At 41.4% G+C, this 121,526-nt stretch overlaps 3 protein-coding genes across 3 annotated transcripts; 2 read left to right on the top strand and 1 right to left on the bottom strand.

Annotated features, from left to right (window-relative positions):
- Positions 1 to 974: 974 nt before the first annotated feature.
- Positions 975 to 36,038, bottom strand: plekhh2 (pleckstrin homology domain containing, family H (with MyTH4 domain) member 2). The gene is made up of 30 exons (XM_079472321.1): positions 35,924 to 36,038; positions 33,571 to 33,711; positions 21,128 to 21,190; positions 20,894 to 21,043; positions 20,143 to 20,226; positions 19,973 to 20,054; positions 19,373 to 19,573; positions 18,206 to 19,002; positions 17,339 to 17,414; positions 17,067 to 17,161; positions 16,793 to 16,970; positions 16,454 to 16,590; positions 16,257 to 16,370; positions 15,383 to 15,469; positions 15,127 to 15,285; positions 14,803 to 14,883; positions 14,568 to 14,720; positions 13,125 to 13,233; positions 12,933 to 13,045; positions 12,672 to 12,851; positions 12,470 to 12,567; positions 12,213 to 12,390; positions 11,812 to 11,967; positions 11,630 to 11,727; positions 11,415 to 11,556; positions 3,293 to 3,438; positions 3,084 to 3,213; positions 2,797 to 2,883; positions 2,547 to 2,696; positions 975 to 2,349 (listed from the first exon to the last, which is right to left on the bottom strand). The coding sequence occupies exons 2-30, from the start codon at positions 33,688 to 33,690 to the stop codon at positions 2,164 to 2,166; spliced, it is 4,350 nt and encodes a 1,449-aa protein (XP_079328447.1). The 5' UTR covers positions 33,691 to 33,711; positions 35,924 to 36,038; the 3' UTR covers positions 975 to 2,163.
- A 157-nt stretch (positions 36,039 to 36,195) lies between these two features.
- On the top strand, positions 36,196 to 108,256 carry thada (THADA armadillo repeat containing). Its single transcript, XM_079472320.1, has 38 exons — positions 36,196 to 36,281; positions 36,441 to 36,517; positions 36,608 to 36,714; positions 36,836 to 36,969; positions 37,299 to 37,447; positions 37,525 to 37,557; positions 37,644 to 37,692; positions 37,838 to 38,031; positions 38,206 to 38,300; positions 38,394 to 38,617; positions 38,981 to 39,684; positions 39,764 to 39,918; positions 40,007 to 40,162; positions 40,279 to 40,374; positions 40,699 to 40,822; positions 40,933 to 41,078; positions 41,216 to 41,447; positions 41,849 to 41,984; positions 42,088 to 42,224; positions 42,602 to 42,736; positions 43,108 to 43,265; positions 48,035 to 48,144; positions 51,592 to 51,724; positions 53,482 to 53,604; positions 53,716 to 53,838; positions 57,160 to 57,251; positions 65,802 to 65,891; positions 68,033 to 68,164; positions 80,874 to 81,042; positions 87,774 to 87,886; positions 90,173 to 90,255; positions 95,922 to 96,316; positions 97,763 to 97,887; positions 101,404 to 101,476; positions 102,016 to 102,175; positions 102,247 to 102,369; positions 107,536 to 107,705; positions 107,843 to 108,256. Exons 2-38 carry the CDS (start codon positions 36,445 to 36,447, stop codon positions 108,182 to 108,184), a joined length of 5,793 nt encoding a protein of 1,930 aa, XP_079328446.1. The 5' UTR covers positions 36,196 to 36,281; positions 36,441 to 36,444; the 3' UTR covers positions 108,185 to 108,256.
- A 1,250-nt stretch (positions 108,257 to 109,506) lies between these two features.
- On the top strand, positions 109,507 to 112,963 carry LOC306903516 (mRNA decay activator protein ZFP36L2-like). Its single transcript, XM_079472765.1, has 2 exons — positions 109,507 to 109,889; positions 110,092 to 112,963. Exons 1-2 carry the CDS (start codon positions 109,803 to 109,805, stop codon positions 111,298 to 111,300), a joined length of 1,296 nt encoding a protein of 431 aa, XP_079328891.1. The 5' UTR covers positions 109,507 to 109,802; the 3' UTR covers positions 111,301 to 112,963.
- The last annotated feature ends 8,563 nt before the right edge of the window (positions 112,964 to 121,526 follow it).

Raw genomic sequence — 121,526 nt, 5'->3', positions numbered from 1 at the left:
AATATAAAAGCAACCTTTCGTTTGTGTGAAGGGCCACAGTTTAAAACAGGGTTAAATCCGACTCGTGATCTTTCATGAGTTATGCGTACAAAAGCTCTGTTGGCACTCCCTTCTCATGCTCTCTGCCTCTTTTTCTCATTGTTTTGAGCTTGAGGTTTCCGAAAAGTGCCTGAAGCATTTGTTTCAGACTGGTTTGGACAGGTTTTGGTGGATCAGTCCTCCCCCAACCGCTCACACTGGAGCCACATAGTCAGTCTCCATGTCAATCAGTGTGAGTTTCCATGGCAAAGAAGGTGGGATTAAAAAACAAAGCCTATTAGATGAGTGTGGGTCATGGTAGGGAGGGGCATTTCTGTGTTTTGATGCACGTGTTGACTCAAAGCCAAGCAATGTATAGAGTTGCTACGGTTAATGCAACAAAGCAATGCCTTTAAATTGCCTAGAGTACAATAACATCCACTGTAATGTAGGAGGTGATATATAAATAATAAGCATTTTATATACAAACATACCTTTGGGGTTTTCTAAATAAAGTATTCTGTATGTAGATCACTGTGACACTCCACTGCATTTTTTCTTTAATAATGAGTCCGGGCTGGCAAGCACAGATAGAAAAAAGGTCAATGGATGACTAAACGGGTTTGGCTGCCGTCGGAACTATAAGGCAAACTTTTCCCTTAAAACATACCAGCGTAAAAAAAAATGGATTTGATTTAGTGTAAAGTCAAAGGAGTCAGTAGAACAATGGGAAACAATCTCATAACATGACTAAAACAACTTGGAAGAATATGGGAATGGGGAACGCACACCTGTTTGGTTCATTCCAATTGTTTGGGAAATAGCAGGACACGTGAGAACGAAATACAAATCAGACATTTGGGTAACATGCAAATGGACGTCATGACAGAATAATAAAATATTGTTCAACTTACCCACTTCAATATTCATGTGCGTTACTTAGAAAAAAATCACTCTTTTGATAGTTATAATATTTATTTAGTTTCGCATAGAAAATATTTGTAGATAATACATTTGAGAATAAATAGTTTTCTTATGACATCATCATCGATTGCAATTCGGGGAAAAGAAGAAACATCACAATCATGAAACAATAGGAGTTTTAAATCACTTCGCTTTCCATTTCATTTTGTAGTAACTAAACCTTTAACACCACAACCATCACAGACTCCAACTGTCACCACAGATCACAATGCACTTCCTGTTTTAATTATATTCCCATCGTGTTTTTACTCTACATGCTTAAACATGTACGTGGTGATATTTCCATCGAAAGTGATATCGTAGGAGGATTAATGGTATTGCTCAATCTTTCATCCCGATTTACAGTTTCCTGTAAATGACGAGGCGAGTAAATATATCTGAAAAATGTATAAAGTAATAGTTTCTTAATAAATAACATATCCACACAAGGTGAGATTATAAAAGAAATGTGTTTGGTTAGTATTTATACAAATGTATTGTTTTATAACAAGCTTACGTCAGTTGTTATAAATTTCATACAGAGGGACCATCATGCCATGTTGTATATTTGGGTAAATCTCATCAAGCCTGTCAGGTGCATGTCCTGAGTCACATTTCATCCCCAAGCCAAAATAAAGAAATGCACAAAATATTATCCAAATTCACATAACCTTCATTCAAAATCAAATGTGCATTATTGTGAAGTTATAAAAAGACACTTAAATAATAAACAAGATTAATACATGATGGTAGTACATGTATTTCAGATGATTGAAATGAACACTGCATCACAGTGATGAGAATCCAATAATAATCACCATTGAGAACAACGGGCGTTATGAGAGATTCCCTTCAAATGTACAACGTCCAGACACACGAGACTCTTACATAACACAAAATGTCATAATTATTCTGTCACGCATTAGTGTACAGCATCCTTATAAGACTCAAATTTTGCTCAATTGTAAGACTGAAGAACAAATGATGCCATTTATACGATAGGTGAACATCGAGCAACCGCAGTGCACTGGGTTTTGCATTCTGGGCATTTCTAGGCAGCCAACCATCAAACACTAAAAAAGCCCTAAAGAAGACTAAACGACTGACTCCCTGGGTAGTGTACTTCTTACTGCACTAGGAAGAAGACTGAGAGAACAAAAACAATTTCCACTAGTAAATGAATCAAAGCAAGGTGGGGGCTTTGCTGGGTCTGCAGGTCCCCGCTGGAGATTTGCTTCTTGATTCATTGCTTTTCAGCTCTCCTGACTGAGCCAGCATCAGGGCCGGAGCGGAAAGGTGGTGGGCCGCCGCTTTTTGCTGTTGTGCGCTGTTTATGTAGCTGGCTATGAGCAACGTCACGTCTCGAACCTGAGAAACAGGACAAGACAAACAGTGCCATCGTAGACTGTTGTGAAATACGCATGTACAGACGTGCATGTTTGAGTTTGTATTTTCTTCTTTCGAACTATATAAATGAAGATGTTCCGGCAATGGGACCCTCCACAGTTTCCATGTTAAGCACCAAGTACACGAGTCACGACACGTTTGTGCTGTACAGTACTTACTTTAGAGGAGGCCATAGCAAACAGATGCTTCTCTGTGGGCTCTTCTTTGGACGCGCTGATGCCAGAACCCGCAGCTACCACCAGCATAAAGTCCTGAACGCACGCTCCGAATGTCACAATGGTTTTATGAGGGTGAGACTCCAGAACTTTCTAGAAAAAAGAAAAGCTGAAGAATCTATGTAGCTCTTTGACAACCACTTTTTTTTTAAATGACAAGATTTAGAATGATAAGAACACCGTGTTGACTTACTATTGAGTTGAACTCCAGTACGCTGACTCCATTTTCATGTACTGCCAGCCAAACCCGCATGTTGGGCTGCAGAGTTGGACATAAAGGCTGTGGGAAGATTGAGAGCAAGATTAACAAAGACTGAAGATGTGTTTGGAATGACATTGAAATGCTAACTGCAGCCTGAGGTATATATATGGCTTGGGGTAAATAGCCAGTAAACATGAGGAAAAAAATGCTGTTGTATAAAATAACATTACATTTTATACTTCATCCGCTAGTTGTTAAGCTAAACAATCACATTTCACCTCGGCCTCAAATAGTTTGGCTCCAAAAAGTGTCCACTTCCGAGCTACGGTCATGTAGATTCGTATGCATTCAGAGGAAGTCCGACCCCTCAGAGATGCCCAGCGGGTGGACAGCCTCTGTAGTAACTGCCTGTGATTGTAAGAACCTCAGTGTTAATGAACAGATAGATTGTGTTTATGTTACATGTAGTCATTGGAGGCGTAAATACCCCATGTGCTCCTCAGTACAGGTGTGTCTGTAATGCTTCGGGTAGAAACGCTCCAGAACCTGTTTCAGGGTCTGCTTAGATTTAGTCTGTGAAGCTCCTGATCCACCCGGGCTACAAAATGGACGTTCATAGTCACCAAATTCCACCTGGGTGATACACACATATTTTCAATATTTGCTTAAAGATTCAACCCCCCAAAATTCTCTCATACTTTATTCATTTACTCTCACGCCACACCAGATTTTTATAAGCATTACTGTCACTTTGTGTATTCAATGTATGTACTACATATACAGCCGCAGAAAAAAATGGAAGAGACCATTCCAAATTTTAATTTCATCATCATTTCTAGATGCATTGTTTCCATTCCAGTGGCTGTTGTGTTTCAACAAAATCAAACCTCAGGAGTGACAAAGTCATCCAACAGTAATGCGAAAGAAAAAAAATCTGAACTGTTCCTAAATACATGCACACATATTACTGTTGTGTTGCATAAAAGTGAATATGAACTTGTTTTCTTTGCAGTATTTGAGGCCTGAAAAAATACAGAGCATCTTTTCTGTTATTTTCTTTTCAAATTTAGTTTCTCCAGTTTTCATTTTCTGCGAATAAATGCAAATAGAAACAATATTTCTATTTGAAATTTGGGAGGAATATAGTTAGAAATTCACAGAATGAAACAAAAGTCCCTAAAATAAAGTTATAATAGTAGATTCGGGAAAAACTGAAAATCATTTGTAAATGGTCTCACAAATTGTTGTTGTTATTAAATTCTCTCAATTCTCAACGTTTTTTAATTGTATATTTCTTTGAAACTTTTCAGATTTCAATTTTTATTCTTACTTGTACTGTGAATATAATTTTACCGTGGGAATTTTTTTGTACATATGTATGTATTATACTAAGCATGGTTATGTAAGGAAATACAACCTGAAACTCACAACAATCCAAATGGTTAAACATACACCCATCCAGTAGGTTTAAAAAAATGTGTACTGAAGCCAAATTCATATTTTGCGCTTTTTTGGTGAAATTGAAACTAAAAACGATCACAAATAAGCACCAAATTCAAATATCCATCAATTGTAGTAAATGTCAATAAATTCAAATCTTATTGGTTCTTGTCTTGTGACAAAACATAACATGACAACTAGTCACCAAATACATGAGAACCAATGAGATTTAACGTTACTGACAAATTCAATATTATTTTAAATGTTTAGCGTAATGCAAAAAAAAACTAGAGTAAATCTCCTAAAACATTTCATTTAGAGCTATAATTTTCCACGCTACCATACCCTATCGCCAAACTGTTTCCGACAGGACAAAGAAAAAGGCTGCCGCTGGTACAGACAAAACGTTCAAAGGCCATCCAAAAAGGTTTGAAATACATTGGGAGTGCTGTTACCACAGATATGTGGATGAACACATTTAACAAGAGGGCATATACTGTTCCTACAAGTCACTATATCGACGAGAAGTGGCATCTAAAAAAAGTGCGAAAATATTACGTTAACGAGTTATTAAATAGTTTTTGTCAGTGACCAGGGCCCGAACTTTAAGGCTGCACTTCGGACCTACCACTGGGTTCCATGCTCCGCACACATGCTGAACACTATGTTAACACACACGTTCAGTGACTGGAATTCACCAGAAGGCATCACAGACGTGCCGGAAATGATAGACAAGTGCAAGAGAAAAGGTGCTGTTGCAAGTTTAGCGCACACTGTCATTCACGAGTTCGCCCTCGCTAATAAACAGCTCCTTGTTGGGATAGATGGTAAAGCATGGGAATGAAGGTTATGCGTATTTGGCGTGTTGTGCAGGGAGTGGGCTCCGAGCCCGCCGGATCTATCCGAACCCGGAGCACTCTACCCTGCTCAGAGCAAGTGCTCCGGGCTCGGAACCGGCTCGAGCCCAGAACACACCCCCCAAATGCAAATAAAGCTGGACAACCGCCGAAGTACGCATACACCCCCCCAAAAATGCCATGCTGTGCGTTACGGAGGTACAACCTGAAATTTAATAAACGAAAGGATGAGGGCCTGTTAGGGCTATCGCTGCTGCGATACTGGCCTCATGGCTAGTAGTGTCTGCTGCTACAGAGCTTTGTTGGAAGCTCGGGCCCCTGCGGGGGCAGTTGCTGCTGTGATACTAACCTCATTGCTAGTAGTGTCTGCTGCTACAGAGCGCTTGTTGGAAGCTCGGGCCCCTGCGGGGGCAGTTGCTGCTGTGATACTAACCTCATTTCTAGTAGTGTCTGCTGCTACAGAGCACTTGTTGGAAGCTCGGGCCCCTGCGGGGGCAGTTGCTGTTGTGATACTAACCTCATTGCTAGTAGTGTCTGCTGCTACAGAGCACTTGTTGGAAGCTCGGGCCCCTGCGGGGGCAGTTGCTGCTGTGATACTAACCTCATTGCTAGTAGTGTCTGCTGCTACAGAGCACTTGTTGAAAGCTCGGGCCCCTGCGGGGGCGGTCGACCCTTGTGCGACCAATGCGCTTGCGTGACCAATGCACGAGTGTGACTGGGAACCCTTGTGCGACCAATGCGCGTTGCGTGACCAATGCACGAGTGTGACCCTTGTGCGACCAATGCGCGTTTCGTGACCAATGCACGAGTGTGACCCTTGTGCGACCAATGCGCGTTGCGTGACCAATGCACGAGTGTGACCCTTGTGCGACCAATGCGCGTTTCGTGACCAATGCACGAGTGTGACCCTTGTGCGACCAATGCGCGTTTCGTGACCAATGCACGAGTGTGACCCTTGTGCGACCAATGCGCGTTTCGTGACCAATGCACGAGTGTGACCCTTGTGCGACCAATGCGCGTTTCGTGACCAATGCACGAGTGTGACCCTTGTGCGACCAATGCGCGTTTCGTGACCAATGCACGAGTGTGACCCTTGTGCGACCAATGCGCGTTGCGTGACCAATGCACGAGTGTGACCCTTGTGCGACCAATGCGCGTTTCGTGACCAATGCACGAGTGTGACCCTTGTGCGACCAATGCGCGTTGCGTGACCAATGCACGAGTGTGACCCTTGTGCGACCAATGCGCGTTTCGTGACCAATGCACGAGTGTGACCCTTGTGCGACCAATGCGCGTTGCGTGACCAATGCACGAGTGCTGCGGGGGCGGTCGCTGCTGCGATACTGGCTTCATTGCTGGTGGTGCCTGCTGCTACAGACCACTTGTTGGAAGCTCGGGCCCCTGCGGGGGCGGTCGCTGCTGCGATACTGGCTTCATTGCTGGTGGTGCCTGCTGCTACAGAGCACTTGTTGGAAGCTCGGGCCCCTGCGGGGGCGGTCGCTGCTGCGATACTGGCTTCATTGCTGGTGGTGCCTGCTGCTACAGAACACTTGTTGGAAGCTCGGGCCCCTGCGGGGGCGGTCGCTGCTGCGATACTGGCTTCATTGCTGGTGGTTCCTGCTGCTACAGACCACTTGTTGGAAGCTCGGGCCCCTGCGGGGGCGGTCGCTGCTGCGATACTGGCTTCATTGCTGGTGGTGCCTGCTGCTACAGAGCACTTGTTGGAAGCTCGGGCCCCTGCGGGGGCGGTCGCTGCTGCGATACTGGCTTCATTGCTGGTGGTGCCTGCTGCTACAGAACACTTGTTGGAAGCTCGGGCCCCTGCGGGGGCGGTCGCTGCTGCGATACTGGCTTCATTGCTGGTGGTGCCTGCTGCTACAGAGCACTTGTTGGAAGCTCGGGCCCCTGCGGGGGCGGTCGCTGCTGCGATACTGGCTTCATTGATGGTGGTGCCTGCTGCTACAGAGCACTTGTTGGAAGCTCGGGCCCCTGCGGGGGCGGTCGCTGCTGCGATACTGGCTTCATTGCTGGTGGTGCCTGCTGCTACAGAACACTTGTTGGAAGCTCGGGCCCCTGCGGGGGCGGTCGCTGCTGCGATACTGGCTTCATTGCTGGTGGTTCCTGCTGCTACAGACCACTTGTTGGAAGCTCGGGCCCCTGCGGGGGCGGTCGCTGCTGCGATACTGGCTTCATTGCTGGTGGTTCCTGCTGCTACAGACCACTTGTTGGAAGCTCGGGCCCCTGCGGGGGCGGTCGCTGCTGCGATACTGGCTTCATTGCTGGTGGTGCCTACTGCTACGGAGCACTTGTTGGAGGCTAGGACCCCTGCGGGGCCGGTTGGGCGAGTGGTGCAGTCTTCGAGACTTTGAGAACAATGTCGTGAGATGGAAGCGCTGGCTGCCTTGTTAACAAACTGTATTGTGGTGCCGCCTTCAGCAAAGAAGACTGGCTCAGCCGAGCCCCAGATGTGAGAACCATCTCCTCCGAAGGTGTTCCCGGGTGTCAAAGCTGGACAACTGGTAACTTGTGAATGCGACGCCTGCTTGAGTCGATTGGTCCGAAGGTGATGCGATCTTCAAGGAATCATGAGTCAAAGTGGCTGAGGTTTGAACTAACATCCGAGACTATCAGATGATACGGGCAAGGAGTGTTTGCTGGGCTTCCCTGAGGAGCGACAAGTCTGTCCGGATGTAGCTTCTAAAAGCCTCTGATGACCAACGGCCTAGGGCTTGGATCTGCGGCTGGGATAGGCCCTTTTGGGCGGCTGTGGTAGCTGCGCCTATGCGGAAGGAGTGACCGGAAAAGTTGTCTGCTGGGATGCCAGATTGGAGCAGGACGGCTTTGAGGTGCTTCTGAAACCAGAAGCGTGAGGCCGGGCGATTAGAGTCGTCGACGAAGAGGGGATCCGATAAGGCCGCTGACCGGGGTTGTCTGTAGCGAAGGTAGGCTAGGAGGGTTCGATATGGCTGAATCGGTGAATTGATGTTGAACACGTAGACGAAATGACCTCTCCTGGTCTGGTCAGTCTTACTTTGCTTAATCGAGTAAGAAATCGTCTCCGAATCCAGCACCTGGAGGTCATTCATGGTGGGGTGAACTGAAGGGTCGAATTTGGATGTGGTGGTGATCTCTGAGCATCGTAGAAAGCCGAAGAACGCCAATGTGAACATGGCGTCAAGTGTGCGGGCAACATGTGTGGAGTGATATCCCTTGCGGAGGGTGGAGATGCATTTGGTGAGAATCTCCAAGGTAATGGGCCTCCTAGCGTCCTGACGGGCGGGTTGGGATCTTCGTATGCCTTGGATAATCATTGATGTTTGGGAGCTTGCTATGGCCGGTGACGGGGAGTTGAAAATCAATTTATGGAAGAACTGGAGTCCGCTGAGGTAACCTCTGATGGAGCTGGCCTGAAGGTTTTTTGCGGTGTTGAGAAATGAGATGTATGAGGTAATTGTGAGGAGAGAAAATTCTGGGAAGGGAATGCTGAAAGCCTGGTGAAATGATCTGAAGCTTCTCCACGCCGTGAGGTATGATTGCAGGGTCCTGGGGGAAACTGCCTTAGTTATGGAATTGAGAGAGGCATCGAGAAGCGTTTGCAGTGGGTGATTCACTGGAAGATCAACTCCGGATAAGGTTGTACAGGAATAGGCCTGGGGTCCGCTTCGAGCGCCAGCAGCCTGGACTTCTGCCAAAATCTGCGCTCTGATGTTGCTGGAGACTGGTGGAGGTTCCATCACATGCACGTGTGGAGGCGCTGGCATCGCAGCGGCTGTGGCCAATGAAAACGTGGGGCGTGCCTGTTGAAGAGAGAGAATGGCAGTCGTTTGCGCGTTGTGCGGCGACAAGCTCGTGCTAGCGTTGGCAGCGGCGCCGGAGATATGAGGCCCAGGGACTGAGGCCTGTGACTCTAACGGAGGCAGCCTCACCCCAGAAATCAATTCCGGCGCCGCGGGCCAAGATCCAGGGGCGGGAAAAGCGAATCTAATGGCGGCCGCTTGTGCGTCTAACAGAGATAGGCTCGGGGTAGCGGTGGTAGCGGTGTCAAGGAATTGTGGTACGGAGACCAGCGCTTGTGTCCCCAGCGGAGGCAGCCTCGCACTGGGGAGCCAAGAGCCCGGGGCGGGCAAGGCGAATCTAATGGCGTCCGCTTGTGCATCTAACGGAGACATGCTCGCGCTAGCGGCGGAAGCGAAGAACTGCGGTCCGGAGACCAGAGCTTGTGTCCCCAGCGGAGGCAGCCTCGCACTGGGGAGCCAAGAGCCCGGGGCGGGCAAGGCGAATCTAATGGCGTCCGCTTGTGCATCTAACGGAGACATGCTCGCGCTAGCGGCGGAAGCGAAGAACTGCGGTCCGGAGACCAGCGCTTGTGTCCCCAGCGGAGGCAGGCTCGCACTGGGGAGCCAAGAGCCCGGGGCGGGCAAGGCGAATCTAATGTCGGGCGTTTGTATGTGTAACGGAGACAAGCTTGCGCTAGCGACGGCGCCAAAGAATAGTGGTCCAGAGACCAGCGGTTGTATTCCCACCGGAGGCAGCCTCACGCCTGAGACGTATGGGTGAGCCAGGGCTCCTGAGAGTTGCCGGCCAGCCTGTACGGGGCGGTCATCTACAGTCGCTGTGCTGTCCCACGCGTTGAGCTGATATGCCGCGGGCTGCCGGAGGTGCTCGATCGGGATATCCGTGGCTTCTAGCATGACCTGAACGCTTCCAAGACTTGCCGAAGGCTTGCTGCGTCGGCTCGAGTGAGGGAGGCCTAGCCGAGCCGCGGAGGTAGATTGCCCGTGCCTGGAATAGACGGGACCCCGAGCCGAGCCTGGCTCGTTATTGACAGCCGATCGTGCCAACCTCATCGAGGGGACGTCAGCCTGGGACGACACGTAAAGGGTGTAGAGCTCTAGTTTCGACATCCGCCTGCTGAATGGGACGTCCGCGTTGGCAAGGGCCAGACGAAGGCTCTGGATCGTCCACTTGCTGCATGCAGATATCTTGGGGAGCGCAGAGGCGTATGATGACGCCGGTGAATGAGGTGGAGATCGTGCCGGTGGGAGCGATGACGAACCCTTCCTCTTAGATGCACGCCGCTCAGAGCGGCGGGGATGGCGGCCCCGCGGCGAAGCTTGGAAATAGTCCGTATAATCCGACCCTGAGCTGGAAAGCTGGGGTGCGCATGATGGCACCGAAGGATCTGGAACGTTTGCTACTTTAGAGACCACGGGAGACTCTGACATAGTGGCGAAACTTGACGATGCTTATCTGACAAGATGCAACAGGTAAGATTGTTTGTCTATTTATGATAGAGCTTGCAGGAGCTGATAGGGTAGATACGGTGATTGCTGATGGTGAACCAGCCTAGATCATTAAGTAGAGATTACGTGCTCGGCTGATAGGTGATTGCTGATGGTGAACCAGCCTAGATAATTAAGTAGAGATAGCGTGCTCGGCTGATAGGTGATTACTGCTGATGGAACATCGGGCTGATTTATATGCTTAGGTTCCTTCCGAACTTTGTTAATAAAACATCATTTCAAGAACGGGAAGTTCGATGGAACAGTAAAGTTACAATAAATGAATTATAAAATCCATTTATTATTTTATATTGTCCCGCATTACCAAAGCACATAGATCACTGTAACTGTTGGTCGTGTGCGCGGACGGGTTTAATATCCCCGTTGCAGTGGAACATGGCAGCAGAAAAATCAGAAGGTGGACTTCGCAGAATGGGAAGAAGAGACACCCAGAATGATGGATGACGTGGAAGAATCCAGTTCTTCAAACGTTCAGTTAGTTGAGTCCTCAGAGGAAAATTGGCTTTTATTCTGGGAGAAACCTGAATCCTGGCACAGTAGATGCTATTCTGTTTTGGCGCAGTGCAAAGGCCAAGTAGCTAATCCTACAACATGGAGTTTAGGCTGAATTGGCACCGTTCTGTTATCTATAGGCCTTTGTTCTCTATCTGTTCTATCTAAAGTTCTTAATTGTTGCTTTGTATATCTGTTTGGAAAGGTGCAGTATAATATCGCAAATTCTTTGAACAGACAGGGCTAGAAATTGTACTGTTATCCAGTCATCCTTTGTGTGTTGCAGTGACAGAAACGCCGATATTCAAAGTCTTCAAAGGGAGTAAAGCCTGTGTTAATCTGGCCAAAGACAAACTTTTGTGTTATAAATAGATGTTCATGCTTAAAACAAAGAATTTGAGTAATTCAAGAGACGATCGGGTGCGGATATCTAGATCGGAGAAAATTATACGTCCGGGCGGGTGGGCGCGTGGATTATTTCTTTGAAGTAGCGGATGGTGGTGACCGTGTACCGTACCTGAGCAAGCAGAGCGGCCATCTCTAAAGCCAGCTCTTTGTTTACAGGGAAGCGACCTGCTGTTATTTCCTCATTTGTTTGGTAAGCCAACAGGAAACGCTCTCTCTCCGTCTCTCCTCTCATCTGCTGTGCGAAATATAACCTACAGGACGCAAACCTGATGTTAGTTACTCGCTAAACTCTGTTGATACACACAGCCCATTTCTCATCGGTACCTGTTCTTATAAGTGAGTTTGATGGTCCTGGCATTCTCAGATTTGCCCGAGTGCTGCTCCTTTGCGGCCTGCTCCCATTTCGCAATAATATCACAAATCTGAGGACAAACCATAATGCCTTTGTGTTAAACGTATAGGAGTTTTATAAGTAGGTGTATATGAAGCATTGGTGTGTGTTTGACCTTCAGGTTTCCCTGAAGACACTGTTCAAAGTCTCTGCCGGTGGGGTCGTCGGAATAAAGGCTGAAACCAGACTGACCAGTCTTCCTCACGCCTGTGTCCTGATTCAGTCGGCTCTGGAATTCCTCCACTGTTGTCGAAGCATCAAAACCAACAACCTGGCAAGTGACGCGATGGCAAACAATAATACAGTATCAGTTAAACTGTACTTCGCATTCTCTTTGTCACTTTTTGAAGGTTTGGACACACCTCCTCATTCTTCAAAACTACAGTGAGCAAAAAGGGATCTAAAGCAATAGCTTTTTAAGAGCAAAGCATTGTTTCTATCGAAATGCTCGCCCTATGTAACATAAACACTAATTCAGCTTGACTGCTTGTGCATGTCATGTTGTTTTGCATAAACCTGGTATGTGTTGTTAAGGAAGTGCACAGGCACGCTGAAGGGTAGAGAGTGGTGATAAGGATTCCTCAGAAGGATAGACAGGATCTCCATACGTGACGACCGAGCTTGCCGTTCACCTTTCTGCTGCGTCCGCTCCAGTGAACGCTGGCAGTAGATGGCATACTTTCCCACTTCCGTCCTGGTAAAAGTGCAGAGATGGGACGACTTTAAGCGCGAGAGATGGGATTCTTGGGAAGTGCCTTTTTTTGTATATTTACCGTAAATCTCCATGCCTTTTAAGGTGCAGTTGCAAAAGCAAAAGAATGGGGTGTGTGGGCAGGAAGAGGCCGACACACAGAGCCAAAAACTGCCAACCCTGTGTTGGCAAAGGTAGAGAAAATGTAGGAGTTGACAGTACGCCCCCTGCTGGACTTATTTTCAAATTGAGAAATACAAGTTACAAGCATTTTATCCTCTCACCTGCAGGGGTCCCGGCTGACCGTTCGGTTGTCTCCTGCGCGTCTGTTTAATAAGCTGGCAGTAGATTTCAGTTTGGAGCTCTGGGTGGGTGAGACACACTTGCAGAGCACACTGGGCTAAAGTCACATGATAATCTATGGCTGGAGTGTCAATGGCGACATTTATAAACAGTTGACATGTCTGTGAAAACAGAAAGAGGTCAAGTCAAGAAAGTCAGTCTTGCACTCCAACGCGTATTAAGCAAACATGAATTGTTATAACCTTAAAGAGCTTTATTGCTTCGGTTTGAAGGGCCTGGGAGGGCAGGGTGGTGAGTGGAGAAGACAGTCCTTCCTTAGTGAAACACAGCGCTGGATGTCTCCAGAGATGAGACCCTGCGATGCCAAGCTTGCTTTTCATTAACTGAACTCAAACACAATCATCAGGCACTGAAAGGAGCTGTAAGACTCTTACCTGGATCTCCATCCACGTTGAGAAGTTTACCAACCAGCTGCTCAAACTCAGTGCCCACCTGCCCCACTGCAGTGCCCGCTGCCACAGACAGATGGTACAGCCAGGCCGTCTACAAGAGGAAAACAGAGAGACATTCAACTTGATGTCAGCAAGAAGTGTGCAAGTGAAATGCTAAATAATGTAGCTTTCGAGGTTCTAGTGGTCAGTACAAAATAGTACGAATGACTTAATGAATAAATAAATTGAAATAAAAACCTATGCGAGTAATCCTTTGACCAAAATTAATACAAATGTAGAGAAATGTATTTAGCAGAATTGTAGGAGATGATGTCATGTGGAAGAAATGCTGGGAGACGTTTTAGAAGTGAAATTGGATGTGAAATCAGGTTTTAACGGTTGGAAAGTATTACCTCATATTGTAAGTAAGAAAATAGTCATATATTTTAGCATATTTTTAGGCGAAAAATGTAAGTTACCTAAGATTGTTACTAGGTGATAAAAAATAGAGCAATTCCAGCGTTATGGATGTGATATTTTCGGTCAAAACTTGAAATATAAATTCTCAGAGAATGTATTTTATACCAATATATTGGCCATCCGTTTATATTTTACTAAACACCAGATTATTATGATTTTAGTTTTTGTGTTAATTTTAATTAGTTTTAGCAATGTTGGTATACGCTTTTGTCATCTTATAACTTATTGGTTTATGTTTAATGTTGCTATATAAGATTTGTTCATTTTAATTGTATTTTAACGTTTTTAATTTTACTGCTTTAAACTAAAAACACTTGGGGTAACATTTAAATTTTTCCCTGAGTAAAGTTATTCCAAAGAAATATTTGTAAATATTTGATTTGATTTCAATGAACAGGAATATTAAATATTAATTTTAGAAAACTAAAATAACCCTGCTAAACACCCTCACAATAAAGGTCCAAAAACCCCCAAAAGCTGTCTAAAAATTTCAGTCTATACTTAAGTTTTCTATTTTAAAAGAGGGAAGAATTCATGCCTATGGATGTGACAAAAAAGGATGCAGGTTTTTGAGAGACAACATCCTTTGTAGGACTTCTGTGAATTAAAATACACAAACCAGAAGCAAAAATACCCAACAAATGGAGAAGGGATGACTTTACATAGAACATAAAATGGTTACTTTATTTTCATGTGGCCATTTATGAGGAACATGGACCGTTATGGATGTGACGACTCTTTAAAAGTGCACAAAAGCGCTTTCAAAACTTTACCTCACATGCATTTAAACCACCAAATATTGACCTCTGACCTGGTAAAGATCTTTTTATCTAAAGATTGACATTTGCATGAAATTGCTCATTTGGTTACGTTGCCCAAGTAATAAACAAACTAAAATATTACAGATAAATGACAGCCTTGCGTGGGAAAACAGGCGGTGATTCAGAGGGAAATTTCCCATCTTACCTTCTCATGAGGTGAGTCAATAAGCAGGTATGTTGGGCTCTGACTCACTGGCTGAATGGAAAGAGTGTATTGTGCAGACACTTTATCAGAGTCACATGACTTATCCACTTCCTCCACACGAGCGTTACACAGCTTGACCTGACCCAGAGGAAACTGGGATGGGAAATAAGATATTAGCGCATTTACACACAAATAAAGCCCTTGGTAAGATGACAGATTTAGGAAGACAGAAGACCTTATCCTCTTGACTTCTGAAGTAGTACAGCGCCTTCCCAAAAAGTGCACCCCACACATGCTTCGAGTATCCATACTTCACCTCGATGAAGACAATTAGCATATAGGAAATCATATAGTTTTCAGTGAAATATAAAAACATTATCAAGACAAGAAAAATGTACTTGTGAGACACATACCTGTCTAAATAGTTTGGTTCATGCTTAAAACATGGTAAAATAAACTACACAGGGATGCTCTTTCATATCTTATGAGGCCTTTGTTTGCTCTGCATTTATTCCCTTTGCTGTGTGGGAAAAAGTAAAACGTGATTTTTACGGGATACCTTTGTCAGGTGTCCTTTCATGACGGGCCGTACGTCCGGTTGTGTGAAAAGAGGACTAGCAGCTTTGATTCTCACAACGCTCTGCAGAACCGTCAGCCACTCCTCCAGGAGGTTTGGAGAATCCGCCTTCAGATAATGCACGCTCTTACCTGTCAACACCTGAAGTATAACATCAACACACAGAGAGTCAGATTGAAACTACATCTGAGCATGAACAAACACCGTAAATGTCATTCACACACTGTACACACAATACCTGAAGGATCTGTTTCCCATCACCGCGTGCTATGGTGCTTGAAGCGATGAGCTCAATCTGGCCTTGAGGCTTACGGATGACATTACTCTATAAAACCCCCAGAAAAAAACAAGTTTTATTTCTATCTTACTCGCTTTTAGATAAAACTATATAATCAGTCATGCTGGGTCAGAGTAACATCCTGATAAAAGAAGTCACCATTTTACAACCCATGTTCACATCATCAATAATTATTATTACTTCTATTTTTCCATATACTTTATTATATTTGGATAAATTGATAAAAACTGTAAATTTTTTAACTGACATTACTGTGATTCATGAATTATTTATCATAAGAAACCAGCAGCTAATGTGAGGCCTTAAAGGAACCGTTCACCGTATAATAAAAAAAATCGATATTTTTAAATAAAGAAATCTTTTAATTACTGTCGTGTCGTTCAAAACCTGTATATGACTCTTCTGTGAAACACAAAGGAGGTATTTTGTCTCTGTGGTTTTGTGTCCATACAATGAAAGTCAATGGGGGCCAATGTTGTTGGGATACAAACGTTCTTTTTTTAACGTATTTTCTTTTGTGTTCTATAGAAGAAAGAAAGTCAAACAGCTTTGAAATGACATAAGGGTGAATAAACGATAACAGAATTGTCATTTTTAGGTTAAATATCCCTTTTAAAGTTTGTTGTGTATCATTTCCGCACACTTCCCTGGTCTGGCATTGGTTAAAAAAACTGATAGTCCCACCCCAAACCCACTGGTGCTTGGATTTCAAAAGTTTAGTTATGACTCGCGTCTAAAGATAAGATGAATTCACGATCCTTTATCATGATCTTCTATTCAACCTAATCAGAATGACGTGAGTCATTGAACTGACCGGTGACTTGTAATACAGCAGCTCCCCGTCTTTCAAAATAAACCAGCGCCTCTTCCATGTTTTCTTCCATGTCTTTACCATTTTCAACAGGTAACCAGACTTCTCCATTGAGTCCTGAAACACAATTTCAATTGGTCCTTCATTCAGCACAGTATGTGACTTGTCAAGAAACAGAAATATGTGCGTGTGTCTCATACACTCTTGTCATTGTCGCTGCTGGTGGAGCAGGTCTTGGGCAGTTTGTTCTCTGGTTCAGAACACTCAGTGTCAGTGGAGTAAGCATCAGGAGGGATGGCGTAGTCGCATTCAGATGTCATAGAAGACAACGATACAGCTGAGAAGAACAAAAAACACACGCGGTGACGATGAGTGACTGAGGCCAGTTATGACCATTCTTTTAGACCATATGTCTTCTTTATCCAAAGCAACTCACAGTGTGTTGCAGAGACAGACACACAAGAGCAATGCGTGAACTTGTGTAAATAACTGAAAGTGGGAGGGGCGCATTATCAAATTATTATCAGATGTAGACAAACCTCTCTTCAGGGATCGAGGGCTTTCGTGGCTGGTGTTCTTATGTGACTCTGAGGTGTGAGAGCCGCACAGAGACACCGCCTCCTCTCCAGAGTAACGCTGACACTCCTCTGAACTCTCCTCCTCCTCTGAACTGGACCACTCCTCTGGAAACTCATTAGTGCTTAACAATGTCGCCCTCTATAGCACAAACACGGTACTCGTTACTTCTCAACATTTGTAAAGAAATGTCGAAAATGATGCAGGTGAATGCTGAGAGCGCACAAAGATCTCTACCCCTTTAAGTGTGGTGAATACAGGTGTGCTCGTGTTCTTGTAGACGAGGGATGTGTAGAGCATGTAGGCCGGGCATGAGGATGGGATGGGGGAGTCTGGAAAAAAAGAAAGAAAGAAAGAAAGGAATAGTTTTTCAGTAAAGGAGCAAACAGCAAAGCAAAAAAGTTCCTGGATCAGAGAAAGGTAATGAAAGTTAGCAACAAATTTCACTGACTGAGAAAAATAAAGGACAGCTGGAAGAATATTATGTGTGTAGAGTTCCTGAAACACACCTTTATTAGAAACATGTTTGCATGACATCTCTGATAGACGAATTCCAGATTTCGCCACAGCATATATTCTGCTCTCCTGCACGTACAGAGAATTGACATTTAGAACTTAAAGACCCCATGAAACGGAAGTTCGTTCGTTTTTACTGCCGTATTTTGACGTTTTTCCGAGTGAAATGGAATTTTGAATGAGAAAAATGGTCGGCGTGGCTTTCGTCTTTCTCTTCGATTTGACTGGATGTATAAAAACACCGGTTGCATTTTGAAATGTAACTGGCAGCAGACTGACAGTTGAAGGGGAGCGGTTGCTCCGCCCAAGCCACCTAACATACGTCATCTAAGATGGATAGTCATTATAGGACGGAAGGTTTAAAGTCCCCCTGTGGCCAATAATTTTATCCCATTTTATGTTTGAATGTAACTCTACACCTAAGCTTCATTAATTATACGCAGATGACAGAAACGGACATGAATATGCAATTTAGCCCCGCCTCCACTCAGTCGCACTCGGCTGTTCAGAGGCTGCTTAAACTGAAAGTGAAACTGAGAGCTGACAAAGCAGTGCAGCAATTATTTTAGCCCGAATCTCTGCACCATCTTTGCATATTTCTGCCTCAAACTGCTGATCCACCGGGGACAAATTAGTTGATGTGATTGGTTACAGGTTTATGACGTCATAAACCAAAGCAGTTTCAATCCACATTTAAACAGCAGTTTTATGGAGAAAATACTTAGCGATGGTTCAAAATTATACATTTCCACCTGGTTTGTCTTAAAGCATATTAAAAACACCACATAAACATATGAACGACATTAAAAACTTGATGACACAAATTCTTGTCATTTTTATTCACATCTCACATAACTTACCCAAGATGGCAACCTGTGCAAGGGAGGAGTCGGGGGTTTACTCCCAGGAACGGCTGCGCAGGCTTCCGGTGTTTCTGGTTCTTCGGGCGGCACTTCAGCGTGCAGTTCGGAAGGTACATTGGGATCCTCTCGATCACAAGTCTCCATTCTTTGCTCTTGGTCCAAATCTGTTTCGTGGGGCCGGAGAGGACGTAGCATGCTAATTGCATTACGTGTTCGCCCGTACGTGGCTTCGCTGTACAGCGGAGGCTGGCTAAGATGCTTCTTGGCTAACGCCAAACTCACGTTAAAAATATTGGGGGTGCGCAGACGGGGCTGTTTGGGAGAGGCTGGGGTGTCTTGGGAATCCTGGGAAGGGGTGGGACGCTTTGGCGTGAGAGCTGGAGTTAGGACGGGACTGGGGATGTTTGTGTCACTGGAGGAAGAAGAGGAATCCAGACATTGCGACTGGAAGCGTTTATTTAGGTCGTCCGAACATCCATCTTCCATATACGCTTTGTTGCCGCCTTTCTTCTCTGTACTCTTGGTTCCAGGAAGGCAGAGTATGGATAATTCAGCGTGCTGCATGTCATCGTCGAACAGTGAGCTGCTGTCGTCAGAGGTGAGGTTAGCCTCGCTGGTGGGCCGGTTTAAACGCAAACTTTCAAACAGACATCTGTCTCCTTTGGAGATGGACAAGACAGAGGAGAGGCTGCAAGGTGATGGTTCCCCGGTGTTGTCACGCTGACCTTCTTCTTCAGTTCCCATTTTAGAGTCAGTGCCACAATGCTCGGTTTCTGGACCTTTCATTCCACAATCTGGATCAAACACATAGACTGGGCGATCATTTACTATAGTTGAACTTAAAGGGACAGTTCACCAAATGAACAGAAAATTCTGTCATCATTTACTCACGCTCTTTTCATTCCAAACCTGAATTACTTTCTTTCTTCAGATGAACACAAAAGAAGATATTTTGAAGAATGTTGGTAACCAAACAACATTGTCCCCAACTGACTTTCACTTGGAAATATTCTTCAAGGTATCATCTTTTGTGTTCTTATAGGTTTTGAACGACATAAGGGTAAAAAAAGAATGACACCATTAAAACTTTCAGCTGAACTATCCCTTCGACAAATCTTAAACCCTTTAATGCTTCCAGGAAAGTCATTATGTGAATGGTCTGACCTGTAGAGGGTCTCCTGCCCTCCATGTGTGTGTTGTTCTGATCTGGCAGGTTGCTGATGCTTTTCTGTGATGGTTCTGGTCCTGTTAGTACCTGAGGGTTCTTTCCTCTGATCTGGAAACAGCCAAATGTAAGGCTGCTGAGTCGCTGGGCTTCACCTACATTGGCCTGGACTGGGCCAACAGAACCAGAAGGATTCACGGCTAGGACACAACATAATGACATTAAAATGATCTACAAAATATAAAACATGTTTCTGTTTGATATTTTTATATAAATCAGAATACATTATGCAGCATCAACTGTCTCAAGTACCGTGTGCTACATAATCACATAGATTTCATCTCATCAGTTTTCATTTCTGAAATACATTTTATTTTTGCCTTTTAAAAATGAGTTCACATCCAGTGCATGCAAATAAACGGGCAGGTGAAGGGCATTGCATTTTGAATGCAGGATCTAGTGCTGTTGTATTGCACATTTTGTGAATAAGGTATCTCAAGCGTAAAAGTTAAATACTGTGACTGTGTGTATATATGGCATACTGGAGAAACATTAAAAGTAAGTTTAAGTTACATTATATGTGGTCTTGTGCAGAATACCTTGCAGTTGTCTTTTCAGGTCTTCTATCTCAGATTCGTGTTGTTGGTTGATCTCTCTCAAAGAGGCATTCTCCACATCAAACTGTGAGGGATCACAAATAAACATTCACATGCTTTCTTTCCTTAATCTTTTTCCAGAACACACACGGTTAGAAAAAGCAGCAACAGACCTCATTCAGCTTCTTCAACACCCATTCTTTGATCTTGGCTGCTTTTTCCTCCACTGTCTTGGCATCTTGGATTCGGTTCTGTTTCTGCAGATGTCAGATTGAAGAGAAATGTAATTCCTAAAATATTTTAATATTCCGCGTGTGGTACAAAACATAAAATGGTGTATCTTTTCGGGCACATAAATGTACCCCTAAACTAAAAGGTGACTAAAACCCTGACTTTTTTAACTGAAATTAAAACTTAATTAAATATTTTATTTTTGTTTATTGAAATCAAATAAAATATGGGACTAAAAGTATTGGAAAATATTTTTGCCTATAAAAATTATAATAATACGCAAAACTAAAACTAAAATTAATAAATCTTGTATAGCAACAATTAATTAAAAATTTATAATAATATGACAAAAGCATATAACAAGGTATATAACAAGTATTTAAGCAAAATGAACAGAATAAAGCTAATTTAAAATATGAAGAAAAACTAAATAAATAAAAAATCTAAACTATAATAACTCTGCCCTAAGAACCTATTGTGTAAAGAATGTAAAGGTACAGTTAACCTTTTATACTTTTTTTGATATTGTAGAGATATCCTATGTTAAAGTATAAAATAAGTGCCAGTTGTACATTTATACATTTTGGTTATCAAATTTTGACCAACCAGAGGTAAGAAAGACACATAAATGAATCAAATATATAATTTTATAACAAATAAATGTATACTACACACTACTGGGATGTGACTGACCTGTTCCTCTAGTTGTTGCTCTAGGCTAGAGATGAGCTCGTCTTTCTTATGTAGTGATGCTTGAAGGCTTTGACAGCGCTTGAAAAGCTGCAGCTCTGAATCACCTGACTGGACATTTGATGCTTTCAAACGTTCCTCCATCCACTGAAACTGACCACAGATATGGATTCATCATTCATCATTTTCATAATAATTGATTATGATGATTAAAATAAGAATATTATCAGTATTAACCTGCTGGTTGGCCTCATATGCACGGCGTTCTGCTTCCAAAACCTGTGTCTCCAACTGCTGCATCTGAGAGTTTAGAAAATATAGGTGAGTAGGTAATGTGTACTTCCTTGCCCCTTCCTTGAACCGCCACCTTAACGTGGTGGAGGGGTTTGAGTACCCGAGTGACCCTAGGAGCTATGTTGTCGGGGGCTATATGCCCCTGGTAGGGTCTCCCAAGGCAAACAGGTCCTAGGCGACGGGTCAGACTAAGAGTGGTTCAAAAACCCCATATGATGTTTACAAAAACAAGGACCGTGACGTCGCCCGGTATGGCGCAACCGGGGCACCCCCCTGGAGCCAGGCCCGGGGTCGGTGCTCGTATGCGAGCGCCTGGTGGCCGGGCCTTTCCCCACGGGGTCCGGCCGGGCTCAGCCCGAAGGAGCGACGTGGGGCCGCCTTCCCGTGGGCTCACCACGTGCGGGAGGGACCATAGGGGGTCGGTGCATTGTGGATCGGGCGGCAGTCGGAGGAGAGTGCCTCGACAGCCCGATCCCTGGACACGGAAGCTAGCTCTAGGGACGTGGAATGTCACCTCGCTGGCGGGGAAGGAGCCTGAGATGGTGCGGGAGGTTGAGAGGTTCCGACTAGAGATAGTCGGGATCACCTCTACGCATGGCTTGGGCTCTGGAACCACACTCCTCGAGAGAGGATGGACACTTCATCACTCTGGAGTTGCCCATGGTGAGAGGCGGCGGGCTGGTGTGGGTCTGCTTATAGCCCCCCAGCTCTCCCGCCATGTGTTGGAGTTTACCCCGGTGAACGAGAGGGTCGTTTCCCTGCGCCTACGGGTCGGGGTAAGGTCTCTCACTGTTGTTTGTGCCTACGGGCCGAACGGCAGTGCAGAGTACCCGACGTTCTTGGAGTCTCTGGGAGGGGTGCTGGAAAGTGCTCCGACTGGGGACTCCGTCGTCCTACTGGGGGACTTCAACGCCCATGTCGGCAACGACAAGCTGGACAGACTCGGCAGACCCAAACGTACTGTAAGGGTCTGCTGGGAACGCCTGGCCGAGTCTCCTGTCAGAGAGATCTTTAACTCCCACCTCCGGCAGAGCTTCAACCAGATCCCGAGGGAGGCTGGAGACATTGAGTCCGAGTGGACCATGTTCTCCGCCTCCATTGTCGAAGCGGCCACTCGGAGCTGTGGCCGTAAGGTCTCCGGTGCCTGTCGAGGCGGGAATCCCCGAACTCGGTGGTGGACACCGGAAGTAAGGGAAACCGTCAAGCTGAAGAAGGAGTCTTATCGGGCCTGGTTGGCTTGTGGGACTCCTGAGGCAGCTGACAGGTACCGGCAGGCCAAGCGGACTGCTGCCCGGGTGGTTGTGGAGGCAAAAACTCGGGCCTGGGAGGAGTTTGGTGAGGCCATGGAGAAGGACTATCGACTGGCCTCGAAGAGATTCTGGCAAACCGTCCGGCGCCTCAGGAGAGGGAAACAGTGCCCTACCAACGCTGTTTACAGTGGAGGTGGGAGGCTGTTGACCTCAACTGGGGATGTCGTCGGACGGTGGAAGGAGTACTTCGAGGATCTCCTCAATCCCACCGTCACGTCCTCCATTGAGGAAGCAGAGGCTGAGGGCTCAGAGGTGGACTCGTCCATCACCCAAGCCGAAGTCACTGAGGTAGTCAAGAAACTCCTCAGTGGCAGGGCACCGGGGGTGGATGAGATTCGCCCTGAGTACCTCAAGTCTCTGGATGTTGTGGGGCTGTCTTGGCTGACACGCCTCTGCAGCATCGCGTGGCGGTCGGGGACAGTGCCTCTGGGATGGCAGACCGGGGTGGTGGTCCCTCTTTTTAAGAAGGGGGACCGGAGGGTGTGTTCCAACTACAGGGGGATCACACTTCTCAGCCTTCCCGGGAAAGTCTATGCCAGGGTACTGGAGAGGAGAATACGGCCGATAGTAGAACCTCGGATTCAGGAGGAACAGTGTGGTTTTCGTCCAGGCCGTGGAACGCTCTACAGGGTGCTGGAGGGTGCATGGGAGTTTGCTCAACCAATCCACATGTGTTTTGTGGATTTGGAGAAGGCATTCGACTGTGTCCCTCGCGGCATCCTGTGGAGGGTGCTTCGGGAGTATGGGGTCTGTGGTCCTTTGCTAAGGGCTGTCAGGTCCCTGTACGACCGAAGCAGGAGCTTGGTTCGCATTGCCGGCAGTAAGTCGGACCTGTTCCCAGTGCATGTCGGACTCCGGCAGGGCTGCCCTTTGTCACCGGTTCTGTTCGTAATTTTTATGGACAGAATTTCTAGGCGCAGCCAGGGGCCGGAGGGTGTCAGGTTTGGGGACCACACGATCTCGTCTCTGCTATTTGCGGATGATGTCGTCGTGTTGGCCCCTTCAAACCAGGACCTTCAGCATGCACTGGGACGGTTTACAGCAGAGTGTGAAGCGGCTGGAATGAAAATCAGTACCTCCAAATCCGAGGCCATGGTCCTCAGTCGGAAAAGGGTGGCTTGCCCACTTCAGGTTGGTGGAGAGTTCCTTCCTCAAGTGGAGGAGTTTAAGTATCTCGGGGTCTTGTTCACGAGTGAGGGAAGGATGGAACGGGAGATTGACAGACAGATCGGTGCAGCTTCTGCAGTAATGCGGTCGATGTACCGGTCCGTCGTGGTGAAGAAAGAGCTGAGCCGCAAGGCGAAGCTCTCAATTTACCGGTCAATCTACGTTCCTACTCTCACCTATGGCCATGAGCTTTGGGTCATGACCGAAAGGACAAGATCCCGGATACAGGCGGCTGAAATGAGCTTCCTCCGCAGGGTGGCTGGGCGATCCCTTAGAGATAGGGTGAGAAGCTCGGTCACCCGCGAGGAGCTCGGAGTAGAGCCGCTGCTCCTCCACATCGAGAGGGGTCAGCTGAGGTGGCTTGGGCATCTGTTACGGATGCCTACTGGACGCCTTCCTCGGAAGGTGTTCCGGGCCCGTCCGACCGGGAGGAGACCCCGGGGAAGACCTAGGACACGCTGGTGGGACTATGTCTCCCGGCTGGCCTGGGAACGCCTCGGTGTCCCCCCGGAAGAGCTGGAGGAAGTGTCTAGGGTGAGGGATGTCTGGGCATCTCTGCTTAGACTGCTGCCCCCGCGACCCGGCCCCGGATAAGCGGAAGAAAATGGATGGATGGATGGAGGTAATGTGTATGTGCATGAGAGGATTCAATAAAAGAAAGTTATTTAATAGAGTACTAATTGTCAGAGATTTTAATATCCATGTAGATAGCGCTAACGATGGATTAGCAGTGGCATTTACAGAGCCAATACACTCTTTTGGAGTAACACAAACATCAATGGACCCACTCATCGATTTAATCATTCACTAGACTTGATTATATCTCACAGAGCCGATCTAACCAATATAGGTATTATACGATTCCACGACGATTTCACCGATCACTATCTTATAACATGTACACTGACCACTGCAGGAATCAGCCGTTTAACTCGTTATTGACAGGGTAGAACAATTATCTTGACTACTAAAGATAGTTTCACAAAGAGCTTGCCAGATCTGACTCCTTTAATAACCATATCAATAAATACAGAATCGCTCGATGACATGACCAGCAAATTGGGCACTATTTTCTCTAATACATTAGAAGCTGTCGCCCTATGAAAAAAAGATTATTGAGGAAAACATAGAACCATGGTACAATAGCACCATGCCCGCCCTTAAAAGAGAAACACGTTAACTGGAGAGCAAATGGAAACATGCCCAATTAGAGGTATTTATGGTGATGGAAAGAGAGTGCAAACTGTCATAGAAAGGCGTTAAAAGCAGCAAAGGCTGAGGACCTCCGTAACTTCATAGAAACTAACATAATGATCCAAGGATTTTCTTTTTTACAGTTGCTAAATTAACAAATAAATCACCTGACCTGGTTATTCCGCCTCACCTTGGTAGCAATGAATTCATGAATTCTTTTAAATTAACTTATTGCAACATCTAAACCTACAACTTGCATATTAGACCCCATACCAACTAAATTGCAATTGAGCCTATTTATATAATATTTATATTATCAACTCTTCAATTAATCTAGGCCATGTCCCAGGACCCTTTAAGATGGCCGTCATTAAGCCTCTTATAAAGAAACAAACTTAGACCCCAATGAACTAGGAAACTATAGACCGATTTCAAATCTCCTTTACCAGTCTAAAATACTAGAAAGTAGTGTCCACTTAGTTATACTTACAAAATAATGACATACACGAAAAATGTCAGTCAGGCTTTAGACCGCATCATAGTACTGAAACTGTGCTCGTTAAAATTACAACAAACGACCTGCTTATAGCATCAGATAAAGGTAATGTCTCACTCCTAGTCCTGCTTGACCTTAGTGATGCGTTCGATACTGTGGACCATAACATACTTCTAGATCGCTTACACAATTATACCTGTATTCAGGGTCAGGCACTACAATGGTTCAGATCTTACTTATTTAAATGGTCAAATTGATGTCTGTCTGATGAGGACTCCTCAAATCTAACCTAAGTAAATTATGGATTACCTCAGGGATCGGTTCTAGGACCCTTGCTATTCTCCATTTACCTGTACATGCTGGCCCTTGGAAACCTGAGTGCATCGAAGATATAAAACATTGGATGACTTGTAATTTCGCTCTTTTAAATTCTAATAAAACAGAAATATTACTCATCGGACCGAAGACACGTAAACTGAATATTTCGGATTATAACCTGCAAATTGAAGGCTGTACTGTTACTGCAACAAATACAGTAAAAGATCTAGGCGTTATATTAGACAGCAACCTGTCATTTGGAAATCACATCTCAAATGTGACAAAAACAGCCTACTTCCACCTTAGAAATGTTGCCAAATAACAAAATATTCTATGTGTTGCTGACGGGGAGAAGCTTATTCATGCATTTGTGACCTCAAGACTTGACTACTGTAATGCGCTACTTAGTGGCTGTACTGAATCATCAATAAACAAACTACAGTTAGTTCAGAATGCAGCTGCCAGAGTTCTAACCAGGTCCAGAAAACATAACCCCAATGTTAACAACCCTTCACTGGCTACCCATTAAGTATCGTATTGACTTTAAAGTTCTTTTAATCACTTATAATCACTTACACATCTTTTTAGCCAAGAATTCACTTAATGCAAAATATGCTAAATCAACCACGGGCAGACGTGCATTTATTAGATATTATTTGCTAGAATAATTTAGCTTGATCTATAAACACCATGTACTGTGCTGTGTTATTCCTTTTTTGTGTTTTTCAGTTTTTCTCATTTCTGCCCGTTAAGCTGCTTTGGAACAATGCACATTGTGAAAAGCGCTATATAAATAAAATTGGATTGAATTAATATAGCGCATTTCCAAGCATACAAAGCAGGCCGATACTTATTCTGCAAGCTGGTTTTCATTTTTATTCCTTATAAAATAGGTATTCCTGTCATAGCACTGCAATGTACGGAATGAAGCCATCTGAATCCCTTTTATCAGAGTAAAATGCCTTGCAGTATTACTAAAACATTCCTCAACAAGAACACATGCATTGAATGCTTCGAATCTTTTAGTAATTTTTCAATGAAAAGATAAGTATAAAAACATCACTAGACATCAAGGCCATGATAGTATGTGTTTACAAAAACCACAATGCCACAATTAAGGATTCAATGTAGGGCTGTCAATCGATGTATCACAATTAATCGCATCCAGAATAAAAGTTTGTGTTTACATAATATATGTCTGTGTACTTTACATATTCATTTTGTATTTGTAAACACATACACATACATGCATATATTTAAGAAAAAGAAAAAAATGAATAAACCTTTATATAATGTATATAAATAAAAAATGCAAATATTTCCTAAATATATGTATGTTTTTATTAATAAAAAATAAATATGCACACTACACAGACATATATGATGTAAACACAAACTCTATTCTGGATGTGATTAATCATTTGACATGATTGATTCAAACGATTATTTTGACCACTGTTTTTCCATTCCTCCTTTTTATTGAATAATTTATAATAAATTATATAATATAATGAATAAATCATATTTACCACACACATTCTTTGGCTTGGTTGTTGCCAGATGACAGTTTGTACAAGCAAATAGGTCGGTTTACATGATGTTCACTGTATTTTAAAGCCCACAAGTGAAAATGTTTCTATTTAGCTTTCTTAATGTTCTAAAAATACTAATGACATTAAAATCTATAGGCTTATAATATGTCTGTGTTGACATTCTATGCAATTCCAGCAGAACCAAGCATCTGCAGCAAAATATAATTTCTATGATCTGTACTACAGTTTATAATGATACATGCAAAATGTAATTTGGGACCCAAATGTTAAGTTTTTTACTGACGTAATGTGCCGGATTCTCTTTTCTTGCTTCTTCATTGGCACAAGCCTACATCTGCAACCTGTTTCTTCTCAGAAACTTCCCAATAGAAAACACTTGAATATGACATCACACTGCTACTAATCACCCGGCGCTCATAGTTTCCACTGCGCACCAAACAAAAGTGTTTACAGTTGTTTGTGTGTGTATGTGACTGAATGATGTGGTGGCTGTAATCGTTCTTTATGATTTATTAGTTTACTTCTCGCATTAAGTTGTTAAGACTCCTAGCACAAAGAGCTATTGACCAAACATTCATATAACAGTCATTATGCACATTTGGTTGGATCTGGTAATGGTGGTCAAAGCTCGATGAATGACGTCAATCTGATATTGCCAGATGCAAGTTTCATAAAGATTCACTCAGACACTGTTTAGATTAGAGACAAGAAAGACAGGCTGCATGCAAAGATCAAAACCATCCTGTAGCTTTAGTGAGCCAACATCTTTCCGTTTTACTCTGCTAGCATACTAGACCCAAGGGTGTGTCACCAAAACACACTCCTCAGAACAGTCAAAAATACTTCACACATTCTGGAAAATCCGGATGAAGCTGGATGTTGTGTTTTGGAACATTGAAACTGGTTTCTAACCGGTCATTAGCTGGTCGTAAGCTGGCCACCGTGTCCTAAAAACCAGCTTGGCCACATAAGGTTGGCATGACCAACTGAACATCTTGTGCGAAATATCTATGTTGGAAAAGCATAAAATGGAAGCCAATGGGGGCAGTGTTGTTTGGTTACCCGATGTTCTTCAAAATGCAGAAGAAAGAAAGTCGTGCAGGTTTGAAATGGCATGAGGGTGAATGAATGATGAAAGATGCCACACATACATACGTATTCTCTGAACAAGCTGCAACTGCCCGAATGGTACCAATTTAGATGTGAAAAAATAGAAAAATGATTTCAGACTGTTCAGAAAACAGCTGCATTATTCCAATCAAGTTCTGACCAAATCGGCCACAAGATAGGGGCAGAAAAGAGGCATATGATAATGAGATGTCCTCTTTAAAGGCACACTAACTAATTGTTCAGACAACCGATGTTAAAAATATAGTTGAGCACACCCCAAACCCAACCTTCAGTCTCACAGCAAAACAAACAACTCTGTTGATGCTTTTGTTGGTTTACAACCATAAACTCTATATTTTACATCAACGTCTCTTTAATTCTCATATACCCCCTCTTTTCAACTTCTCCGCCCATATGGTTCTGGCTTCAGTCTAGTCAGTCTTCCATTCCATGCATTCCATCCTCGGCCTTCCGTGGCCGGCCCGCCCTGCACCCCTCGTCCAGCTCACAAAGCCCGTCTGTATGACAGCCCTCACTGCACCACGGCTCCAAATTCCCCAGCGTCACATCGGATCTGCTCTCCCTCCGTTCATCGGTGTCCTGCACACTCCTGCACCACAGATCCCAAAGTATGACTGAAATATGTTAGAAACTCATAAATCCATTCTGGTGGAATCTAGCACTGAAATGATCGCTGAACTGTTTCTGGATGTGACAGGGCAGTACAGTCTGAGGTGGACGGACTGATCTGATGGTATGAGATCTTCAATTGTTTCATTAGAAGAAAAACTTCAAGACTTAAACATTAATGATGTCTGTATAATTGCTGAAGTGGTGACCACTGCCACCCAAACCAGGTGTCAGACAAGAAGAGAAGCAGACCACTAACTGATTCCTATTTTGTACAATGTTTCCTCAATATGATTGAACACAAGCGTGCATTGACCTTTGTTTTAAACTAAAGCCACTCAGATCTGTGGACCTTGGTTTTCAGCCTTTTTTGATCTGCGACCCATTTATTTTTGTGTTCCAGACTATTTTGTAGCAGCCCCGTCCACATAACAGAGAAAAGCTATGCTTTAGGATCTCAAAAGTGATCAATAACGCATTTTTACTACTGACTCTTTTGACTGTTTCCTTCAAAAGAAGTTCAATAAGAAGTTAAGCTTCGAAAATAAGATTCAATGGCAGGTCTTATTGCGGAATTGGGTTACCTTTAAACAGTTTGCAGTGTTTTTTATACTGCAGGGTAAAGGTGAATAGATTTTGTTACTCAGTGGTGATTCTAAATGTATAAGATTATATAAAAAAATGAACTTGTGTTTAAATATCTACAGCCGTGGAAAAATGAAGACACCAATTGTTTATTTAATCGTCATTTCTAGATGTATTGCGTCAATTCCAAGCCAGTGTCTCTTACATTTCAACAAAATCGAACCTCAGGAATGACAAAGTCATCCAACAGCAATGCGACAGCATGACAATACACATGAAAACTGTGATAAAAACCGAGGTTATCTTTTCCTAAATGCATGTATAATATTACTGTTGTATTGCTCGAAAGTGAATAGGAACTTGTTTTCTTTGCACTATTTGAGGTCTGAAAAAATACAGAACTTATTTTCATCTGCAAACGAATGCAAATAGAAAAAAATATTGATAGTAGTTCACAGAACGAAACAAAAAGTATAATTTTGCCTAAACACATACCTACAAATAGTAAATCCAGAAAAACAGAAAACAGTCTTTGCAATGGAGTTTGTGAAATATTTCGTGTTTTGGTATTTGGGCTTGTTTTGGACTAGTTTTGATTGGTCATCTGGTTTTCTTTTGCATATCTGGCAAACCTGGCTACAGTTTTCCAGTAGCTTAACTGGCAACGCACGTTGTTAGCAATGCTGTGGGTTTGATTCCCAGTCAAAACAAAAAAGTATAGATTTAAGGCACCGTGAGTCACTTTGGATAAACGCGTCTTGCCAATGCTAAAGTGTAATGAAATGCATACAAATAACTGCATGCAGACAGCACAAATGGTTTAAGTGCTTAGTCAGTGTTGAAGTTCATTAAGCTCATTCATGTTGAAGTCACGCGACACTCTCTTTTAAGCTACAGAGAAGCGCAAAAATATGCCATGAATAAGTTACATTACATTCAAAGAGTTCCTGCAGCTTAACTGGCAACATCAAGGTCACGGGTTTGGTTCCCATGGCGCACAAAAACGATAAACTCTACAGTAACTCAACTGTAAGTCGCTTTGATTAAAAGCATATGCCAAATGCATACATGTAAATCTCCTGTGACACCATCTTCATATCTGGAGATCTAACTTTCTACCTGAAGATCTCCAAGCTTTAAAAACCCCAATTGCAGTAAAAACAAACTATACAGAATGTGGTGTTACCACTAAAATCTACTACGTTCTTTGAGGATGGCTTAAAGCGAAAGTTCACCATTTCTGTGCATGTCTGGTTAATTCATTCAAACTGCCAAAACACGATGTAAACCAGGAGAAAAAATGACCTACAATTCTCCCTCAAACAACACTCGGTCCGGCATAGTCATGTGTTTGGGACTGTCCTTTGAATGCTAACTTCCTGTATAGCACACGGTGTTTATGAATACAGGCATTTCCTCTCTTGGGAACTTGGTTTGTCTATCTCTCTCGTACTTCTTTACTCCCTCTCTCATCCTTTCACTCTCATCTACCTCCTTATCCTTTCTACCGAAAGTTTGTCACTTTCTCCATCCTGAAACCGAATCCTCCCCCTCAGTCTACTCATCTGATAAGCTCTTTTTCCACAGGACTGATCTGAGCCGTTTCCTCAAACCACAGTGATCTTTCCAGCCATCTTTATTTTAACCGGCCAACTGATCCAGGACCTACGGTTAGAGAAAACGTCAAGAGGCCACATGTAAACATTTATAGATTTTAATTACTTCAGTAAGAGACTGCGACCACATGTTGGGCAGGGGAGGAATAGCGAATTGAACTGCAAGTTTGCTTTGGGACGACCAGCAGCTAACAACAACAAGTCCAGTGATAACAAATGCAATGAGATTCTTACAGGATGAAATCATATGCATGACTCAACACAAATGGGGTCAAAGGTCGTAACGGAGATGAAAAAAAGAATGTGAAAATGCTTTACGGTTCATTTTAAAGAGCTGAAGATTAGTTCAACCATACTATCACAGGCATACTTCACCCAAAAGTGAAAATTCTGTCATCATTTACTCACCTTGGAGTTGTTGCAAATCTGTATAAATGTATTTGTTATGATGAACACAGAGAAAGACATTTGGGAGAATGCTTATAAGCAAACAGATTTCGCCCCCTATTGACTCCCATAGTAGGAAAATACTTTATTTTTCTGTTGAACATAAAAGAATAATTTTTTCGTACCATGGTGGCAGATGATGACTGAATTTCCATTTTTGGGTGAAGTATCCCTTTAAGTACTTACATTATTAAAACCATATTTACCTGGATTCAATTTTAGCCATATAATATAAAATAAAAAGCTTGTTGAGATCAAGGAGCTTACTGTACTGTGAACACATTTCCAGAGTCAAAAATCAACTCAGCATTTATTTATTATAAAGGAAAAGTAGCACAGATAATATTTTTCGTAAACATCAAGAAGCAAAATTCCCGAATTGCGAGAATGAGTTACATTGAAGACACACAATTTCTTACAAAGTATCCAGAAAAAGAAACAATACTTCACAAGAGTTAAGTGCACCATTCTCAAAGATGACCTCTCCCCGAGGGCACGACATTTAAAGCACCCGAACGCATCTGAAGTCTGTAATTCTAAGGAGATTCTGTGATCCCAGAATGCAGCGGTCTGGAGCCATGTGGTCAGGCGTCTGTTTATATTAACCTCTAATCTACTCTCCCCCGAGACGGGCCGAAGAAACAGGCCACGGCATGCATGTACACACATACTCTTTACATGGAAACGAGCAAATACTTTAATAAGCAGCTTCTCTGCCTTTACTAGAAACCCATCTGTCGAGTATATGACCGATATAAATACAGGCAGGCATTAGTGGGGCCAGAACAAATCATTTGCCTGTTCTGTTATAACTCTAATGAAAGATGGTTAGGGTGAGGGAAGCTTTTTATGTACTCGGCATGTGGACGAACGTAATGGTTTTTCAAGCACCAGTGTAAACAGCAGCCAGAGGACAGGAACTATCCATCTTTTTCATGGAGGACGCCATTACCGCGAGTAACTTCCGGATTGATTCTCCGCACTTCCGTTTTGTGTTTGCTACTATGTTAGAGGACATTTCTGTTAAATAACATTTAAAGACAGCTCGGTCTCAGCTGCATTCTGCACTCTCAAAAATCATCACAACATATTGTTTACTTCGTCATTTACATTATTGTTATTGCATAGTACACCATGAAGCATACATCCAGGGCTAAGTGACATTATAATAATTTATTAATTATTTAATTAGATATTACAGTTGCGCTGTATTCAATCAAATGTATTCACATTGGATGACAAAGGAAATACACACTATTTAAAAGTATTTTCTATGTAATGTATGTATTTAAGTGTATGTTTTGCCTAGTCAGCATTGTAGCTCTATAAATAAAGGCACGTTTAACAACACAGCAGCTGTATCGCTACAAATCATGCCAGAACCAGTCACACTGAAGCATCCAGATGACTCCAATACTGCGTTATTTGATAAAAGATCCAACTAGATGTGTTCTGGTTTATTTATATCTGGTGCGGGTATCAAAACCTTCCCGTTAGATTATGACTCCCGTTAAGAACACTGGACTCTTCCGCTTTAGAAATGTCAACTGTTGAGGGTTATGGCAAATAATTCATACAATGTTAACGCTGCGTTAAGTGTTTTTATAAATGTAAAGGTCTTGGACGAGTTTAATGTCATCACCCCAGTAGATGTCCCCGTCCAACTTCTTGTGGTGAGAAACAAAGTTGCTTTTTACGGTCTAGGTTGAAAACTCATGCCCGTGTGGCCCCTGTGAAATAAATTAGACGCTGCTCTTTGACATTGTGCTGTTTTAAATGACATTAAAGTATTATAAAGTCTGTTTAGAAGCTTTGAAGCGAACTTTGTAACTAATGGCATCAAGCGGCGAACTGGAATTAAGCATTGGCCCCAAGCGCATACGCAAGGCATAATGGGTAATTTCTTGCAATGTGAAAAAGGTGGAGAAGAGACACAGTAAGGGGGACGACTGGCACTAACCTTCTCTGCAGTCAGCTCTCGAATCACACTCATCTGTCCACGAAACTTAAAGAGAAGGGTCTCCAGGGCCATGTACTTCTCTTTCCACTCCCCACCAGGGCATTCATCGCCATCCGCCATAATGCCAACCCTAAGGCCCTGCTGCATGACACACATGCACATCATGAGTGTGGCTAACAAACTGTTTCAAAACTCTTGGAAATGATTTTCAATATTTCTTTAGCATATATAATACTATGATATATAATAGTCAAATAAAAATGATTTACAATTAAAAAACAACCCAAATACTAGATTTCAATCAATAGATATTCTTACAATCAAATACATACTAACAATGAGAAAAAATATATATACTGTCTAAAAATAGAAACTGGAACTAAGCCAGTCGTGCGACGCTTCCTGGCTGTGTATAGAACGGGTGAAGTGTTTGAGGGCTGGGCCAGGCCTGGATAAACTGACCACCTCTATAAAAACAAACACTTCCAGCCAGCACTGATCTATCCTCACACTTTCCACTGTCATAATTGTAATTGTGAAAAACATGTTAGATGATGCAAAGTAAATACAATTTTTTACTTGCAACTAAAAAAGCACCGGCATAGACACAAGAAAAATGCAAACATGTGTTGAGTTCAAGACGCTGAGACACAACCAAACAGGTTTTTAAAGAATAATAACCTCAGGACATTAAGGAATATTGGGAATTTCAGAAAAATGGGCACAATAGAGTACCTCAGAGTATGCAAACCCCCAGAAGCGACATTTTAGCACTTCTGGTTCCATCGCCCCAAAGTCTATGGATTTGTGGAATGGGTTTTGATTAAATTCCCTGCAATAAGGGCTGTGGTTAACGAAACCACTAAATATTTTCTCAGTTTAATCTATGAAATAATGGACGCCAGTTCTAACCCGCTTGTGATGGTTAAAACTTTCTCGTGTCTTTAAAACGGCAGTTGTCAACAAGTTGCCAAAAGCGACAACATCCTTTGGCGGGGACGTCAGATGTCATTGTGCGTAGTAATCTCACACATAATGCAAGATGGGCACAAATCTCGAAAAAACATTGTTGGAGATTCATTCACAATGTAATCACTTACAAGGAAACACGCTTTTAATCGTTTGAAAAAGTTATCTGAGGCTTGTTGGTGTTGACGTTAATATCAAGCGACCTGGAGTCTGATTATAGCCTCGTGTTCGCTTTTTTACTTCTGCCCATTGTATTTAGGCTTCAACAATCGCTAAAAGATGATCTTGATAGACAAAACGTCATGAACATTTGTTAATCACAGATCATATTTTTTTGCCATCTTCCAAAAGCATAGGCCTTTAGTCGAGGGAGCCGGCGCGGGGCTAGGTTCCGGGTTGGCCTACAAAAATACGTCATCTCTGAGGTCCTCTATTGAAAAGGGGTCTCGAATGTAGATAAAGAAGGGTCTGTACACATAAGATGCTCAGTAAGTTTGAGAAGTCAAGGATGTTAAGAATTGAAACCCTAGCCAAACTTTTTATAGATAGGACAGTATAAACAGTAGACATAAATGTTTAGTAAATGATTCTTATCATTAAATCATCAAATGTGTGAATATTTGTTTGCCACATTTTAAAATCTAAATGTAGTGTTTTCTGCTTGAATGTGTTGTACTTGAACGTTCATTGTTATGTACAATATAAAGCTATACACAATTGAACATTTTATTACATATAGCATTATTAAAGTGAGCAGGGTTCCACAAAATAAACAGTGTGAATGGAAAGTGGACCGAGGCCCTGGCCAAAAACATATAAACCCATTTTTAGAGTAAATCCAAAGGTCCCTGGTTCGGTTCTTCCGATTATGTTTAATTGAATGAAAAGACCTGAAACATTTACATCAGCATTTCATAGTGTGTGAACTATATCCAGTGACCATATGTCAATACAGTTTCCTGAAAGACAACAAAAACTGTGGATACGTGATGTTATTATAGCAACCATATAGTTTCTGGTTTTATATTTAGTAACCACAAAGTAAGGCGAGGTCTCGCCACAATAATCACAGTTGCATGGTGTTTGTAGAGTAATACAAATTGTAATGAATCTGCCACATAAACCATGGTTAATACACTTTTTCTATATGAATACCATAGAATAAATAAAACATTGAATCGATAAGATCGATCAAAGACATTTGAATTAAACGTTGACCACTATTGTGCATCAGACACCATTCACAATACAGACAATAATCTTAGTATTAACTTCAATACACCAAAACACTTTAAATGTATACTCCATATAACTATTTAATTCCTTTTACCACAAGCAGACCAATACTTTCCTGCTAATAGGAGTAAAGAAAAAAGATCCTTACTTGGCAATGAATGTTATAATAAGGCAGAAAATCAAAGCGCTTGTCCAGCTCAAACTTTTCACTCCAGCATCTTGATGTCTGTGGGAATGGGCGGAGTCATGGGCGTTTCTTTTACGAGCATGTACAATCAAACCATTGTAGGTGTGGTTACGGAAACCCGTGATGCGTAAGATTTACATCTGCGCGGACCAATCGCACTTCAGAAGTGTAGCGCTCAAACCAATCGGCTTTGCGTGGGGCGGGTTCTGTCGCCACTCCGGAATTGACGCGTCACACGTGTATGTTATGGTGCTGTGGAAGTACAGCTGCTACATGTAGCATATTAGCCTTTTTCACTGGTGTGTGCGCTGTCATAAAGGTAAAGCATTGTACTCTTCAAGTCATTATGTTGCTTTAATAAACATTACAAATACGTTCTTCGGATCTAAGGAGAATGTTAGATTGTTGTACGCAACGTAACATTAAAGAATAGAACTAGCTTAGCCGGTGTCTGCATAACTGTTGTCATTGCTTTTAGTATCATGGTTGTGAAGAAGAAAGTACCAAAAGTGCAGGCGGTGGTCTTGGATGATGTCAAGTTGAAGAGTCTGATGGGTACGTGTCGGTGTTATTGCCAGTGTCTTTGTTTCTCCCAACACTTTAAGTGTCTATTTAAGTTATTTCTCACATGTTTTAATCTCTCAGATTCTCTATCTGCGGTGGGGGATAGTGCATCCACACAGCTGGCTCGTGTTCTTAAAGACAGTCTATCCTCCTCAGAGCCGGTGGAGCAGATCCAGCTCATCTCCAAGGTGAGAGTCTACCTGCATCGAATTGCTCAGGACATTTAATGAGATGCTTTATGTAGTCCATATATTATCATATATGGAATAGTGAACTATTTGATTGGTTGTTGATGTGTGTTGACTGCAGGCAGGATCTATGCTGGAGCAGTTGCGAGAGGAGGAGTCTCCTTCAGGTCCTTTACTGCAGGCCTGCTTGAACACACTGTCCGTCTTATTCACCACGCTGCCAGCCAAAAATCCTCTGAAGAGAGCCGTGGCAAGGTTCGAAACATGAATTTTTTCAGCGTCATAAGTAATATCGTGAATCTTTTCCGACCCGTCAATGAGTTTCTGCTTGGGTGATGTGTCTTGTTTTCTTTGGACAGTCCAGGTCCACATTAAAATGTAATCGTAGAGACACAGGCACATACATTCAATTCGTTACACATAATGGTGTATAAATTGTGTAAAATGGTAACATATGAAACACAAAGCAGCTGTCCTCACGTTCTTTTAAGTACCCTTGTCATTCAAGTGTAAATCAACGTATCACTATATTTATGTATTTAACACACTGGTGCTTCTGTATGTTCTTTTTTTCTCCATGCTAGTGCAATATCCGGAAGTCCAGACTGGCTCCAGGAGAAGGCGGTTGAGTGTCTTTCTCAGCGTCTGTCTTTCTCTCTCTGCTCCGTGAGCACAGATGACTATCCTCACTTAACAGATTGCATCACTTCCTGTCTGGATGGCTTCCCCATTGGTACATTCGTGTTTTTATCATATTTTATAAGATTTTGTCATAAGAACCGTTTTTGATACATTCTACCTGATTTGCAGGCGAGAAATGCATTCGTCGTTTACTGACCGAAGGTTTGTATATAATATTGAACATATTTTCGCCACGTCTTTCATATTCAATTACATCGTTTTTAACACACAGATTTGATTTCTCCTAGTTCTCCAGTTTCTTCCCAAAGTTTTAAGCTATTATGTGGAGCAGAACAGGTAAACTTTTCATTATTATGTAATGTGCATTTTAAATATGGGGTTCTTAATATAATCTACATTGCCACTTTCAAATCTTCTTTTTTTGGCCAGTATATATTTGCCTGCAAAACTATCGTGCACTAATATTTGATTTGGTTTGAAGTTGTCTAGCCGGTCGTCACGTGGCTCAAGCTCGGTTGATGCAGTCCTGTCTGGCGGTGGTGAAGACCTCCATGCTGATGGTCCAGAAATCTCAGGAGCCCATTACTGCTGCACTTCTTTCTGCGTCAAACCAATGCGATCTGCAACAAGCACTCAGTGCATTGCTGAAATGCTATACATCTATATTGACTGACGGTATGCTGAAGACCACTATGTTCTCGAGATACATAGATTTTTATGATTTTAGGGTTGAGGTCTAAGATTTTGGTGTGTTGAATAACACATCGGAATTCATAACTTCATCATCGTTTCCCATCTACATTCAATTGAATATTTTAATATGTCTGTATCATGTTTTCGAAAATGCAGAGGAGTTTGTTCAGACAGTCCAGAGCACTGCTGGAATGGCTTTGATTCTGCTCATTAGAACTGTTGTTGGGAATGGAGATGATGTACCCATCACAGTGAGTGAGCATTTATCTTATTCTGTTACTGTTATAAAACATATTTATTTCCCATAAGCCTTTATGATGATAACGTGTGAGATGTGTTTCCAGGCTGCCGGTCTCTTGCATGGTACTGTAGAGTCAGACAACACTGCCCCCCAGTGGTTGAATCAGAGCTGTGCGGGGCTATATGAGAGCAGCAGGCCTGCAGCTGTGGGTCTGTATCTGAGTCATGGAGCACTGGCCATGATCGGCTGGAGAGGAAAGACCCTCGGTCCACAGGCAGAGAAACTGCTGCTATTGATACCCGAAGTGCTTCTGTCTCTGGATACAAGGTATTGTGGTGCACAAATATTCGTTTTTTCAAGACCCACAGCAATGTCTTGAAATGTGCAACTTCATTGGTACGTTGACAATTATGACTTAAAACAGGAAGTTAGGGCAGACATATTGCCTGGCCCTTAAAATATGTTTTTTCTTCTGCAGAACACAAAAGAAGATATTTTGAGGAACGTTGGAAACCAAACCACACTGCCCCCACTAACTTTCATTGTGTGGACACAAAACCACGGAGACATTTCTCAAAATATCTTCTTTTGTGTTTTGCTGTACAGTTTTGGATGACATGAGGGTGAATAAATGATGCCAGTTTTATCCCTTCAGACTGACTTTAAATCCATACAAATCCTCTCTCTTAGAGTAAAGGAGTCAAGCACGGTGATGGTCGTGGCTCGAGTTCTGACTCTTTGGAGCAGTGCCGCGGTCGACTGCGCCCAGATGGACACGTGCCCCCCTCTTCTTCGTCTCTCTCTCGTCGGAGGCTCTCCTCTGACCACGCGTCTCTACCACCATGTCTACTCCAACTGGGAGCACCCACTGGACGGTGTCCGTCACCAGACACGCTCCCTCTTCCAGAACCTGCTCCTACTCCACCAGCACTGCAGCGAGCACAGATCCGAACCCAGCAGTGACCCGTACGTCACTCAGCTCACCCGGGACCTTCTAGCGCTGGAGTGGCATATGAAAGGGAAGTACGGCACGCTGGCCTGCCTGGTGGAGCATTTGGGGGCGGAGCATCTTTTAAATCTGGACACTGGTCTTCCATCCAGGCTGTTGGGTTTGATGGGAGATCAGACGTTGGCGCCGTACGCCAGCGATCTGTTGGAGAAGCTGTTTGTGAGTCATAAAGCACAGCTCTGTGCCCGGTTTAAGGATGGGCGTGAGTGGATAGATGGCTGGCATGAGGTTTGGGTCACGCCGCTGTTGCAGCTACTGTGCACGGCCCGTCTAGATCAAACCACGTATATACTGGACTACTTCCTGCCTAAGCTATTACGCTGCAACCCCTCCAGTCTTAGTCACATGGTACAGGCCCTGCAGGAGATGCCGTCCTATACAGACGGTACATTGAGTTCATTTGATTAAGTGTTGAATTGTGTTGAGTTAAAGGGAATTTTAAAGTGTCAGTGTTTGTTCTTCAGGATCGTCTGGTAGCAGAGGTGCGCTCGGAGCTCTGATGACGTGTCTGCGCGCTGCCAGAGCTCAAGGTGTCCTCAAGTCTCTAGAGGAGGAATTATGGGACGGCCTGGTGCCCGTTTCACTAATGCGACAGGCGCTGGTGCACAAACACGATCAGGTGATGAACCCTTCAAGGGCACCGGAAACATTTCCTTTTTACAACTTAGTTAGGTTTCCCTTACTGTTTGTGCGATTTGTGAAATCAGGTGCGAATGGATGCGCTCGGTTTGGTATGCGAGAGCCATCGCAGCACGGAAACTCTCTCCAGACAGGAAATGGACCTTATTCACCACTTCCTCCCTTTTAATCTGAACAGCCAGTCACCAGGGGTCAGGCAGCAGACGGTCAGTCTGTTAAAGAAGGTACATGTTTTTGCTGGTTGGGGTTTTAGCTCATTCTAAGGACAGAGATGGTGATGGCATCATGCTCTGATTGGTCAGAGATCTGTGAAAATGTGATCTGATTGGCTCCCGTACAGCTCTTGTGTCGGGTGAAGGACAGTGCTCAGCTGCTGAATAAGAGACTGGACCAGCATCCAAATGACCAAGATCAAGAAATCCTTCACATGTATCAGGTATATTACATTTACCCTTAATGTTCATTTTCAGATTTGTTTATGTGGATTCTATAGACCACTTGGGGAGACGTAAACAAGCTGGTTCAATGCTGGTCCCGAAGAACTTCCTGTTTCTGTTTTAAACACTACACAAACGTTTGAATAGAATACAACCAACAGAACCAAAGATGTTGTTATATTTGTACGAATTAAACGCATAAAACCTAAAGTGATGCTGGAACTGTGTTTACATCTTGGGAAGTGGTCTATTGTCATGCTTATGTTCTAATATAGTCTAGTTCTTTTTACAGTAGTACAGTACTGATGTGTGTGTTTCACCAGGAGTTCCTGCGTTGGTTCTGCGGGACCCTGTTTCAGATGCTTCATCCTGGTGCCTCATTCTACAGATGTCTGATGGCTCTGCACCTGCTGAGTCAGATAGCTGAACATTTCGCCTTTAACACGGGTATTACTCAGCCGTTCTCTATAACACACCAACCTGATGTCAGTACCCTCTCTTCAACGGAGAAAGGGGTCACATCCGTACTTATTTACCAGTTCACCTCTTTCCATCAGGCTCTGTTGGTTTTGCTCTTGGAGATTCAGTGAGTGCGTCGGATGCTCAAGCTGTGCTGCACTGTATCGCCAGCAACTTCCTGGAAGTGAAGCAACTCGCCTGCAACCTCTTACAAAAACTGCCTCCTACAGTAGTGCGGCTTCAGGTTATTATGAGGATATCATCATGTATGGAAAAACATCCTTTCTCACCAGCACAAGCTGTGTTTGGATGTTGGGATGCAACTCGTCTTGGGCAGGGAAACGTGTTTTTTTGGATGGTTAAAGTGCTTTTTTCTTCTAGGAGCCTGAGATGTTGCAGTGTTTGCTGCGGGCCGCTCTGGACCTCAGCACCAGCACCAAACCTTTTGACAGTGTTACTGCGGCTCATCTCTTTAACCTACTGCTTCACCAGCAGGACCTGCAGGACGCATTACTCATCTGTATCCCGAATCAACACATTTCTCCCCAGCCATCGTCACTAAACCAGTCCCAGGCCTCTGAGGCCTCTCTACTAGAGCAGAACACGTTGGCAGGTAAACCATCATCATGTTTAGTTGACCATCACACACACAGTACAAGCTAATATGTGAGCTTGTGCTGTGGCCTTATGTAGAACTGCACAGATCATGTGCTGGACTACAAGTACTGTGCGTTACTTTGTTTAGGACTACAAATTCAATAAAAAAGTACATAAAAAATAAGCAGTGGGACTTAACTGTCTTAAACTAGTTCAGCCAAAATGTAAGTTCCGTTGCATAATTTAATTCTTTAAAGGGTTCAGTCGAGTTCATTGTGCAGTGATAAAAAAACCTCCATAGAAGCTTTATAAAGTATCCCATATGCATTACATACAGAGGAATACAACAGCTTGTGATATCAACATTTGTATACGGTTTTTTGTTTCATTGGAGAATGTTTGCATTTGTTGTTTCAGTGGTGCAGTGTTTAATGGGCTGTCTGAAGGAAGAGATTGTAAAGGCTGAGTCGTCTCTGCTACAGGCTGCTGCTTCAAGTCCTTTATATGGGAGAGCTCACTGTATCACAGCAGTCTTACAACAGCTCAACACTCGGTACATACACGCGCACAAAAACGTCATTCATCTGCTTTCTGAGGTGTTAAGCCCGTATCTGTGTTTTGACTGGTATTTGTGCCTGTGTTTGTGTTTTGTTTAGATCACTTGTGCTGCTGTCTCACTGGAGGGCCGTGGTCTCAGAGCTCATAGGTCTCTGCTACAGGATGTCTGATGTTGTATCACCTGTGGTTCAGAGCTCCTCTCCTGAAGGCCTTATTCCTATGGATACAGATTCGGGTAAATGCATCTTGCGGTGTGTTCTGACTCGCCATTCTGCTACTGAAAGCAGCCATGTTTCGTTTTTGGCATGTCAAGCCAGTACAACAACAGGCTATGCTAGTTTTACTGTATCTTTGAATTCGAGTTGTTCAATCCGAGGTTACTGTTGAAACAATCGGGTTGGTCATTTGTTATCATTCTCTTGTATTTAACATTTTCCTAGGTACAGTTTAAGAAATGTATTATTATTATTGCATTACCACATTACATAACAGTTTTTCATCATAAATGTTCCTCTAATAAGAAAATAAATGTGTGTAATTCATCTCAGACTGTGGTACAGAAGTCATGTTTTCCATTTCAAAGCTGTAACTAATATTTCTCTGGCTCAACAGAGACCTCTGCTGGCCTACAGAAGATCCTGCAGGAGATTCAACCCCGTGACACTAATGACTTCTTCAGCAATGCTAGAGAGCTTGAGTCCAGTGAGACCGAGCACAAACACCTTAAACCACAAGCCAACATCAATGGTACCAAATCTTACTTTTCTTTACCATTGCATTTGTATTACATTTTTTTTTTATTAAAAGTTGTTGTATTTAAATCTGTCTGATGATAACCAGGGATGGAAATAAACTAGTTTCACTGACGGGACTCTAGAGGGGGACATACTTTATATTTTTAAAACATAGATGCAGAAAATCCCACTTTATTTATGTATGAAATTCACAGAGTTTGAAGGTTATTACTGATTATGAATGATTTGCAAAGTCGTGGCAATTTATTGGTTCAAGGGGTGTGTCTATTCTGTGTGTTCCATATTGTAACCACGAGTTTGATCATTTAATTCTCATCGAAAGTCAGTCAACGGGAATTGTTTGTGCGTGTTTATGATGTGTAGATGAAGATGATGGAGAGGCCTATCGGGTCACCGCTCAGATGGTGTTGGTGTGTTGCTGGAGGACCATGAAAGAAGTGTCCATGTTACTGGGTCATCTCTGTCAGAGCATGCCACTGTGTTCCTCTCACACACCTGCTGGAGTCATCACACAAGAACAGGTCACACACATACACGCACACCGTACACGCACACAGTACACACTCAGCAGGCGTCATCTGATCCAGGGCTGACACACATAAAGACACTCATCAAACATTGAGATCATTGTGACTGAAGCCACCGGACTCTCCCTGAAGCCCAGATCTCGCTTACATAAGAGTGTGAGATATAATGGAGAACTCTAGCTCATAGCTTCGAGTGGAGAGTTTTTCCAGTAAGCTGATCTTTTGGAGCTGAGGGCCGAGGGATGAGACACAGTAATAGCTAATACAGCTACAAACAAACGGCCCCTGAAGAGCAGAACAGGGCTCGTCGGTGAAATGCGATCGTGCTGAATACAACTTCATTGCCTCAAAGCTATTAAATCTGAAAATGTCAAACGTATTTCCAGTGCAGACACTCGGCTTTGTTTCAGACCCTAGGGGGCTGTCTAACTTTTGCCCGTCTACCGTCTTTATATGCGCCATAATGTACTTCTAAGGGATTAAAATGCAACCTTCTTTAAGGGATAGCTCACCTACGGATGAAAACCACACAGGCCCACATTGACTTCCATTGTATGAACACAAAACCACGGAGACATTTCTCAAAATATCTTCTTTTGTGTTCCACAGCGTAAAAAAGTAAATGTGAGCATATATAAACAATGACAGAATTTGTATTTTTGGTTTACTGTCCCTTTAAGGACCATCAAAGTCGCCATGAGGATGAATAAATATGAGCTTTTGCTAAGTATTCTGGGATTGCCTTTTCCATGATGGCTACATTCACATAAGCTGTGTTTCAAGGCGGCATCATTCTGCCAATGGTACCTTAAAATACTGTCCAGGATGGCCGATCACATGGAGCTGAACCCTCAGTCACATTTTCAAAACAAACATGGTACCAGCTGCCTGTACTCAGCACGAGTTATTTTTCTTGCGCTCTTCTTTTAAACCATGTAAATGTCTAGCTTGTGGCCTGCTGTGCCCGCCTTCAATTATGATCTGCCCTGTAAGCATCACGCTTTCATTTCAGACCAGCCTGCTGTTTAACAGGCCGTCTACCTTCCCCATCCTGCATTGTTTCCAAATAACTTCACGCAGAAACTCATTAAGCAGGTTTTTACACCTGAGACTCTGCGAGAAATTGGTAAACAGTCGTTCTGGCAGCATCTCAAGCCCATGTGCTCTTCGATATATAAAAACGAACCGTCTCCTGCATCCGGTTATGTGTTGGAAACATCTTGAGTTCCTTAAACAGTGTTTATGTTTACAATTGAAGTAAAGTAAAAAATAAGCCTTACCTTAAAGGAACCGTTCACCTAATTCTGTCATTTGTTTTATTCACAAACCACAATTTCTATGACCGGCGTTCTTCTGTTAAACACTATGGAGAAGTCCAAAAAGGAGAAAGCAGTATACATGTGTCTGTTTTGGAGGTTTGTGGGTGTTTTTCCGTAGCAGTTGGAACGTTTGATCAAGCTGTCTGCTATCAGCCAAAGTTACACAAAGACATCATTATATTAAGTTGTTTAAAGTGATAGTTCATCCAAAATTATTTTCGAGTTGGTCCAAATCTGTATACATTTCTTTGTTGTGATTAGGTTTTTCATTCTGTTGAACACAAAAGAAGATATTTGAAGAATGTAGGATAGCAAACGGTTCTGGGGCACTTTTGACCACCATTGTCATTTCTCCTCCAGGTCCAAGAACTGTTTGGTGACAATCATTCATCCAAATTTTTACATTTTTGTGTGAACTGTCCCTTTAAACGATTTGATATAATGATGTCTTAAGCTAACTTTGTGTAGCTTTGGATGATAGCAGACAGCTTGATCGAACCTTCCCTCTCCGTGATCGATCGCTGCCGTTTCCACATCCGAGGGAGTGAGCAGAAGAATGAAGTAAATCATCGCAGGTGTTACTCGATATCTGTGCGAGGTTTTCCAGCAGGAATTTGCGTTGGTCAGCCAACGTTTATGTGTCAACGTGATTGTTAGTGTCTTGCCGAATGACCTCATCGCTTTAACAGATGCTGCGGAAGAACGCAGTGATGTCACTGGTGCGGTTACCATGGCGTATTGGCCTGTTATGTAAAGGATGATCTAATGATGCCGCCGGGGTCCACATGGCTTGTGTTTGCGTTTTGTATTTATGCCTCATACTACATCTTTTCCAGACCGCATTTCTGCGGAGGTTAAGGCCCAGCGTGCATGTTTATGACAGTGATGGTCCCTTTTCCCAAATGTGTGGTCTGATTCCTGTTATGTCCTCTGTTGCTATGGAAACGCGGCACTTGTTTTCCCACTGTGGAGGCGCCATGGCAACTGCAAAGAGTTAGTCAGACAGGGTATGGTTGTTTGATTCATCACCCGAACTGGATTCAGAAGCAAGAATTATGGGTAAACGCTTCCGCAGTATGGGATTCTGGGATCATTTTGGTACCTCATGAAGTGATACTATGATCATTTTAATGTTGGTGGCTCTAAATCCAACTCTTTGACAGTTTGATTGGAGCATGGCCTCCAGGTCGTATCCTGTTTGGTTTGGATGGATGTGTGTTAAAGGAGTAGTTCACCTTCGAAATGAAAATTCTGTCATTTACCCCTATCGCCCTCTTGTCATTTCAGACATGTATCTTATTTTGTGTCTGCGGAAGAAAGTCACATTACTCAGCATTACTACTTAAAATAGAATATAAATAACACCAGTAATAATATATAAATGTTACCATTAATATATAATAAAAATAAGTAATGCAATTATTTTATATAATAATAAAACATTCATTATATATTATTATAAAATAATATATGCTATAATACGTTATCATATATACCTTTTTTTAAACTAACTGTATTGGTTTTTATTTCATAATTTATTATGAAATAAAATCAAATACAATATTTTTATTTTATTTTTCACCATCTCTCAGCTCCAAAGTGACCAAAGATGACCATTTGTCATTAGAGTTGAACAGTGTAAAAAGCAGAAAAGTATATGTCTGTGATATTAGTAAATAAATTGAATCGAATATTGACGTATCTGTATTGATATTGACTAAGGGTGACCTTCCACCCTCCAGCCACACAATGAACCTTATCCTTCAAATAAACGTCTGTGAGCCACTCCTATATTATTTCCGTTATATGCACACAGTATGTTTGTCCAAAGTGTCTTTTGACCTGCTGTTCAGGTCACTTCACATCGTGGTCTGCGGATTGCAGTGTTTGTTTGCATTTTTTCACTTTCAGTCTCTATTTAAGCAGAATTGCAACCAGCAAACTACAGCATTAGACTCTTGTTAACCCCTAAGTCTCTTAATGCCAGACGCGCAGGGAAAGCTGCTATTTGGGTCACTGATCCTGATGTGTAATTAGCCGGCCGCGTTGGGAAATTTCTCTGTGCACGTGGAGCACAAACTTAGTTTGCGAGCGGAGCTGGGGGTGTGGGTGCCTTTGCAAACAGGAAGCTACCGGCTAAAAAGAATCCTGCAAAAGCGTTTAAATGGTTGTATGGAGTATGACTTAAATAGCCGCTCTGCTGCCATATGGATCTTGACTGCTGCCCACCTGTAGGCGGAGCTTAGTTTGACAGCAAGGGCCGGCCTGAGACTTGTTTTCTTTTATTAGCAGGAATGTGAACCATTCAGAATTGGGAATAAATGAATACAGTGGCACAGTTTTCATCTGCAAACTTATTTGAAACATTTAAGCATTATTGTTTTGGATCATAAGAAGCATAAAGGTACAAAATGTATGGTCACTTTATTATATATATATATACACATGAAGAGTATGGTTCCAAAATAAGAGAACTCATAAAAAAATCACACACACAAACACGTATGCATTGCCGCGGGAAACCGTGTCAAAAATATATAAATAAAGGCAAAGACTATTTGCACTATTTCCAACCACCAATATGTGATTGAAATAGAGAAAGTGTAAGAACTACACCATTTCGAACAACACATTCGGTGGTGTAAGGTGTAAAGTCTGTTTAGAGTAGCACAGGAGACCGGGGGCTCTAATCCAACGCTTGCTTAAAACGCTCTTTTACTGTTTTCTTTCACATTACAGATCATGTAAGACGGTTATTTCTTTATTTGAGATTGTGGCTAACAGGTCTACAGGCAGAATGTGTAACGTTACGGTTGCAACAGCAATTTTGTGCAGCATGCAGTTGTGTAACTTGTGTTTAATCGCGTGACCGGTTTGCCCATAGTTTATTATAGGTTTATGTTTGTGTTGTTTCGTACAAAAGATTGTGCTTTGGCTATAGGCATACATATAACATGCGTTTATGTGTTTGTTTTCATGCTGTATCCTATAATCACACCGGCATCCTTCTTTTTTCTAGGCAGCAACACATTTTTACCTCCGTTATTTATTAACATTATACTTAAGCGGATCGCTGATGGCACAACCATAGCTTCTGCCCTGGCCAAAAAAATCACAGCACCCCCCGCGGCTACGCACGCATGTCTGGGGGGTTTTATCCCCTCATAGATCACAAGATCATAGAACACTTTTTGCGTTTTAAGATTTAAAAAAATATTGCCTTTTGTAAATGGGGACCTCAGTTTTGGTCCCCATGGTGACACGAGTCCCCATGTGTTTGTGTGCATTCAGATTTAGATCCCCACCGGGATATAAAAACAAGGCCACACACACATAGACACATACTGCATGAACTGTATGTGTGTGTGTATATACTGTATATGTATGTGTGTGCGTGTATACTGTGTGTATATATATATATATATATCTGTCTTTCTCTGTTAGGTGGAGGCTGTGGGGATGTATTTTCGGGAGCAGCTTCTGCAGTCTCGTCACAGGGGGGCCTTCGAGCTTGCTTACGTGGGCTTTGTTCGTCTCACCGAGATGCTTTGCAGGTGAGCATCTGCATGACCGCCTTACCCAAAACAAACAAAACGTATGGTCATGGTAACCATAATATCACAATTTGAATGTATTTGAGCTTGGTCGGATGGACATAACTATTGGTTTATACCTACATACGGCATCTTCTGTTGTCAGAATAGCCAGATATCCCACTCAGTCACATTTTCCTGCTCAAATCCATGCTGCTGACCCCGAAGGCCTCAGTCAGAAGAAGTGTATGACTTTGCAGATCAGGGAGTCGTAAGAACTGCTTCACCGCAGCCTCTAATGTTGTGCTTGGCAATCTCATTTCATACTTTATTCAGTCGAACCTCCCCCCAAATCTCTGCTCTCCGTCAGCTGCTGGGCCGAAGACCAGACCTGCTCCTGAAGGACAAGCTTCAAATAATCAGGAAGTTTGAGAACTGTTAACATCTGGATATCTGAGATTTAATGAGCTCTGGAATGTGATCTCGGCACAGAGGTTGAGGAAATCGACTGGCTCGCTGCCACGAGCGTGACATGAGTGGGACGTTAAATCCGTTCATCCAACGCTGTGAGAGCGTCTTGAACTGTCTGACTTCATTCTGCTTTGTTTCACAATTGTAGTTCGCATTCGGCCCGTCACAGCCTCGTTTTCTTTGTTTACGTGAAACGCATGCGATGTGTTCATCTGAGCTGAGGCAAGTGAAAAAACATAAAGCCATGATTATTCCTCAAGGTGAAGGCGCGGATGCACACGCACGCAACTCTGAGCTTTGCTTTCGTGTTTAGCACACAGCCTCCAATACAGAAAGTGAAAGGCCAGCAATTGGTTGGTCTGGTTGGGTGTGTCTCAATATTCCATTATTGTTTGATATTGGATAGTTCACCCAATAATGAACACTCTGTCATCATTTACTTGCTCTCAGATTGCTCTAAATCTGTATATTTATTTTCTCCATACTATGGGAGTAAATGGGGCATAATAATAACCTAAATAATTCAACTGGTCGACACGTCATCATATAGTATGTGGTGTTTTCGCGCTTAAAAGCAGTTTAAAAGTGAAGCGTATGATTCAGTGACCAACAAGAGAAAACCCAAAACAATGAAAGATGATTTTGACTGAGAGCATTGTTTATTTCTTCAAGAGATTTTGAAGTTATATCAGTATCGTGAATTATTTTGGCCACGATAACTTTGTAGTGAAAATCTGATATTGTGACACTCCTAGTTCTACAGTTCAGGACTAGGGTTAATAACGTTAACTATGTCGGAGCCGATAGCCTTGCGGTAACGTGCTCCGACATATAGCGCTGTTGCTCTCCAGGTGACCCGAGTTTGAGTCCCCGCTCGAGGTCCTTTCCCCCGATCCCACCCCTCTCTCTCGCCCACCTCACTTCTTGTCCTCTCTACACCAACAGCTGTCCAAATAAAGGCAAAAACGCCCCAAAATATAATCTTCAAAAACAATTATGTTAACTAGCATTTCTGTTTACTAACATAATAAAAATATAGGCCAAAATGAAAAACTTTATCTTAACAAAAATGAGGATGGTTGCCTGTGGAAAGAAAAGTGGAGCCCTAAAATGATTAATTGTCAGTAAGTAAAAATGATTCAACTAAATACTGAAATAAAAATAAAACATAATTGTAAAATAATAATAATAAAATAATAAAATTGCTAAAAATAAAAACATTTAAAATGAACCTTAAAATGTAACAATGATGTAATGCAACCGTAAAACATGGCTTTTCAACTTTTAGACATAGTAAATTGTTCCTAAAAGGTGCATAAAACATGTTGTTGCATGTTATGTAGTTTTATTTTTTAGAATATGTTAATATTGTTTAAATAGCTTTTTTTTTAAATCCAGTGGTTCTCAAACATTTTCTTTTTAAGGCCCCCTTTGTGTGGGGTGCGTCACTTTGTGGCCCCCCAATAAGTACTTATAATCTTATTCAGTTTTACAATGCTTCAGACATCAATACTTTTGGTTGGTGGTCTTATTTTTCTTTGTTTGACTATTTCTATATTTTATAAAATGCCACAAAATCTGTGGCCCCATCCCCGGATCCAAGTTTGATTGATTCCACACCGCCGCTGTTTTATCATAACTGACGTGCCTGAAGCGTTTGTTGATTTAATCTTTTTACTATCAGTCAGTAATGTAAGTTGAAATTCTGTTTTCCATTTCTAAGAAGCATTTCTTAATCATCGCCCCATGATATAATGGTTGTTAATGAAGATATTGTCTCTCAGTCATTGTGTATGTTTGTGGCATACAGGCCAGCTTTAGCAGTTCTTTCTATACAGAGACTCAGATGTGCTTCTGGTTCTGTCTGGAGTAAAAGTGTAACTGTGTGATTATGCGGCCCCACCGTCAACCACGAGACCCGTTACGAGGTGTTGATTGTCTGGCGCTCGGCTTTTGAAGGTTTCCGCCCGTGTTTGTGACCGAGGGAGGCGTGTGTGTGCGTGCATAGGCGCTCGCTGCATGTTTCAGATTGTTTGATCTGGTCTGTTCGGTCCAGCGCTCCAGCTATAATGGTACTTTTCATAACCAGAGCCACGCATTCTTCTGCGCTCTCAAAGCGGGCGTCCCGTACACGCTTGGGCAGCTTCGGCGTTGTGTTTGCGTGTGTATGCGACCAAGCTTTTCAGTGTAATTAATGGTGCTTGCTAAGGCAAGCGTCGCTATTATTATTGCTCATACTTTGGGTTAGGAATTCGAGCAAACCCCTAATCTGAAGTATTAAACTTTGGCATGGTGTACGTCCTGCATATTTGTCCTGAGATTAGAATGATACCTCAACCTTTTGAGGCCACTTTTTGTCTGGTGAGTGACAAAATGAAAAAAGCATGCACATTGTACGTGAAAAAGCTTGAATTCTCAACAGTGTGCACTTATACTCAGTCATGCTTGCTTTTGACCATTATTTCACATAGCAGTCGTGTGAATAAGCTGCGGATAAATCCGTTGCTCATAGCGTTCAATCACTTCCACATCTGAGAGTCTGAACCCGAGGTGTAACCGTTGTGTCTGAAAGTGGCTTACAGTCCCACACTGGATTAAGTTCTTAGGATCAACAATGGTCAGTCTCCACGAAGGCTGTTTATAAAAATGGGTGTTTATCATCAAGACTGATCCGCTCTAGTATAACTTGGCCGTAGTCTGACATTTTTCCCATTTGACTGTCTAAACTGAAAAGAAATTGAATTTCATAGTCAGCGCTTTGCTTTGGGATCACATTTGGATGCTGTGCTTCAAAAACAGAGAAACAATTTTCGAAAAGCATTTCATTCGAGAAGATGTTAACTTAAGGCGACGCTAAGAACTGCTGGGAACCGCTTGCACTTGGATGCCCACCGCCCTTCTTGTTCTTCAGTCCACAATAAGGAGTTGTGTGGATTTGTGTGTAATCTGTGCCCTGTTAATCCGTGTGTGTGTTATTGTGTTGTGTTTGTGTGTTAGGAGTCGGAGTGAGACGCTCCAGCAGCTCCCAGCACACTGGCTGAAGGAGGTCCTCGAGGAGGTGAAGTCCAGTGACCCCTCCTCTAAACTCTGTGCCACCCGTCGCAGTGCAGGAATACCTTTCTACATTCAGGTCGGTCCGCTTGACCTCCTCTGTGTACAACACAGACCATTGAAATGGGATTTTCTGATTAAAGTTTACAACGAAAGAACTAAATGATATGAAAAAGTGAGTTACATGTGCATGAATAGCTTCAGTCATATCAGTGGCCTGGAAGAAGTTGTTTTATTCTTCATAAGATGTTTAGATCACACAGTCAGTTTTTCCTGCCAGGAATGATGCCACTTCCTGGAAGGTGGTGTCTGCAGATCTGAGTACAAAAGACTAGCAGGATGAATAGTAGTATAAAAGGGATAGATCGGCCAAATTCTGTCATCATTTATTCTGCCTCATGGTTTTTAAAACCTGTATATGACTCTTTCTTCTGTGGAACACACAAGTAGATATTTTGAGAAATGTCTCTGTGGTTTCGTGTCCATAGAATGGAAGTCAATGGGGAACTGGATTGTTTTGTTATCAACATTCTTTAAATATATTTTGTGCTATACAGAAAAAAAAGTCATAACGTTTTGAAACGACGAAAATTAGGTAACGTGATGTCCATATTTACAAACAATGTCCAATATTAAAACCGTTTGTGCAATATATTTACCAAACCAATTCGCCCAATTATATTATGCTCTAAAAGTATGTACTCTTTTGGATATGTAAAAGTATAGGCCTATTAATTTTAGTTCCTGTAACAGGAAACAGAAGTGGCCGTTGTTGCCTAGACAACATTGTGGCCATTGACTGTCACACACATCAAAATACAGCTCTTCTATCCATTTAAGTATCTATTCATTCATTTTTTTCATATGTAATGTTAACTCTATAGTAATATTTATGAATTAATAGACTAATCATTTATTTAATTGTATTAATGCAGCGGTGCCTCACTAAACTCTGGAGATATTAGGCATTAGAGTCTGTTTCATATTTACCGGAAGTAGGAGACCATCTGGGAATCTTTGAAATTCTCTTTTCAATGTACTACGGTTTGGGACATACTAATTCTATTTACGAATACTATTTAGGACGAGAATTGGGGAATGTGTGTAAATCGTACTTCTTCTGTGTCCCATCCCATATTCGGTGTGTCTGCGCGAGAGCGCCCTTTGCCTTTAGGATGTGGTAGCATTTAACCGTAATTCTTTGGTAAACTGAACATAAGAATCGCACGATATATCTTCTCAGCCCTAATGAATAAAACAAATATCGTGGATGCTTCAAAGGTACTTTGTGAGCGAAATGACAGTAAAATTCCTCCAAAACATGCATATGTACACAATTTCCACCAGAGGCAATTTGTTTTAATGAGTCAGTTTGAAATGAACATCTGCGGATCAGTTATTGATTCTGAGCATTTTTTTACGTCTTTGAAGAGGTCAGAATAGCTCAATACTGAAGTCAGGGAAAATGGGCTTTGAGATCTGAATCATGACACAAGGAGAGGGATTTGGAGGAGAGTAAGACATGCAGAGGACGGATAAACTCAACACCTGGCACAAGTTTACATTCCTGCGGCATGTTTCGGATAAGGTGAGCCCGCCCGGTGGGTTCACGCCCTGTGGCTCTGCTGCGCTGGGAATGAAAACTCCAGAGGAACGATTGTGTTACGCTCATTATTTCAGCATGTCATGCTGTCATTCACTGTCACTGGAGAATTCTGGGTGTAATAATGACTTCAGTTATCTTAGACTCCCGAACGTTGATGTTTTTGTCTTTAAAACACTTGATTTCTACTCTAAGTGCACTATTGTAATGGCTTTTCAATGTCTTGTGTGAAGGCCCTGCTTTCCTCGGAGCCAAAGTCTTCCAGCTGTAGTCTTCTGAAGATGACCATGAGATGTCTGACAGCATTGGCCATGCCCTCGGATGATAGATCTACTGACAACAGTACTGTGCCACAGGTGGAGAAACATAAACACACAGAGCAAATTCTGCTTCGATTGTGAAGTAATTCTGCAATTGGATCTGACATTTGTTCATTGTGTCATTACCTTTGTTGAATGCATGTACAGGTCCACGCTCTGAACATCCTGAGGGCTCTGTTTCGAGATACGCGTCTGGGAGAGAACATTGTGCCGTTCGTGGCAGAAGGGATGCAGGCCGCTATTCTGGGCTTTACCTCACCTGTGTGGGCTGTGAGTATCTTCTTAGTCATATAATCAACCATTTTGATAAGCTCATTTTCTTTTCAGGCATTTACTTACAAAAAAGTTCCTGTGTCGTTGTACTAGGTAAACTCCCAAGATGTGGGAATTTATTATTTAATAAGCATTGAAGGTCGGATTTTTTTATTACAAATATCTAAAACTTCTTAAATCAAGATTAACTTGACAAATGAAAACGATCCTATATATATAAAGGTAAGCCGATACAGTCTTTAAGGAGCAATGTGGAGATTTTAGCAGCATCTAGCGGTGAGGTTTTGAATTGCAACCAACGGCTCACTCCATCCCTCCCTTTTGAAGCACTATAGTGGCTGACACTGAACTAAGATGTTGTTACGTTTTCAGTTCTTCGAGAATGAGATAATGAATTTACCAAACGCAGTTTGTCCGTTTAGGACTTCTGTAGAAACAACATAGTGAATTTCACGTAAGGGGACCCGCGGTGTATGTAGATAGAAATTGCTCATTCTATGGTAATACAAACATCATTATGTAAGGTCTTGATACATCTCTAAAAACATAGTTATGCATATTATATTACATCTCTGTCAGTAGAGCCTCCATAAAAGTACACAATGGACCTTTAAAACTAATAAAACAGACATGTTGCATCCTGGTTAATCGGTTCTTTAAAGAGAAATAATCTAAAGTATAGTGACCTCAAATAGTACATGAACACTTAATCACACTATGCACCTAGTATAAATATACAGCCCAGTTCATAAAAAGGGTTGCCAGATTTGTGTGACAAAACTAGTCCAGTATCCAACAATACTGTCCCAACAACTCCAGCCCTAATACCAAAACTCAAGGTACCTAACTCACTGTACAGGTACCTAAAACACATATTTGACAGACCCTGTTATGCATTACTCACAATTTACTCTACTATCACTTTATAGACATTATCATAAACACAGTCTGTTATCAGAAATAACTTAATCTTACATCAAAAACGACCGCTGATGAAACAAAATCCTTCCACCTTTAACACACAAAATAGAAAAACAACCTGCAGCAGTTTAAAAGTAGTCCAATTCTGTGGGAATACCACGGCCCTGGCAACCCTGCTCAAAAATGCGAAGCTAGTTCTGGGAACGGCTCTGGCATCATTTGTTCGCAGAGAACGTTTGGTTTGAGCTTTTATTATAAAAAGACAATTTCTAGGTAAGTTTAAGTGGTCATGGTCCCTGTATGCACATTACATAAAGTAACATTAATGGTTTTATTGATCTTGGTAGAGGTCTAAAGACAACTCGCTCCACATGCCGCTTGTTCTCACGCTCATTTGTTCACCGTTCCACACGTAACCAAGCAGAGGCCTTAACTGCTGCCGCGGCCCTGACCGGTTAATAATTAAAGTGAACGAGAGCACAGCGGTACAGGAGTCGTACGTGCGGTGACACACACAGCTGTGCGGTGGTCCCGGCATGCCGCCCCGGCTCGCTTGCTTTGATCACCTCCACATGGGTGACACGACGCCCACAGGTCACCATGGCGACATGTAGGTCACATTCCTGTGCACTTCTCCCTCATACCTGTCTGTCTTTCCATATATATCTCTCCTCGCCTCATTTTCTTATCAGTTCATTCAGTAATTTTTTCCTTCTCGCTCCTTCTATACTCTCTGCTACTGTTCTCAAACAGCTCTTCACTCATAGTGTACTCCCGGCCAGTAGACTACAGTTAGATTTATCCTTCAAAGAAAATCTACAGTGTTATTCCACCGTGTCTACACCAATGAGCTTTAGGACACATTAGAACACATTATAATTTCAGATTTTGTCCACACTGGCGCCTGTCGCATCTGGTGTAGACGTTTCTTAATGGCGTAGTTCACCCAAGAATGAAAATTCCGTCTAGAAGTATTGAACCTCAAGTTTTTCCAAACCTTTGTTCTGATGAACACAAAGGAAAATATTTACTTTGACTACCATCAAATGTTTATTAACTTTGTTATTTGTTTTGATGTGTTCAACAGAGCAAAGTAAACATATACAACAATTCTTTCTACTATGGTAGTCAATGATGCCCCAGAAATTGCAGTTTCAAACATTCTTCCAAATCTCTTTCTTTGTGTTCAACCAAACAAAGACATTTGCTGTATATAGGAACAACGAGGGTGAGTAAATCATGACATCATTTTCATTTTTGAGGTGATCAGCCGTATTAAAATGTAACAATTCCATTTTTTAAGCGATAGTTCACCTGAAAAAAAGAAACTGTATATGACTTTTTCTTCTGTGAAACACAAAAGAAGATATTTTGACAAATGTCTCTATAGTTTTGTGTCCATACAATGCAAGTCAATGGGGGCCATTATTGTTCGGCTTCCAACATTCTTCAAAACACACGAGGGTGAATAAATGATGACAGAATTTAAATTTTTGGGTACACTGTCCCTTTAAGGACTCTGTTTGCCCAGCATTACACATAAGACGAGGTGTCCCAAAGGTCTTTTGCTGTTCTTGGAACTCAAAAGACCATTGAGTCTGGCTGATTGTTTTAAGATGCTCTTATGACTGCATGATGTTGGATTTGTGACTAAGCTCTTGTGAACCGTTGAGCTGCAAGACCAGTTTTGCTTTGTAAAAAGTCAGCTTTATCATGTGTTCATTTGCTCTGACTCACTGCTCTGTACGGTACTAAAAGCTGAAGAATAAATAGCACAAAGGGATGGCTGAAGTCAATTCGAAACACATTCACAGTTTTTATAATTTGAGATATTATTCAAATATCGCTAAAGCTTAAAACTATCAGGGGACCTTTAGCTATATTGCTTGACTTGGTTACTCTTAATAAGGTTGTGTTTGTTAACATTAGTAAATGCATTAACTAAAATGAACAATATCATTTTTCAGCATGTATTTATATGCCAATACAATTGTTCACGTTAGTATGGGGTGTTATAAAGGTCCAGTGTATGAAATGTGGTGGCATCTAGTGGTGAGGTTGCGAAACACGCTCCGTCCGTTTAGGGCTTCTGTAGAAACATGGCGAATTTCACGCAAGGGGACCCACGGTGTATGTAGATAGAAGGTAATAAAAACATAACGCTTCAATATGTAAGTTATGTATATTATATTGCATTTCTGTCAATAGATACTCCAGAAAAATGACACACCGGACCTTTAACTAACAGAGACAACATGTGATTTAAAAATGTGTTAGTAAAAGATCAAATTGACATGATCTTAGATTAATAAATGCTTTGCAGGTATTGTTCATTGTTATTTCATGTCTCATTTGCTCTTTGTGTCGTTGTGTTTCCCCATCTCATCCTGGCTTCAGGTGAGGAACTCCTCGACTCTACTCTTCAGCACTCTCATCACACGGATATTCGGAGTGAAAAAAGGAAAAGATGAGCATTCTAAAAAGAACAGGTGAGGCATCATGGTCTGTACTTTCATGCACTTTTCTATTATGACTCCTCTTATACAGAAACTCACCATGAAACCCAGTTTTACTTCTGTAATATGATATATGGTGTTGCAGAATGAAACAGGATATTCACAATATGTGCACAATAACACCAGGAAAATGCATAAAGAAAGTAAATGGGGGTCATTTAAGGTCACGTTGACCCAAGAGCTCCACAGAGAGAAATATCAGAAGTTCCAGGTATAAAATATGTATAATGATATGATGCATATAATGCATTATAGCAGCAGTTTAATCAAAATATCTAATAAACATTTACAAAGGGAATCTTTAAAGGTTTGTGTTGTTCTTTAAGTTGACGTCCGTGTGCACTGACCTTGAGCAAAACTTACGAGAGATGTTTTCCCTAAAGGCATTTTGTATAATTTTACTATAAAACTTGTCAAAGATTCTTGATAATTCAAGATAAAAAAAACTCCGATCCTTTCAGGGGTTGTTCACTAGGGGTCACTGTAACTCTGTTCATTTTCTACCTCTATTCCCGTTATTAATCTCTGTCTCATGTTGGCCTACAGCGCATGGATGCCTTCCAGCCACTTAAATGTTCTAGATGTTCCTTCCAAGTGCCTGTTTGCCTTTATTTGTCTGTGTTCTGCCTCTCTCATCCCACGGTTAGCCTCCCTCGCACAGACGGATAGCTCCAAACTCTTCATCATGAGCTCTTCAGTCAAGCTGACGTGCAGGGGTCCACGCTCTAATCATGCTCTTCCGTGCATACTTATCTTTTTCATAACCGTTGGAATGCTAACAATATCTTCTCCCACTCTAAAACACACAAACGTTGACACACTCACTCGCGTCCGCACCTTCACTAGCGATTCTGTCGTCGAGCACTAACAGCGATTTGACCGTTACCCCCCCTGACCCCTGGCTGGACGTGCGGGCCGCAATGGGACCTCCCGCTGCGGTGACCGCTCTGCGTCAGCTCTCTAATCCCATGCAAACCAGCGGAGCGCAATCTGTTGCAAGAATGTCCAGATGCACTGTGGGATTGAGCGCAGAAAAGTTACGGATGGAGTGAGGAATGACAAAACAGGAGTGGCAGTGACCTCGATGAGGAGCAATAATAATGGCTCATTCATGAGATCATGGCTTGGTTTGATTCATCGCCGTGCTGATTAGATTTAATTGTAAAGTCGACTCAACCCAGCACTGGCATACCTCTCACTTCAAAGAGCCCATGTGGTCCCTGGTCAGCTGACCATGGTGTTTTCCTTTAAGATTACCCTGGGATTTTTATTTAAAGAAACACATCAGTGAAACTCAACAGGGCTTTGTCAGAATCACACTAAAGTAATGCTGACTCTTTGGCACGGGTGCTGTGAATGCCGGCAGTCAGGATAGTTTACTTTCAGCTGAACTCTGCCATCAGCTTGTCCAACATTTCAATGTGTTTGTCTTTAGTTTTATGTGTTTGCGTGACAGGCGGTTTGATCATTTTTGGGTCGGTCATGTTTTCCTTAATGTTATGTTTAATTGATGTTCGTTCGTGTGTGTGCATTTTGAGTTTTTGTATTATATTTTGATGTGTACTTAGAAAATATTTGGACAGGCTGTCTTGGGTTTCTTTCCAGTCTTTTTTTTCAGTTTGTCATAGTCCGGGCTAAAACCATACGTCTACTATTTCTGCAGTGTTTGGTATGTGCACTGTGCGTAGTATGCAAATATTCTGCTTGCGGTGTATACCAGGAAGGCTGATGTTTTTGCTATAATGTGGGCTGTATGGTAGAGCACATTTGTCACAGTCCTCTTTCCCACAATGCAAGGTTCTTGTCTTGACCTCATTATCTTCAGTGTGGCAAGTAGTGTAATATCATAGAAAGAAACACGCTGTTCTTGAATTGTTCTTTAATCTTGGTTTAGTCCAATCGTCAACAATATATCATAATTACCCTTCAAAAAAAGTTTATGATTAAAGCTTAATTCTTTTAACCACATGCTTCATATAATGCCTAGATGTATGTAAATGTAGTATTCAAATGTAAATGTAGTATTCAACTAGTAACCTATTATTCCAAAAATACAGAAGTAACAAGGTGTTGATCTAACTGTGACCTTAACACACACATTAAACGGGTACATGATTTCAGAGAACACGGCCAGATTATAAAGCTAAAGAGTTTTATAATTGCATTAGTTTATTAAATCTGAGTGTTCGTTTGAAGCTGTGCTTTTGGCTTGTGTGCGCGGCCATTCAAGTGTTGCGTTCTGCGTGTGTTTGATGGGCCGAGTTTGTTGTTCAAACACGTGTTCAACATTAGCTTTTATGTTTTCCATAACTTCAAAACAGTCGACGGCAAACACAAATATCCTTCGCAAAAAGTTTGAATCGTATTATGACAATGATGGCAGAACAAAACCAGAAGTACAGAGTAATTGTTGAAAGATGAAAACCGTTACGTATGATATCCATCTCAATTTAACGTGTTTAGTCATTTAAACGAAACGAATACTGCTTCGGGGTTATATCAAAACATTTAGAGAATACTATTATGATTTCGGTAGCGTGTATGTGAACAAAGCTAACAAAGTTGCCAGCCTCTGACATCATCTCGCCTATGTAAGAAGATTTTAAGTGCTGTAGAAGGCATGAGACAATGACAATGTGATAAATTGCTTTTCGGTTGACCATGGGGCAAATATATGCTATGACAGGTCATTATCTGTGATTATTATGATATAGCAGCCAATGTACTGTATATGGTTATTATGATATAGATGGCATTATATGTGATTGATATATTGACCAATCTACATGATTATTACGGTATAGATGGCATTATACTGTATATGATTATTATATGATATAGTGGCCATTGTATATGATTATTACGATAAAGATGGCATAATGTATGATTTATATATGATATAGTGACCAATGTATACGATGATTATGATATATATGGCATCCTATATGATGATTATATGATGTAGTGGCCAGTGTTATATATTATGATATGGCAGGCATTATTTATGATTGTTATACAATATAGCGCCAATTATATATGATTACTATATGATACAGCGGCCAATGCATATAATTATTATATGATATAGCGGCCATTATACATTTTATTTTGATATAGCGGGCATTATACATTGTTGTCATGATATCGCATGCATTATATATGATCTCTATATGATATTTACATTTACGCATTTGGCATTTTACATTGCGTTGTACTTTACATTTGTTGTAAAGCCATTATACATTATATTTGATTGTCAAATTGCAGACAGTGTATATGACTGAACAACATACAGTATATGATTATTATATAGCAGACATTATAGATGGTTAGTATACATGATTCAACAGGAAAGTACTGTTGGACGGAAAATGATTTGGTATGACGGACCGTCATTTGCTGACCTCGATTAGCTCACACACTATAAGAAAAAAATCCCTTTGTTTCTGACCTTCTGTGTTCTGATGTACTATACAATAGATAACCAAATTAGGTACAGAAATACTGTTGTCCAGTATTTTCCACTGTGTGGATTGTTTTTGTGGTAATGCCCCAATGCAACTTGTACCTATAAACACACACAAGGCTATTACACCTGTACAATTTTTATACTCTAAACTTGTAAATATAAAGACAAGCAAATAAATGGATGATTAAGAATGGTTTAAAGTTTGCAAGCCATGTTTATGCACATCTTGCAAGCATTGAGTCAAGCAAACACTAATCCATACTGAAAGAAAGCAGGGTTTTGTCAAGCTTAACTGTAACCACATTTGCCCATGTCAGAGCTTGTGTGTGTTGCTAGCATGCGGGAAGGGTGACAGATGTGGATGACCTGCCTTGTTGCCATGACTGCACCCTGGCCTAAGTTCAGACCAGACTGTGCACATTAGTGGTTGAAACAGGATGTGGTGTGTTTTTTACGTCGCTGAAGTTACAACATGTGTGTTTTAAATATTGGCTCTTGAGCTAAAGTTAGTCCTGTATAGGCTGCTTCAGTTAGACATGAAAAAAAAACTTTTATTAGATGGTCCATCGCAAACATAGAGGCTAGGTTAAATATAGCATGTTTATGCGTGTCTCACACACGCATACACTTTCACCGTCTGCCCTTCCACCTCTTAACACATACACATTTGTCTTTGAGCAAGATTCCCATGGTTTATTCCAGCCACGGCGCTTTCTAAGGAATAAACAAACACGGCCCCCGAGCTGTGTGTCCCCGCTGCGCTCCATCAGAGGCTCAGCTAATGAGAGCTTTATAGAGCTGTAAAGAGCTGAGGCTTTAGGAAGTGGTTTGCAAACCAGACCTTTAAATGTTGCCGTGTTTTACCCCTCCTTCTCTATTTTCCTCCTCTGTTTCTGTCGGACAAGATTTGTCTCTCCTTTTCTGTCCTTGTGTCACAAACACTCAAAACCTCGTGAGGTAGCATTTCATGACACCTCAGACATGTTCTTTACACAAAATGGTATGACTATTATTTAGATTTCCTTGCATTAATCTTTCATCAGTACGTGTGTTTCTCCCTGAGAATGAACCATTCTAGATATCGCCTTTTGGATAAATAGTTAAGCCTTAAGTATTTTTCAATTTACACAAGCAAAGTATAATTCATTTGACTTGTTTGCGAACGCAGGTGTTCAAAGCATGTACAATGCAACAAAATGCAATACCTATCCTGGCCTACAGGGGTCTGTAAGGTGCAGATAAGCATGTCTAAAAGAGTACGTATGGAGTGTCCAACAACAAGTTTATGTACAAACAAGGCGTAAAAACACTATTATGTCCTAAAAATAGGCAGTTATTCCCTAATTAGTTAGGCACTAATCCCCTCCTATCCGTGAGCCTAGTGTCATGTGATTGGTCAGATGGTGTAGTGTATTGTGATTGGTCAAAGGCGTTCATCATGTGTCTCAAACAGAACGCCTATCATCATTACGGGAGTCAGCTGTGATTGGTCAAACACGTTCATCATGGGTTGCAAACGGAACGCCTATCATCATTACGGGAGTCAGCTGTGATTGGTCAAACACGTTCATCATGTGTCTCAAACAGAACGCCTATCATCATTACGGGAGTCAGCTGTGATTGGTCAAACACGTTCATCATGTGTCTCAAACAGAACGCCTATCATCATTACGGGAGTCAGCTGTGATTGGTCAAACACGTTCATCATGGGTTGCAAATGGAACGCCTATCATCATTACGGGAGTCAGCTGTGATTGGTCAAACACGTTCATCATGGGTTGCAAATGGAACGCCTATCATCATTACGGGAGTCAGCTGTGATTGGTCAAACGTGTTCATCATGTGTCGCAAATGGAACGCCTATCATCATTACGGGAGTCAGCTGTGATTGGTCAAACACGTTCATCATGTGTTGCAAACAGAACGCCTATCATCATTACGGGAGTCAGCTGTGATTGGTCAAACGTGTTCATCATGTGTCGCAAACAGAACGCCTATCATCATTACGGGAGTCAGCTGTGATTGGTCAAACGTGTTCATCATGTGTCGCAAATGGAACGCCTATCATCATTACGGGACTCGGCTGTGATTGGTCAAACGTGTTCATCATGTGTTGCAAACAGAACGCCTATCATCATTACGGGAGTCAGCTGTGATTGGTCAAACGTGTTCATCATGTGTCGCAAACAGAACGCCTATCATCATTACGGGAGTCAGCTGTGATTGGTCAAACGTGTTCATCATGTGTCGCAAACAGAACGCCTATCATCATTACGGGAGTCAGCTGTGATTGGTCAAACGTGTTCATCATGTGTCGCAAACAGAACGCCTATCATCATTACGGGAGTCAGCTGTGATTGGTCAAAGGTGTTCATCATGGGTTGCAAACGGAACGCCTATCATCATTACGGGACTCAGCTGTGATTGGTCAAACGTGTTCATCATGTGTTGCAAACAGAACGCCTATCATCATTACGGGAGTCAGCTGTGATTGGTCAAACGTGTTCATCATGTGTCGCAAACAGAACGCCTATCATCATTACGGGAGTCAGCTGTGATTGGTCAAACGTGTTCATCATGTGTCGCAAACAGAACGCCTATCAACATTACTGGAGTCAGCTGTGATTGATCAAACTGTAGGCCTAATACCATAGAAATAATGAACATTTTAACGTTAGTGTTATATGCATTAGCTAAAAACAGACATAACATTTACATTTAGTCATTTAGCAGACGCTTTTATCCAAAGCGATTTACAAAGAGTTCAGGGAGCAATAAGCGATATGTCATAAAAGAACAATAGTACATTAGGTGCTTATACAAAATTACTAGTTTCAACAAAAGCTAGACCAATACCTGTTGAGAGAAGAGGGTTAGTGTACTATTTTTTCATTTGTCTGTCAAGTGTTCACAAAAGAGGTGTGTTAAGTAGTTTTTTGAAGGTTGTAAGAGATGTGGTTGACCGGACCGCATTAGGAAGAATGTTCCACCAGGAAGAAGTTGTGGAGGACAATGAGTGAGAAAGGGATTTAATGCCCTTATGAGAAGGTATTACATGGCGCCCCTTGTTTGCTTAATGCAGGGTTCTTGATGGGGTGTAGGACGGTGTGAAAGTATGCCGGTGCAGATCCAGTTATAGTCCTGTAAGCAAGCATAAGTGACTTGAATCTGATACGGGCTTCAACCAGTAGCCAGTGGAGAGAGATGAAAAGGGGTGTCACATGAGCCCTTTTGGGCTGTTGGAAGACGAGGCGTGATTTGTGTACATAAGGTACACAAATATTTATTTAAGTTAAGACAAAAATAAATAGTCCCACTTTCAGGTAGTGATTCGGTGGAGCTAACAGTTCCAAATAAAGTTGGTATTTCCACCTCTTTCAAACATAGTCGTTTATCATATCCTGCAGGGAACGGGACAAGATTATTGAAGCAATCTTTAGTGAAATGACACGCGTACAGTAAAACCCTGGGGTTGTACTCCTTTGGTGTCATTTGAAAAATGAATTGTAACCATTGTTTCCTCAGATGTTCTTCCTTGGTAGTTTAAATAAGATGGACTTTGTTTCGCAACGTAGAACACATGTTCTAGACACACACACATCACGAACGGGCGACAGTTTTTGAGGAGGAGAGTGACGTTTTTGCGGCAATCCCAGCAAACGCAGGAGGGGACTATTTATATTGACGTAGATTTGTGGCGGTTAGTGACTCGGACTAGGTCATGTCTCGTTTGCGTGATTCGGAGTCGCCTCCCTTTTTTACAATTCAATAACTTTGTTATTCGTTTACCTTCAAACTTACAACTTGGCAGACTGCTTACTTTCAAACACTGCAACATATAGCACTGCATGAAATGTAATTTTCATGATCTAATGTTACTTACTCTTTAAAGGGATAGTTCACCCAAAAATGAAAATTCTGTCATTATTTACACAACCTCATGTCATTTCATACCTGTATACATTTTTATATTCTTTGTTCTGATACACAGAGAAAGATATTTGAAAGAATGTTAGCAGTTTTACATTCTGTGACATCATTAACTGCCATAGTAGGAAAAAGTCAATGATAGTCAAAGGTGCCCCAGAACTGTTTGAGTTCCCAAAATTTTCAAAATATCTCACTTTTTGAGAAACGGAACAAAAAAAATTACAATATTGTGTTACTGCGAATTGCAACCGACAGCTCATTCCACCCCACCCCTTCAAAGCACTACGGTGACTGACATGGAATGAAGATGTCGTCCCGTTTTTTTGCTTCTTTGGCGAAGCAGATTTATTTACGAAACACACCCTTTAGAGCAGTTTGTCCATTTAAGGCTACCGTAGAAACAACATAGTGAGTTCCATGTAAGGCGACCCGCAGTGTTTGTAGATAGAAATCGCTCATTCTAAGATAATAAAAACGTAACGCTTATTATGTATGGTCTTTACACACCTCTGAGCACATAGTTATGAATATTATATTGCATTTATGTCGATGGATCCTCCTTAATCTCACACACTGCACATTCTGTGCTTTGAAAGTCGCTTGCATTGCTGTCTATGGGCTAGTGTCGGAAAAATCCCGAACATCATATAATTTGCCTTGCGAAGGTGAACGGATGTCCTTGGCTTGTCGAATGACTTGAGAGTGAGTAATTCATGCCAGAATTAAACATTTTCGGTGCAGTTCCCCTTTAAGTCATTAATGAAAGTAACAATATGATTTTCCAATAGATCTTTTTGAGGAAGAAAACTAAAATGTTGCTTTTTTCCCCCATAGCTCTCAAATCTCGTTCACACCACAATTCAAAATGTACAAATGCGGCATTTGCTCATTTCATGTTCTTGCATGCTTCTGATGTTAATTTCTGCCAAACATCTGCTTTTGTATTTGATGTAAATGAGTCATACTGCTTTGAGTTGTTATTGTTTTTGATTTTGTAATTGATGTGTTCTTTGCAGTGTCAGCTGTTGGTGTGAGATTGCCTCATTCATTTGTGACGCATTCGAACTGATTGAGCAATCCTTTACATAGCGTTACCATCATCTCTCGCTTTTTTCTCTCAACAGAATGACAGGCCGAGAGTTTTTCACCCGATTCCCTGCACTCTATCCTTTCCTCCTCAGTCAACTACAGGAAGCCGCAGTATCAGTAAACAGGTGAGAAAAACCTCCCAGATCATCGCGAGGCGCTACAATTTGTGTGCGATTTGTGTCGGATGTTGTTAAACCTCTGAAGGATGCCAGGGTTCGCTAAATAGACCCAGTTCTTCACCACTCTCAAGTTCTCTGGGGGCCATATTTCAAGTTCTTTAAGTGGCTCATCAGGCCTCTTTAGACCTATTAAGCACGCCTGACCACACCGATGAACAGATTCCTCACTGAGATGCCACGGATAAAGAAACTGTGTGTTGGATACAAACCGAACTCTTCGGCGACTGTGAGAACATGTTGCTCTCTTGTCTCCCCCATTTAATTTCTCCACAGACTGATGCTCGTCGCTCATCCAAATAGCACTCACGTTGCGAAATCGTCCCACGAGCATGTATTATCTTAATATGTATCAAATTATTTTAATGCCTTTTCAGTCTGGCGTTCTCTTCGTTTTAGCACAGAGGGGTCTGACTCTTTCCCACGACCCCGGTCTTGATGCTCGCTTGCCAAGACAGCCGAACTTCGCAATACTCGTATATTATATCGCCGGTTATCATTTCGCACACAAAATAAGAATTGGAAAGAAACACAAGGAGGTTTAAAAATCATCAGCTTCCTTGCGCCACCCATCTTTATTTAATATGAAAAGAGCATCATGGGATATGGTTAATATGATGCAATTGAATGTGATTGAGGGTTTTTTCTCTTGGAAGTTCAATCCAGAACTTTTTTTAAATCTGGGAAGCAGGTTGTAGAAAGAATGCAAGCTGAAATACAGTTCATCTGCTTTGGGCAATATGTAAACCGCGATATGAAAATTGTATGAGCGCCGTGTCCATGAATAAAATCGTGATAAATGATTGGCCCCAGCTTGATGAAAAGATTCTCTTGGTTTGCTCCAGCACTTTCCTAATCTAATTTTTTCCAGTCTTATCATCTCTTCACCTTCACAGAATTCTTTTTTCTTTTCTTTTCTATTCCTCTGACTTGCTGTTTTTCATTGGTTCACGTCTGCACTCCCCCAAGTTTTCATGCTTTCTCCTGAATGTGCCTGAGGCTTGATGCTTCAGTCTCCCTGTGGTTTATGATGATCTCAGGGTCTTGGCTGTCCCGCACTGCCTGACTGAAATCGGACTCTAAATGCATTACCCGGGCCCTGATTAGCATGATAGCATTTCCTGCACTCTGGCCCGGGGTCTGCAGGCTCCGGGGACTCAATGGAAAAGAGATCGGCCATGTTTGATGTAATAATGACAAGCGTGTCCACAGCTGGCAGCGGTGGTGGGGAAAACTGACGGCCTATAGAAAACAACAGATTTCGTCCCTCTCAGAATAAAAGAAAGATATGAGTAATTTACATTTGCGTGTGCATTTTATTTGCTCTGGTGAAAGTGTCTTTTCTCTGGACTCTGGTCTTTGGGTTTGTTATGGTGAACATGCATTCTTATCTTGTGTTTAGTTTTAGTCGCTGAATGTGTGCTGCCCATACTACATCTCTGCCAGCTCTGTTCGCAGTACAAATTTAAGAAACTGCACGCCAGTCACAGATAGAAGCTAGTAAAAAATAGGTGAACAGTTAAAAGTCCAGTCTTTGAAATTTAGCAGCATCTAGTGGTGAGGGTGCAAATTGCAACCAATGGCTCACTTCACCCCTCGGAGCACTACGATGGCTGACACAGAACTAAGATGTCATGACGTTTTCCGTTCTTAGCCGAAGGAGATAATGTATTTACGAGACGTACTCTGAGCTGTTTGTCCGTTAAGGGCTACTGTAGAAACAACATGGTGAATTCCATGTAAGGTGACCCGCGGTGTATGTAGATACAAATAAATAGCTTATACTAAGGTAAACATAACGCTTCATTAGGTTAGGTCTTTATACACCTCTGAATACATTGTTATTTATATTGTCTGTCAATGGGGTTTATGCACGCGGGACTTCCGCAGTTAATGCAGAGGGTTCTTCCTGTGAAACGTGGATGTTACTCGTGCATTTAGCCCATAGAGCCCCCCAAAAAATGACATATTGGTCCTTTGATGTTTCAAACCGAGATGGCGATAGAGATGGAAAAGTTAAAGATTGCAGCTTTGCATAACTACTTTCTCTATTCATAATAATATGTTTTGTATTTTTCTCTTTCATTTAGTGATCCAGGGCAGGTAAAGCTGCACCCCAGTCTGTTCTTGTTATTGTTGGTCTTGGGTCGTCTCTACCCGTCCCCTATGGATGGCTCGTCTTCCCCTCTGGGCCTAGCTCCGTTTATGCCCTTAATTATTAGGTAAGTGTATTTTCAAATTATCTGAGAATTTATTACAACACAGTTAAGACAATAGAAGTGATGCAGGGAACGTCCATTAAATATAACTTTTATCTTGGTCTCACAGACTGCTCCCTGCGCACATCCCCTCATCCTTCAGCTCAGAAAATCCATTCATGCTGTAGATTTATTCCCCTACCTTGATGTTTTTTCTTTCTCTTGCCATTTTTAAGATGCACGGTGCCAAGAATCTGTTGCTGCTGCCGTTCACACATGTTTGTCACTGCTTAGGCGGAAAATAAGAAAAATATTATTGGAACACATTCTACATGCACCTGTAATGGCATCCAAACATGGATGTGGCGTTATGTGCGCGCGCGCACACACACACGCACGCACAGTAAGGGAATAGGCCTCGGTTGTGATGTGAGAGCCAGGAGTAATCCATTTCCACTCCCCTTTCTGTGACACAGAACACTGTGTTCCTCCAGCTAGGGAGCAATATGTCTAATCAGATGACAGAAACAAAAGCAGGATGGTGTTTATTTTGGCCTAGAATAAGGGAGGAGAAAACTTACTTCTGCTCTTGATAGCACGGCTCCTGTCTCAGTGGATGCTTGCCACACATGGACCTGTGCAGTTGGAAATTCACAATTTAAAGACATACTCTTATGCTGCCTTCACATGCTCTCCGAATTATCATAAATACGAGTTTCCGAGTTCAAAATTGCACATGAACACCCTCTGATGTCGTGTTTCCAACTGGGAAGTTGGGAAATCATTTTGATACCCGAGTTCCCGAGATGGAGAAGTGTCAACATCCGCCTCAGTCAACATGGTGGATGGGAGGAGGATTTCTGCTGTGACACACATGATTTATTCGATTTTCCGCTACAGCTTCATTGTCTTGTCTTGTTGTTAAATTAGTACATATTTACATATGAATAACCATTTGAAGCCAACTTTGTTTTATACATCTGCGAAAATAGCACGTATTTCACCAATATTACAGAAGGATGTACGGTTGAAAACTATTACCATATGACATTTTAACAAGACACACGCAAGCATGAATCTGGCATCCTCCGTTCTTTCCAACAACAAAGCACCTGAACACAACCAGCTCGGAATCATCAGAAGTGGGAATTATCAAATCTCTGAGAGCACGTGAAGGCAGCATTAACATCTTGAATTACTTTCCTTCTTAAATCAAGATGCATTTATTCGACAAATTTTTGATGGTTTTAGTAAAAAACGAGACAAATAAGCTTTGTGTAGCCGTGTTCACACTTGACTTGCCTAGTTAGGGTTAGGTTAGTCAGCTTTATTTATATAGCGCTTTTTACAATTTACAAAAAACCTCAGAGGGAAACCAGGCCTGACCAGGGGATTCCAGTTCCCCTCTGGTAAAAGCTGCAGCCTCTGCACAAGCTCGACAGTGCGCGCACAACAAGGCAAAATAAACAAAGTTAGATTATCATTAATAATCTAATAGCGACTGAAGTTTTGTAGAGTCGCAACGTCCTTTGTCCAGCTCTATCATCACAGCATTTGTCAGGTCTGGGCATGGATTGCGCCCTGCCCGCTCTGGTAACCTTGGAACAATGAGACAAGACTGGCTGAGAGTAGAGGACTGTTCTGAACTCTTTGATGCAACAATTCTATATGAATTATAAACCGAGAGCGTCTGTGCAATATCCACTTATATATGTAAAAACGACAATACTAATTTCTCACTAGAAATGCAATCAGAAGTTATTGAAAGGAAAAATTAAACTTACATTTATGCAAAAGTTTGCTCCAGCGGGCGCTTCGGCCGCTAATAGGTTTTTTCCAGCTTGAGCCTTCTCGACCAATCACGTTCCTCGCATTTTGTCATGGAAACGACAGGTCTCTGTCTTTGGTTCGCTGTGAAAAAAGGTGTTTGAGGTAGGACGTTTTTTCTCAACCTCAAAAGACGCTCTGAGCTGCTGAAAAAGTCACTGGCGCTGGCGTTTAAAAAAGCACTCAGGACATTGGTGGAAAATACGGTTCCTTCCATAGGATTATAATAAAAAAGTCAAGTGTGAACATGGCCTAAGAATTGTCTTTTTCACATGAGAGGCCTTCATCAGCACTTAGATTGACATGATAGCAAAGTTGTTTAACTATTGCGGTTTTAGCCGGACGCTCAGTCTCTTCAAGTGGAAGAGAAACTCTGTTCAGATAAGCGTTTCATAATTTCTTTTAGCTTCATCAGTTCAGCACATTACTGGATGCTCACTAGAACGTTCTGTACAGGTGTGTGTACGCATAAAACTACCGCCAGTGACCAAAAGCCTTGGACTGGCCCCAGTTTTTATTCCATGACATTTTTCTGCTCTCTGCCGGGCCGTGCGTATGCCAGGAACGTTCTGTACACCAACACACCCTTGGAGCCAGATAGGCGTTAAGAGTTTTTTCTGCTAACACGGAGAGACACTTTTCTTATCTGTATCTTTTTGTGGATAATTGATTTAGTGAAAGTGGTGTTTGTATCTTTTCTGTGTAAATCGTTGCCGTTGTGTGTTTTAATACCTTAGTAGTAGCACACGTGTGTTTTGACCCTCGTGTGCGTTTAGTGTTCATCTGGTACAGAGAAGGGGTGTGTGGGGGCTAGAGATGGATCCGTTCAAGGCCTCGGGGCAGGAACACAGATAACACACAGCAGAAAGGACCGGGTCATGATGTCAAATAGAACTTGCTACCTTGCATTAGCTAATAGGCCTACCTTTCAATTCTCAGACACCATTAAAATATTCTCAAACTACACTAGCAGATGAGAAAAGATCTTGGCTTTTCTGAAACAAATTCTAGATCAGAGGATATTAGCTTATTAGGTATTTAAATAAAATCGGTTTATGGGCCCACTGTAAAAACAAAGTAGGCCAGAAACAGATTTCCAGAAAATATTTGTTTAAAATGCAGCAAATACAGCTTTTACAGTAGCACTTACAGTTCTTAATTGTATACAGTGGGGCAAATAAGTATTTGATGCACTGCCAATTTTTCAAGTTTTCCCACTTACAAAGAGTACGTTTTTTTCCATCGTAGGTACACCTCAACTGTGAGAGACAGAATGTAAATAAATCCAGAAAATCACATTGTAGGATTAATAAATAATTAACTTCCATTTTATTGCATGAAATAAGTATTTGATACAATAGAAAAATAGAGCTTAATATTTGGTACAGAAACCTTTGTTTACAATTACAGAAGTCAGACGTTTCCTGTAGTTCTTGACCAGGTTTGCTGCAGCAGGGATTTTGGCCCACTCCTCCATACGGGTCTTCTCCAGATGTTTCAGTTTTTGGGGCTGTCACCGGGCAACACCAAGTTTCACCTCCCTCCAACGATTTTCTATTGGGTTCAGGTCTGGAGACTGGCTAGGCCACTCCAGGACCTTGAAATGCTTCTTACGGAGCCACTCCTTTGTTGCCCTGGCTGTGTGTTTGGGGTCATTGTCATGCTGGAAAACCCAGCCACGACCCATCTTCAATGCTCCTACAGAGGGAAGGAGGTTGTTGCCCAAAATCTCGCGAAACATGGACCCATCCATCCTCTTCTCAATACGGTTCAGTCGTCCTGTCCCCTTTGCAGAAAGCACCCTCAAAGCATGATGTTTCCACCCCCATTCTTCACGGTTGGGATGGTGTTCTTGGGATGGTACTCATCCTTCTTTTTCCTCCAAACACTGCGAGTGGAGTTTAAACCAAAAAGTTATATTTTGGTCTCATCCGACCACAAGACATTCTCCCATGCCTCCCATGGTCTTTGGCAAACTTCAGACGAGCCTGGACATGTGCTGGCATGAGCACTGAGACTTTTTGCGCGCTGCAGCAATTGAATTGAAGTGTGTTACTACCAATGGTAAATGTTGAGAATGGAGTCTGATTGATTGAGTGTGTTGACAGGTGTCTTTTATACAGGTAACGATTCAAACATGTGCAATTAATACAGGTAATGAGTGGAGGACAGGTGGGCCTCTTAAAGACAAACTAACAGGTCTATGAGAGACAGAATTCCTGCTGGTTGGTAGGTGTTCAAATACTTGTTTCTGGCAATATAATGGAAATTGATTATTTGATTTTCTGGATCTTTTTACATTCTGTCTCTCACAATTGAGGTGTACCTACGATGAAAATGACACATCTCTCCATTCTTTGTAAGTTGGAAAATTTGAAAAATCTGCAGTGAATCAAATACTTATTTGTCCCACTGTATTTCATAGCAAAGTTTTGTATATTATTCAGTTTTCAACTCTGTTTTTCATTAGCACGCACCTACCATATATATATATGGTGGTACCTCCCGGATAAGTATGATTCGTTTCATCAATTGGTTTATTGTTCCTTGTTCCTTCCTGAGTTATATTGTCCAGAATCGTCTGACCTCCTGTCAGACCCAAGACTCATCCGAAAACAAGGCTTCTGCCGCCGGGGTTATCCTATCCAAACGTCCCATTTCTAATCTTCCTTTTCTATCCAAAATTGTTGAGCGGATTGTGTCGTCTCAACTGCATACCCACCTCACATTAAATACATTATTAAAGCCTTTTCAATCTGGCTTTTGAAAAATTTCACCGCAGAAAAGCGCCATTGGTGACGGTAATTATTGACTTGTTACTTGCTGCTGACTCTGGTCACCTGTCAATTTGAATTATTCTCGATCTCAGTGCATGGGGTTCCTCAGGGATCAACTCTCAGTCCATTACTTTTTACTTTTCCTCTAGGTAATCTTCTCAAAGCTTTTGGTCTTAAGTTTCATTTTTATGCAGATGACACAGAGATTTATATTCACTCTAAACCAGGTGACTACACAGCAGTGGCCTTCCTTGAACAATGCGTTTCAGAGATAAAAGCATGAATGGCACAACATTTCCTTTGCCTTAACAGCGAAAAAAGACAGAGGTTAAGCTTATTGGAGCAACTCACATATGACGTAAAGATGGTTCCTTTACACTTACTATAGATGGCTAAACAAAATTGAAGAATTTGAGTGACTTATTTGATTCTCATTTAACATTTGACCCTCATGTACAGAACAATGTCAAAACATCATCGTCAAATGCTTTCCTTCACTGTGGCAGAAAAACTGCACAGGTTTTGCACAACTGGAGAATGAGCAATTCATGACAGAATTTTATTATTGGGTGAACTATCCCTTTAAACAAAACCAAAGTGTAACGTAAAACTCCCTAATCTACACAACTGGTACAAAAAACACAATTCCCTCAAGTGTGAAATCATAAAGGGTTCTGATATTTTACCATAGAAGTACTTTGTATAGTTTTATTGAATATTATAATGTTCCCGCAGTGTGATATTGTTTTCTAACCATTCAAGAAGACTTTTAAAGACCTCCGGGATGGATTGATCATTAAAGAGATGGAGAGAGAGAGAGAGAGAGAGAGAGAGAGAGAGAGAGATCTAAGGCAATGGAGCTGAATGTTTCTCATGCAGGGTTAAGGGACTGCTGGATTAGGAGCTGTCTGGTTCTTGTCAGTGGAAGTATGCAAGCCCATTCACCCAAATGAAGTCCACATGTAGAGATGTTAAATATAGCTGCTGCAGACCCCTCTACTCCACATCTGTACACGTGTGTGTGTCTGAAGCACTGCTGTCCGGCAACAAATAAGTTCAGAAGATTTCACGTTGCTTGTTTATCAATGGGCCTGCTTGACATATTTGAAAACCCATGGATGTTTACCTGAGAAGACTGATTTCAGTCCGCGTTTCATTCTTCATGCAGAATTGTTTTCATTAGTTGAGGTTGGCAGTGTTGATAGCGATTATCAATCCTAGCGATCTGATCTCACAATATTTGTATTGTGTGGGGAAATCTTGAAAGCCTTGTCCTTATGTCAGAGCTAGATTTGTTAAGCTTTGAAGGATTTAAGAAAATGGGTTTTACCACGACAAGCCATTTTCTGTTATCCAAGACCATAAGCGAATACGGGCGCATTTGATTTCTGCAGAACTTTTAAGAGCCATCTGCTAACATTTTTGCACGCTCTGCAAGCAAGAGACTAAAACATTATGTCCTTCAGATTCCCTGTTGGAAAAAGCAGGTCACAACAGATTAAGGTGTTCAAGCTTGTTTATGTTACATGGTAGCTGTATCTGATGATGCGCAAGTTCATAAAAAACTTGACCGAGATGTTCTGTCCGGTCTGTTGATAAATATGTTAATCATTGTTCAAGTTAAAGAATACATATGCCAGTGGCAACCCTTTTGGTGTACATATGAAATAGAGATGTGATCTTTTGGATTGAGGGGGTGTGAAAGTGATTTATTTAGTTTTAAACAAATTCATTTAGAGGATCACTAAAGGTAATGTTGACCCATAAGAAGAAATCACGAATCACTTTAATATCTCAGATTAAGAGTGCGTTTACACGATAAAAAACGGGAAAGTTTTTCATTTGCGTTTTTGAAAGGTTTCACGCAAACATCTGTGAAAATGAATAAAAACAATGTATCATGCATGCCAGACCAGTGGATGGCACATCCGCGTACACGGTTTTATTCATTTAATACACTTTGTCGGGGTGTATGTGTGTTTGTAGTAGTGTGCATATAAATACGACTTCTCCTCTGCAATAGTGGTGCAGTAAATCTACTTTTTGCTTGAGAAATGATAATAAGTATGTCATGCGGCACAAACATGCAGCATGGTTATTGTTTGCCGAATACTCGCCCATGCCTACAGACTGAACGCGTAATACACATACCATGTTTTTGGAAAGCCTTCAGAGTTTACACGGAAACAATAATGCCGTTGTTTTCAAAGATGTGCACTTTGAGAGCGGTTTTCAAAAGTTAGCGTTTTCAGTCCCTCAAAACAAAGTATTCCGTGTAAATGAACATAGAAAACGCGTTAAAAAAATCTGTTTTTTGTTCAAATCGGTCTTGTGTAAACGTCCTCTCAAATGTAAACATTTGCCTACTGTAAGTCTCATGCATCTCAGTTACATGTATTTCTCCTGAGAAAAAGAACCAGAAATCTCCGAGTTTTAAAATAGATATCTACAATGTCTCAAACTGACCTCAGATTTGTGAAGTCAAAAGAATGTATTATTCAAGGTCTCAATACTGTCTTAACAGTTTTCTTGTTTCATATTTTGTAGGAACCTTTAGGAAAAACGCCTGAGACCAAGGTGAAACTTTAATGTAAACGAGATCTCCATCATATGACTTATGGAATGGCAACGTCAAACGAATAAACTCTGGAAGCAGTTCACAGAATATAGCACCCATTGTGAAGATACAATCTAAGGGCAGATAGCTTTCAGGTTGACTGTTCCAGTAAGGAAGCATATTACAGATGCGATAAATGTTGTTTTCAAGGAGCATTCTGAGGTGTTCAGGTTGGTGATGTAGTCAGAGGAAAGTCTGGCGATTCAGGTCAGATGGGTTGTTTGTGTAACTGTAAAATCATTATTGGTGATACGATTATTGGAATCAGCCTGAAGGCATTGAGCAAACTTCTTTCTGTTCAGTGAACGGTTACTTCTGTTGTCAGAATTCTATTTCTGTTAAACGCTTCATTTATAAATGTAGGGAGAGGCCGTGGATGCTTCAGGCGTATATCTCTGCAATAACACACTCCACTCAAACGTGATGACAGGTTTGATCTTTCAGCTTCACCTGATTGATACCTGATGTGCCTGTGGCTGAAAGCGCGAGGAGCCTCCCATAAGGTGCGGCGACTAATGTTGGTGGTGTCTTTAATTTCAGAATAGGTTTTCATCTGTGAGGCAATAAATTCCTTGAATTTACCATGCAAATAAAACAAAATTTCTCAAAAGGGGTTCGACATCAGCTGACATCGACGACGTTCTGAGTGCATAAGGGTCTTAGGGGGTATTTGTGGGTTCCTGCATTACATTATGAATTTAATATAATTTCCGAGACAGGGTATTCGTCAAACGTTACAAAACCAAGAGAAAAGCAGGTCTTTCCGATCTTTTTTTAAAGGCATTTTGAATAAAACAGCTCTTTAAAGTCCCAGTGAAATAAAAATAAAAAATGACATTGCCAAATTTTTTATGAAATATTGCATTGTTTTTTGTAAATAGTTTATCAGTGTGGTTCATTGGCCTCATAATCTTTAGGTAAAATCTGAAAATGCAACGAATATCCACCTTAAGGCTTAAATACACTCCAAGACTTTTGCTCAGATTTTGTCCAGATTTTCAGTCTGGACTTGTTGCAGCAAGTCTGTGCCAGTCTGCAGATTTTAGCAGTTAATGTGTTTCTATCTGAAACTTACCGTGGCCGAGAAGTGCAAAACAAAACAAGTAGCAAAACTAAAAACAAATCTAGAATCAAAATAAAAATCTGAAATCTGAAAACGCGATATCAAATCTGAATCTCAACCCTAATCAGACACTGCATAAGGTTTATGCCCATGTTACAAGTTGACATCCCCATTTTTAGTGTATCTCTGTGCCAGCTATACAGCGCCACATACTGGTCTGGCATGTATATTTCATCGTTTTGAGTCGGTTTCTGTGGTTTCATGTGTAAGCAGATATTTCTTCGGACGACGCCGTGTTAAAGAGGAATAAAAAGATAGAGAAAGCTTTGGTTTCACGTGGATGTGGCCTTAAACGTGCATTGGAGAAATATACACACTGTTATGTAACGGACTGATGAACCCATTTGAAGAACATTTTTAACAGAACACTAAGAATAATCATATGCACGTACCACATCAGTCACATGATATCGCAGAACATATAAACATGCGCAATAACATAACCCGTGACTGTTTTAAGAACTTGCAAAGAACACATTCCTTAAGACTGCTATTGGTTAAACATATAGATAGGGTTCCCAGGAACGAACGTCTGGAGGTGAATGTGTGGGATGATGGGACCTTGGTATAACAGGTTGTGTCTTTCACAGTCTTTTGGTTTGTTGGTGAGAGTCTGTAGGTCCGGTCATCTCGGGTAGGGAATAAATATGTTCAAGAAGACTTAAGGACTTTGATTAACTCCAGGAGACCAATAACTCCAGCGTTATTGTGTCGACTACGAGACTTGAGATCAGTGACAGCTTTGAATTTCCGTCAGTCAAAGCTCAGGCTGTATCCAGTGCATGCACGTCTTCGTCAAGCACACTGGTCTTGGATTCAAGAGAAACAGTCTTTTGGATATGATCTGCCACTGTGGCTTACATTGTGGTCTGTCTTCGTCTCAAGTGTTGAGATGCTTGACTTTGATTTGGCGGAGAGGGCCTGTTGGTGATGCTTCAGAAGGTTAGCTAAGGCCGGCATTATGAGGTTGCTGCTTGTGTCAGGATCTATAGGATCTGCTTTTGTCTTCTTGCTTTTCGTGATCTTGTATACTCCAACGCATACTGTATGTATATAAAAGTGTTTAAAAAGATTAAATTAAAAGATATGATTCAAAACAGTATTACAACATACTTTACAGTAAATTGGTGGCTTTCATTTTTATTTATCATTATTTACTTAACGTTATCGCCAATAAATTATCATTAAATACATTTTACTGATCGGTATTTACTGTTATCGCCATTAAATTGGCATTAAATTGTAAACTGTATCAGAAAGGCTACGCTACTTTCCAAATAGTTGCTAAGTTTATTTCATTAAGGTGTTTTCTTACCGGTACGGCTTAGATGACCTCATCCAAATGGAAATACGTTTTAAGAGAATAAATCAGAAGAGAAACATATACGCGCTGATGAATCGTAGCCGGAGCGTATTCAAGTGATGTGGTCAATCCTGATTTCATGTTTATTTAGGCTGCTTTGAGCTGGATGTTCCACAAGGGAGAACAGCAAATCCAGCCCTTCCCACCTCGCTAAACATCATTAAATTTAGCATTTAAATGTCACGTATAGCTGCATGTTCAGAAAATGTCAGCTGTGTTTATACCGTCATGTACTTTCTGGAGCATGTGACAGAACTGCATGTGCTATTTCACTCACTTCTGTACACCTCAACAGCCAGAAGAACTCGAATAAACAGGATCTGTTAAGGCGCTCTCGCCAGGTGCTGTCCGACATGGCCTTGGCCCGTGTTGTTACGGAACCAGTCTAGATTTGTCCGGACCAGCAGACTGCCGAGGTAAACTGAAACACTGGGTTTAATAAGAGCCAGATGGTGTTGAGCTCCAATGGCGGGTCGAGACTGAGAAAGCCCCCTGGAGATGGCTAGCCTCAGACTGCCGTGTTTCTAAAATTACACTCTTCCAAACTGTCATTTCCTCTCCAAAGACTTTTAATGGGACAAATTAGCACTGATAGTTAACATGTGAGGCCCGAAAAGGGGAAGGGAAACTGCGGTGGTCATTAGATGGGAATATGCGTCTGTGTCAATGTTTTTGTGGCTTTGAAGTGTATCGTTACTGCTTTATTTACATTTGTAGAGCGAACACAACAGGTTAAGCTGGTTCGTCGTGTTTAGCGTTTTTTTAAACACAATGCTTCTCTGTGTGTGTTAGTCATGTGACTGCGTCTGTTGACAGTTGTCTGTTTTCTTGCGTTAATATGGACGTGGTGGAATTTAAACCAAGCAGGTGAGGGTTCATTCGTCCAGATGTCTGGTCAGGGCTTTTGGGTTATCTTTGTATTGTCTGTTTAACGTGGGTTATGTGCATTCACGCATCAATAGTCAATAGGGCAGATCATCAGACCTGTTGACACTGGGAGGCCCCACTTTATCTTTATATATTAAACTCTACCTGTGCCAAATCGGTTGTTAAACGTGTCACATGCATCTTAGTGCACTCCTTAGCTTTATGATATCTGACATAGCTCACGCCCATTTGTGGTGGTTCATGTGAGGTTATGAAAGTTGAACAGGTGAAATGGTGCATTCGGTCGCATTATGGATGGCCAAACTGTACCACTGTTCTTAATGCCATGAACTGACCCGTTGGTTTTGTATAAGCATTACAGATATATGGACACTGCGTGGCTGGTTTTGTCCCACAATTCCAAAAATCGAGTTTTCTTTTGTTTGTTTGTCATCAGCATGAAATAGGGCTGTTCAACGATTGTTTATTTCTAAATATTATACATTATGTCTTTGTATTGTGCATGTTAATGTTGTATGTATTAACACACACACATGTACATAAATATATTTAAGAAAAAGTTAATAAATGTTTCTACAAAATTTAAATTATTATTAATAAATATTAATTTATGCATGCACATCTTTACAAAATATAAACACGTATGTGTACGTGTATGGGTTTAATAATACAAACATGTATGTGCACGGTACACAAACATATGTTATGTGAAAATCTATATTTTTATTTTTTATGCAATTAATCGCGATTAATCGCATCCGGAATAAAAGTTTATTTTTAAATAATATACATTATGTCTGTCTATTGTGCATGTTAATTTTGTATTTATAAACACATTCATGTACATCCATATATTTAAGAAAAAGTTATAAAAGTGAATAAATGTTTATACATAATTTAAATTATTTAAGAATAAATATTAATATATACATGCACATCTTCACAAAATAAAAACACGTATGTGTTGTGTAAAAAAAAAACTTTTATTCTGGATGCAATTAATCGTTGCACAGTCCTAGCTTGAAAGTGTTTTTACATTAAATATGTCACACGTTTGTGTACCGGATTCAGTCAGAATATTGCAATGAAAAGTAACGTGGTATGGCTCAAAATAGTTCTTTAAAAATATGTCCCGTTGATTATTTTACATCTTTTTTAGTTTTTTGTTACATTTCTTTGCAATGTGCAGATACTCTGGAACTTGAAAAATGATCAGGTCATAGCGTGCAAAATCCCATAGTGACGTCTTCTAGGAACGGTACATGACTTCATTCATATAACTTTTATTTATGAAACAGATTTCATCAGTCTCTCAAGTTGTTGTTATTTTACAGATTTGTCTCTCAGTATCCGCACATCATTCTTGGTGTGAGGTCATTAGAGATGTGTTCTCTAGCGTCTGTCATTAGAAGCAGAGAACCGAAATCCATGTGCTGTCAGCAGAAATCTGTCAGGAGTTTTTCATGCTTGTACCTTTAGTTTATTTTTCATTTTTATCTGTTCATCTCTCAAACGTTCATTATTCCTTCGATCTGCAAACATGATTGCATTGGTCTACACTGTTTGTCTGTGTTTCTCCCTGTAATGCTCTCTTTGATAGATGGATATTTCACATCTCTGGAGCTTTTAGAAGATTTTCCAGAGCTTCTGAGAGTTGAGATGTAGTGATTGTAAACCTCACAGTGGTTCTGAAAATCTCCTGCCGGTGCTGTCTGATACAGAGTTCAGCCCAACTTCTAGCCTTCACCAACACACACATCTATGACACGCTTGCAAATGAAATATTATTTACACCATGAGTGACGACTGACAACAAAAAAACACAGTTTCACATTTCACCCTAATATCAACCAAAATGCTTCTCATTACATTCTCACTCTCATTACAGCAACGCAGGAAAACAACATACACATTTTTTATATAGTTTCTAATAATCATTCATTTCAGGTCGTCGTGTTTCATGTACTAACCTAGTTTTTGTAGGATTTGCTTAGGTACGGTTCTCTTAGCTACACAATATACATTTCGGCAAGCTGCTTCTCTGACCTCATTTCTACATCGTCGGGTAATCTAAATTGTAGAGATCAAGTGCATAAACTGTCATTGTGAACCTGTTTCCTCTTGTATTGTCTTTGTAGGTGCGGCCGCTCGGCTGTTTACCGAACACGTGAAATGGCTGCGAGAGCTGTGGTTCCTTTTGTTCTGGTGACCCAGGTTCCTTCCACCATCAAGATTCTTCTGGAGGAGCTGCCTCAGGAACCCGGACCAGGAGTCCAACAGAACCACATCCACGGGACACTGTTGCAGGTTTGTGAGTCCTCCGGAGTCACGTGATCTGCACATCAACCAGTTCACTATTTTATGAATATTGACACATTACATTATTCACTCCGTTATAGGCTTGTTTAGATCCAAATTACACGAAAGTATAAAACAGTTTCTGGTAGAGATGCACCAATATATCGGTCAGTATTCGGGATCAGCTGGTAAAAGACTTTTGTTTTCACACTGTCGGCCAATAGTATATATATCCTGTCGATCAAAAGAGTACAGGAAAATGCAAGGAATTTGTGCTCTGTATATAGAAAATGTTAAGAAACATCACCAGTTTGATGTTCAATATTAATAGTCATTATATTAATTAATAACGTTGAGAAAATCTTCATATCACTCCGAATAATCTGCAATCGGTAGAGAAATGTTCAGTCCATATCTAGTTTCTGGTTATGAAGCAAAACCTGTGCTGGGGTACAGATGCCACCCTAACTGTGTGTTCACACCAAGCGCGACTTGCGCGAATAAAACGCGCTATTCGCGAGTAGTTGGACGCTTGAATATTTGGATTTTACTCGCTTCATTCATGAAATTCGCGTCAAGGGAGTGGCTTCTGCCGGGCGGCTCTCGTCTAATTGCGAAATGGCGGACATGGATTTTGTTGAGAGGGTAGCTGCGCATTATGTGCTATGGAAGGCTGAGGATAGACATATAGACTCGTTCGGCGCCGTGTCTGGGTCCATCAAATCCTTCAGAGGCGCAGTCCTACATTGTTGTTTCAGAATTCTGCCTCCGCTCGATATGTCATAATCACGTCACCACTAGAGCAGGCTCCTGATTGGTTAACGCGGCGCGAATTTGCGCCAAAGTTGTCATAATTCTCGCCAAAGCTGTCTATCGTGTCTTTGCATTGACTTAACATGTAAATCACTCGCGCTTAACGCTTCATTCGCGCTTTGTGTGAACACACAGTAAGCCCCTCAAAGTTAACATTTATTGTTTATGTCAGGTAATAGTTTAGCATCCTATGGACTTCATTGACACATGAGTGAACATCACATAAGTGTGCCATTTGTTTGTAGCAAATTAGGTGAATGTTAGTGTAAATGACCTACATATTAATGTAGGACTAAAGATGCACAGTAATGGGAAAAGATGATTTGTGTGTTGTCCCGTTGTGGCTGTCCTATATCTGCAGTTGATGGGAAATAAAGTGTGTTGAGGAATGACTGACAGAGATTGAGATGGGAGAACTTCTGGTGCTTGATTTTGTTCGGAAATGTTTCAAGTCCTCATGTGAAATGCCTGACATCTGATACTTCAATTAATTCTTCATTTAAAAACTTCCTGTCTGTCTCTACCTAGCTGTCCTCTACCCCCCGCCATTCCAGTTTTTCCCCATCAGAGTGTATTTTACTTTAGAGGTCAAGTTTTGGGCATTATTGCATGTTTTTAAAGGGACAGTTCACCCAAAAATTGGAGGAATGCTTATAACAAAACAGATCTTGCCAACCGTTGAGTCCCATGGTAGGAAAAATTCAGTTGAACACAAAAGACGACGTTTTGAAAAATGTAGGACAGCAAACAGTTTTGGGGCTTACTTTTTCCTACTTTGGTAGTCAATGGGGGGCAAAATATGTTTGGTTACAAGCGGTCTTCCAAATATCGTTCATGTGTTCATCTTTCAACATTTCCTTTTTGCGTGAACTATCCCTTTAAACTTTTATCATACTTACACAAGTTATGTTGAGTATGTTTTGGCATATGGTTTGGATCTGTTATCCCACACGTCTATTCTGACTTAATCCTGTTTGTTCTGTTAAAGTGTGTAAACGTACGTTCAAAAAGATTATAGACACAAAAGAAAGATCTAGAGAGAGATTCACATCGAATCCTGTTTCCTGCATTTAACAGCCTGGTCACAATGGTTTGACTTCCGTCAATATGAAAATTATAAGTGTGTGTACGACGAGTAGGAACAGATAACACCAGATGATGAACATCATTTTGTGTCTGCGCGTATGTGTGGAGGAGTGTGTTTTAGATCAGCTGCTGATAGTATCACGATGTTTATTTTAATTGGAGATCTTCCCTCATGCTGGTATGTCACGTGAATACCTAAAACGCATGGATGGCTTGTGTATGTGTGGACGGAAGCATGCACAGAGAGAGGGACAAAGAGGTAAAACTGCTTGTACAGGGTGTTTCATACCCAAGTAAAATTGTAGGGTGATTTGAATGGTTCCTAGGGTGTTGCTATGCACTCGTGTTCCGGCTGGTTTCTACTATGTTGCTGTTCTATAGTCCAATGCAAAGACCAAGTCTATGGGGTTTTTGAATAATTTATTTCACAAATTATTGAAATACGAAGTCTCATTGCTTGGAAAAGTATGTAGTGTACGTAAAGTAAAAAATATCTTTATTTGAAGAGCAAATTGAGCTTTTGTTCTGCACATACATTGAACACTGTATAAAGATATGCTCAATAAGTCAATGTGCTCAATGTTAAAGGCATAGTTCACCCCAAAATGAATGCTCTGTCATCATTTACTCAGATTGTTCCTGAGCTGTATAAATGTCTTTGTTCTGCGGAACTAAATGGAAGATTTTTGGAAGATTGTCCATAACCAAACAGATCTCATCCCCCATTTACTGCCATAGTAGGGGAAATAAATAGTATGGAGTCACTATAGTCAATGGGAGATGAAATATGTTTGGTAACATTCTTCCAAATATCTTCCTTTGTGTTTATCAGAACAAAGAAATCCATACAGGTTTGGAATAATCGGAGGGTGAGTAAATGACAGAATCTGCATTTTGGGGTGAACTATTCCTTTAACTCATTTTCATTACTTAACTCGTCAAAAGAAATGAACCAATTAAAAACACTTTATAGAACTTCTCAGTTATAGTTTTTTAGAGTCGCCTTATATTCAGGTGACACTTTGATTTAACTTAAAAACTTTTGACAGGTGGCGGTTTGTTACAGTGAATGTAGTCTCAGCCTCAGACGTCACGCCCGCTGGTTGGCTAAACGTCTGATGTATAAGGCACACTTTTCTGGAAACACTTCAGCACGATCAAAGTCGTCATTTGGTTGAATTTCACAGGACTCTCACGGGGACGTGTGTGTCGTGTTCTTCAACGCTCCGCCTGAAAACAACACGGAAGCCGTCCGATCTAAGAAGTAAGCTGTTTACAACTGTTGCTATAAGAATTCATCACGATCGACTAAACGCTAAATTCTTAAAAGTATGCGAGGTTCACGGCATAAATGTATAATCATTTTCTTGCTGTTACATTTTTGCACGTTCGGGAAATTACACCGAGGCTCAAGACGAAACGTGATTGGTTGCTTTACCTGGCAGTCATATGGCCTCTTGGCCAGAGAAAGTGCCGATTAGTTCGGTCTGACTACGTGAGACAACAGTGAATGTAAAGTCTGAGAAATAGTAATAGTGATGTTTCGCAATTGCCTACAATGATTGATTTCAAATTCATCATCCATTGTTTGGACAAACAGGTAAATCCGTCTCACGCATTGGCTGAGCTAAAGTCAGGACGCTCCGAATCCATTAATGTTATGAAAGCACCACAGTGTTTACATTCTTCACGAGACATGTTAAGAAAGAGCATAGAGTTGTCTCTGGACATTAAACTACGATCGGAGAAAGAATTTTAACGTCAAAAAAATTGCCCACTTTGACTGTAATTGCATAAGTGATTAATCACTCTTTAACTTTCTTGTGGGCAACGGTGACCATTAGTAAATGTTACAGCGTGTTTTCTTTCAAAAAAAGAAAGTGAACAAGCAATACAAAAAACAGAGAGAACGTAGAGGAGGGGGGTGAGGAAAACAGGTTGCAGATGTTGTTGTTATAGTCCTGAAGTAAGGACTCATTGTTCTTCTGTTGAATCGGATATGTCCAGGCACACGTAAGAATAGCCTCAACGTATGTGCTTTTCACGCAGTTCAGGACGTAAAACCCGACCCGTGCACATTCTCGTGAAAGAACAGATTTTTGATACCGGGACAAAATGGAAAAGTGTGTCACGGGACAAAATGGAAAAGTGTGTCAGCACGGTGTTTCAAAGCGACAATTGATGACAAAACCAGCTCTGCTGAGTAAAACGCCTGAACCCTGCTGAGTTCACCCCAAAATCCCTGTTGACACAACTCACTGGTTCCCTTCAGAAGTCGACTAATGAGGGAAACAGATTGAGCTTCACTAACAGAACCTGACGCCTTTGCCCCGGCACTCAGCCATTCTCTACCGCTGCCGCTAACTCGCAATGCAACAGCTTTTTTTTGTACTCTGTAAGATTTGGACCCCATAGGGAAATAATCCACTGTGTGTGTACAAAACAAGATCTCGGAATGAAGACACAGTGTGCACATCAATGAACTTGGATGCACATGCAACACACACACACACACGCATACTCTAAAGGAAGTGTGCGCTTTTACATTTTTCTAAAAGCGATAGTTCACACAAAAATCATCATCAATCATTCACTCGCCCTCTTGCCATTTCAAACATGTATGACTTTCTTTCTTCTGCAGAACACAAAAGAAGATATTTAGAAGAATGTTGGTAACTGGCACCCATTGATTTGCATTGGTTTTGTCCATACAATAGAAGTGAATGGGTGGCGGCGCTATTCGCTCAACAACTTCCTTCGAAATATCTTCATTTGTGTTCTGCGAAAGAAAGACAATCCTAAAGGTTTGAATTGACAAGAGTGTGAGTAAATAAGGACAACATTTTTGGGTGAACTTTCACTTTTTCAAAGTGTTTTGAATTTTAAATTCAAATCCTGCCGTAAGTTGCACCTTTGTATTCGTCTCCTCAAAAGGCATTAGCTTGCTTTGTATTTTTGATCTCTGGCTGTTACTGTGTCATAGGTCAACATCTACAGTATCCAACACTGTACTCAGCATACTGGTGTTTGTGTCTCTTCTTAATGTGTCGTCTTTGTTTCTGTGTACACCCTGCTGAATTATGGACTTCAGTGGCGTGTTTATTTTTGACCTCGGCCGCTGCTGTCGGTTTGTGGTCGGTCACAAGTTGTGTAGTTCGTCACTATAAATATGTGCACTTCCCTCTGATGGAGCATGAGAGGCCGGCTGTCACGGGCCTTCACCCAGACGGAGTGGACAGGTCTGGGTAAGATGTGTGGGATACAGGGTGTGGGCCGCTTGTGTTGGGGGTGTCCGCAGCTGGAAGGCCAGACCTGGTATTTCATGGTCAAACTTGTTTTGCCCTGAGTTTCTCTCGGCTGGTGTGTAATGAGTGGCTTCCACATTGTGGCTGTAACCCTGTAAAGAGACTCTATTTCAGCACGGCCTATGCAGTGCATTACACTGTCTACTATTCATTCACTTTTTCAGACTACTCATTACATTTCTTATTCTGTCTCACGCTGATCTTTGTCTGATCTAACTGATTTTTCTGTCTGATCTCTATGATTTCTCTGTCTGATCTTTTTTTGACTTCTCTTTCTGATCTCTATGATTTATTTGTCTCGTCTCTATGATTTCTCTGTTTGATGTCTATCATCTCTCTGATTTCTCAGTCTGATCTCTGTGGTCAGCTGTGACCTGGTGGTTAGAGTGTTGGGCTTGTGGGCTGCCGGTTCTAATCTCAGTGCCAGCAGGTCATGACTGAAGTGCCCTTGAGCAAGACACCTTACCCCTGATTGCTCTGCAGTAATGTGCCACTGTATAAAAAAACTACTTGTAAGTCGCTTTGGATAAAAGCATCTGCCAAATGAATAAAAAGATCTCTCTGAATTCTCAGTCTGATCTCTTTGATTTCTCTGTATGATCTCTCTGAATTCTATGTTTGATCTCTCTGAATTATTTGTCTGATCTCTATGATTTCTCTTTCTGATCTCTATGATTTCTCTTTCTGATCTTTCTGATTTCTTTGTCTGATCTATATGATTTCTTTGTCTGATCTCTGATTTCTCAGTCTGATCTCTCTGAGTTCTTTGTCCAATCTCTGTCTGATCTCTCTGAATTCTATGTTTGATCTCTCTGAATTATTTGTCTGATCTCTCTGATTTCTTAATTTTATCGCTCTGAATTTTTGTCCGATCTCAATGATTTCTTTGTATGATCTCTCTGATTGTCTGATCTCTTTAAATTTTGTTAATGATCTCTACTATTTCTCTGTCTGATCTCTATGATTTCTCTGCCTGATCTCTCTGATTTCTCAGTCTGATCTCTCTGAATACCTTTTTCTGATCTCTATGATTTCTCTTTCAGATCTCTTAAAATATTTTTCTAATCTCTATGATTTCTCTGTCTGATCTCTATGATTTTTTTGTCTGATCTCTATGATTTATCTGTCTGATCGCTATGATTTATTTGTCTGATCTCTATGATTTATTTGTCTGATCTCTTTGATTTCTTTGTCTGATCTCTTTACATTTTTGTTTGATCTCTATGATTTCTTTGTCTGATCTCTTTGATTTCTTTGTCTGATCTCTTTACATTTTTGTTTGATCTCTATGATTTCTCTGCCTGATCTCTTACATTTTTGTCTGATCTCCATGATTCCTCTGCCTGATCTCTTACATTTTTGGTCTGATCTCTATCTGATTTCTCTCTCTGTCTAATCTTTGTAGGCAAGTTTTCATTACTGGTTCTTTTGTCATCCCTATTCTTTTTCTATCTGATCTCTCTCTATGATTTGTTTGCTCACTGTTATTTGTAGGATTTCTTTTTCACATTGTAAAAAGTGTCGTCTCCTCCACAGGTGCTGTCTCTCATTCGTTCCTACCTGACGGACACGCACAGACCCCTGTCAGGAAACCCGCAGGACTGTGACATCTCCCATGTCCTGTTTCCACGTCTGTGGCTCGCCACAAGGTGGGTGCTTTTAGTCTCATACACGAACCCCTTCCTTCATTTTTTTACAGCAAATGTGGTCACACGATTCAAGCTAACCTGCTTTCACACATTAATATGCCTGCTCTTCTCTACTGAAGGATCATATCCACAACACATCCATGAATCACTCATCTGTGTAAAGCAAGTTCTCTGTGTTTTTCTCTCCGCTCGGTGACCCAGCACACGGACAGCAGCACTGCAGGGAACTTCACATGGCCACATGCCCTTTGACCGCTGTCACTCATCCATACTGATGCTTTATGACAAACACATTTCAGAGAGAGAGAGTGAGAGATGGGAACATTTTGAAAAGTTTAGAAAATGGCTGCTTAAACGACACCTATTACACTATGTAAATATTCAGTGTTGTTTTAGACTCTTTCATCACCTTGTTTGTGTAATGTTATGTGCAGTGTATCATGGGAAACGGTATTAGTGCATAGTGTGCTGTGGTTATATACCACACAAAATGCAGAGAACTGGATCATCCACTGTGCATAGTATAGCCTACATATTGCACTCCTAGTATAAGTATACCATTTCCAGACATACACCTGGTGTAGAAAAGTTTATGTAAATAGGGCAGAGAAATGAAAGAATAAGTGTAGATGAAGGATAAAGAGGAAAAGAAAGAAAAATTACTTATTTACAGACTGATGAACCTCAATAAACCAAACCACAAACAACATGTGAGGCCGGTTGTTTGACATGGCTTCTGTGTCTACCAGTAATTCTCAGCGTGGTAATTCCTTGAATTCTGAACAACGTTGTGCCATTCAAAAGAGACAAAAAGATGTAGCCAGACATTCAGAGACACAGAGAGAGAGAGAGAGAATGTTATTAATATCTCTCTGACGTCAGCCCTGAACACTGGCCCTCTTGTTCTCACCCGTGCCCACGAGCGTTTGCTGTGCTGTGGTCACACACACACAACAGATTACTCTTCCATATATTCACCCGTTTCTATAAACACACACACACACACGCCCGCAAATGTTGCTCGGGCGATTGGTCTCAGATACAGTACCCTTCCCAGGGGGCAGCACATGTGGTGACCACCAGATTCCCCATTCAGTTTGGGCCTGCTAACATGTGTACTGCTTCCTGGAAAAGTTTCAGATGTGATAATAGTGTGTTTAGGTACATTTGTGCGGATTAGAATGGACACAGTGGGAAGTTAGTTTTGTGTGTTTTCACTTCCACGTGTTTTGGAACAAAATGAACAGAAAGGGATTGACATTAGAAGTCCAATTGATGTATTTTCTCCTCTGTGTGCTCCCACAGAGAATGATGGGAAACAAGCTGAATGCTGTCTTATAAGAAGACTAAATGAGATATTTTCTGGCAAGGTTTAATGTTGTACATGCAGCAGAACAAGCATTTGGTGTGCGCTACATCGATTTTGACATTCACAATTACAACACTGTTATAAATACCTGTTAGTTTCCGTCATGAATCTTTTGACACACTCCCGGGTCAGAAAAGTGGTTTTGTGTCCATATAATGGAAGTCAATGAGGTTCAATGTAATTCGGTTATCAACATTCTTCAAACTTCAATCTTCTTTTGTGTGGTTTGCAGAAGAAAGAAAATCATACAGGGTTTGAATGACATAACGATACATTAATTATGAAAGAATAAAACATTTTGGTGTGAATTATCACTTTAAGTAAGATTTTTACCCTGGAAATGCTTTGCTTCGGTGTGAGCTAGAAGCCCCGGATTGGATTTTGGATTCAATTTATTGTCATTACACACATACAAGTACAGTGCAACGAAATGTTACTCGGTGAATTACTCACTCTCTAGTTGTTCCAAATCTTTATACATTTCTTTGTTTGTTTGAACGCACAGAAAGATATTTGGACGAATGCTTGTTGCCAAACAGTTCTTAGCCACTATTGACTACTATAGTAGGAAAAATGACAATAGTAGTCAAAAGTGCTCCAGAATTTTTTGCTTTCATACATTCTTCCAAATGTCTTCTTTTCAAATGTCTTCCTACTATGGTAGTCAATGGTGGCCAACCGCAGTTTGGTTACAACCATTCCTCCAAATATCTTTCTCTCTGTTCATCAGAACAAAGGCATTTATACAATTTTGGAACAACTTGAGGATGAACTGTCCCTTTAAGTGTCCAAATTCTTTGTATGGCCACTTCACAAGTAATGAGATTTAGATGTAAAGTGGATTGAATGACATTTGAGTAAATACAACGAAACACTGTCAAATAATAGTTCTCTCTCTTTCGCACACAAACACGCAGAAGGAACCCATGTCTGGTGACACGTGGTGCTTTTTTAGACCTGCTGGGCTGTCTTTGTGGCTGTTTTCCTGTTTCTATATCAGGTAAGAGCTCAAACACCAGAAACACCAGTGTTATGTGCGTTTTCAAATGCAACACCCTCAGTCTAGTTTATACCCCAGAGAAATATGTTTATTTGACTGCGCTATTCTGGTTGTGGCCTTTGAATCTTTGATATAAGAGGAATGCTAAACTGTATAGATCTCTGACAGATGGTGCGATTGTGCCTGTGTGACCCAGTTGCGCTTTTGCGGCCTCCATGTGTCGCACACATGTGGGCATAGTGGCAGTGTTTATCGCTGTAAAACAAGCATACTCTTACAGTCCCACCTTCCTGCCTTCACTTACATAACAAACGGTGGGCAGGCATCAACATACACACACACGCGTGCTGTAGAGAGATTTATTTATATACCCTGCCCTGTAGTCGCAGTCTTAACACTCTCATCTACCTTTCCTTTTATTTCGGTTGACATCAGTTTCACTTTGTGTTTGTTTATTGCACACTCTGTCTGGCCTGTTTTCCTCTTCCACTAAAATGAATAGTTCACCTAATATAAATTGTCATTATTTAGTCAGTATTGTGTGTGTGACTGACTTTGACTTTGTGTATAGACCCCTTTACTCAGTTAGTAAAGCTATTGTTAATTTTAAGTATATCGTTGTTGTCGTTCTGAAACCTTGGCTGTTTTTCAGGAAATAGAAAAAAAAGTTGCCGTCTAAGTTGACAAGCACTTATTTATCTGTTAGGTATTCACAAAACCCAGTGACAAACAAAGAGTGACGAATAATAATGATTTATGACCAAAAAAAACTAAATATGGAGATACAAGGTTTCAGATGGACAGCAGCCGTATTACATTTTTCATTGTTTGCACTTTTTGTCTACTGTTGTGTACGTGTCACCCATTCACAAATCGCCAAAAAGATCTGTAAGACTGTTATGCTGTATTCCAATTCCTCTGAAACCAATGATAGCTTACTAATCAGATCAGACAGATTTAGAGGGGTAAAACAATCTCTCTCACCGCATATTTCAAATACACGCTTGGACGCGTTCAAACCTGGCACATCACGTTCGCTTCGGTGACCCGAAAAACAAAAGCAGATTTGGTGTCGTTGACATCAAACCTGGCGTGACACTTCTCGACGTGTCACGTCGATGTACACCGATGCGGGAGTGAGATTTGGCAGAAGGCAAGATGGCAGATTATTGCTCTGTTTCTCAAACAGTTACAGTTACAAAAGACTTAGTAAAGCAAACAGGTTTCTTCTCCTTTCTCCTTTTGTGACCCACATACGGTGAAACGACAGAAGTGATGTTTAAATGTGCTATTGAAAGAAATGCACTATAATAAACATAACTATGTGTTTAGAAGTGTATAAAGACCTTACATAATGAAGCGTTATGTTTTTATTACCTTGGAATGACCTATTTCTATCTACATACACCGCAGGAAATTCATCATGTTGTTTCTCCAGTAGCCCAAAATGGACAAAATGCTCTACAGGGCGCGTTTTGTAAATACATTATCTCCTTCAGCAAAGAAGCGGAAATGTGACGACATCTTAGAAGGGGTGGAGTGAGCCGTTGGTTGCAATTCGCAACCTCACCAGTAGATGCCACTAAAATCTCTACATTACTCCTTTAAAAAACAAATATTCGACCTGTTTCTCTCTCTCGGTCACTTTCCTGTCCTCACTTTCTTTCATGACACGCTCTCTTCCCAGATGTCAATCGTCCTAATAAAGACAACTATTAAGGAAACATTTTAATCCGTCACATTTGAAGCTCAAGAGGAGGACCTGAACAATCCTCTTTTTCATTCGCCTTGGAATTATTAAGTAGGAGGTGAAATTTTCTGGGCAGTTCCTGCGTTTACACCCGTCCCCATACACTGTTCACTGGAACAGAGCGTGTGTGTGAGGCTGAGAGCTGTAAGTAGTTTGGCTCCGAGACACTAAGCAGAGTTTGTGATGGTGTTTTTACTGGAAAGGGTTTAGCCGGGCAGGGATGTGTGGCTTTACGAGCCCGCGCGGATCAAACGCCACGCCACCGAGAAGTGCTCCTCTTTCAAAACAGCACCACACAAATCCTCCCACATCCTCGCTCTCTGACGGCCTGACTCTCCATTCAAGCCCTTTCTTTGCTTCAAATTATAACGCATTCCCCACATCTTATCAGGTAAATAAACCTGCGCGCACTCACACCGGTTGGAGGTTGGCAGCGTATGAGCTCGTCCACTGTGGGAAAGCGCTTTTCATGCTCACATCTGCCGTGCACGTTCTTTAGTCGTCTGGGTCTTGTTTTTCACAGTTTGGGTAATGATGGCAGGGCATGATGTAAAATCCATGTGTGTGAATGTGCAGTGCAGCCTGGGTGTTTGTATCTGTGTGTGTGTGTTTACTACTGTATTGAGAACAGACAGCCCACTGTTTTCCTGCACCATAAACTTGAGCTGAATATATTAAAACACAGCGAGTGTGTTGTAAAGGTGTTCGGTCTGTTACACTATTTCTTTTGTGTTACTGTACGGTCCATACAACTTTGCTACGTTTTCTGAAGTACCGTAATTTGATGGCTTTCTTTGTCAAAAATGATCCACCTCTCTCAAATCTTACTTGTTCAAGTCATGAGAGTGATATTTAAATCGTTTTTTCACCTTTTACTCTATTTTCCGGTCTTGGCCAGTATAACGGCATTGACTCTTGCTATTTTATTAAGAATCTGGTTGTTAAGACTTCGAGAAAGTGTGTTTTCATTCATTTTACTACCTCCATGACTCAGTTTGGGATGGTTTGTGCGTTTTAACACTTTTTGAGGGTTTGAGTTGTCATAAAGATTCACACACCCAGAACTACAGTCTCCAAACACACACACGCTGTCTGCCACAGTGTGAAATGTCCTTCATTTCCACGATGAATCATTACTGTTCTCCTCTGTGTCTCCAGAGTACCAGCTATTTTAATAAGTGCCATAATGAAATTGCTTTATCTTACTCATGCTTAGTTGCAGTTTCAGTTTCCTCTTTTTCTCTGTATGGGACTTTCCATGTATTCAGGACCCTGTGGTGGTGGTGGTGTATTGCATGATTTTTATTACATGTGTTTGGTTATTGTTAAATAAAAAGAGGCACGTCAAATATCTAACCTTCCACATTGTTTTATGTTTTCTCAGTTCTATTTATTTTTAGTTGATACATTTATTGCCGTTTCATTTTATGTGTTTTTTTATGTTGACTGGATAAAATCAAACATTGAGGGTATTAAACTCTGTTTAGACAGGTTCCAGAAGGTGTTGCAAACATGACAAACTCTATAACATTTATTTAAATGAAAACAACTTTATTTCCTCCTGGATGGATCATGACACGGCTGAAATTTTAGCAATTTTACGTGTCTAATATATGCATGGGCAGCTTATAACACACCAAAAACACGTTTCCGTGCCATATGACCCCTTTAAGCACCTCTGTTGCCAACGATATGTGAACAAAGATATTTTAAAGGAGTGGGGCGACATAAGGGTGAGTAATGATGATTTTTTTTTTCAAACATGGGTGAACTGTCGCTTTTAGAGCCCTGTTCATGGAAAGCTGAGAGAGAAAGAGAGAGAGAGAGAGAGAAATGAGCATCATTAACCAAAGTGTGTCTCACGACTGACTAGTTCTCAACTCCCTGCCTTTGTTAATGATGTTTTTCTCTCAGTGGGTTGTTTTGTGGTAATGAGTACTTGGCGTGAGTTTAAAGTCATAAAAATGGTTAGCATCATGGCTAAAGATTCATTTCATTTCAACTTCATTTTTATTTTTCTTTCTCTCCGAGTAACTGCTTTCCTTGGTTGACTTTAGAATATGGGAAGGTTTTCAAGGAAAGTTAAAGCGAGGTCCAAATGTTTGTGCCGGTGATTGAGTGAAGGGAGAAAACATCGCATGTGGAAGAGATCCTTGTGTGATCAATTGCTTTTTAACTAGCGTGTCGTCTGTTTCTCGGGCTGACGTTTTGTTGGCCATGTCTATGTTAGGGTCGTGGTGATGAGGTATTTTCCACATACAGTTAGATGTTCTAGTTCCCTTCACCACCCTGATTTCAAACAGCCCCCCACCTCCACCCTCTTCTTATAATAACAGTCTGGTTCTGTGTGAACATGTTAACAATTAATATCATTGAAACAGGTGTTGAGCAATGGACACACACGCGACTACGCACATATACACTCGGCTAAATTGTAGCGCGGCACTTAGCGTCTGCATTAGGCCGTTGTGATCGTGGTTAGCGAGAGGTACGTGAGCTCTTTTGATGCTCGGGTGTCACTGTAACCGGGTTCTTCTCTTGGGGAATGCGGCTTGGCTCTGCCCACTGGTCCACTCCTTGTTGAATCATGTGCAGGGATGGATTGAGTTGCAGTGTGGGAGTTTGGATGGGTGCTTAGAAGTCCGTAGATGGAGGAGCGAGCTTCATTAAGAATATTGTATTCATAATAATTCAATAAGGACTGCTTAAGCTTCACCAAACTACTTTTCTTGGTGAAATTTTTAGCATGATACATGAACCATGTTGTTATATATATATATATATATATATATATATTTATACATTTATAAACAAATTGTTTATAGTTGTTTTTTACACTAGTGGCCCAAAGTTATGTCCTGGGTTTGTATTTGTACAATATTTGCTTTTAATCTCTCGTCAGGTAAACATAAAACCACTTAAATATTACTGAAATAAACTTTTTTACCATTGTAAAACAATCCTATCAATTACAATTATTTACAAATAAATGCAAACATAGAAAAAGCGTGAGAGGTAAGGAAGCATACATTGACCTCAAAGACCTATATGTTATTAATATTTGTTGATTCTCGTATGTAGTAATATTTTTGTTGTCATTTTTCTTGAACTGCATATTGTTTTTGTTAAGTTCTTAAATTAAAGTTTATATTGCAAGTACAATCATGCGTTTTTTAATAAATATTTTAATAGAATACATATTAGAGGACTGCATTGGGATTGGGACCCAACGCAAATCTAGCGGGCGGGCGGGTTTACCTTTGCCGCGAGCAGGACTAGGCAGGTAAAACAAATAATGTGTGTCCCGCGAATTATAGCCGCCCGCCAGCAAGGATGAGCCGGTAAATGAAGTTTTACTGCACAGAACAGAAGCAAGGCATTTCCAAGATTTGGACAAATTTCTCTATTGTTACTGACCAAAAATTTGAATGTGGACATTGCAATAAATGTGCAAAAGTGTTAATATACAGCGGTCAAAATCCGTTGCTGGAGCCGGCGGGATTTGTCAGAAATTCATTGTGAGCGGGATTAAAAAATCTGTCCTGTATCGGGCTCTAATACATATTTTTCATTTTAAAACTACAATTTGTTTGTAAGACTATAATATATACGGGTGGTTTCCAGGACGGTTATTATTTAAAACCAGGACTAGGCCTTAGTTAAACTAGGATAGTTAAGTCGTTTTAAAAAAACATTTTACAAAACGAAACACACTGATATATTTTTACCTGTCAAATTGTTTTCAATCCAGACACACCTAACAGATAAATTTGTCTGGGACTAGGCGTAAACCCTGTCCAGGTAACCACCTCAAAGTATATAATATAAATTAAATATAAATGATAATCAAATCTGATATCACTTGGCCACTTCTATATAATCCCATACAGTATATTCATTGTTTTGTCTCCTCTAGATTCTCAGCTAAAGAAACTACGTGAAGAAACGCTGAACATCCTCATGGTCTCTGAACTTGTGGCCCCTAAAGGGTCCAATGAGATAAACCCAGCAGTTCCTGTCACACAGTACCTGCAGAGTCTGGCACGTATATCTATCAGCATCTGTGTGGAATCCCCTCATCTGTGGCAGTGTCTGGAGTCTGACAGGATTCAGAAAGACCTCCTGATGCATCTGCTGCAGTGCCAGCACTATGAGGTTCGACTGTTTGCTCTGGAACAGCTCCTGAAGAGACTTCAGACGACACACGAAGAGTCTCAACGTGGTTGTGAGGGTCCCTTACACTTTGAGCTGTGCGTGTCCAACCTAACCTGTCTGGCCCTGCATGAGACGCATCCTGGTTGTCAAGCCAAGGTGAGGAGATATTGGCAAGACTATTCACCAAACACACAAGTTGAAAATCTTATAAAGCTCCACAAAACCTTACAAAACAATACATACAACCGTTCCATCATCCAACCCTTACTTCAGCATTATGGCTTTTCAAAACAAAACCTTGGCTTGTTACCCTAACCGGGGTGAAATGTGCTGAAGCGTTGATGGAGGAAACTTTATGGTCGTGAGATGAATGAATTTAGCTGTCTGTGTACACGCCACATGCCCTCATAGAGTGATCCCGTCTGATTGGTCGAAATAAACAACTACACGGTAATAACAACCTGTCGAACAAGAGCCGCTCACAGCCACATGTCTGAATGAAAACGGCTGAACGTCATTTAATTTCCATTCACAGACGCAATGCACCCACTTTATACTTTCAGCTCAGAGCCCTGCCGAGGAAAAAAAACTCAGCCGATTTCCTGTTTAGAAAACGGGGTCGGATTGCAATTCCTCATAAACACTCAACCAACCATCAATTACCCTCCTGTTTTGCCGTTCCTATCATTAAGCAATGTTCAAACTGACGGGAATTGGCTTCGCTGTGTGTTTGTGTGTGTCTGGGGATGCATGTTTTTATATGTGTCTGTGTATGTATTTATGTCTGTTGCAGCGTGATGCCCGAGTGTGTGTGTGTGTGTGTGTTCTTAAAAGCTGTTTTATTGGCCAACTGTTAATGTTTAAAGCGCTGCTGTTAAGCTGCTTCTGCAGCTCCAGGCTCTCGATATGGCCTGGTTTCCATGGCAAGACTGCTGTTCCGCCAAAGCATTCTGGGAAAACGTTAGGTTCATTTCCTCTGTGGGCTCAGGCGGCTACTCCGCTCCAAAGCCTAGCGTCTAAATCCATTCTAAAAATACTCATTTAAGCATTAAGACCAAATCCAAACCAATTTCACGTAAGCCTAATATACAAAAACATTGTGGATGTTTATGTGCAAGCGGTGGTGATGTAATACAAGTGTCCGAAGCATCATGAAACACACACATAAAGTGGCCTTATTTGTGGCTGTAATGACACATCTGCGCACTACAAGAATCAGAAATCGAGCAAATATGTCTGAAGAATGTCAACGGACCGCTTTGAGCTACCTGGTCCGTCACGGCAAAGGACGGAAAAGACGCAGAAGGGGGTCGGAGGAGAAAAACAAGTCTTTGGTTAACTCCCCTCGCTCTGCCGAGACGAGCGTTTGGGGGGAAACCCGAGGCCAGGGCTGAACCAGATGTGTTTTACGTGCGAGGGGATGGAGGGTGGGATGGTCATGGGGAGGGAGGAATGTTATTAACAGACGAAGAGGTGAAATGGGGGAATGGTCATGTGGACGAAAGGAGATCATTTCAAATGAAAACATGGAAAATATCCATAAAACATCCTAATCCGATTTTTTTGTTGATGTTCATCCTCTCTTGTTGTGGTTTCTCTCAGGTCTTGCAGATTCTCGCTGTACTTCCTTTGTCTTCTGTCTTGCCCTGGAGAGATGGTTTGAGTTCTCTCAGCTGTCAGGAGGCTTTAGAGCGTCTCCTCACACTGACCGAGACGTCCACACACAGGTGAATTACATTACAAACAGCTTTCGTATAAAGTAGACTCAAATCTTCTATATGATATATGAAGCCCAATCCACTTACACTTCTGACATTCTTGACGTCGATCTTAAACGTCAAAGTTTCTCTTTATCTACTCGTAGAGTAAACTAAGACTAAGCAATTTATAAAAAGAGTGTAAACGCTGTGTCTCCGTTTCAAAACATTGAAGTTTGTATGAGTGCTCCAACTTTTTGATCAACCAATAGCATGCGTTGGTTGGAACAAGCAATAGTCTGATTTATCGGCCGGAGTGATTTATTAGACCAGGGTTTCAAACTGGGGTCCGAGAACCCCCGGGGGACCATGAAGAAGAGGTGGGGTTCTCAAAAAAGTCTAGTGAAAAACTGTTCCAAAAATATTTTTAAATTAATAATAGGGTTTAAAAAAAGAGGGTAAATGGATAAATGATTAATATTTAAATACATATTTAAATGTGATTATTTCAGTATGATTAAAATAGCAAAATATAGTTGCTAATCTATTATAAATAAATACAGTTAGTAATCTTTATTCATAATTATAAATTTAATGTGATTAAATAAGAACATAAAAAGTACATCACTTCAAGAATTATTATAATACAAATAATATATATTAAAATAAGAAGATTTTCGATTTATAATCAAATTTTGTATGTACAATTCAGGGGTTTATAAAAGAAAGCTGCATTATACATTTTATGCATTTAAATTCACACTTAAGGCTTTAAAATGACAGAAAACCGCTTATTTAGACAACATTTCATCATTTTAGATTATGTCTGCTTTGCTGTTAAAAGATAACTCTCCTTACTATTAGTAATCACAACTTTGCCGTTATAAACTCAATATTTCTTTCAAGTAATTGTTTTATATTTATCATTAAAGTATGATGTCACCTAAATATTCACAATATATTTGGCACCCTAAATAATTCTCCAAAGAATGCCATTTGTTTTTAAAGCTCCATGTAGAATCGGTTAACCATCATTTGATTATTTTCACAGTTAAGTGAAACCCAGATTTAAAGGTAAAAGATTAAGCGGCGCCCTAAAACACCCCGTCGTATTTTTGGCAGCTGTGGACTTCAACAAAACTTCCCTTGTCGATGCGGCGGTTTGGGCGGCGGATCTCCCTCTGGGACACGCGCGGTACTTTAAGCGTCTAGCGCTGTTAGCGGAAAGCGTAATGGCTTTAGATGTGGTCTCTTGACTACAAAAGAAACCACACATACCTGTGGTCGCCAGCCGGCCTGCATGCATCAATCACTCTCTCATACCTACGGCAAAGCGGGAAGGAGATTGATTTACACATTAAAGGGTCGCAGCTACCTGTGCTTTCAGTCGAGCGCATACATGCGTGTACGTATACCTTTACATAGGGTTATTCCCTGTAATTTGTGGGTATGTACATGCTCGGAGGTGGTGTAAGCACTGTGCCAGCAGGTGCAGTCGGCCTGTTGTTTTTGGCTCATGGGTGCCTGTAGGGGCCCCGGTATCTGAAAAACAGACACCTTTACATCCCAGCGTGCAGTGAACACACAGGGCCTCAGTATTACATTACAAAGACTCTCTCTCCTCACTGTGCTTTTATTCTCGCACCTGAAGTTCAGTGACATGAAACACAGGAGTTTTGTGGAGTATAGTTATTTGTCCGCTGTGACATGATACGAGTCTTCGGGAGCCGTGGCCCCGTGATTGAGCATCGCCGTAAGACTTGCAGTGTTTGTGTTATTGCGTAATGCAGCTGGACACGTGCGGTGTTGTGTAACGGCACATTTGCTTGGGTGTATTTTGGTAGCCGTGTTCTGTTGAACAACACTTGTTGAAGTACACCTGTTCTGAAATCAAGTTGGAAAAACATCCTCTTCAAACTTGGCCTGGGGCCGGTTTAAGATCGCGTGTCCGAATGCTGTTTCTTTTTTCATGCCAGAGGCCTGTAATTATGACTTATGTGTTGATATATAAAACAGTTTTTATGTTTTTCTGTTCCGATGTGAAAAAAAAGCAATGTAATGATACATTATCATTTTATTGTATTTAGACTCAATAATGGTGTTTATTAACACATTATCGTGAGCAATTCCGAAGGCAGTGAATAGTTCTAGATAACACATCTAGAAGCATGATTGTATAGATTTGTATAAAATAGATGACCTTCCCGTATATCAAGATTAAAGGCCATTGCACATCGAGTCGGACATTTGCATCTGAAATTCAAAATAACGTTGTGTTAATCACATTTACTCTGCAATTTATTTATATCGGACGAAAATATCGAAGACCTTAAGAATGTGCTAATGCAAAAAAGCTAAAAGCTACATTTCTAGTTGCATATTAAAGTGTTGCTATAGACGAAAGTGACTATATTCCATTAGTTAATGGAATAAATGGCCTTTAAACAGTAACCTTAGTTTTCAGTGTGTTGACAAAATGTTTATAGGACCTCCTACTTGTAAGTCACTTTGGATAAAAGCGTCTGCCAAATGAAAACATGTAAATTAAAGGGACAGTGCACCCAAATATAAACATTGTCATTTCCTCACCCTCAAGTTGTTTCAAACCTATATAATTTGTTTGTATAATTCTGAACACGAAGAAAGATATTTGGAAGAACGTTTGTAACCATACAGTTCCTGGGCACTATTGACTACCATGGTAGGAAGGAAACTGCTTTAATAGTCAATGGTGCCTCAAAACTTTTTGGTTTACCACATTCTTCAAAAAGTCAACAGAACAATGAAAAGGAAAAGTATACAGGTTGGAAAACTTGAGGTTGAGTAAATGAAAACAACTTTTATTTTTGGGTGAACTATCTCTTTAAATGCGACAACATCACATATATAAAATCGAATCTTGTAAATAAAAACCTTGCAAGTAATTGTGATGTGAAAAAGTGACACTGTCACATGTGTAGCTGTATTATTTTCACCTTAGCTCTATTCTGTATGTCATTTTAGAGTGCCAAGATATTTTGATTTCATCTAGCAAAAAAACATATTAAGTTTCATTTCTGCAAGTCGCTTATTTTGGTGAATCTTTACAAATCTGTTCATCATCACTCAAAAAGTCCCTAATTTGCATGCAACATATGAAGTTAAAGTTGTATTCTGTTACCTTTATGTTTCAGACAGATATAGCAATAGAAAGACAAAGTTATTTTTTATCTTTACGTGGGTTGTCAAATTATATAGGAATGTTTTGGGTTCATTAAAAGTTAAGGCACGATGTTATACCATGTAGTATATAATGTGCTTTACTCCATTACATTTCAGAGATACATTTCTGTTACATTTTTTCACTTTTAATAACGAAGCACATTAAAATATGGTACTTAATTACTTTTACATAAGTATGTTTTCATTTGAAGCATTCAAGGTATAAAAAGTATAAGTGTAAAAAAGTAATTTATGGAATGTAGTGGAGCATGAATATACACTGTTTTTAACTTATAAATATACTCTCTCTCTCTCTCTCTCTCTCTCTCTCTCTCTCTCTCTTAGTGTGGAGCTCTACTGTGCTGCTCTCTGTCTGACGTCTCGGCTGGTTGGGCACCTGGTAAAATCAACGGCTCAGGTGAGAATTAAGTGTTTTGTATGAATCTTCCAGACAGAGTGAAACTAGTTAAACTGGACTTTCTATCTATCCATCTATCCATCTATCCATCTATCCATCTATCCATCTATCATCTATCATCTATCATCTATCATCTATCATCTATCATCTATCATCTATCTATCCATCTATCCATCTATCCATCTATCCATCTATCCATCTATCCATCTATCCATCTATCCATCTATCCATCTATCATCTATCATCTATCATCTATCCATCCTTTCAAATGTCACCACCAAGGTCCAGTGAAGAAAACCGCCTATAAATCTATATGTATCTACATAGACCTATGTATTTATATTTATATTCAGAAAGTTTTCTGTAAGGCGATTGAATCTAATCATATTGTCTGTACAAAGTCCCCATAAAACATGCGGTTGCACTTTATTTTACAGTACGTGTACATATAGTGTACTTGCCTAACTACATGGTATACGTGTAGGTTCAGGGTTATTATATTTACTGTAATAAGTATGTTTTTGTGTGTTTGTGTACAGCAGGAGCACAGCGGAGCTGCAATGTCCTGCTTCAGTCGATGGGGGGCGCTGGTCGTGCTGGGCTGCGGTGAGCTGCAACCTGTAGAGGTCAAGCTGATGTCAGCTGAGGTTCTGGTGAAGGCCGTCCACACCTTACTGACAGCACCAACATTGCCTCTGGGTGAGTGTAGTGTCTGCCGAAGAGAATGAGTCTGTGAGGAATCTAAATGACAGCTTGTGTTTGTGTTGCAGGTATCACACACACGGTGGCATTATGGAAGAGTCTGTTTACCTTATTACAGGACGAAGATCAGGACGTGAGGGGCAGGGCTGCTGAATTCACATGCTACATCCCGGCGCACTTGCATGACACGGGTAAATATGAACATGCATCATAAATCGGCTTGGATTGTCTTGCCCCATAGACTTCCATTGGAGTTACAGAATGACAGTACTGTAGGGGATGAATCTAAATGATATTTTGTGGTCATCAACATCGTGCCCTAAGAGTTCTCGACAGAGCTTAAGTTTTAATGAACCCAAAACATTCCTTGTGCACTGTAACACGGTCTACACAGAACAGACACAGAAGAACGGTCACCCTCGAGGACAGGAGAATGCTAGAAAGGGAGGTGTTTTTAGGAGTGCTTTGGGGGGATTTGAGAAGGGGGGGTTGGGTCAGTGTTGTTTACGACTGAACAACTGAGGAGAGGTGTGGAGGTGGGGTGGAGGAACGGCAGCCCCGCTCCTTTGAAATGGAGGTGTGTGGGTCAGCGATGCAGAGAAGAACATCACCTCCGTCCCATAAATCAGTCACATCAAACCCACATCATTCCCACATTCCCTGACACGCTGATATCCTGCTTCACGTGGGCAGGAACAACAAGAGACGGCGGGGAGAGAGTCGGAGCAGAACTTGCATTGCTTGTCACCAGCCCACTCCTTTCATATAACTCTGCTGTTGTCGGTCATGGATAGTTCAGACCAAAACGACTGTTCTTGTCATTATTTTATTCACCCTCATGTCATTCCAAACTTGTATGACTTTTTCTTCTGCGGAACACAAAAGAAGACATTTTGAAGAATGTTGGTAACCAAACAACATTGTCCCCCATTGACTTCCATTGTGTGGAGACAAAACCACTGAGACTCAAAATATCTTCTGTGTTTTGAATAACATGAATTTTTATTCTTGGGTTTACTATCTCTTTAACGTGATAGTCACAGCATATGAAATATACACTTTTATATACATGTAGATTATACCCTCGGATGTTGATGTTGAAATAAGTCATGCATTTGCCGTCTGCTCTTTCCGATTTTTGTCGAAAGGTGAAGCGGTTCAGACACATGTTCTGATGTAACTCTGGCCTTGTTCTTGTCTCTCTCTCTCCTCGCCATCACAGTAAAGTCTTTGTCCAGTGGACCAAGCACAAATTCAGTTAAACACTTTTATTCCTGATCTCAATACAAATTAGGTTGGAAATCAGAACCCCCGGCATCACTTAACAAGGCTTTTAGTGGGGTGAGAGGTATATCTGATAATCACATTAAGAGGAACTTGGGCTGTATTCTCACAGGGAGATTCAAGAGTGTTCAAGCATTTCCAATGGGATAACTGTGCCCAAAATGCTCTGCGCTTTTCCAGATTTTTGGGGGTTCAAGTTTTGCTCTCCCACCAGTTTGAAATATGTCGCCTGTTTCAGGGAAATTGCAGAGACACTTTTCTTAAACTCCGGCATAATTTAAAGCACAGAAGAAGATATTTTGAGAAATGTCTCAGTGGTTTTATGTCCATACAGTGCAAGTCGATTGGGGGACAGTGTTGTTTGGTATCAAATATTATGGATATCGTGTTATCCTAATAGCTCAATATTATCGTGGTCACATGACAGTATGAAACGATTGAGATTGTTAGAAAAAACAATCGATGTTACCTCTGTCAAGGTCCATCTGGTGCAATTATTTTATATTATAAAAGTGATTTTTAGGTCATTATATAACTCATACGTCTAAACAACAGTTATGGTGAGAGGAGAAAGAAAAGAGGATGCTTATGGCAGGTTTCCAAGTCATCATTTGTCATTTTAAATATTCCAATAAATTTCATACCGTGGACTTTTTATCGAGGTATTATTGAAGAGTGGGATTTTGATATTGTTACATCTCTAGTTTCCAACATTCTTTAAAATATCTTCTGTTCTTTAAATACTGACAGGTTTGGAATATCTAGAAAGTGAATCAATGATGTAAAAACTATCCCTTTAACACAAGAATCAACTCTTCATGTCATTATACACATTTTATTCTCTGTACTTTGCTGTTTTGACTTACTAAAAAACTTTAAATAGATGTAAATGGATTTATTTTTCCGCCATATTATATCCAAGAACATTTCAACATCCGTTCAGCGCATCAAAACCAAAACATTGCTTGCATAACACCAGTTGGCATTGCTCTTGGCTTGCGTGGTTTGATGTTGAGGACGTTCTCACCATAGTCAGCTCATGTCTAACTTTGTGCGTGTAATGTGTTTAGCAGCAGTTGCCCTCTAGTCATTTATGTAATGGATTACGAGAGGTCTGAACTGTCTTGTGGAGCGTCGATCCATTAAACTTGCAGTGTGCAAATTGACCACAGCGGTGCTCCATCATTAATGCCAGTCGGTCTTCTGATGCTCGCATGACTTGCAGATGTACTTTTTTTGCAGACTTTGAAATTAAAAATATTGCATTTATAATCAGTACCTGTGATAGTTTTATATTCTATAGTTGTTTATGATGATGTCATTCACAATGCTCCATGCCATACATAAACAGCACTATAGACCTCGTCAGATGATGTAAACAACCCTGATCCAGAAGAACTTCCTGTTTGTATAGTGCTTTTTAATATTGATAACCAATTTCAAATTTATTTTATTGTGTATGTAAGAAAAGAAAACAAATAACAAATAAATGAAACCGGAAGTGCTTCCGGACCAGTGTAGAACATCTTACTATGTTTTTTGTTCTGCTTCTTTGTTAGCTTCAAAGTTTGAGATGTGATTCATTAAACCAGTTTTAATTCATAGACTACGACTCTCAGGCATGTTTTGAAATCCGCACGGAGAGAAATACTTTCAGACCCACAACCGCTGAAAAGTAGCCGGTTGTGTTGACACAGGAAGAATGCTAAAGGAGATTGAGGAAAGTCTTTTTCCCATCAATCTCTAGGTCATGTGACCGTGTGCCAGGCCTTTTACATCAGCAGACACCTGGGTGATACTGTAACACTCCTGTTAGACAGGTTACACTGATCTTAAGAACACCAAAAACCTTTGGTGTTTTGTCATACATGTGTCGGATCTGATACCACTGAACATCCAGGCTTACAATCGCGGCAGGAAATAAAATGTAGGTTTGATATATCAAACTAAATGGTTTCGTGTTCTTTCGAAAGGTGTGTGAAACCTGCACCTGCACGTGTGCGTGCGTTTGTTTGGTGCATTGGTTCTCATAGTTGTCTAAAGGAAGTCAGAGCTGTAAAGTTTGTGTGTTTTCACACCTTGACACCACTCTCGCCCACACCGACGTTTCCTGCCCGCAGACTTCTTGCACCTTGTTCTGGGTGTGTGTCCAAGTATGCACGTATGTGTGCGAGAGAGCGCACACGGATGCACGTGTGGTCACTCCCGCATTCACAAAAGAAAATCTCTACCAACACGTATGGGTGACCGTACCAAGAAAATGGTCCTTTTAACAAAATGACTAAACATAAACAGTGTTTTTCACCGTTTAAAGGGATAGTTCACACAAAAATGTCATTTCAAACTTCAAACTGCAGAACATAAAAGAAGATATTTTGAAGAAAGTCGGTTACCAAACAATTATTAATTATATTTGTATTCATGGTCGATTCAAGCTTCCTCCTTTCCTACTGACTGCCCAGTTGCATCATGGGTACATATGTAACGGAATGTAAAGAAGTTAGAGGTCATACTCGTGCATCTCTTCTGATCCCAGCGCACCTTTCATTACCTAGCCCATCTTCCCGCTCGCCCTCCCACCGACACTCGACACTTGCCCAGCTGCTCTCGCTCACATCCCAGATTTGCCACACACTAAAGCTCCTCTTGCTCTCTTTATTCAGAACGTTTTTTTAATTAGTTCCAGTCCCGCGACTCCCACAGATCGATTACGGGAATGAAACAGCCCTCTTCTTTCCTCTGGAATCCCAGCACAACTGCGTATTAAGGAGACGGCAGTCTGTCCCGGACAAACCTTCCCGAAACACCTCGCAAAGATTTCTGCCATCACATCTAGAGCCAATATCTCTGCTTGTTTAGTTTGGACTGGAGATCGTATTGGTGATGTCACGTTCTGCTTTTGCATTTATATCACAACCGGATAACTGCATTTTTAGAGTTGTTTAAAAAACATCATTACAGAAAGCACGCTTGCTCTCGCAGATAAAAACAACATCCTGTTGAGTAAGCGCACAAGAGATTGGGAAACCGTGTTGAGTTTGAAACCGCAGAAAAGGGGCAAAACGAAATGTAGCTTGAGTTTCCTTTTACGTCTTGATATCTGATGTCTATTTGTTCGACCCTGAATGATGTCCAGCACCAAAGCCCTGATGCCTTTCACCCTGCAGGGCTCAATAGTACCACTGACATCAGAACCCAAAAGCCGGGCCTTCCCAACCCGTCACTTGCAGAAAAGCCCATGTCACCCTACCCAGTCGACACGTCTCTGTGTTCTCGTGACATCAGCGTCGTGGCCTTCTACTTAATGGAAAGACGATCCGTTTGTTCTTGCACAGCTCTGCTTTTCCCAGCGTTCCTTCAGCAAGGGGGAGGGTGGCCTTCAAGGTGTCGCTTTCCTCTCTTATTGAGGTTGGTTTTGACTAGCAGGTCCTGGCGACTTTTGAAGTCACTTGCGTAATTTGCATGTCAACTTCTGGTTAAGGGGAGGGGGCAACAGAGAGAAACCAGAGTTCAAAACAAACCGAGTCGGTTGTCTCGCACCGACTGCTTTGATGCATGAACAACTGGAGTCATTAAAGACAAAGGGATGAGCGTTAGTGTTGTAAGCCGTCGCACTTAGATCTTTTCACACTTATCTCATGTCCCTATTCTTAGATTGAACTTCCCCGATCGTCGCTTAAAGGACTCCAGATTGCGACTGAATGCCTGGGTGCATGCGTAGGACGCGTTGTGGTTTCGCATGTGCGCATTACGTTCATGAGTTACGGTTTTGTTTCTGTCAGATGGGTTCTGTGCCACACGAAGATGGAAACGTACTGTGTGAGAACAAAAAGAAAGCAATGCATCAATCTCACTGTTACTCCAGCCTCAGATTGAGGGCAGATTGCATTGTGGGATCTCAGTAATACCTTGGAGATGAAAGAAACCACTGGCTCAGTGAAATAGATAGGTTTCGTTTTTGTTTCAAGTGCAGATAACATGCGTTGTGCAGAATCCTGTACGTTGAGATTATTTGTAAAATTCGAAGTCTGTGAAGCTGTGTAACGCATTCATGTGATGTGCTACATTCCCAGCTGTTGCCACGGGTGCTGTCTGTCCTCCTGTTGCCCTGGAGACGGGGGTGGCCCTTTTGTGCCAGCTGTTCCAGATGTGGGACCAGGTCGCTGCTGGCATTGTAAACTTGACAGGATGGCTACTAGGGGATGAACAACTGGATTCAAGTTGCGTGGAGTCGCCAGACCTGGTAGGGATTTTCTTTTTTTAAAGCAAAGTTCTAAAAAAAATTGTGTAGATGTAGAAGTTTGCACGGAAGGGCCACAGTCATGTTTTACATTTTCATCTAATTTGATATTAATAAAAGTCTGTTCTTTTTCATACCAGGATGAAGAGTTTCTCTTTGAGAAAGGAGATCTTAACCTGTGGGCGGAGCCTATGTTATGGGCACGGATGTTGCATGGACACCTCTGTGCCCTTCCAGGTGTGCCACACTCACCTGGCGTGAGCCCCGAGGACCTGGACCGATTATCAGCCGTCGCAAAAAGCAACGCCCTGACTGCTGAACGTGCGATGAAAACCCTCCCTCCGTTCCCCCAGTTTTCAGCCACCATCGAGTATGGCAGGATAATGCTGATGAAAGAGAGAAGCTCACTCGCTCAAAGTGTTCTTGATACTCTGAGGCAAGTGGACACGTCTTACATCGTATGCAAAAATGTAGGCATATGATCATGCGGTTTTAATTTCTCAATATTTGTTTTTACACAAAATAAAGTTTTTTATACATTTCCCTCACTTTGGACTTTCTTGTGTCTGTGTGTGCTTTGTGAGTTTTGCTTTTTAACTGTTTGATGTCACATTTTCACACCACGCGTGCATGTGGTATTTATGAGCTATCATATCTTTTATGCACGACTCAGTTTTTAGAAGGAAATCATCTGGTATGCCCCTCCTGCATGCGTTACGCAATCAGAACACAACAGTCTGGTGTCCCTTCAGTCAGTAGACAGCTGGGCTGCCTTCAGGGCTTTGGGAGCAATGTTCCCCTCTTACTGTAAAATGATGCAATGTTTTGGAATGCTGACAGCCCCTTCCTCCAATACACACACACACGGGGTGTTTAAGGTCACATGTATTGTCCCATTCACTGGGATTAGTTTCTCCTTTAATAATATACAAATGCACTTTGACATCTTGAAAAATGATTTTGAATACGAGTGGACAAGCTGAAACGTCCCATAAGAGGACAGGACAAAGGGCAGTATAAAGTAAATGCATCAGGTTATATTCGAGCGAGATAGAATCTCGCCTGTGGGTGGCGCCCGATGCTTTCTTTTCGACGATAAGTACTGAAACCGTTAGGGGGCAGCATTGTACAGCTTTCACTACAGCAGAAAAACATGTTTCTCAAAGGATTTGATTCGTACTTGTGTTTCAGTAAACTGCTGTGTAACACACGCGTCCTTTTAGTGCAACAACCGTCAGATGCATGTACGTAGGCTATACACAAAATAAATGTATAGGCATCTTTAAAAAAACTAGCTAAATTCAGGCAGCTTGGGAGACTTTTTGAGATGAGTGTCAAAAACAACCAAACCTGAATTCACGACATATATGAAGAAAAAGTGTCGCCAGTGCCATGGTATCAGATCTGGCACGATTGAAAAGTTTGGCCTCTTGGCCTAGATTACGCAATCACACTGAATATCGGCGCGCGGCTCGTGCACGTCAAGTGTCAACAAGACGGCGTGTGATGTATTTTTGTGACGCAAAGACGCAACTATTCAGAAAACAAAATCGGATGTTTTTTATTGATCATTTGTTGCTAAATATCGTTCTGTAGCAAAGAGTTTCACATTGTGTTACTATTGCATGTTGCGGCAAAACGTGCACACGCATTTCAAATGTTTTTTTTAAGAATTGAACGACTATTGTGTAAATAAATAATATTGCAAAAACGATGTTAAAAACACCCTGCCAAATCCTGTGCTCCGTACCCGGGGGGGGGGTCGAGAAGCGACCAATCAGATGCAGACGCCCCGCGACACTCGAAAAAGAAGGGCGTGACTTCGTAACTTTCTGCAGTAAGTTTCGGAGCTCCTCCCCTTTACTCACTGTCCCGACCCTTATATGTGCGGGGAAAGTAAAGCAGACTCTTTACTGTTCTGGCTCGGCACTGCACGGCGGGAGAAGACCGATCAAAAAAACAAAACGGGGAATTCAGCCTTCCTTCTCGGTTTCGGTCCTCATCTGAGACTTGCGTTTTCTATCGCGCATTTTTCTTGCTCGAACTCAGCCGTGGCAAACTAAACGCAGTCGCATCTAAAGGAACCACGTCGGTCCTCAAATGAGAGATCATCCGCGACTGTCTCCTGAAACAGAAATGTCTGCAACAATCCTGTCCGCGTTCTACGACATCGACATGCTGTATAAGGTAATTTTTTTATTTTGTAACGTCCGCAAACTTTTATCTCTGGTTGGATTTTGCAAAGGCAAGTTTTATATAAGAAGCTGGCGCGCTTCCCTAAAGTGTGCACGCGTCGAAACTTTTCAAACTTCGTTGCAAACGTGTTTTCGTGCGCGAGTACTTCTAGCTCTTGGTGCGTGTGCATTAAAACTTTTGGTTTCCCCCACAGCAGGAGAAGAGCCTCAACATGAACGCGCTTCACATCAACAGTATGCTGGATAAGAAAGCAGTCGGAGCCCCCGTGACAGCCTCCAGCATCACCAACAATTGTAACTCCTACAACACTTCAGGATTTTTCCGCCGAAACTCCACCAGCAACATGGAGTGCATGACGAACGGCAACAAGTACCCCTCCTACAACAACATGAAGGAGACCACCAGCACCGCCATCATGAACAAGGAGAACAAGTTTCGCGACCGCGCCTACAGCGAGAGCGCTGAGCGCGGCCAGCAGCAGCAGCTGCAGGCGCTCCAGCAGAAGCCGGGCTCGCAGATCAACTCCACCCGCTACAAGACCGAGCTCTGCAGGCCCTTCGAGGAAAACGGCTCGTGTAAATACGGCGAAAAGTGCCAGTTCGCCCACGGCTATCACGAGCTGAGGAGCCTGTCCCGCCACCCGAAGTACAAGACCGAGCCCTGTCGCACTTTCCACACCATCGGTTTCTGTCCGTACGGCCCGCGCTGCCACTTCATTCATAACGCCGACGAAAGACGACCAGCGCCCAGCAACGCCAACAGCGCGCAGGGCGAGCCCAACAAGGCCGCCCGGGGGGAGTCTGTGTGCGGCTACGGTCACCAGCAGACGGCGGGAGCCTTCAGGGACAGACCCAAACTCCACCACAGCCTCAGTTTCTCGGGTTTCTCCAGCCACCATCACGGACTCGACTCGCCCCTTCTCGATAGCCCCACGTCCCGCACTCCGCCACCCTCGTCGTCGTCGTCGTCATCCAACAGCTGCACCGCGAACTTTTACGAAGACGTTCTATCGCCCAGCTCCGTGACCCGTTGCCTTCGCAACAGTGCCTTCTCTTTTCCCGGGCAAGACCTTAAAGCCCTGCTCGCCCCGCTGGCTGTGCACACGCAAAACGGTTACACCGGCCAGTCCAATGGTGCTTACTACGGAAACCTTCAGGTCAACTTGGGCGGCGGCGGCGGCCCTCCCTCTCCCCCGTACGGCCACCTGCAGTCCCTCCGCCCCCTGTCAGAGTCGCCGGTGTTCGACTCTCCCCCCAGCCCGCCGGACAGCATCTCAGACCGGGAGAGCTACGCCAGCGGCTCGCTCAGCTCCTCCGGAAGTCTCAGCGGCTCCGAGTCTCCCAGTCTGGACGGCGGGAGGCGTTTGCCAATCTTCAGCAGGCTGTCGATTTCTGACGACTAAGCAGCGTTTTGTTTTCTTTCTAGTGAACTTTGGAGGGATGTTCCGAGTCTCCCGTTAGATGTGTAGTTGAATAATAGACTTTAATACGAAGGGAGATGGATTTGTCAGACCCTCGACATGGCATTAGGTGATTTTTGTAACCGAATGCATTCCACCGGTGATATATCTGTGCTGCAGTTTTCTCGGTCTCGATTTTTTTTCTTCTCCCGGACCGATTACTTTCCAGATTTGTACAAAAGACTTGTTTTGAACGCGAAAGACAGAGCGGTTTCAGATTTTCCTCCATCCTTGCCAAGAATATGCCTTGACAAAAGTATACCAGTATGTATGCGCTTCTCACAGAAACTTCCATTCCAGTTTAACCAGTTTCACAGCGCCACCCAGTGGTTCGGTCGGTTCGTGCAGGTTGAAGCTCTCGTGTTGGGAAATCACTGCTGATGGTTGAATATATCTATTTTTTCTAGCTGATTCGAGTGATTGCATAGCAGTGAGAAAAGCTGGCTATGGACTATTTAACTTATTTATTTTATCTTGTGAAAAGTATAGGCTACATTGTTAATTGTGTCCATACTGTATTTATCAAGTATGATGAAGCAATAGATCTATATTCTTTTATTATGTTTAAATTATGATCGCCATTATTAATCTACATAAAGTGGAGTGTATGTTCCTTTTCACAGTAATATATATTTTTGTTGTTTGGTCTCTTTTGTAACTTCACTTTATTTTATTGTAAATTGAGTAAAAAATCTTAATTTAAGAGATTGTATGTGATATTTATTTCATTAATTTTGTTTCCTTGTTTACGTTCATTAAAAAAAAAAGAGTTTGTGTGATTTGCTGTTCGGTGGGATGTTACTTTTCGGAAGGGTTCATTTTGCTATGTTTTGGGAAAACCTTAAGGCGTGTCCTTTTAGATATGTCTGTAGAATGTATAAACTGTGGTTGGCAGAGGACCGTCCAAACGTGTACTAGCCTTAAATTGTCATGGAAATCAGATTTGAAAGATCCCAAGTAAATCCATTAACCAAAAAGTATTTTGTTTTCCTTTTTTATATAGAGTGCACAGAGTCAGGCTGTGAGTCCAGCCACGTGCGTGAGAATGTAGCAGTCCGATGCCCCAGTATTACTGCCTAGTGCCTGTTGGGGATTCACCATCTTACATTGCCTTATGATTAACCAAATAAAGTATTTTCATGTTATTGTTTTACAACAAGAGGAAATGAATGTAGTTTGTAATTTAAACTTCTTGGAAGGTTGTTACCACTTATCACAGGAGAGATATAGAGACTTATAGCGACCATCTGAGTTGTATTTCTTTTTTCTATCGCTCCCTCTTCCTTGCATTTGTTTTGACCGTTTTCTCTTGCTTTCCTCTGATATGGTCTGAATCTTCCAAACTTGCTGGACGGGGAAGAGTCGGAACACGTTTAGTTTGTACATAGTAGGTACAGGGGATTCGCACTATGTACCTTTTTTGACTACTTTATCAGAAGTAAAGCTTTTTGAATGTAATGGGGTTTTTTAATGACAAAAACAACAGGACTTGTAACATGCTTGTTTTCGGGGAGTTCAGTTCACTACAATTGCGTGTGAGACTGTTAACTTTGTACTGTACATTTTTGTAGTTCTCCCAATAAAATAATTTTGGAAAAAATAATTTGAATGTGCTACATGTGGTTTTCTTTTAACAAACTTGATATCAGGTCTTGGAGTTACGAACACATGCAACACTTTTTTTCATCAAAAAAATGAACATTGAACAGCTTCTGCATGCTGAGGTTGAGTTTAACCGTTCAACGTTGTGCCTGCATGTATAGCTGTCTGTGAAAGCAACTGTGGGGGTTTCCCTGAACTTCAGCTCCTCCTTTATGCTGAATGACTGTTGACTGTTGTCTGAGATAGTAGTAATCTCCATGTAGTGTCAGAACTGTTCAGTGTATACACATTTAAAACAATACACGATACATCAAACGACAGTTTGCTAGCTTTGGTTATCGGACTACTTGCATAACAATGCATTGTCTTAAATAAACGGAACAGAATGAGCGTTTCCTCCGGACAGGATAAGAACGTTTGGTTTTGTGTCTTGAAGGAAGACCCGCACATACTCTGAATGCATTCTGCAGATCTGTCTTTATGTACATTACATTTTTGTTCAATTCAATTTAGCTCTATTATATATCACCATTCTTGATTGTAACAATATCAAAATATCCCTATACGATAATATCTAGCTATAAAGTTTACTGTGCAATATTTTTCTAAATATTTCAATGACGACTTGGAAACGTGCCATAAGCGTCCTCCTTTATCCTCTAATAATTGTCACTTAGAGGTATGAGTTATAGTATGAGATGGGTCAAATGACCTAAAAATCCATTTTATTCAACAAAATAATTGCATTAGATGGAACTTGACGATGCTAACATTTATATTTTTTTCGAACTTTCCTTATTTCATACATACAGTCATGTGACAATTTTGCCATTGCGACAACACGATATCGATAATATTGTTACATCCCTACTCTTGATATATCGTCACCTTGGAATTAGAAGGTTCCATCTGCGGTCAGAGTAGTTTTGAGATATTGAGCTTTAAAGTTTTGCATTTCATAAAGCAAAAATTATATGAGGAACAAATCTCTTTTATACATAAAAAAGACCCTGAATGTATTCCAGATGTACCATATCAACTTTTTTTGTAAAAGGTCAAACGCAACTGCAAAATATTCATTACAGCAATACATTTTCAAGCAACACAGAATTGTTGTTTTATCCACAGAAGGTGTGACGGATGAAATTACTTTTTAGAGATGAGTATGGCTGAAAAAACATAATAATGTGTATTGTTGTAATTAAGACTCTTGACGTTGTTGACTATTTGGCATTAACTGCACTATGTAAACATTTTTTATATTAAATTTTAAAAAGTTAATCTCCTCAACAAACCTTGTCAACCTTGAGGTTTCTTTTAAACATTGTTTGTAAACATTGTTTTGTTTCCTCAGATATTTCCCCGTCACTGAGAAGTCCGGTCACATGACAAAGAAATCTGATCCTGATTGGTCTTCTTGTGTGCATTCAAAGTGTCAATAGGCTCTTGCAGATGGAACCTTAAATCACCAAATTATAATTCGATTTTGTGAACACAACCTTTTTCTTCTTAAAAAAAGTCCCAAAACGCAAACATTTAAAAAATCAAACACGGCATAATGTAAATACGTTTTCACAGAACAACAATATGTGAATAACTCTATGTCAGATGGAACCTTATAATTCTAAAACGATGAAATGCGAACTTTCTCATATTTAATCTCATTTAGTTCATAACGTTCGTATATTATGCATTATGTGTTCATAACAAAATGTGTCTCAGATCATTGTCTATTAATGTCTCTGACTACTCACTGCAATGAATAACAAGTACTGCAGGTCATATATGCCACCCAAACTGGGTTTGCTCATTCAAAGCCGTTTGTTTTTGCCAGGTTTATAAGACACTGCTGTAACTTCAATGGAGTGTTTGATAAAAGCTATCACCACCAGTAAAGTCATTTAGAAAATAAAGGGCCTGTATTGAGACCGCCGCAGAGATAAGAAAGACAGATAACAGAGGGCAAATATTTATCGAGTTCCACTCCTTTGTATGTAGAAATGTTTAATAAGACCCACGGCGAGCAGATCAATGCCAAACGGGCAGTGCCTAGCCATGCGTGTCTGTTTTGTATTCTACCCTGAGCCACTTTTCCTCTAACATTTGTCTACTTGGAATCTGTGTCATTAAAGTAGTAACCCGAGTGTTATAAATGTAAATGCTGTGCTTATGTTTGTGAAAACAAATGCCTGTGTGTGCGTGTTTGTGTGTCAGCGTGTGGTAAATGGCCCTTGAGCTCCTACAATGACAGGAACTCCTCTGACTTCTGATTATAGCAGGAAAGAGCCAGTTCCTCACCACCTCCCATTTCCAGGCTCTCTCCTGCTGCTTTTGTCATCTTTATTAGTATTGTCAGTTGGGCCTTTCAGCTTCTGAAAGTTTCTATTTGTGCCATAGTGAGTTTAACAGAAGGGTTTGGGGGTGGAACACTGTTGGTCATGAGCAGTAATGAAACAGACCCTTCTGCATGTATAACGTTTCATTGTTTTGTTTTTGAAAAGAATATACTTCAGCTTTCTGACTTTCTTTCTTCTGCAGAACACAGAAGAATATATTTTAATGAAAGTTGGTCACCGATCAGCGCCGGCACCCAGTCACTTCTGTTGTAAGGACACTAATCCAAATGAATGGTTGCCGGTTAACAAGATTCTTCATAATACCTTTCTGTCGTGTCATGCGGACGTAAAAAACTGTTTTAGAATGACAAGAGGGTGAATAAATGATGAAAGAATTGTCATTTTTTTATCACTTTAACAAACTGAACAAATGTTATAGTCGTGATGCTGCAACCTGTTGGTAAGTTACTTTTTCAAAGTTTTCATATGACATTAAAATAACACAAACTACGTTTTTGTGAAACTATGCTGTTAAAGTCTAATTGCTAATTTGGTCAAATAATTCACAGATGTGAATGGGGATCATGTTCATCAACATTTGTAGGCTAAATTTGTAAAAATCACAAAGTAAAAAAAATATATTTTTCGTACATCACTGTCATGTAAATGTGCCTTCAGCCTTCAGGTTGGACTACAAATTGACATTGGGACAGATAAACAATTTGACTTCTTACTGTTGTACAGTAGGATTTGGTGAAGGCTTTATAGTGTTGTTCACATAGTTGGTGGTGGATTGTAAATCAAGAGACACCAAAATCAGAAACGTAAATTCTGCTGGCTTTGCATGTTGGATGAGTGGTGCGGTTTGACCCTGACCCTCCGCTGTTTCACAAATTAACAAATATTTACACGTCATTTGTGCGAGGCCACTGTTTACAAGTGTCCAGGGTACGACAACATATAAAGACTAGAGTAAATCCAGAAGAGTTTGTATCTGGGCCTGACTCAAGCAAGCTGTCTGCATCACTTCTCAATATTCTGTTATCGATTCTCCATCATGTTTATCATGTGGTGGAAAACTTCAACATAAAGCAAAATAATGTATAAAACAAATCCCAAAAGAGTCACCCTGAATCAAAATGTAATCATCCCACAAAGCCTCGTAAGAGCACAGTCTCTCATACTTGCCACCTCTTAATATCACTAATATATATAAATATAACAAACTAAACAGGTTGTTCTTGGACATTGTGTTTACACGTGTTGCCAACAATTTGTGGTTAAGTTATGTGTTCCTTTGAACTAGATAATGACTCGTTTCATTTTATTATGGGTGTAGTTTTTGTTCTGTTGCTCATTCTAGGAATGGACTGATGCATTTTGAGAGAACTAGGTTACGCACCAGTTTAAAGTCTTGCTTTAACAGGTTAAAGAGTTGCTGTTGCTGTTCTGTGACACAGAGACCATTCATATTTAAACAATATGTATAAATTATTGCATTATATTATATCAAAATCAAACCAATTGATATTTATTTTAAAGATGCACGTTTTAAATCATTTAATACAATTGTAGCCTTTTAATGATTGAATAATATACCGTTGGGACAAAATATATTAGGGGACATTTGGTTGTCAGACATAAGAAAAGCACGCTCATAGCTGAGGTGAAAATGTAACCTGCTGTTGCTTTGTTAGTGGATCCGTGTGAACTTACTTTATTCATCCACCAGATATCATCTTGAGACCTTATTGAGTTTGGTAAAACTACTGGATCAAAGCCAGTTCTAGGATCCTTCGTCTTTGTTATTTTGTTATTTCCATTTCTAAAGTGCTTTCTCCTTTTTTACCAAAGCGCCAAGGAGTTTGCGCTCTCTGGCATCTGTCGTTGCTAAGCAACCATGGGCCACGCTAGCCGCTGAGACCGGGGGCCGGAAGTCACGAAACTATTTTTAAGACAAATACAATATTGCTCAATACAATACACGTCACTTGTAAAACCACCAAATATGCATTAAACATCTTACCTTTTAAGATTCAAGACAACCGCGAGGCTGTCTTTATTTTAAGATGATATTTGCGACAGCTTTTGTTTCAAGAATATGGATTTTCTTAATTTTTCCTAAGACAAAATATTGAGAAATCTTTCAAGAACCGTCTTAATATTGTTTTTCAGGAATACATAACATTAATAACTTTTGTCTTTACATTACAATTTAAGAGTTCTTATTTCTTAGTTCTCCATTCTTAAAAGTTGAAATATTTTCCTCTCGATGTGGCGCATCGTGATATTTAAAATAATGAATGTGCGCGCAAAAGTCGCAAAATGCGAATGGCGTCAATGCCATGTCCCCAACTACCAGAAAATGTAATTATTTTCTAATGGGATGTTTTTATTTACATTTAATCATTTAGAGGACGCTTTTATCCAAAGCGACTTACAAATGAGGTGAACAATGTAAGCAATTGAAACAACATATGGACACCAAAAAGCATAAGCGCAATAAAACGTATACAGTATAAGGAGCTAAGGTTTTTGCAATTTTTTTCCAAACACTGTTCTTGAGTTTAATTCCGTTGTTCCGCTCCAACCGGATACTGTTTGTTTCTTTGGCCATGTTTCCCCTTGACTCCTCATTGTCTTTCAGTATTGTCTTGAGTTTATATTTACTGTTCGACATGTTCCTGCTGTTCCAAACAAACAGACCCCGCTCTCATTGTGGAACCCAATATGTATAATATCTGAAAATCTAGTTCGAATGTAACCCACAAAGGCCTTTTATTAGGCTATTATGTTTCAAATGGACAATCTGACAGATACAGAGATTTACTTACAGTACTTTACACCAACACAAACGCTAATGCGTTAGACCTACTTTACCACGCAGACTGTGGATGGTGGCTGTAAATTATTACAATGTGTGTATTGTATAGACGGTTTTTGTTAGACTGGGTGGAGTTCTCCTTTGATAAGGAAGTATTCAAGTTGTAATAAAAGGTGTGACTAATGTGTGAAATGTTATGATCCTGAGAAACGTTCTGTACGGCATAACATTGTTCTGAACTTTTGGTATGAATCATGCAGGATGAATCACATTTTAGCAGTGTTTTTATCATTCAAATTGGCTTCAAAAATGAATGTGTTTATGCAAATGATTTACGACATCAGTCGAGTCTAACTGAAACAGTTATGGAGAGCATGCTCCAGTGTGGTGGTGTGCTAGTAATATTTTGCTCTGTACATACACAAATTCACCGGATCGTAAAATCATACTCGCATAAGTGGAGCCCTTATTTAAAGACATTTAATTGGCACATGCACTTCAGCAAGTCCTTGGCAGCGTGACGTGGATAAATGTATTCGTTTACGCTATTTCTGTGTAACTACTTTTCTCTCTGCGCTCATATAGAAACGCTTGGGATCTGTTGGTTTATGATGGAGTGTCTATGCGTGTGTGTTGGAGATGTGTGTTTACGGACCGCCGAGTAATTGCGTGTAATCATCCGAAATGTTTATACAGATCCGATCCTGTAAGTACAGTAGCCTGATAGTCTGTGTGATCTGCATGCACAACCATTCGCTCAATGTTTGCTCGGTTTCAGCAGACAGTCTTTCAGGAACAAAGTGTTCAGGTTTCAGTCTACGTTTGTGAGAACTTAAAGGGGTCAGAGGTGAGCTTTTGACGGATATTAGGTGAAGTTGAGTCTGAGGGGAAAAGAGGGTGGGGAACACGAGAGCGGAAAGCGCTTCAGAGGTGGTGTGCTTGGTCATGTTGAGATTTCATATCGACTGCGTTTCAAACAAAGGCAGCGTTGATAAGGTCTGTGTGGGAAATGAGGGCTGGAAATGAGTGTTTGTGCACTTCAGGATGTTTCTCTACCTCCGATTCCTTGTCTTTGCATACGTTTCGTTTTCTTGCTTTTTCAGGTCCGTCAGTGGCGCCTACTATCATATATGTAACAGGGATGGATTCTTAAAGGAATAGTTCACAGTGAAAGTCTTTTCATCATTTGACCACACATACAGTATGTTATTACAAACTCCTATGACCTTGTTTCTTCACTGGAATGAAAAAGAGCAGAATGACCAGACTGTTTTATCCAAACGATGAAAGTGAATGGTGACCATGGCTGTCATGCAAAGGAATCTCATATGAAAATGAGGATTTTGAGTGAATACTAAGCTTTGGCTGGGAATATAGCACATGATTTAGCTTGATAACTTTATGGCCCTTGTAAAGTTAGACAGCCACCAGTCCCCATCCACTTTCATTGCATGTGGGTCTAGCAACTCTTCTGCTGAACGTCTTCTATGTTGGACCACAGAAGAAAACATGCCCTGGAGACTTGGAATTGCAAGAGAATACCTAGACATTAAATATGTGGGTGCAGTAGGCATCACCAGCTCTTGTAAGGGGGTTGCCAGATAATACCCTCGAGTGCCCGAAACGCATCCTTGAACATACCCTGAGCAAGAGTGGGTAACACCACACAGGGGATCTGATTGGAAGAATGTCTTAAAATAAACTAGGTCCTATCTCCATGCACACGACACGCTTCTGCTCATGCCCTCTCAAACACGCCACAAATAAACTTCTATCTCCCAGTCCGCACACACCTCACGTACTGACACCAAAACAGCTCGTAACTAATCCGGCTATCGTACACACGTTCTCAGCCACACAAGACAAGCACAAACATCGACCGCCTGTTTGGATTCGCTCAAAACATGCAGCCGTGTCATTCAAACCGTGTAAACCTGCTCATGTAAACGGCACACATCATGCCTTTTTGAGTATATACAAAATATTCGATTGTTGTTGTTGAAGGAACAGTATACCCCAAAATATACATGCAATCATCGTTATGTCGTTCCATATCTATACATGGCACTCTCCTCTGTGGAGCACAAAAGATGATATTTTGAGAGATGTTCCAGTGGTTTTGGGTCCATACTTTGGAAGTCAATGTTGGGTCAATGTTGTTTGGTCACCAACATTGTTTATAATATCTTCTAGGTTCTACAGAAACAAGAAAGTCATGACACACGAGTAAATCATGAAAGAATTTGGTTCTTTAGTTCACCAAGTTTGGCTTCTTTCGTTGTACAATCAGCTCTTCTCTATAAACCCCACCCCTCAGATGCCAAAGAACCTGTTGTCAGCAAACACGGACACACACGGTGACTGACAGGCAGGGAGTACTTCAAGGTCTTCTTATTGGTTAAACAATAACATCAGATATTTTTCTTCAAGAATTATCTGAAGACAGCTTTTTGATATGCCTCATGACTATTCCGTGAAGTGCTATGAGCATTTTTACAAACTTCCGCAGTTATATCCCCCTTAAGAAATCGTATAGGCACGGATGTGGGTCACCTATAAATGGACAGTGGGGGTGGATTTACGCTATGCCAACTATGCCTTGTGTTGATTTATCGCTGTCATATGTGTATCAACATCCAAGTTACCCACTTTTAAATAACGCCGGCTGTTCTTCTCTCTCGCTGGTTTTGCTCTGGTGAAGAAATGCAGCTCAAGCCATTGAGCGCAGCACTGTCATCAATGACTCACTTCACAGGTCATGTGACCCAACGGGGTAGGCGATGTGTCTCATAGATCGTCTTTATGCTGAGACTGAGGCGAATCATTCATAGAGTGAGGCGGGGGAGATCTATGGCATGTGTGTGCGGATATACATGTGTATATGAGTGTTCTGCTACTTCCCAGAGCGGGCAAAGAGATCCTTCTGCATTTGCCAACGGGGCACACACGGGCGTCTGTTCCTCTCTCACACTTTCTACATAAATAAGTAAATATTGATTATAAACATCCATCCCCTGTCACTTTTCGAAAAGTGCCCAAATAGAGTCCAAACGGTGCACGTCCTAAGTGGATCAACACAAGCTCACCTGACCTTGACAGGCTTGCCAGAACTCCCTATAAACTCACACACACACAAAACCACAAAGTTTAATCATTAACGTTTCTGCTTAACTAGCGTTGTTCTCTTTAAACAACAAACACGAGACGTTTAAGCAACATTACTGCGCAGTTTTGCAATGTCAACTCTATTCAATTGTCCGTAGCTATAGAAAGCCCATTGACCCGAGTCCAAAGAATGGCAAATATCATGATGAGTTAGATTTTAACCTATTAAGGGACTTATGTCAGACCCCAAGCCCAGTTTAAGATAACCTAATTAAATGACTTCGGCCTTTGATGAGGTAAAA

This window comes from Barbatula barbatula (genome assembly GCF_947034865.1).
Source record: "Barbatula barbatula genome assembly, chromosome: 14".
Lineage (NCBI taxonomy): Eukaryota > Metazoa > Chordata > Actinopteri > Cypriniformes > Nemacheilidae > Barbatula > Barbatula barbatula.
This window is presented reverse-complemented; position numbering and strand designations above follow the sequence as displayed.

Coding starts and splice junctions, on each gene's coding strand:
- plekhh2 (XM_079472321.1), bottom strand. CDS start 33,690: ATGGCGGATGGCGATGAATGCCCTGGTGGGGAGTGGAAAGAGAAGTAC. Junction 19,574..19,972: donor CCTGAAAAGACAACTGCAAG/GTATTCTGCACA, acceptor GTTGTGTCCTAG/CCGTGAATCCTTCTGGTTCT. Junction 11,557..11,629: donor AAACTCACTTATAAGAACAG/GTACCGATGAGA, acceptor TGCGTCCTGTAG/GTTATATTTCGCACAGCAGA.
- thada (XM_079472320.1), top strand. CDS start 36,445: ATGGTTGTGAAGAAGAAAGTACCAAAAGTGCAGGCGGTGGTCTTGGAT. Junction 38,032..38,205: donor TACATCTATATTGACTGACG/GTATGCTGAAGA, acceptor TCGAAAATGCAG/AGGAGTTTGTTCAGACAGTC. Junction 102,176..102,246: donor AGCACCAACATTGCCTCTGG/GTGAGTGTAGTG, acceptor TTTGTGTTGCAG/GTATCACACACACGGTGGCA.
- LOC306903516 (XM_079472765.1), top strand. CDS start 109,803: ATGAGAGATCATCCGCGACTGTCTCCTGAAACAGAAATGTCTGCAACA. Junction 109,890..110,091: donor ACATCGACATGCTGTATAAG/GTAATTTTTTTA, acceptor TTTCCCCCACAG/CAGGAGAAGAGCCTCAACAT.